This window comes from Phalacrocorax carbo, chromosome 2, assembly GCF_963921805.1.
Source record: "Phalacrocorax carbo chromosome 2, bPhaCar2.1, whole genome shotgun sequence".
Classification (NCBI taxonomy): Eukaryota; Metazoa; Chordata; class Aves; order Suliformes; family Phalacrocoracidae; genus Phalacrocorax; species Phalacrocorax carbo.
Window position 1 is genome coordinate 121,426,649 of NC_087514.1, and position 115,251 is coordinate 121,541,899.

The window sequence follows — 115,251 nt, forward strand, 5'->3', positions numbered from 1 at the left end:
TACCAACAAGTAAAACTAACACAGTTTATTGGAGAAACAGTAACAACACTGGCCTGATTATGCACTGAAAAGGCAAATTCATGCCAACGGCATTTGGTATTGCATCTGGTTACCTACAAAGGTACTTGGTGGCTATGATAATACAACTGAGAATATAGAACAGCTTAGGAATTAATATGGTGAATACTCTTCCCTATCAAAATTGTTAGACTAAAGTGTATTTCTTATTAGTACTACTTTATAGCACATGGTAATGGAGTGCACAGCACAAACTGCCATTTCTTCAAGCAAGTTATTTCCAAGTATTTGTTCTTGTACAAAATGGTCAACCAATAAGTCCAGCCAAACGTCAGTTTATTTTTAACACTATATTATCATTTCTGTGAACATCAGTTTTCTCTGTGGGTAACTCCGGTGTACAAAACACAGCATACTGTTTACAGTGTGGTAGAAACTTCAGAAAAGCATAAACCTGAAATAAAATATAGATGGTTTTAAACAGAATTTTTATAGAACAAGGATAAACTTCCTTATCCTTTTAAGTGTCACCATACATTTCCAGAACAATTTTAGGACCCCAGCCTTAAGCTTTAGAAGCTGGTTTTTTTTTTTCATTCCATGAAAACTGATCACAACATGTTGCAGGACTATTTTTCGTACATCAGTGCAAGCACGTGTGTAAATCTTCACAGGATTAAAGTCAATATATACAAAGAGTTATTAAATGCAAATAAAAATCTAAGGTACAGGATAATAGGGTCTCCTACATCTCTTGAAATACCAGATACCAGCTGTAGATAAACTGATACCAGAATATATCTAAAAAGAGGCCTACAATAGGTTTATGTATCATTTGTAGTCACACTGACAGGGATAATACAGGACCTATTTCCCTTAGCTTACAGATGTGAACATTTAACAGTCTCATCTGCTGGATGAGACTCTAGCTGCAGATGTAAGGCACGTGTATTTTACACATCTTATTTTAAAGGGATAAAACAGTTCTGGTTTGCTTTCTCTATGAGCAACCGAACACTTCACAAGCCTCTGTTTTCAGTATCTGTGGAGAGGTGGTGTGCAGCGCGATTTATTTTAAACAGCTGAAACATACAGTAACATAAAAACGGCATTGGTCTCTTCCAACCACAACGTGCACCTCTAGTTTGGTACCTGCTCAGAAAATCTAGTTGCCCAAACCCTGTTAGGAGCCCACAATAGCTATTGTAAAATTAAGCTGCATGTTATGAGTGCATGCTATTACTTTTTAAACCTTTCTCCTTCAGAAAGGAGTGCCTGATCAGTTCTGAACAGAATGGAAACCTCTGGCTGGCTTTATTAGTTCAGGGTCGGATGCTTTTTGACAGAAATTAAATCTTGCTTGAAACCTTGTTTCAGCATCCCTGTAAAAGCCAGCAAAGAAGGGGGCAGGAGGGAAGAGGGAGAACAATCTGCCTTGCATAGCTCACTGTTGAAAAAAATTCAGACCCCTCTTCCATTTATCAGCACACATTTTCCAAAAAGTGCAATATTATGAACTTACAGCTAATTTCGTATGCTTAGGGCACACCTGCCACTTGGTATTTTCAAGGAAACCGGTCAAGAAACAAGTTCATGATTTTCACTTGCTGATAGACGAAGTAGTGTTACCAGAACTGAAGTGGAGGTATGCAGCTTGTAACAAAGAACAGCGAGTGTATTTGCCTGTCTAAACCATTTTTTTCCCACTATCCTGGACAAGGAACAAGAAGGTTAGTTCTTATTTCGTGCTTATTTAAGTATGAATAAGATTCCCTAGATGTGTTTCTACAGGAATAATAACAGCATTCACACATACAGGCCCAGAGAAGTCAGCTTTTATATAACTAACTGCTTTCCACCAGATCCTTGAGATCTGTGGAAATATGGTCAGCAGCAAGATGTTCTACTTTCCCTCTGCACTGTTTCCGCTTGTCACTGGTTATCTTCTATGCTGGGTAGGAAACTGAAATTTTTATGCAAACCACTTCTGCAGTGGATTAATGAACAAATGGGTGGAGGTTACAGTGCCAGGTCCTTGCCTCTACAAGACTTAATGGCTAGTAGACAGGTATTTGTTAGAAGAAATGTTAGCTTGAAAACCTAACTGTACTGTTGACTATATAAAGCAAATTTCCATGTGTAGAAAAATTTCTATTCAACCACTTTCAATAGGGTCTGGGAAGGATGGAGGGGAGAAAGCTGGCTCAGAAGCATGTCACATTGCTTTTCTGAAGAGGTAGGTGTTCTCTGAGGTATGTGTCCCCTTTAGACTCACACTTGATAGGAAGAGAGCTGCAAATACATGCCCTGGATGCAAAACAAAAACTGAAGCCCCCCAAAAAATGAAGAAAGAAAACCACATCACACTGGGAACAGCCAGGCTCTCTGAGAAAGGAACGCAGGCTGTCCTGTTGTTCTGTGACTTCTTTTCTGTGAAATACTTTATGCTGTTAAAGGTAATTTTCTGATTGTAAGACTGAGTAACTGTTTGGATGCTCTGAGGGCTTCCCCCACCCTGTAGGCTTTAACATTTAATCCTAAATTGAATGAAAGGTTATTCACAATCAAAAATAGCCTGAATTTAATACCTGCTCAACTCTTGGATCCAATGTAAAGAAATTACAGAAAGTGCTGTGGCACTGTGTAGCAATGTACTATTTTCAAAAAGCAGTTTATTCTAGCAGCTGACTAGCTCCGCTAGCACTCAGTAGTGGAAATTTTAAAAACTCCATAAAACTCTGAGCGTGCCGTCCTCTAAACCTGCTCCGATAGGGCTGAACATGCCACAGGCATTCCGTGAGCAGCAGAAATTATGAGTCATGTTTGCAACATCCTTTGCCCATACAGATTCTCGGAATCTAGCAAGATAGGAATTCCTATGGTAGCTTTCCCTCCTGTGGGAACATAAATAGGATCTCTATCTTCTATGTAACTGCTTATTTTCTATACTGTTAGTGTCTCTGAGAGATTTGGCTGAAGCTGGCCAAGGGTTTTAAAAGTAACTGGTGGTAAAGCAGGCAGTGTATTCACACTGGTTTTCTTTCTGTAGGAAACTGAACTAGAAAGTGCTAAAGCTTGATCTACCTTGGGCTATCTACCACTGGTAGCAGAGACTGCAGTTTGTAATTCACAAGTGGGGATGGCATAGCTTGGGACGGCAGATTATCGACCCCAGCTGTCTGCCCGGCACCCAGCACACAAAAGACCAAGCTGTTCGTGAGGCAGCTGTGGAATCGCTGCCTCTCACTGAAACCAGCAATGGTTTACAGCAGCATCCTCTAAATGGGGTTCAGATTATCCACAAAGTGCCTCAGCTATGTAGAAAAGCAGTGTCAGGATGAAGAGTTAGGGCCAGTAAACTCCTCTGCCATCCCCAGCTACAGCACCTCTTCTTGCAAATTGAGCTGTGAGCTGCACTGATGATAGAAAGCGGCTGCGTGCATCGTGGTGGAGATGGCGACAGGAGCAGGAAAGGGAGGCCTTTGCACCTATTCCCGTCTTAGGATGAATATCAAAGACACCAAGCATGTACGTGTAATGTACGCGTTACAGTTGTACATTACATACACGTAATACAGATAACAATGTACATGTAATAATTGCAAGTACGTGTAATATATATAGTACAAATGTTACATAATGCTTTGTATGTTAATTAAGGTTGTGACCTGTTTTATTGTATCAATTGTAAAACAGCTTGGGTACTACGCTATTGTGGCATAGGCATGAATGTAGCTGGAATCCCTACCTACATGGTGTGAGGGACAGTCCCAAGATGGTGTATAGCACTGCCTCATGGTGACATACTTTATTGTAGTGCAGATGAAAATCCACAAAACCAAGCAGTTTACCTCAGATGACTGATTGTAGGAATCATATTCATATAAATTCAATGTACACAACATTCAATATCGCACACCTTTAAAGAACAAAATAATTTTATGTCTCTGATATTTTTGTCATGAGCAAAGTAAGCCTGTTAGCCATGTTGGTGTAATTCACAGGGCCAAAATTTTTGACTGTTGGTCAATCCTTGTGTAAAGCTCTCATCAATAATAATGGGAGTTTTCTCTATGAGTGGCAGACTGAGGTCTTCAGGACTTCCCTATACCGCCTGTGAATCAAAGATAGGTCTTCATCCTTCTTGTCCAGCTTCTCCCCCGCACAGACCACGAGAACCGAGACACCAAACCGCCCCGGTTGGGAGTCCCCTACTCGGGGGGAAGCTCCCGATGGGGGTAAGCGGCCTTTAGGCCAAACCAGGGCTCGGGGAGCTGCGGGCCGGGCCCTTCGGCCCCTCGGCCGGAGCCGCGCTGGCCCGGCGGAGCGGGGGGAGTCACCTGGCGGGACTCAGCGCTGAGGGCGGACCCGGGGACCACCGCCGCCTCCCGCCCGGGGCCGGCCAACGGGCATCGCCAACGGCCGGCCCGCAAACACCACAGCTCGCCTTCTGCCGGCGGCAGTTTGGCTTTTAACTCCTTCCCCGCCCAAGGGGCCGCAGCTCCGGCAGTCCGCAGGCTTCTCCTCTTCAGGCGAGCAGGCAGCCGGCCACCCCTCTCCCCCCGCCGCCTCGGGGACCTTCCCTTCCGAAGGGAGCGGGGCCGGCAGCCCCCGAGGCTGGCAGCTCCCAAGCCGGCCTCGCCCAGCACCCGCCCACCTGGCGCTGCCCCACACCTTGCCTGAGGCGAGGAGCAGAAGGCGGGGCTGAGGCGGCGGGCCCGGCCCGTCGCGCCGCAGCCGCCAGGGGCCGGTCCCCCGCCGGGCGGAGGAGGAGGAGGAGGAGGAGGAGGAGAGGGAGAGACGGCGGTCCCGGCCGCCGTAACCGCTCCCCATCCCGCCCGCTGGTGCCGCCCCCAGTATGGCGACACGGTAGAGGAGCGGCTGCGCCAGGGTGACCGCCCCCTCCCGCCTCCCTCGGCACGGGCACGGCGCGCCGCGGGCGAGCGAGCGGCCTCGGCGGCGGCGCTGCTGCCGCCGTTGCCCCCCACAGGGCTCAGCGGCGGCGGAGGATGGCGGCGGCGGGCACGGCGGCGGCAGCGGGCGCAGCGGCAGCAGCGGCGGCGCCGAGCGGCCGCGCGGCGGGAGCCAGCAACGTCCCGAGCAGCTCATGGTGGCGCCCCAGACCCGCGAGCAGCGGCCGCGCCGGGGCCGCCAGCTGAGCCGGATCCCGGCGGGCGGCTCTCCCCTCTCGACACCGACCCACCGAGCGACCCGTTCCCCTTTCCCCGGCGCGCCCTCTTCCCCCCCCTCCCCGGCGCGACCCGTGCCTCGGATCGCCCCCGCCGGGGCCGGACTCCCGCCACCCCCGGGGCGCCGCGGGGAAGGCGGCGGCGAAGTGCACCGGGCGGCGGCGGCGGGACCATGGGCGCCAAGCAGAGCAGTCCCACCGCCGCCAATGGCCGCACCCGGGCGTACTCGGGCGGGGATTTACCTTCCTCCAGCAGCAGCAGCAGCGGCGGCGGCGGCGCTAACGGGACCGGCGGGCGCTCGGCAGGCGCTGGCGGGCGGTACGCGCACCTGGCGGCGGCGCCGCATGCTGCTCCCGGCGGCGCGGCGGCGGCGGCAGCAGGAGGAGCGGCGGCGGGGGGTGCCGCGGGGTCGGCACCCCGGAGCAGGTCCTTAGGAGGGGCCACCGCCTCCGGGGCCCGGGCGGCGCAGTCCGCCTTCAACATCCCCCACAGCAGCGGCCCCTACGGCTCGCAGGACTCGGTCAGCAGCACCCCGGAGGAGGGCGGCCGGGAGCGGCCCGCGGGGGGCGGCGGCGGCGGCTCCGGCTCCTCCGGCGGGCCCCGGCTAGTGATCGGCTCGCTGCCCGCTCACCTCTCGCCGCACCTGTTCGGAGGTAAGGAGGGTTTGGCTGCCTCTCCCGCTGCTGCGGGGCTGGGGTCCCGGCCGGGCGGGCGGGATGTGTGTGTTTGGGGGGTCCTTCCCCCCTGCCGGCCCCGAGGCGGGACGGGTAATGAATCATCATTTTGGGGAGAGCGGCGGCTCTTCCAGGCGTGCGCCCGCCGGAGAGGGGCACGGTCTGGAGAGGGGAGTTTCAGGCCAGCGTCTCCTTTTGTTCATAAGGAGAGCTGTGAAAGGGGGAGGCTAAAAATGAAAGGAACCCCGCGGCGGGCGGACGGGACGGCGGGGAGGAAGCAGAGCCGCTCCGGCCGGCGACTTTAGACTCTAATAGCTGTAATCGGTGCCTGTGTAAATACTCTTGCCTGCTACTTACATAATTAGAATTTAATTGGATCATGAGTCGCCGCCGTTTATTCTAAAATCGGACCAAACGCTTCTTTAGGTACTGATTAATATGTGGCTGGTGCTTGTTCCTCTTTCGAAGTTCTCGGGTTCTCGGTTCAGAAAGTCGATTGAGAAAAACAGAAGTTAAAGTAAGTTTCTCTGTTTATTTTCCCCTGAAGAGACGAGTAGAGCCGGATAGCTGTCTGTGCCGCCGAAGTACAGGCTTGCAGCGCCGGTGCCGTGTAGCCTTGAGGACTGGCCGCGTGTGTCCTTGAGGCAGGAGAAAAGCTCAGCTAAACTCTGAATTAACCAAGAAGCTGAGGCCCTTTAAGAGGCATATTCAACGTGGAGCAAGTTGTCATAGTTTTTTGACTCTCCTGTGATAGTGAGATGAAGAGGGCTGGTATAGGACTTGCATTTTACTGCCCGTGTTCTTTACCTTAAAGTTAAAAATCTGCCTGTAAGTTGCCAACTGCTTTCAAAGTTGCTGACTGCGTTCAGTACTGCTTATTCTAAAGGTTGTTCATATAAGTCAAACCTTAAAATGCAAGGTGACTTCTTAAATGGATTAATTCTATTGATAATTCTAATATATATGTATTATAACCTGTCTAAATACTAATCAACTTCCTCAAAATCTTTCTTTTGGGCGAGAGGAGGCTAATGTAAAATTCCTACAGTCCTGTATTCTAGTTAATCTGTTTGAGAATACTATTTGTAGCAGGCCGGGTTTTCTTCTCTTCTGTAACGTGACCTGTTCGTAGCCAAAGCAGGGCTCTCTCCAGCCTGACCCTTACGTGGTGCACAAGGTTTCTATCACACGGCCTGCCACCTATATGTTGTTGGTGTGTTGACCTGAAGTCAGCATACCCGTTACTTCCTACACCTAAAACTGCCTCCTCCCAGTGCAGTGGTTGAACATGAATATTTGCCCTTAAGAAAGAAACCGTAACTACTCGCACAGTACCAAGCTGCCCAATAGGAGTGCTTTGTTGCAAGGATGCTCGTTACACCGTCAGGGTAGCATGTGGGGGGAAGAAGGTGCATGCGATTCTCTTGGCGATAAAAGGATGCCCTATCATGGAATGTTGTACAGTTTGTGCTAAGCACAATAAACACAAGGGAACTATTAAAACATGTAGCCAGTTGTTGCTCAAAGGTAAAAGTTTATTTTGTGGTTTGGTGTTGGTTTTTTTTTGTTTCCCCCATCCATACTTATACATTGCCTTGCTGCCAGGAGGGAGTGGATTAAATGTAAATGCAATGATGATGATCAATAACCTAGGAAACCATTTATTCAGATGCAGGAATGTCTCTGCGGAATAACTCTGAATTTGATCGTACTTTTCTATGGCATGTAATTATTAATTTCTGTACTATACCATATTTTGTCTTTTGCAAATCTCTGTAATTGGCATATTAGAGAAGATATAGGCTGAAATGATGCAAAGCTTGTTGCTTTTCCCGGTGCAGGAGAAGTGCCAGGAGGGCTACGCTCTCTTCATCTACTGTCTAATAAATAAGGAATGCCATTTGTTAGGGGTTCGAGTAGCAAGATTCAAAATACACTGTCCTTATGTGGTCATGAGATGGTCATGAATCTGCTAGCTTTTTCTTTTCTAAGAAACTTAGTATTTCTTATTGGGATGAATAACTGTTTAATCATAATACTGTGAAGAAGGCCTCACTTGAAACATTATTCTTTTTTGCAATTCAAATATTCTGTGGTATCAGTGATACATTACACCACATCACATTGAATGTCAGCATCCTTATTTAGTTGCCCGCATTTTGTTTTCTTGATTCATTGCAATAACTAGATGCTTGGAACAAGTAGCCCCACTGAGGATCATACATTAGTGGCATCAGCATGGTGCAAAAAATAACTTGAAGCATTGTTTTTGTCCCGATAGTAACTAGCTCAAGCTTGTCTAGGTGTGGTATCTGGCATTTATCTTGTGTATCGTAAGCATGTTTGAAGTCCCCTCCCTTGTTTTGTAACTTGCAAATTAACCAAATTGATTCTTCTTATCTTGAAAATTACTGAATTTAATTTTGAGGATTAGCATAACAATTCAGTGAAAATTAAAATTAAAAAAGAGGAACAAGAATAACTTCCATAAGTTGAACTGAATCTCCGGCTATTTATGTTTTTAGGCATGCTGCTTGGCCTCGTCAATCAGTGACACGCGGGTGTTGCATTTGTTAAATTACTGTAATTAATTTGCCATTAGTGAATTACACTCTATTGTCACTTCTACTGAGCAGCTTGGCATGCCGAAATAATGTATAAATGTTAACTCTCTAATGTATCATAGTTAAATCCATACTATGCTTGTTAATAGGCCATTTGAACGAGAATATAAGAAATATTATGTTATCATACGTTAACATATTGGAAAGTGTGGTCAGTTACCTTCTATATTCCTCTAATAGGAACCGTAGTAACAGGAGCCTTTCTTGACTGTGAGGGTCTGACATTCCTGTCTGACCTCGGGCTCCTTTATGATCAAAGTATAATGGAGTAAATATTGCTATGTAACCTTATGTCTCATCTCAGGGATAGTTCAATTCACTAAATAGTTGGAGCCTCGGTCTCACAAGTTAAATACACGTGTGTAACTTTGTGCTGTGAGCCCTCCTGGAGTAGGCTTAGAGCATTAAGCAGAGCGAAGCCCAAATTCCGTGAGATCTTGGGGCACTCCCAGATGCAGAGGCCAAACCTGCGCATGACCGTTCAAGTGCTTTCTTGCAACACGGTGCTGAGTTCCACCTTTCTTTAAGGTGATAACACTGTTATCGGGGTTTTTGACCAGAAGTGTCCCGGTCTGTTCCTCGGTGAATGGGACTTCCCCTCTCTCCCAGCCCCAAAGTAAATATCCTTACCTTCTGTTAAGAAGAGCCTGCAGAGGAGTTGGCCTTGAGATTCACAGCTAGTCTTTCCACTGTGTTTTTAGGCAGCAAGTGTTTTTGCGTAGACTGTCAGTACTACAGCAAAACTACTGCTGTAGTTAGGGTATAGCTTGTTTTTGTCAATTATGCTTGCGGCAATTAGTTCAGCTAAAAACAGACAGTCTTTTGGAATTTTCTTTGCTCTGGGTAACTGCTGATGTGTTACTTCCGTCACTTAAAGTGTTGAAAGCTCCTTAGAACCCACTTTATGTTTGTGATCCTGTTTCTGGGTGGTCACAACACAGAAAAACTTGGTGAAAACATCTCATATAAGCATCCTTCTGGTGTTCAGATCCAAATCTCTTCTTGGGAATGTTGTTATAAGACAAGAGTAAAGCCTTTAAATATTTTTTTGTCTTTAAAATTCTGTTAGGGAAGAATATGTAAAAATTCAACTAAAAATAGCAGAAATGTTACATATATAGTCTTTTAAATGAAGAACTGATGTGGAAATTTGAGTTCATTGAGCAGAAAAAGGGCATATATACAAAATCTCAGATTGTGTTATATGCAGTCGTATACAATTCTGATTATATATTTCTAGGCAGGATTTTAAATATATAGTGTTGTCAGTTACAACTGTTGACAGCTTTCAGGCCTATGTCAAGACTTGGAGTAATAAAAATTTGGAGATTAAGTTGTTCAACTTTATTGTGAGAAGGAAGTCTGTTACGTTGTTCTCAAGCCAAAGAATGATCAGGCGTTTTTATGAAGTACTTTACAGTGCAGTATTTATCACTGGCTACTGAATATACGTAACACAAGTATGGATACAACCTTATAGGCACGTTATAGTAGCGTTTGTTTGTAATAATAGCTGGTAGAAGTAATGAATGAATTCTTATTCTATAGAAGAAAGTTCACAAAAGCCTCAGGTTAAGCCTGAATTACCTGTTGGATTGTGGGAAGCAGATATCAGTAGAAGAATGATGTGAAGTCTCAGAAGTTTTTTAGATGTCTGTCAAACTGCCTAGAAGGCCGCATCTTGTTTTGTTTTACATCTGGTCTGTTTAGTTATATGGTACATTTAAGTATGTTCTTGAGGTTCTCTTCATCTTTCTCACACCTTTTTTTGGGGGGTGTATGACTAACTTTTGGTCACTTCCTTGCCCTTCTCTCCCAGTATTACGCAAGTACTATTGCTCTGAGAAATTGTGAAGCGCTTGAACACTTTGGACTTAAATGCTGCTGCTGTTTTGCCAGCCAAAGTTGTAGCTCGAAGGTCTTTGCCCCCTGTCTTGGGAGAAGCGTTGGGAAGCGTGCTTTGCAATGAGACTGTTGGGATATCCCATGTGTGTGAGTTATGTAGAAGCAGTGAAACTTGCTATTGCGGTTTCAGCCTATATGCCTTGGTATTGCTTTACATACCTTCTCTTCCTGGCAGTTGGACTTTTTTTTTGATGTTTGAGGAAGGCCAGTGAATCTTCGATACAATATATGTATTTCTCTAAATTATTTCCTAACCATTCAGAATGAGGAAAGTGTGTTAAGGATTTAGTCTAATAAAAGCTGTAACTTTTCCATACAAATTCTGTCTTTTTTAGAGGTATAACTCTGCTGTTTGCTGTTGAGAACACAAATAATCCCATGTGCATTTTCATACAGTTTTGCTGTTGCTGTTCATAGGTCTTCCAAGGCGCAGAAGAGCGAACGCTAAGAGTCTGTCTCTGCTTTGGTGTTTTGATTTGTTTCTATTCACTTGGCTGCACCAGTGAAACACAATCATATCTGTGTTTGTCCACTTTAGAAGAATGAGAGCAATAACAGTGAGAGGTTGGCTGAAGTCTGCTGATTGTAGAAGAAATTTAAAATGGGGCCCAGCTTGGGAGCTGGGAGAAATACAAACATGTCTGTACACGTACCCACACCTTCACGACGACGACAGATCGGGCAGGAGATAGATGTGTGCCTCATTTTCTCTTCAGTGAGAAATGAAGCTGACCTGTGAGTTGACTCCAAAGTGAGAGAGATGAGTCTTTTTTGCAGTCTCTGAAGATATGGGAGGTTTTGGAAATGTATTAGCATTCCATTAACCAAAATATAGATTGAAAAATGCGCTGTGCTGGTAAAGCAGTCCAAGGATAAGTCTATTGATAAGGAGTCTCGGAAGAGCTGTTCTGACAGATGGATTTGAGGAATCCTGTCCCTTTTCAGGGTCTTGCTGTTCCTGTATTTAGTGGGCTCTTCTGTTCCTGCATACATATATTGGGCAGCATATAGTTCCTGGTTGGCAGCAGAGATGTAAACTCTACTAAGGACTGGACAGGGGGCAGGAAAAAGAAGCAAAAAGTCTACCACCACAACCTCCCATCTGCTCCAGCTCAGTCAGGAGGCTGCTTTTAGTCTCAAATGTTCCATATTTGAAGAAAAGAGCTAAAAGACCTAAATGAGCACTGTTTGGATCTTACAGTAGTGATAGTGAAGCCCCTCGGAACTGTGTTTAGTTGCCCTCAGTTGAAGAGGCAGCCGGGTCTCTGGGATGATGAGAGGCTTGGGGCACTGGAGTAAAGACTGAGGCAAGTGATAGAGTATCTTCGAAGGGCTTCTTTTTCTTCTCCTACTCTTGCCTGGTAAACAAAAAGGGTTATGAGAAGCCAAATAATAAAAATGGTGGTACTGCATTTAGGGGAGAAACAGAAATAGTTAACGGTCTGAGGAAAAGGAAACAGCCTAATTATAGTGGCATATATAAATATTTCTTTTGGCTCTCAAGACAGCGATAATACCTGATTGAGCTTTTGCAGTGCCAGTTCAAACAAAGGCCTTCCTCTTTAATGTCTTCTGAATACCTATCCAACCCTGATATCCTGACAGTGTGCCTTTCCTCATGTTGTCTCACCTAATTGCAGACTAGTTTCCAACAACCTCCCAAGTAATTTCTTTGTCTTATAAAGAAAGCCTTTTGTCACTGCTAGAAATTCAAAACTATTTTTAAAACACATTGCCTACCCATTTATTTGGGTAAGTTCTCTTCTGTTCTTGCCAGCTGCTCATGGAAAACTTCATCGTGTAAATGTTCTTCATGTTCTGTGTTAGCCTTGCATGATACTTTAAGTTTTGAATAATGTTATGAAGGTTTTTGGGTGGGTTTTCCCTGCTATTTGCAGATGCATGTACCAAATGTATATTATTTTCACGATTTTTCTGTACTGTGTTTAATGCTCATTAATGGTTTAATTAGTTGCAGGAGAAATGTATGGTCATTTCTACAGATTGTGTTCATTTACTGTGGTAATGGTACATATTGTTCTTGCAGATGTTTAACCTGTGAAAAGGAACAATGAGAAACCTCTGAGTGCTTGGAGTGTTTTATTTTGGAATATTTTTAAGGACATGCATCTTAACGAATCAAAAGAAAACAATTTGTGTTTAAAAAAAACCCCAACAGATTACCTGAGTAAAAACAGAACAGCATTTCATAGGCATCCAGGAAAGTGTTTTTCCTGTCTGCGCTCTGGTTAGATATTTCCTAAACAAGTGCCTACATTCCCAAGGCCACCTTTCCATTGTAAATGATCATCCTGACTTTCATAAGGATGCCTCAGTGCACATCTAGAGCTCTCTGGCATCTGTTGTTTGATAGGGTTCAAATTCCTGACTCTTGCAAAAATGTGAGAGTAAGCCACAGTAAGAATGGGGCTGGTTCTCACTTTCACTTTGCACATGCTTCTGTTCCCTGCATGGAAATTGCATAGTATTGACCCAGAGAGATCAAGAAGCATGCGTGAAAATCTCACGGGGCTTGGGATGTCTGACAAACAGAATACAAAGTGTTGTATGGGATTCAACTCCATTACTCTTAGTTGTCTTTAGGAACTGACCTGCCTGGGTGTTTTCTTCTTCCTTGTCTGCTCTGTCTAAAAATCAGACCACCACAGCCTGTGAATAGTCCCCAAAGGGTGGGTGTGCTGCATACCATTGTGGATATTTTTAGTAGATTCTGTTTGCTGACTTAGTGTGCTATAAATACAGAGTTCTCAGCTGGCATGCACTTTGCATGTCTTCTAGTAACTTATAATAAGTCCACCTAAGAATAATGGCAAGAAAAAAATGAGCTCTTACATTTTATTTGGTTTTCCATACAAAGTGTAATTTATATAAAGCAATTATTTAGCAACATTTGAACTATAAATGGCTTTTAAAACTAGTGGTGGTCCAAAACCTAGTCAGGCTGCCATCATTAGTCCCTATGCTAGATTAATTTATACTGCAATTTCACTATAGTTTTAAAAATTGAAGGTGGAGTTTTTAGATGTGAAAGGTTAATTGAGCATCTGGAGTATTATCGATGCTAGTAAATTACTTTATGTCAGTACTAGCACATTGCCTGACCATGGATTAAGGCTGTTCTTTGGGGAAAAACTGAAGCTTCAGTTATGATTCTCCCAGAAATTTTTTTTCATTAAGTGTAGGAGTATATATGTTTGCTTGAGTTTAAATGTAGTTAAGGCACTTATTGCACTTTTGAAATTACTAGGACTCAGTGCAAAAAGGGGACAGACCTGTGTTTTATTAACATGCAGATGCATCTGTCTTTGAGTATTGAATCTGACAAAAAATTGAAGAGTTCTTGCTGAATTGCGCTGAGTGAAAACTAAATGCAGTTCTTCTGTATGGCTAAAATAAAAACTGTCATAGTCTACACAAACAGATGTGGCCTTCATGACAGAAATTTAAAACTGGTGAAGTTTTCCATGTGCAGCAAAAGAAAGGTCTGCTTAGAAGTGCTTTCTGCAGATTGCCTGAACACAGAGACAGTATTTTGAGAATCTTCTTCTATCTATCTTTTGAAAATTTTCTTCTATAATGAAATCTGGACCAATCTGGTGATAGTCTTTCAGAAAACTTATAAAATAAACTGCCTCTCTGCCAAGAATCCTAGATAGTTCCCTGAAAATCATGCCAGGTTTGAATCCTGACTTCCTGCAGCCATCAGGAGTTTTACTTCTTGTGGACTGAAGAACATGACTCCTCCTTGACTCTTGAGCATGAATATGGATTGAAGTTCCAGTACGGGGAGGAATCTTGCTTGTCTTGAGAAAATGCTTTAACCCTACCAGATATAGCAGAGCATCATCAGTTAAGCAAATTTCGGAGACATAATGGTGGACAATCTCCAGAATATGGAGAACAGTGACAATAGTAAAATGCAGTTTTCCATGCTCATTTAACTGCTTTCACCTTGAGGCAGCCCTCTTTCTCCTCATTGTCTTTGCTACATCAGCAAGGATGACTGAAGCAGCCTAAGATGCCAGACTTGAGGATTTCCTGTCTATTTTCTTGGGTGTTTTGCTCTCCTTTGGGAAGAATGAGTTTAAAATCACACACCTGCATTCTGTATATTGGAAGGCATATTATGCTTGTGCAGCAAGTGGCTCAGGGCTTCTATAGGCTCTTAAGCTGGATAAGCATGATTCATCTTCAGAGGTGATTTTTGATTAAGTGTCCTGAAAGGTGGTATTAATGAGTTCACCTGTGAAGTGCCCAAATACAGGGTTACCTATGCAGCTTTCTTGTAGAGCGTTTTAATTTTTCGTTGTTGTGATTTTGCAGCCTTAATGGTCAATTAGGGTTGATATGAGTGTTTTGATTTGTTTCCCTTCCACCCCCTTATCCATATGGGTACAGCTGTTAGAGGTAGTCAGATCAATACGGATAAATACCTATTTCCTTTCTATATTGGGCATAGTACTAAATAGATTACAAGTAGCTTGTTTGTCTGAGTTCAAAACAAAAAAGACCCCACTTTTTGTTAAAGCTCTATCAATCTATTAATGAATTACAATTCCAAAATAATAAAACATATTTATAAAACTACTTCCATATTTTTGAAGCACTGTGTTAAGAAATAGAATACCTGCTCTACCTGTGCAGTAGAGCCATAAGGCTATTGCTGGCTAAAGAGAAATGCTGTACTGGAACTGCACATGAATGAAAACAGCGTGAAATTCACATATGTAAAAGGCTGCATGCTATCAAAGAAACACCCTTTGAATGTCTAATTCAGCTGTCCTAACATTTGGATACTAGATGGCTAACATTTAGACACTAGATGACAAGTGTATAGGCATTGCCTTGCTCTTAAGAACTGGATTATATTACTCTTCAGTGAGCTTTAATCGTATGTTTGCTACAGTTCAGCTTTGGATTAGTTTATATCTGAATATCCCATATCTGTGAATTTGTGTGTTTTGTAAGTGATAACATTTTTTCAAAGGCAGATGATTCTGGATTTCTTTTTAACCATGGATGTGAAAAACCAAAGTGTTTATAATACTTTTGAAGGCAAATAGAATACTTAAATAGCTTCCAGTTTGGAGGAAATAACAGATTCCATTGCTAGCATAATAAGCTATGTGCTAAAACAGACTTTGGTTTTTACACACGTGATAAGACCAAGATCCAATGACAGCATACAGCTAGGGAGTGGAGGAAATATTCCTTGAAATGTGGGACTAGTTCTGCTGCAAACAAAGAAATAAGGCGGCTAACAAATAGTGTGCTTTACGTTGCGCAAGTGTGTGGGATGACCTGTTCAGCCAAGGTTATTCTCCTTTGTGCCTCCACTGTGCCTCTCCAGTTGTAAAGCACACAGTTGCATGTAGCTGATGAAGTCAAAGGGAAATTATGAATGAACGCATTTGGAGCTGGAGGGCAAGAGTCCCTTCTAGTGGGCTGGGCTGGTATATATGACTTCCTTCTACAGGTATGCAGGCAATCAAGATCAGCATCAAATGTGTTTAATGATTGTACATTTTGCTCTAAAGGTTTATTCAGAAATGTTCAAAAGAGTTTTAAGCTGGTATGATGTAATTTCTTGACGTTAAACAGTTTAATATGTTGGGGGGATCTGTTGATTTGTGAAAAGTGGGCTAGAACTAAGCTTTTTGAAGCCTGCTTTGGTTGACAGCAGTGTTGAGATTGTTCCTATCCACACAGATAAGGCAAGTTTATGCTGTCTTGGAACCTGAGGGCGTGGAGTTGTTGTCAAAAGAATTCTAATTTTTAAATTCTGGCCAATATTGATTATTGATTCTCTTTTAGGGTTTGGCTAGCTGTAATCTTTGGTCAAGGTAATTTTAACCACTGGCTAAATATTTGACCCTTTAAAAATTACTATTATTAAGTAACAGAACAAAAAATTTCCAGTAGCTGTGCTGCAGTCCTTGCTTTTAGCAGTGTGAGAAAAGTCAGTAGGAATTAATTTCTGTAATTTCTTTCAGGTCTTGGAAAAAAATATACTCTGAACAGTCTTTATCAATGCTAAGTATGACTTGCTTTATATTTGTTGTAACAGACATAGCAGTCTTTATCTGCAAAATACTTGCTTACATATGGGTGTTGCCTGATTTTTTTACAGGGGGTTGAGGATATTGACCTCCATTTTAGCTGAATTTAAATTTACTGATGAAAATACTGCCATACAGTTTTATATTTTATCTTGGTATTTTATTGATGAAAGCACATATTTAGCAGCAAAGCTAGAAGTAGCCAAAAGCATCCAAAAATGAAGTGGATCTCTGTTGAAGTGTACTGGAGAGGTGGTTCTGTTTTGCTATCCACAGCTTGTTTCTTCCATCTCTGCCATTCCACCAATTGTTCATTAGCTAACTAATGAAAATGGCAGGTCTAGGGTGTAGTGTGGTATTGAATGAGGGTGTAGCATGGCATTGAATCATAGAATCATAATGTTGTTGGCTTTTCAAGTCTGAAAAACTATAAAGCCATGCTGTTTGTTCGGTGGTATGTCTGGATTGCTAACTACGCTGAGAAACAGGGTGCTGGGCTAATGTAGCTATACTGCCTTCTAATAACAGAAATTATTCTAGCTACAGCTCTGATGTAATGAGTTGAGAATGGGAGACCTGAAGGTATTCTGGTCTAGATGAGATTATATCAATTTGGGGATTATTCTGATTTTCCCGTTATTTTGCTCAACAAATACCTTAACTTGCAGGTTAAGTATGAAAGTGATGCGTAATTTGTCAACATGAGGAAGGCTCCTAAATGCTTGCAAGTAGTCAAACATCTCTACTTTTATTTAGCTGTAATATTTGTAAAAATGTTCTGCATTTTAAAGTGCTGCAAAACACTAACGATAAGATGTAGCTCTCGGGACTCTTATTTTTCTTTCTTTTCCCATCATGGTTTTGGACTATTTCTGGGCTGTTTAAACATTGTCTCCTGTGGCAGCCTATTCTTAATTGTAAAACTTTGTTAGCTGTAGCATGCAAGCATTCTTTGAGATACGTTTAAAAACAAATGTTTGTATTGAACATGTGGCTGGCTTGACGCTATCCACAAAGATACAGAATTAAAATGAGTGAAAAATATAAGCGCCCCAGGAAATGTTAACCTCAAAAGAAATCTTCTAAAAAAGGATGCCAAATTTGTAAGCAGGAGAGAGGAGGAGGAAAAGTCTGTCAGGAATGGTGGTGTTAGTTACGTTACTGTTACTTAGAGGGAATCAGGATACATGGAGTTGTTTTCTGATCCCTTAAACTGTAATTCTGTGACATGCTAAAGCTTGAGAGCCTCTCCTTTTTTTTGTTCCTTTTCTCTGCCCTTTTGCTGCTTTCTGTGCAGATGAGTCATCTTACTTGCAACAGCTGTATTAGTAACTGAAGTGCTATTGGAAACAAAAATAAATGTGCAGAAGTACTGCTTTAGCTGTATCTTAAAAATACTCCTGTTTAAAAAAAAAAGTCAGTGCCTTAGTTTAGGACTTTTTTCCTTTTTTCTTAGAAAGAGATACTTTTTGGTATTTGATTTGGATTTTAACTTAGTTATACTAGTTTTATCTAGCAGTAGTTATAGCTGTAGTGTTAATGGAGGAATAACACTGAAGAGAAACACACCAAAAAAAATAATTAGCTCTATATCAAAGAGAGGCCATTTTGATGAAATTCTTTGTTCTAGGGTATTTATTTTTAGATATTTTCTTGTCTCCAGTTTTTCTAACTTGCATTTCCCCAGACTTGAAAATCATGATGTAACTTTTTTTCTTTTCATTAGCGGTATTTTGAAGTGCACACAAGTTAAAACTGATTAAACTTGCTTTCTTAGAGATCTAACCAGGTAAATGTGCTGTACATACAGCACAAGGCATTAAAGCCTGGAACTTAAGTATCAACATATTAAATTCTAATCCTCTCAGTTTTCTGTTTATACCTTACAGGTTTTTAAATTTACAGAATTACACACTTGTAATTCAATTTCAGACGTGGAATTTCATCTAGAAATAGGAAAGGGAGAAAAGCCTCAAGTCAGTACCTTGGTTTTTTTGCATTTTTCCCCTACTGTAGCTTCTCTGACATATTTAGCCTTGTGCTCCTTCAGGCAGTGATGATAAATGTACTAGGTACAATGTTTTTATTGTTTAGCTGCTTGTGCAGCTAAGACTACAAGGACAGCTTTACTCAAGTCAGTGAGTCTTGCATGTGTAGAACTTCTGGTAAACTCACAAATCTGCCTTGAAAAGCATAATCCCATTTGTCAGGTATTGCCATATGTAACTGACAAGAATTCCTCCCTCTGCTGAAGGAAAGGAGCTCTATCTATAATCTCAGTATTCACATCTTTGAATTGTTAGATTTATAGTCCTTTGCAGGAGCTCCTAAACTGCAAACTAATTTTAATGGTGCCTCCCTTACCATGGAAATCAGTGAATGGTATGACAATTGAACTGAGGGTTAGGAGTGTCACCACAAGTACATGTCCACAGAGGGGTAAGTATAGAGAAAAGATACTTTGTCAGCTACTACGGCCAGCTGCTGTTGTATGCAATACTTAAACATTGCATTTTCCTTTCTCACACAGTGTGTTGGAAAGCAATGGGCCTTGCTCTTGACGTTATACATGAATTTTTGTTATTATTTTTAGGTTAGTAGGCATGCAATATCTTTTTCTCCAAAACCTTACACAAAAGGGGTTACAAGAATAGATATAATTCTAACGAGTGGTAGCACTTGAAGGGACCTTGAGGTTAACAGTTCCTTCCAGGCACTGGAATGTGGGATCAGCTGGGTTTAGCAGATCCGAGCAGATGATGTTTATCTATTCTTTCTTAATTTCTTAATGGAAAACCATCTAATTCCTTGGCTTTTTAAAATTTTGATAACTATTATTACTATCAGAAAACTTCTTACTAAGCAAATTACTCTTACTGTTTCACAACAGATTCCCAATTTTGAATGCAGACATTTGCAATGGATGCATTTTTATTGATGGGTCGTTCTTTATTACAACTGTGAAGAGGTCTTTTTTCCTTTTTAATTGTACTTTACTCTAGCTATTAGATACAATTTCAGCAATGTATATATAGCCTTGAAATGTAACTGAAAGGGCATTATTGTGCTGTTACAGTTTTGTATTTCTCAATTTTTATATCTGCTTACTTTGAATTAGGCTTGTAGAAAGTTCTCGTTTGCTAGATGCATCTGACAAAAAAGGACCAGGGTGGTAGTGAGGCAGACAAGATTTAACAATAAAGTAACTGTCTTAAAACTTAAGTTGCTGTTTCTGTCAGTGACTGTCTGCCTACCCAGATTCAGGAGGATAGACTGATAAAAGTATTCATTCAAAATAGGCTTATGTAGAGAGTTAACTGTTATTACTATTTGTGCTAGCTAGTAATCTTGAAACTGTTCTTCCTGTATAAACAAGAAAGCCAGATGCAATTGTTCTTTAAAACTCAGAGCATCTGATTGGGCTGTGAAAAACCTTTCCATAACACAGACAAAAGTGCACTTGTGACTCTATACACATAAGCAGTAGTGCTTTATAAATAGATGGAGATTTCAGGGTTTTTTTACACTTGCATATACCTCGTCATCTTTTACACAAACTGGAGTTAGTATCTTTGCGTCTTTAAGCCATGAATCTTGCCTGAAGACCAAGAGTAAAAACCATTAAAAGGGCTTGATCCTGCAAGAAGAGAGACCTCACATATTAATATATCTATCTGTGCCATCCTTGTGGTATATGGCTAACTACACTTAATAACAAGATTAACAAAAGACTAATAATCAGTGATAACTTGGTCAGGGTTTAATACACGCTCAGTAGGAGCCAAAAAGAAGAAAAAACCCCAAACCCAGGCAAGCCCCTCCCAGGCCAGAGACCCGTTCAGCACCCGCGCCCTGGACAGCTCAAGCGAAGCCTCTTCCAGGCGGCCGCTGCCCGACGGGATGCGCCAGGCTCTTTAGCCAGGAGATAAACCAAGGTACCTTTCAAGAACTGTACGTTCCATGCTGGCCCAAAGCTTTCTGCTTGGGCTACTGAATTGTATTTAAAAGACCAAGAATTTGTGATAAACTCTCATTTGCCCCAGCTCCCTGTGGTACAGAGAGCAGCTTTGACAGCCTTGAGAGTAGACCAGATAGACTTACCCAGAAGGCTTTTTGTAACTCTGACTCATATACCTACAGTTCCTATGGGTTGGTTATTTTTAATCTTATTTTTAATGTACGTTTGTTATTTTTAATATTATTTGAGTTTCAGAAGTTCAATCTTCATCTGTTTGTTCACTTTTATCCTAGAAAACAGATGTCTTGTTGCAGCTTTCCCTAACATTGGTAAGCTAGCTTCCTCGTTCTTAGTTTCATCTCTGTTGTTTGTTTTGCACGTGGTTTAAGGACTTTCTGGAGCTAGTTCTCATTTTCTGCTGAAAAGTTTTGTTAGTCTTGTAGTTTCAGCTGGGCTTCCCTGCTTGGTTCCTTCCAGTAAGTGGAAGTAGAAAAGGAAAAAGCAGGTTATACAGATGCTGTCTGTTATCACACTGTCTGTTCAGTTTTCTTTGTTGCTATATAACACTACTTTTTAAAAAAGATATTATTAAAATATTTTACCATAAATGTTTAAAAACCCGGAAAAACTTCTGATATGTTTTGAATTAGTATTAGAAGGATGCCTTTAGCAGTAAGAGGCTCACTGAAAGATTAACCTTTCAAAATAACGTTAGTTTTTCTTGACAAGAGGGTAAAAATCTAGAAGGTGTATTCTGAAATATTTACTTTTGAAAAACTATAGTTTTGCGTCCAATAATGCTGAAGTAACAAGATAAGATCCATCTTTTCTGTGGAGGAAAAAGATCAAAACATGTAAATATTTAATTTCCCTTAATGGCTTTCAAAGCCAAGATGGAAAACACAGTGATAGTTTGGTTCATGTGTGAAAATAGGGTTTGTAAATACATCAGTGACCTTTTCCTTTCTTTTTATGACCCTGCTGCAGAGAGCTGTGTGGTTTGAATATTTTTTCTCTATCATTAAGTGCAGTTTATTTAAGAAATTATGTGCTTTTTTTTCCTACTTACTGTTATCTTTTTACAAATGTCTTGCAGGATTTTCCTTAGGGGTGGGAATCCTAAGTAAATATTATTTCCTTTTTATGCTGAAGACCTTTCGGTATGCTACCATACCATTATGCTAGCTTCTGTAAGAACATTGGCAGCTTTATTCAGTTTGCTACTAAACAAATAAAAAAAGGAAGCCACTTGCATTTCTTACACTCCCTCCCTAGTGGAAGAAATAAAGTGAATTTCAGGAGGAAAAGAAAGGAAGCTGGTTTCGCTAATTCCGTTGTTGGAGTACATGCATTTCAACTTCTAAATGAAAAATGGAAATACCATAATTAAACAAAATTAGTATTAGAGTTTCCTCAGTGTCCTGGAAAAGCTGTGCTTCCAAAGCAGTTGTCCCTAACTTATGGGTAACTTTTGCTTTGTTTAAGTTGGAGCTCTGCCAAATATCTGGGAACTGTGGCAAGCTGTTGGGTAATTTCCAGGGCTGCATTCCTCTCTTCAGTATTTTTTTTTCTCCCCTTAAACTTGCTTGATTGGAGAGATGATATAATATGATTTTATTTGTAAGTCAAAGGTTTTTATTGAAGTCACATTCTAGAAGTTATTTCCCTGATATTCTGGTTTCTTAGGTTTGGTGTAAGACCGGTTTGTTCCCAGAGTAGTTACAGAAACATACGGAGAATGGATAGTGAATGAAACACAACTCGTATTTGCTTGGATGGAGGGGACATGGTTGGGGGTGGAACCCACCGTGTATATTTACATTTAAATAAATTTAAAATGTACTTTACCAGATTAGGCAGTGCAAGACAAAAGCTAGTAGTTTTATAAGAGTGGTTTTTTTGTTTCCTTGCCTCACTTCCAATTTCTTTCTGTAAAACTGTCCCTGAGAGAATAGGAATTGATAATTAAAAAGTAGTCATAACTAGTACTTCAGAAGATGTTCCTGTATCTTTTATAAATTGCTTGTGTACAAGCTGTTTGTCTATTTAAAAAAAAGAGCTTTGTAGCTCTCTGTATGAATACGTTTGAGATCAGAATTTTTTTTCTAGATTGTTTTTAAAGACTCAGATTTGTGTCTACATGTTCTTGCCAGAATATTAATAGATTAGAAGATTGTATTGTCCATTTAGTACTTTGAATTTATTCGAGAAGGTTTGCTGGTTTGTTTTGCTGGATGGTACTACCCTCAACTTTGTGAGATACCAGGCTAGGTCAAGAGCAACAATAACATACTGCAGAATTTATAATCCCATGTAAATTGCCTATCGAGTAATATGTGCAATTGACATAAATGCATCTGAAATATTTGATTAATTTTTTGAAAAGCCTAAATGAACTTTTTTCCCCTTGAGACTTTCTCTGTGTGGTTCTAGAGTAACTAGGTGACAGTGCAACAAGCTTAGTCTGCCTCAGGATTTAGGGCAACTTGTATGAATCTTGTTGCAGGTAAAAACCTGGTGAAAGAGTTTTTATTTTTCTTTCTGGAAGTCATTGTGTAGATGTTAAGTGCTGTGAACTCCCTTCCTTAACTAAAAGCTTAATTTTCAATGTTGTTTTGAATGTCTCTGATGTCAATAAAAATTGTCCTACCTGCACAATGGTGAAGAAGGGCAGTTTTTGTGTTTATGGTGACTTCTACCTAAAAACATATTCCTGTGTGTATGACATAACCCTTCCAACTGCGTCTGTTTCTTTCCTTTTAGGTCAGCTTATGGACAGTTTTGATACAGTTTTATCTAAGGACTGGTTTTACACCAAGAGCACAATTTTGGTCTGTCCTACCACATTCTGTGGAGAGTACGAGACAGACAGCTTGTCAGACTAAAGTCTTCTGTTCATAGAACAAGTTCAGCATTCACTCATTTTTCAACCTTGAGCTGGAGGATCTCCCTGAAATATTAGACAGCTAGCTGTGTTAGTGTTCTGTAGCCTGCCTGCTGCCCTGCGGAGATGGCTTCCAAATCAGAAACTGCCGTTGTAGATTATAGGATTAATAGAATGAATGGTACAATGTCTACACAGTTCTGGAAAGCAAAAACATAAGTTTAGATGTTTAAATTACCTTCTCGCTGCACAAAGCCAGGAATTGTATTGAGTATTGCTGCTTCCCAAGGAAAAACCAATAAAAGTAGGGGTTTTTTATTGGCACATCTCCCTGTTTACTGATTTCTGATTTGATACAACTGCTGTAAAAGGCAGGTACAGCAAGACCTCCTCTAGAGAGAGGAAGAGTGTGGTTTTGTGATGACTGACATAAATGTCAGGCTTTCTTTGGGAGCTGTTATTAGGCGTTCCTGAAAATGGTAAAAGGCAAATTTTTTAAAAAAAGTTGCTTGATAAAGCAACAAAGTCTGGAGGGAGGGGCTATTCTTTGCATGTTTGTGGCTTACTTCTCCATAGTCTTTAATACAGACAGAGTGTACTATGGAAGAACTGGAACAAGTCTGTCTTATCACCAGAGCTGATGACTTATGCCTGGCTTAATCTTACTACTTTGGTGGTGGCTGGACTGTGAAGCTTATCACAGTTCCTGTTACTGCACTCACCCGTGTGCAATGGACTTGCCTTCTGAGGGCTTCTACAATGAAAGGAGTGGATTTAAGCTGCTGTCCTTGTGGGAAACACTTTTGAGTTTAGTGAAACAAAAAGACTTTGATCTCTCCTAAAATCCAGAATAAGAAAACCTTCTAGAAAACTGGTAACAAGGTTTCGGTGTGAGTGTTAATATAGAATTGTGAAGAATCATTACAGTTGGAAAAGACCTCTAAGATCATCAAACCCAACCGTCAAGAGCATTATGGAGATTTTTATTTTGTAAGACGTTGGAAGTACATCTTCTGTCTACTGAAACAGAAGTCTTTTTGAAGGACTAACGATCGTCTTGGATAAAGGAGGAGATCTAATTTGAAACATAAAACCGCCTATAAATGATGTTAATCCTTTGCAGTTCTTAAAATCTGGTCTATGAGAAGTACAAATGTGACAATTCAGTACTCAAATACTTAACAGTATAAAATCTTTTTTGCTTGGAGAGTGGTTTGTTTAACTGAAAGCGCCTTTTGAGAACTATTGTTTCTTTCACAGAAGATTTTGGGAAGTTGTGAAATTTTCTTCAGCCTAGAATGAAAGGCTACAATGGGAAAATAGATATAAATCTGTGTCTCTAATCATTATGGCATTGGGTTAGTAGTAGTAGTCCTGAGTAGTCTTACCTCAGGACTTTATATAGCTAAAGTAATGGAAGATTCATAAATTATTTTATAATGAGTGCCTTACACTTTAAAAAAAGCGGGAACTGGAAGACAATTAAATCCTAGTTGTTTGAGAAGGGCTAGGTGTTGGGTTATTTAATGTGCATCATGGAAGTTTTGTTTCTTTAAGTTGTTTGCTGCTGAAGTATGTATATAGTACGCATTTTGGGTGCATCCTTCATTAGCTTATTTCTTGTTCTAGAAGTTTACAGTCTTTTGGTGTGGGTTTTTTTTTGTTTTGTTTTGTTTATATCATGGAAGGGTTTACTTAGATGCACCTTACTGGTCTTTGCCCTTTAGCTGCTCTTTTGGTCCTGTCAGTCTCTGAATTGTTTTGCATGCTGCTGGCCGGGTGGCGAATACAGCAAGGTGCAGTAGGCTGCTCCAGTGTACCACTGGGAAAACTCCGAGTCCTGCTTGCTTGGGCTGGTCCCCACCAGCTGACGTGCACGTGCAGGAAGGGACAGCAAGAGCAAAGGAGGTAGTGCTGCCAGAATACAGAAGGAAAGTGAAGGGATGAACATGTAAATAAGCTGAGAGGAGTGCAGGCTCAAACTCTGGCATTCTTTATGCTCCTTCAAGAGCTGTTCTAAAGAGCTTTTTTTTTCTTTCAAAACCAGATCTTTTTGTTTGTTTAAACATTTTGTTTTAACTGCTCAATCACTGGTTTTAGGGATCTGTGGTAGAGTCTTGCTAACTCATTAAGTAAGACTCTGGTTAAGAAGGCAGCGCTACATGGAGAGGGGGATCAGATTTATGTTATGATTTACTTTTTCTGTGACCCTTTGTCTCAATGTCATTGTGGGCAAATAGCATTTTTATATAAGGTGACATGTAAAGACGAGAATTGTTTGTCTTTTTGTGAAAGCTAGGGCGAGTTTCTTACTGCCTTTCTAAAGTACATAATGGAGACATTGCTCCCATTGTAACCACTGCTTTTTCTCGTCTATTTTAGTGTGTCAGCTCTTTGGAGGAGGGACTAATACATATATGCCAACAAACATATTTGCAGCACTTGGCACACTATGATCCTGATCTTATAAGGGCATTCCTGAAATAGGTGTACTAACTATGATTGCTCTTCAGTCAGTTGTTTAAAAAAAAACAAACAACAAAAAAAACCACAAAAAAACAAACCAAAGCATATACTACTTTAAATAAAAGCTGTAACTGGATAAGTAAAAGCATTTGAGTTACCATGTCATTTTCAAACTCCTGCAAAGTCAAAATATCTGTCATTTCAACTAATTTGTTCCAACTGCACATCCCTGTTAAAACTTATTTACAGTCTATGATATGTGTGTGCATGTGTGCATGCATATGCACACCTTATTAGCATGACCTGGTTAATGTAAACAAGACGTTTCTCTTCTAAGCACAGATGTTTAAAATAGGTAACTAATCCGGTTTCTCAGCAACTTCACTGATAGACCAATGCAGCAGTTGTAAACAGAAAAATAGAAAATACTCAGTAGCATTCTCTACAAGGTTGTTTAAAATGTGAGCGATACTTAACAGTTTGTTCAAACAGTGGCATCTTAACATGAAAAAGCAAGAATTACATTGCTGACTTAGTTGCTGTGGCAGGAATGCTGTGGCACGTCATTTGAAAGTGTGATTGGTTTGTGATTTATAGATGTTCTGTAAGGTTTTGCAGAAAATGGTATGGGTGCTATGTACTTTCTCTTAATAGAGGTACAAGACTGTAAATATAGATGAACCTGTCATGACTGATATGTTTAAAGCATGTAGGTCAATAGTTTGATTTTCTTCAGCTTTTACTGACAATAGTTAAGAATAGTTGGTTGGGGGTTTATTTTTTATGGGTTGAATTTTATCTTTTTCTGAACCAATTATGTGTCATCTTTGCTATTTCTCTTATTACACATTTTGCATGCTTTTTTCACTACAGTACATTCTCAAATGTTATTAAAAGGTTCTGTTTTAGAAATAAGAACTTTGCATTATAATATATAAATACGTCATTCAAACTTAAGAAACAGCTCTCACATTTTATCAAAATTTGTACATAATTCATGTTAAACACTTAAATTCTGTTAATACTGAAGGATTTAATTTTTTTATTCCAGTGTACACCTTTCTGAAATTATACATTTTGTAACCCTTGGTCTTCTCCCCATTTTGTAAGATTCTCTTTAATTATTCTGTTAAAATTCTGGCTTCTTATGAACCTACATCCTAGTTTCTGTACCAGTCCATACACTAAGGTAAATATTCTCCAAGTTGGAAGACTAGAGGGGTCAATGCAGAGTGAACCTCTTAGTTGACTTTTCCATTTAAAAACAAAGGGCTGCTTTATGATATGCAGAGATGTCAGTATTTTTAAAAAGTTATTCCTTAAACAAAATTCCTTTGTCCTGAGGATGAATGATATTTCTTAGCCCAGACTTTTCTACTAAGCTCAGTCCTTATTCATAAGTGATTCCTTTCCTTTGGGGGGGGGGGGGGGGCGGGCGGAGGGGAGGGAGAACAACCAGACCCAAATAAACAACCAACCAACCATACTTACTCTACTTGCACCAGTTTCAAGTCCATAGGGTAGATGTTTCCCTGCAGATTTAAGAAACTGGTGCGGGCTGTGGAGGACTGCTATTTTGAGAGCTGAAGAGGGAAAGTATAGAGAGTATAATAATGGAGGAAATTCTGCTGTTGTGCTTAGGTAATAAAAACTCTTATATGTGTGATTAAAAAAATGAGATGAAAAGCACAAGAAAACAAGTACACTTTAAAACATTTGCCCTTGACTTTCTTGAAGCTGTACTTCCAGTAGGTATAATTTTTCTGTTGTACTGAATGATAAATGCAATTATAACCACTTTTGATATATAATTTAATGTTGCTGTTGACAAATGAATCATTATTATGTTTAGAATTATTATTTAAACTCCTGAGAACATCCCATGTAACTTAACTTTTTATTTACATATATTCCTCCCAGTTGTAGTCTTTAATATTTTGTACTCTGACTTTTTTGTTATTGATTGGTTTTCCCCTTTTTTCTTTGTCACTGCTACCTCTATTTCTGCAGGAACAAGTAGGTTATTGGTAAGTATTTCACCTAAATCAGACTTTACAAAGTTTTGCCTTAGTGAGGACTTCTTTTTTTTCCCCTCACTTTGGTAAAAACTTTGTAGGCAGCAGACCAATTGTCTGTAAATGCTGTGCTTTCTCAGGTCTCCATTATCGCCTTGTATGTGTAGTAGAGTAATAGTTTTCAGATTCTCTGAGAGACTTTGTCTTCTGCATGCTTTCAAGCAGCATCATTATCTGTGCTGTCTTCTAAGATGCTGCCTTCTCCTGGGGCTTGCTCCTTTGTTCCTGTTTGCTGCGTTTCAAGTGCAGTGTTTACTTTGTCTCTCCCATTTTTTTTTTCTGTAAGACCTAGTATGCATTTTGGCCAGATTGCTCAGAAGACTTTTCTCTGTCAGACAAGATGCTGTTTCACGTGTTCAGTTTAGTCATCCTTGTCAACCATTATTCAGCCATTTTCACATCATTCCTCTTCCCTTTTAGCTATCATTAAATATACTCTCAGCATGGTATAGCCACCCTCTCCTCTCTTATTATCATGCTTCATGTAATTTTAATCAGATTTATTGCATTTTACAGTAAAAGATATTTACGCCTGTGCGTTTTCAAAAAGTAGGACTTCATTCTTTCTTCTGATCTTGGGGCAGTTCTTCCTATACTTCCTTTTAAATGATGTGATTTCCTATGGAAACTTTTTCTTTAACCCTAGTATATTTTTTTAAGTAGTGACTTTATTGACAGTGCAGATAAGGGGAGGGGACTGTAGACTAACTAGTTCCCTGTGCTTAAAACTTTGTAGTTGTCGTGCCAAATTACTCTGTTGCTCCAGAAGAGCCTACTTCTGGCAGTAGAACAGCTTTATCCCGTCTGTCGTCCCCAACTTTCATTGTGAAATGATGAGTGGAAATACCTTTTTCAGGTGTTTGAGGAAAATATTGCTCCAGGCAATGAGAGAAAATTGAGGGAGTAGGAAAAATAAAGAAGAAAAAAAAGTCTGGGTTCAGGAGAGACTAGGAATGAGAGAGAAGAATTCTTCTTCCTTGAACTGTGATGGGTGAGTTAAGAAGAAAAAAATCAATGGGAATATGTAATATCACTAAAGTAAGAGTTTTAAGGCATTTCATTTGCATGAAGTTTTCAAACCTCCAAGCTGACTTGCAGTGAGTTATTTGTCATCATCTGGTAATGCAAGAACTAAGCCTGTTTGACAGGTTAATCTTGCCTGTCCTGTGTAAACAAAATACATTTGTGCCCCAGACCATTGTGCTTTCTGGCTACTTGCTTTCTGAATAAGGTAGTTGACTGGTCTCCAAAAGGTGTTCAGCTTGGCTTAACTGCATAGTCAGACAACTTTCTTGTTCTCCATACAGCTCCACAAGATTCCTCCAAAGTGGCAAAAGCCCCACTTGTATTGTGTTCCTTATTTCCATTTGATTTCCTGTTCTCTCCCAAATTGAGGGGAGTATTTCTTTCCATCTCCAGAAGTCTTTCCAGAAGGTGCTGTGTTCTCCCAGCTTAGGCCATTGACAGCATAAGGAAGAATGGAAACTAGAGAATTAGATGTATCTTTTCACCTAGACACTTTCTTAATGAAAAACTTCTGCACATAAAATCGCAAACTTTCTCCAAGTAGCTGCTTGTACTGGGAGCTATAGCGCCTAGAAATTCTGCTGTAGAGGGTTCCCTGGGAATTGTAATGCTTTTTTTTGCTTTTACTTTCTAACTTAGACATTTAAAAAAAACGCCAGTTCTCTGTTCTTGAATTTGGTGGTAAGGGTAGAGTTGCCAGGTAAGATGTTAGATGTGTTAAACCAATACACTTTCGTGTACAAAGCTTCATGGTTTTGAGCTTAAGGAATTACTCATTCTGTCTTTCCATTTCAGCTGTCTGAGGAGAAGAGAAGAAAGAATTCTGTGGCCACATAACTCTGACAAACCATGCAGTATTTACCAGAGCTTTTTTTTCTTCTTCAGGTTTTACAAATTAGTTTACAGAGGAATGGAGTAACAGAAGTTTGACTTGACCAAGACTGTTGTTACTTCACTGAGAATCTGAATTATTTCTGTCTAATTTTCTGCTGTTCTTACAATCTCACTTCTTAGTCTATAAACTCTACACCATTGAATATAAAGGGAGGAAGTGGAAGAAGTAGAGGCGTTGTACTTTGACTTTAAAACGTTCATGCTATTTTGCTTTATATTCTCATTAGCAAACTTAGAGAATATGGTCTAGGTGAAAAAGTAGGTGGATGCTGAAATAGGTAGGGGAAAAAAAAATCCTGTAGCTGCTCTAGGAGAGTAATTCAAATCAAGTATCTCAGTGGCCTACTTTGGGTCCTTTTTCAGGCATCTTTTTTTGGAGGGTGGACACTTTAAAAAAGGAAATATAATGCAAATTTGTAAGATCTGAAAGCATCATGGAGGACAAAATTGGAGTTCATAATTGTTTTTAACATGTTAGAAAAGTGTTCATAATTGATTATAAAAGACAAATGAGAATTACTGAATTTGAGGAGAAATAAAACATACCACTAAAAATGGGACCTGTTGGTTTGTTTAAAACGTACATGTAGATACCAATATACACACACATAAAGGAGATATCTTTATGTATATATAGACCTATATAGAGATATTCAACACCTACTGTAACAGAATGGTGTGATAGGTAACTATTAATTTGTGCTTAGGACTTGTGAAGTCTTAGCCTGAAAATTCCACCCAGTTCTTGCCAATGCAATTTTTTAGGGCTGGAGAGAGTCCAGATGACAGCAATAGGAATAAAAGCTTTAGACATCAGGGCCTGTGAGGCAAGATTAGAGTAACTCAGTTTTTTTCAGGCTAGGGGAAAAAGATGAAGCGCACACATTTTCCAGTGTGAATGTGTTGGTTTTTTTATACCGAGGACAGTTACTGAACGTTTTCCATGTCTACTGAACACAAAAGAAGTAATCAACCTTTTTCATAAGGTTGACTGCCAGATTAGAGATAAGGGAAGATCTTTCTAACTCCTTAGGAATAACTGATCGGCTTTATAGGTTCTCTAGGATGTCTGAAAATCTTTCACTATTTGATTTTAAAGGCAGATTGAATCCTCTAAGTACATTTAACCCAGTTTCCCAGTATGGGATAGACTTGGTGACCTCTTGAAGTCCTTTCTGACATGTTTCTCTGATTATGTGAGGTCTTTTCTGTTTATTGAGGGGAGGGGATTATTTGTGTTGTTTTAGCATCATTATGCAGGCTTTATTTGTGTGACAGTAATCTTGCATACCACCCTCATACCATCACATATACTGGATGCTGTGCTTTCAGATTGTCTATACTTACTTTTCTAAGCACTGAAGAACAAGTGCAAGTATGCAAGTAATATTTGTCAGGCTTCTTATTGACAAACACATTTCAGAAAAGTATGTGTATGCAAGGATTTCTCTTTTCTTATGACTTCTTTAAACGTAAACCAAGATGGATTTATCCATCTTATTTGAAAACACAAAGATACAAAAACTTAAATATGTTGCACGCTTACTTTAAAAGAACAGCTGGTCTCATACTTTTAGTTTGCTTTTGGCAAAATTCCAGTTGAGATGTTTTCTGCTGAAAGGTTACTCTGATCAGGCTGGTGCAGTCTTTTGCATTGGTGCAGGTTTTATTTGTGGTTATTTCTTCCTACAGCTGTTTAGTATTGACCAAAAGGATCATCCACTCTTCTGTGCAAGCCTAATACCATTTTAATGTGTTTGATTTATGTGCAGTCCTGTGACACTCTGCACTGTATTGTCTGGAAGTTCTTAGCTCTGCTTTTTCCCACCACAAAGTAGATATTCCAGAATGGGTGCCAACATGATTTTGCAAAAATTATAGAGGTCCAGGAGTGTATTATTTGTTGGATGGGTTTTATTTGCTTCAGTACGCACTGAACTGCAAGTTAAACAGCCTGATGTTTGCAAAGCAAGGCAAACACAGTAAGATATCAGTAAGAAGTTGAAATTGGTACAGATAGAGTGGGTGGCCACCCATTGACCTGTCCTTGCAGATAGTTCCCAAGCTCGCTAGAGATGAAAGTTATGAGTTCAGTAGGCGGATACGAGAGAAAATGGGATTTCTTGGCTAACTGGAGGTTCATTTGCAAAAGATGGCAGAGTCTGAAGAAAGTGATACATTCAAGAGAGAATTCACCTCTGAATATTTAAGTCCTGCTACTTATGCAGGTTTAGTTATTTCTAACTTTCTGTGCCACCTTCGGATTTTCTAGTAGCTGTACTGCAACTTTCTGTTCTGTTATCTTTTCTTGTAATTGTACTTTTTTCCAGGAGTATGGTTTTGTTTTAAGTAATCTGTTACTTTCAGTATCGTAGTCAGGTTTGTGAAACTAGATGATGAAAGCCTGTAAGGTTTTGTCTCCCTGCCTCTTAAGCATGCAGTTATAAAAGTCAGCTAGAGGTGTGTGTTTGCTCAGTTCTTTCCTGATGTACAGAAAGAGAATGGGGTGAGAGGTGGGTCTTCCCCTGACTTCGGTTGTATCACAGGCGATGTCCTCTCTGCAGTGGGAGAAGTAAGGACAGCTTTGCAGTGATATGCTGACAAGCAGTGATGATCGTAACACAAAGGTGATAGTTCCTCATCTTGGATGAGGCTAAGGGATGCTGTGAAACCGAAACCTTTATAAGAGCTGGGATTTACCTAGAACTATACATTCTCTTGTGCTTTCCTTGAAAAGAGTGAGAAAATAGTTAGTTGAGTTTTGTAGTTTTTAGAGGACCCTTCGTGTTATGCCACCTCATCTGATGACTTGCTTCCACTTTGTCAAGTATCTGTGAATGCACTGTTTATCTGCAAAACTCAGTAAAACAAGTCACGTAGAGAGCCAGTTATTTTTGACCTGTTGCTGATTGTTAAAGTCATGTGAAATTTTCTTCAAGTTATCGGAATTGTTCCTTAAGACTGGTGGTAAAAACAAACATAGACTATGAATGTTGTTAGCCTGCTGGGCAGTGGTACAATAGAGTCTTTGTTCTTACGGAGTACTTAATTGTAAACTGGGTCATGAAACTAGTGCCTTCTGATTTGAGGAAAGGTGGGAAAATATCAGCTTTTTAAAGAACCTTTAACTGACTTGTGGACCGTGTTGATTGTTCACTTATTTATTTTTTTCAAACACAGTTAAAAATAAAGGAGATATTGTGTCTACAGTCAAAAAAAATTTGTTACTAAAGGAGTGGGAAATGGTAATTTCCTTCACACAAAATATACGCTGTGCATCTGTTGGGGAAGATGGCTAAATCCAGGGGCTGGTTATTGGAGCAGAACGTTGTAAAGGAATGAGAAGTTGGATTTCACTTGTATTTGAAAAATGTTTCAGCAAGTGTTGTGAGGTCAAGGCTCTTCTTCTGCTGTTATGCTAGTCTCTGGCATGCAGCTGATGCTGGTCATTGGAAAAAACATCTTTCCCACAAAGACACCTTTACCACTAGCAGCTAAATTGGTCCGTAAGGCATAGTTAAGTGTGATATCCTCTACTACTTGGGTTCTTCAGTGTACTGTTCTACATGCTGGGTTGAGCTACAGCAGTCAGACATCCCAGACTTGCTGTGTCAGGAGGATATTTGTAGTTCTTTAACTGTTACCTTCAGATCTCCTTTGACACTGGACAAGCCACAAGATACTGTATTGTTAAAATACTTATTGCAAGAATGCAGACTGTTTACAAGGTTTAGGGGCAGGTACATGGTATTATAATTCAGCTGAATACTCTAGGCTGATAACAAAGATTTTTTTCATAGCTGTCTATCTTTAAGCATGATTTTAAGTAAAAGCATTATTATTATTATTATCATTATCATCATCACCATTATTATTTACCCAAACTCTCCATACTGTTTTATTTGGATGTTAGTATTCCCTCTAAGCATTCCTGAGATATGTACCTTCTTAATAACACTCTTAACTTTAGCAATGGTTCTAAAGGCCTATTGATGGTTTTCCTTATCCCCTGTAACTCCCAATTAGACGTGCTGATGACCCTAGGGAAAAAGCTAGAAGGGTTCTGTCCAGAAAGCAGAGGGAACCTGTTAATGTCTGTCCTGGTGCTTAACTAGCCATGAACATAAATGTTAACTTGTTGTAATGCAAACACTCCCTTCCGGCACAGCAGGACTCAGTCTGCGGTGTATATGTAAGTTACGTGCTTTTTCACATCAAAATACGTTGTCAATTACGCCTTATAGAAGCATACAAATGAGAATAATGAGTGGGTCTTAGTAGGTTTTGACTAGACTTAAGAGTAATCAGCTGCATTAGATTGATAAAGGTTGAGAGAAAATTTACTCTGGGTCAGTTTTGAAAACTGTAACAAAACAGTTATGGGTGGGTTGGTGTTTGGAAGATACTAATTTCGATTTTAGTCATGTTGAAATGCAGCCTGGGGAAAGGAGGCTACATAGTGGCTGAAGGGTCACTAACAAAGCTTTCTACAAGTAAATTAATGCTTTCAACTTCTTTTTTCCAAAAGATGAGTTTGGCTTTTGTATGCTTATTAACCTGTGGTTGTAGGTGTTGTTTGTAACAATGTGGGCTGGGGGAGGAGGATTAAAAATAAGGAGAGAAGAGCAATATTTAAACTGAAGTGTAAGACTGACACAAGAAGAAATAGATATGAACTGCTTATGACTAAAATGGGAAGAATCAAAACTGTACTTTATCTCAGGAAGTGGTTTCCAGTACATGTTCAGCTGCTGCTCAGTTCCTCATGGGTGTTACCAGTTGTCTGCTTTGACTTGCTTCCTATTAGCTGCACTAAAAAATTAAAAATCATTGTCTTGATAGAAATTTCATTTATCAAGTACTAATGCTTCAGGTTAGTGGCTTGATCTACATCTGGATAATAATTAACAGTAAAGATCAAAATTCTCAGGCATCAGTAATTTGAAAGTGCAGCATCAAGTCGCTTGTCATCCTTGACTGACTCAGCTCATTATGGCCTCACAAGGTTAGGAGTACAAACGCAAGGGGCAACAAACTACAACGTTTGTTTTAGAGGCTCTGATGTGACTGTTGGTGGAAGGTGCAGTGGCCATTTATACATACCTGCATCGTTACTTTTCAACAGCATCAAAGAAAAAGCTGCTTCTTTGCACTGAGCATGGATTTAGATATTTTTGCTGTACATTGTCCTGTAGGCATGCTCCTTAACAGTTGTTATGCATCAAGATCCGTGCTGATGGCTTTTTGTCCCTCACATGTGTGTTAATTATTCAGCAGATCAAAATCAGTCAGACTTTCCTGTGGACCGTAAAACTTGTCTAACCAATCTTGTCCCTTAGCTGGAAGACTTCTGTCTTTGGTAATGACATAAAGTATTAAGCAGTTTTGTCATGGACTATTATGCAGTTGCATCACAATCCAGCCTGTCTTAATTATTCTTTTCTCCATATTGCCTCAGGCTGTGACCTCACAAGCTAAACAAGGTCATGCTTGGCTACAATTAGAGAAGTCAAACAAATTCAGTGCTACAGGAAATATTAGTGATTCAGTAGGTAAGGCAACACCCCTGAGTGAATGTTTTCCCTGTGTCCCAGACTGGTAAAAGGTGCTGTAGCTTGCATGATGAGATGTAAACCTGTGATCCTTTGTTAAAGTTTCAATGCTATTCCTGGTAAAAGTGCAGATGTTAATTCAGGGCTCCTGCCCAGGTCTAGGTTCTCTATACATTTCTAATTTCTGTTTTAGTAGACCCACATTATCCTCTTGCACTTGTCTTAAACTGTTCTTAGAGTTTCTGGAAAACGTTTTTGTTCCACAGGTGGTGACATGTTTACAGTTGGCAACAGATCAATTTGCAGAAACAATGGTCCATTTCGAGATCTTTTGACGTCAAGGAATTTATATTCATGTAAGAAATGTCAGGCCAAAACTGAAAAGCTGCCAGATTGTTTTTTTTCTTTCTTTTAATGTGTGCAGAATAGGGTTTTTTTGGCTTGAATATACATATTTGCAACATGGTCAAATGTACTAATGCCTACATATTTTTATTTTCCATAGGATTCAAGTGCCCTGTATGTTCAAAATTTGTATCTTCCGATGAAATGGATTTACATCTTGTGATGTGTTTGACAAAACCAAGGATAACCTACAATGGTAAGAAAGAAGTAAGGTGATAATTACTTATTTATTTTAAACATTAGAGTGATAGTAATTCTGTATTTAATAAGATGTTCTGGTAACTAATTCAGTGGACTCAGAAATGGTGTATGTTTTTTGCTTATTTATTTTTTCAAAATAATTCCCAAGAACTTGGTCTTTTATACTGCTTGCCAATATAATTTATACTGTCAACTTGTTCTACAAGTATAAAATTATTCCTATTTGAGTTTGTGTATTTATTTTTATTTTTTTTTTTGGCCTCGAGCAAATATCAGTGTCTGTTTAGTGCCCACTTGAGATGTGTAGTTTAAATGTCTTCTCATCTAATGACATCAAGTAGTGAGGTGGGTCAATGAAGTCTCCTTCTGGGGACATTATTAAGGACTGTTCCTTGGCGCCCTGTGTTTTTGCACCTTATTCAAGGAAATCACCCTTTCCTGAAGGTGCTAAAGAACTTTCTCCTTCAGCTGATTGTGTATGGGATACTTCATAAAGACTTGTAGAAATGTATGTTTCACCTTCATTTGTTTGTGGGTTTAGTGAGACTTTTGCCAATGTCAAATAAATGACCTGCAGTAGCTCTATTTTTGTCCACCACTAAGTGCTCCTAGGCAACCTTTGATGCAAGGCAAACAGGACTTTTGCCACTGTTGGGATCAAACCTTTGTATTGGCATGGCTTACACTGACAGTCAGTTCTATGGCAAGCACACAAAAAGGTTTCAGAGAACTAGGAATTAGAAAACCTTACTGAAATCTTAAGTGCCTCCTTTGGCAGAGCTGCCCTACCATCAGGAAATCTTATGATGCCTCCTGAAGTGAGCTTGTTAATCACCAGACGTTACACGTGGAATATGTGAGAACAGAATGTGATTAGAAATAAAATGTAGAGGAGAGAAGGCTGGATTCTTTTTGGAGGTGCAGAGGAGAAAGTTGAGAGTGATCATAAGCGGCATCAGGGAAAAATCTGAGTCAATGTAAGGTAGAAATGCTGCATAATGAGGGTGGTCAGGCACAGTAGCAGGCAAATGAAGACGTTGTGCAACCTCCATCCTTGAAGATGATCAGAAATTGACTGAACAAGGCTCTGAGCAACTTAGTCTAACATGGTCCTGCTTTGAGTGAGGGACTGGACCAGAAGACCTCCAGAGGTCCCTTCCAACATGAGTGAGTTAGTTGTATAAATAACCTGCAGTTATGGGCTCTTTGACCCTTCTGGCACCCTCGCTGTTATGGTATCCTACACTGGATTTTTTTTTTTTTTAATTGGAAAAAGTCTTGAAGGGTGGTTGGCCCACCTTATTCTTTGTTTGGACAGCAATAATGCTTGTTCTTAATTGCAAAAATAATTTGAAATCATATACTTAGAGTTGTGAAACCCACTTCAAAGCACAGCACTTGGGAAAAGTAAAAATTTCTTTTTTCTCCTGGTGTTGCCACACATATATATTTGGGAAGGTTGACCTCATCTAACAGAGGGGGCCTTGTTTCTCTTTGTTTTGCCTTTTGTAAATTAGGGCCGAGCGTGTTCCAAGATAAGTTGTTAGAAATCTGTGCGCCAAGGGATGTTGAACATCAGAGAGGCAGGATGGTCTTCCCAGTCAGGGAGGGATAATGCACTTGGGATCAGTTACAGCAGAGGAGGAGGCGGCAAGCTGGCAGAAAGCAGCAAGCTCTGGCACTAATCAAACTGTTGGGATGTCCACAAGTTATGAGTTGACCAACTGAAATCCTTTGCCCGTGATGCTCCATACATGTGCATATGAATCCACTCAGCAGACTAACTTATTTTCAAAGAAATAGCAATTACATAATGTAACCTCTCAGTCTTGTTTGTGATGTTCACTTGTATCACAATGGTGCCACAGTCAATCTCTCTAGTGTGGTGTGTTTGGGTTTTTTGTTTTGTTTTGTTTTTTTTTAATGTACTGTTTCTCTCAACTGGCACACGGCTGATTGAAGCTCCTTTGGGCCATCTTGCTACCTTTGCACATTCTGTTAAGTCAACAAACTGCCACCTAAATGAGCAGAAGTAAAACTTGTGAGTGGCACCTGAATCCACTCTCTGGATAATCTGCAGCAGGACTAAAGCAGTTGTTGATAATACGAGTTAATACAAGCAACATGTAATTTCTGAGTTTAGGAGTGTGTCTGCTGTATAGAGAGCCTCAAACTCATTCTGGGAAATGTTTATATAAGCTTGAAAGGAGAAAACTACTAAATTATGTAGGCTGGTTTGAAAGAAACACTTAGAAGTACGGTCTCATTCTCATAAACTCTTAATAGAAGTGTGCATTGATCCCTGTAACTCCAGTTGGTTAGCTCCTGGGGTCGTGGACTAAATCTTAAATTATAGCCTATAGCTGGTTATTCAAATTACTGCAGCACAAAGAAATTGAGGATATGGCAAGTGAGTTGTACAGCTCTCAGTTGTTACTTTGTGGTATGATTGGAATCCGTTTAATGAGGCTAATGAAAGAGAATTAAATAGCAGATTGGTAACTTAATGCTGCCATGATTACAGGCCCAGAAATTGTGTTTGAATGTCTAAACACATGCTTTTTTTTCTTGTATATTTTGTTGTTTGCCATGATGACATCATCAGTGGTAGATCTGCCTTTATGTCATAGGCCGTAAGAAGGGTGTCTCAACTTTTCCTTAAGACAAGAAAAGATGCCTTCTTCCAAAACAGAAGGCATCTCTCTGTGCTTTACTTTCTCACTGTTATCTTGGCCTTAAGCCATACATACTCAGAGTCAAGTAGGCATCATTTGCTTGTGTTGGTCACTGGTGGTTTCCCAGTCCTATTAGCACTTGCAGGGGAAAAAAAAAAAAAAATTTCCCCTCACCTTCTTTTCTTGCTGAATTTTGTGTTGCAAGTAGTTGAAGGGAGCATTAGACTTTGCAGGTGGTGAGATGTTTAAAAATTTAGCAGTTAGATTGAACTGTGCTTATGTCTAATTCTGTTCTAGATGTGTTTCCTCATGATACTGTAAATGTATTGGTTGTTCTTCCTAAGAAACAACAGGGAGCAAATTGTATGTATTTCGTCTTCCTGAGAAGACAAACCTTTCTTTTTAAGTGTGACTCTGAGGCATACAGTCTTCCCCCCCAAAAATGTTATAAGACTGTTTAGATGTGATTTGAAGTTTAAAAAAATTAATGAGTCCTCCCAGCCAATCTCTTAATTGCTTTCTGAGCTACCTTTGTGCATTGCATTTGGCAGTAGGAAGGGTCAGGGAACTGCAAACTCTGGCAGCTGTCTGATTTACATGTGTTTTCTGAAAGAGAGTGGTCACACACTTGTCCAAGTTCTATGCTGGAAGTTGTACTGATTTTCATATAAATAAATCACTACATTTTATTAGCCTTATTCTTTCAAAATCATGTGACTTGTCTGCAACAGAGATCTCATTGCTTACTCAGTTTGGCATATAAAAAGAGCTTTTTCTTTTTTCTGTGGAACTTTGTTCCAAGTATCTCTTAAACTACTTGTGGTGCTTACACACGAACCAGTATCTAGGCATTTTGATGCAAAAGCTGGTTAAATGAATGGAATTGTGCAAAAACATTGTGGTGTTTGGTGTTACTGTCTTAAATAGCTTTGCTCTTTTTTTAGCAATTAAAAACTCTTCACACTGTTATTTGCTGAGAAGCCACAGCAGGTCCAATGCACTGCTTAGCCACAGGTTGCTAAAAGGCAGTTTCAGGAGGAAAGTGGCTTACTTTCTAGTTGACAGATTTTCTTGAAAACCACTGATGAAATATTATATAGTCATACCTATTCCCTTGAGCTTCTCCAGAGTGTTAATGAGGCCCCTTGCATCATCTTTTTCAAGTTTGCAGGGAGCCCTCTTAGGGGCTATTCTGTGCAAGGTGTTGCTTAAAAGGTAGCCCTGCGTTTTGGTCAGGTCGGGGCATTTACTTGAATAACACTCAGTGGTTTGGAAGCAACTTGCCTTTTTAACTCCTTGCTGATTAGACCTGTCTGGTGAAGTTTAGGTTTTTAATATAATTATTGTTGATTTTGTGTTGTTACAGTATTGGTGTGCTTTTTTTTCACCAGAGGGTGTTTTATAAAACAATTCTGTCTTTAGGGGCACTAGTTTTAGAAGCCTTTCAACAAATGCAACCAATTCGTCTTGAAGAAAGCTTGCAGTTGGTTCTGAAGCAGTTTTGGTTTTCATTTTAAAATGATTTTGTTTGTTCCTCAGAACACTTTGTAAGATTATTATTGTTGTTATTGTTGTTGTTATTATTGTTGTTGTTATTGTTATTATTGTTATTGTTGTTATTCCCCTCTGAGAGCAGGGACTAGCAGCTTGGCACCTGGCCGGATGAGGAAGACAGTGACCCCGGAGAGCTAGGGAGAAACAGTCAGCTCACTGGACTGGTTGGCTGGCTCAGTGAACCAGCCTGTCCTCTTTCAAAAGTTATGATTGAATTAGCACTTTCCTGTGGAATATTTTGGGTTTCATCAAGTCAACATTTCATATCAGAACGCTGTTCTACTGAAAACTTTCTAAGCAGCTCTTCTTAAAGCCACTTGCTCAGCTGTGGTGCTGCTTTCACTCAGGCCACTCTGCATTTAATTCAGATATGGCAGTGGGTCTGATTATTGACCAGCAAATTTACTGAGGTTCCTTTTAAGGGGAAAAGCTTTTGCTATTGTAAATTTCAGAGGGAGAGTGTTGAGACATCCAGTATGTGAGCTGCTGGAGGTTTTCTCCTTACTCAAGGTAACAACTTTGCAATTATTCTTTTTAAATTACATAAGTGAACTTTTTAGCCCTATCACACCAAAAAAGAGGAGGGGGTCAAACATCACAGATAGCAGGGATTATATATATGATTTTATATTTAAAATTTATCCAGCTCTGTATTGAATGGAGGATTAGTATGTGGAAAGACTGTTACAGACAGAATATTGAAAATTAAGGTAGGTGTACTGGAAGGAAAACATGAGTGAAACTCAGTGTGTTCCTCCTGTCCAGCAATGTACTTTGTCTTCTGGGGCGTTTGAATCTAACACCATGCATAGGTAGCCAAATATTCCCGTGCCGTCTAACCAAACTCCAAGTGACTTGTGCCACAACAATGCAACCGATTTAGATTAGCACGGATGCAAAGCAGTGTTTTGTTATGAGAATTTAAATACACTGTTTCTTTTAAATAAGTTTGAGGTATTGGGATAAGTTTTGTCTTGTGAGGAAAGAGAAATGCTTGTAATGCCACATGCTGAGGCCTGCTTGTGATTGAGCGTCAGAATCCGGAGCTGGAATCTGCATGAGCAATAATCCTGCTAGAGGAGTTGTCGACATCTAAATGACAGCCATAGCATATGCATTTTGATCAAAAGCAGAGACTTGAAGATTGGCATGAGTCACCTAAAGGACTAAAAAAATATTTTGGAAACATTCTTTGTGAATGAACTGACAGAATTTTTTCTAACACAAGTTATAAGCTTTGTTGGTTGGTGGCTGTTTCAGCATCTCTGGGGCAAGCTGATTGTGCTAGAACTTTCTCAGTTTATATTGCTTAGTAGAAAGGAAGAAAAATAGTGCACCTTAACCTAATGTTTGGACGACTGAAATACGTGAGTCTGGTAGTTCTGCCCACTGCAGTGACTTGATTTCCTTGGTCACTTCTGTGCACAGAAAAAAAGGAATGTATTTTACTTACGGCTGATTCTGTCAACTGTTTTGACTGATGCACTCAGAACTTCAATGTGGAATGGAAAGAATTGCTAACTTCAAGTTCACTTCTCTACCAGGGTTCTTGAGATTATAGCCTAAAAGACCTTGCAAAAGGGCATCTTGCCAGTCTACCTGGAAAAGCTTAAGCCTTCCTCCTTGTCCTCACCTTTAATAGGACTAGACTTTCAGTAAAGCAGTAGAAAATAATACTAAGGCAAATCAGTTTTATTTTATTCCACTTTACCCAAGGTATAAAATTCTCCATAGAATTTTCTCAATTCTTCCATTTTTGGAGTTTAAGAAGATTCTTGGCTAAAAGTTTTTAGTTTTTTCCTCTGCCCTAGACGGTTCTGGGCTCTGTCCTCAGGGGTACTGGGGAGGGAGAAGAGCATACTTTGTAAGTAGTTTAACAGGTCATGTAAAGAGACGCTTACCCTGTGCTTGCAGTTAAAATAGCAACATTTACTCTTGTTTTGATCTTGTGTACTCATGAACATCCTCCAGAGTATGTAGGAGGTCCATTCAGTTTCCCTGATGCTTTAAAATTGTTTTGTTCAGTAGTTCTTGGAAATAATTAGAACTATTGAACATCTGTTGAACTTTGAGACTTTTGCTTAACATGGTGACAGTAGAACATTACTAGAGTAAATAAAATTTTAATCTCAGACATTTGCACAGCTGTTACTCTGAATTGGTATAATATCAGCTCAGACTTTTCATAGCTTGTCTTGAAAATCATTGTTACAATTTTAAGGAAGGAAATTGTGTTTGAAGAACTTGATTAAAATATATTGATTAGTTTGTACTTCCTCCCTTTGGGAATTGTTGGTAATGTTTGAACAAGAAGGAAGCTTTCACTGTTTTTCACCAGTATAGGCTGTGGATAGCTACTCGTGCAAACCAGACTGCCAAGAGGAAGAGTGGCAAACTCTAGCTCTTCCTCCCTTTTGTTCAATAAAGGTGTATGTCTTTCCAATCATCCCATGTCTCTCCTTCAGCAGTTTTTGGTACCTCACAGCAGAGAAACACTGCAAAAGCAGCCTGTTACAGTTTGTGTGTGTTGGGAGGGAGGTTGGTTGTTTTAAAGAGTAATGCTGACAAATATCACTAAATAAAACCACAGTTAAGCTCAACGTGTACCTACCTTCTAAAGGGGGTAGGTCCTGCTTCAGTGATCCCATTTCAGCCTCAGTCAGTGGATGAACTGGGTCAGCTTGTGATAGCATGGAGTTGCAGCACTTTTGAGGCTGCAGTTTCTTATCTTTCCTCCACACCCACAAACTGTCAACCCTTTGCTACGGAGCCAGAAAAGTAAGCTGTGTATTTCTAATGGTGTGGCTGTGAAGAAAACTCCTGAAGTGGGAACATAGTGTAACTGAGATGGAAGTGCTTCGAATGTCTGGAACAGCCGTTCCCAGAACTGCAGACTACCCACCCCATTTATCTTGGTAAAATACAGTCTTGGAGGTTTAGTGGTGGTGGTTGAGGGATCAACATTGCTTATTATTTTACTCTTCATGTAAAAGAAAGGGAGCCATAGAATTGTAAAGAAGCTGTGACAGCTCACTTTCATGGTGCAGTTCAGGGATGCTCAATAGGTTATGCTGAACTTTCCTGCTGTAATGAAGTAGAGTTGACATGTTTGCATCCCGCTGAGGAGGACACACTTCAGAGATCACATCTATTCATATCTTAAACTTTTTTCTGATACGTTGTGAATGAGACTGTCTCTTTTAATGAATTTTGGGGGAGAAAGGTATTTAGTGGGTGATTCTCTGCATACTTTCCCTTGAGCCAGGCCTAAAATCTGCTAAACCGAACTTCCTGTGACGAACCCATCACAAATCACTCCTGGCCAAAATAGCTGCAGTGTCACTTCACACTTACTTCAGTTCTTGAGAGTGGAACAACACTTTTTTTTTTTTCCCTCAGTACATTGGAATTACCTTTATATAAATGCATACATGTGCCACGGTGATATCTTATATGCAGCACTGGATAAATACAATAAAGCTTTTGATAGCTATAGAAAAAGCCTGGTTGTTTCTGAAATAGAGAAAACAGGATCATTCATGTACTGAATAGCTCAAGTTGTTTCTTTTCTTTAGAGGCTACTCCTAACCTCAGATACTGCCGTTGTCTTGCTTTGGTACTGACAGTGCTGCTAAAGTCAAATGACAATTCTTGTCCTAGAAAATTACAGATACACCTGTGAACCAGTGCCACAAAGAACATCTGTGGGTGATGCAAGGAGTGATTCAGATCAGGTTAGAAGAGGACTAGATATATTGCACTGTATTTCATTGTGTTTCTCTTATATAATGGCAGCGCAATGCTGCATGCAGGAGAAAGCTAAGGGACAGTTTTGTTCGCTCAGTAGCAAATGCTCACTGTGCTGTGACTCTGCATCATGTGATGTGGGCAGACAGGAGCTACCTCCCATGTCTTACACTTAATCAGTCTTTAGCTTTGAGAGGTCATTCGGAGGATGTCATAAATCGTGTCTGCAACTGCTGCAGTCTTGTGACTGCTGGGAATTTAGCTTCAGGGGAAATAATGTTCCTAGTTTTGTATGGTAATTCTGCAGTCTTTAAAGCTGATACCTCTAAAACCTTGAAATTTTACTCATTTGTTAGCAGCAGTCTGAGTTATTTCTTGTATTTCCTCTGTGGAAACAAAACCCTTGAAAATACATAGCTTTTCCTAATCTTAAAGAATAGGTTTCATTGGCTGGATTTTGAAGTAAAACTACTTGAAATTTTTAGGTTTTTAAAAATAAATGCCAAACTACATCTTACTGAGATTGAGTGGTCTGTGTAGGAATTTCATGGTATTTCCTTCCCTAAACTCCTTGCTGTTTTGCAGATCAGGATTTTTTCCTAAAGAAATACAAAAGAATAAGAGGTGCTCCGTCTTGCTCAGACAGTACCCCAAGGGCAGATCAATTGAAAGAATTGCTGAAATGTCATTTGAAATTAATTTTTTTCTTCAGATTAAAATCTTGCTTTAAAATCTGCTACCCTTTGATTGTTTAAGTAGTCTTGTGCTTCTGAGTTGCACAACTCAACCATTCAATGACAAAAGAAGTCAGCCTAGCTTTTGCAGGGGGCTTCAGTGCTAGAACAAGCCTAACTCTTCAACAAGCCGGGTGAAAACACTGTTAATGTGATAGGGTACGCTCACATCTAAATTGGGGATTATTATCACTGCTTACACAGGAGAAAAAATTACCAACTTCTAGTGTTTTTAACAAAATCCAGTGATTCTAGAACAGTCTATAAACTAACTGTTGGCAGGGATTACATTGAGTATATACTGACATAGGTACAAAATACTAGACTAGCCTGTTGTATCCTCCCTGGAGGAACCTCCTTGCTCTCCAAAGTTTGTGTAAGTCTCAGGCGGCTACAGATTTGTTTAGCTGCAGAAATAATCCTAAGTTCTAACACATAGATGAAACATGAAAAAATTCACTATTGCTAGATTTATTGCAAAACTGTATTAACACTCATGAAATCTTGTTAACGTTTCCTCATAAAAACCTTGGATAACTCCCTTTTTAACCCTGCACTAATACCTTTCCGTAATTTAAAGCCATATCAAATGTTATTAATTTTGACCATATTCCTCATCCTCCCTTTTCTTCTGTGAAGTTTAATTAGTCTTCATGTATAACATTAGGTATTGGATAGCCTTCATGTAGCTAAGCGATAATATAGTATTCATAATTTTTAGCCCATAAAAAATGTTTACTTGGTTGGAATGAAGAAATGAGATGGAGGAATTGTTTGTTAACAATTTTATCTTTTTTTTTTCTGCCTGGTTCCAAGGAAGTCTGTTCCAATCTATGGCTTTGTTAGCTGAAATGCCTTGTTGTCACAATGGTGTCCAATAGTTTTGATAGCCTGTAGCTTTAAAAAATGAGGAGAAAAATAAAACTTTAATATGGTTGTAGAAATATATGGTCAGATTATGTGCATAAAACTTTGAACAAATACTGAAGAACCGTTTTTGGGGACATTTTTAAAACACATCTTCCATGTTAATCTTTTTCTATTGTTATTTGTATTGCTGAATACTGTTGAGATTATCTGGGTGTCTTTTATTTTACTTAATTGCTAGGATCTAGAAGTTAATGCTGTTTGCTTTAAAATGTAAAGGTAAAAGACTGTTTTGCAGTATTTTTTTCCTCTTGAAATTAGAGACCCATGCACTCTGTAGCTTACTGGGATAGTAAAAACCTGTAGGTACCTGTTAGTACCAGAAATATTGTATCTCTGTTCTTGCTGGAATAAATTATAATACTGGATTATGGGTTGGTGCAGAGCTGAAAAACTGAGACAGCTTTGAAAACTCTGACTCAGTATTGCATTCCATCTATATCGCAAGGATAATTGCATTTAAAATAGGAATAGCTTGTAAAAAGCAGTCTGTCTGCTGTGAGCAGGAAAGACAGACAAGTAAAAATTATGCAGTAATTTATATCCCTATCCTGTGTATGCACACTGACCAGGCATTCAATTTTAACTTGGAGAAGTCTGATTCTGAGCCTGCTGGGAAAAGCACCCTGTAGGCCTAGCACCTGGCACTGGGGTTAATAAGCCAGACTTTATGCACAATGAGTCTTGGCACCAGTGTTTTCATTGTGCTGCTCAGTAATGCATCACATCTTCCCTAAGAATAGCGTCTTAGTCAGACACACCTGTTTTTCTCCCTGTTTTGAGCTTAGGCTCATAGTTTCATCTTTCATGCCATCTTCCTTAGTGCTCCCTATGCATTCATTTTGCATCAGATCAAACCAAGCTCCCCGGCAAGCTCGCAAAGAAATGAGTTGGTAATTTGGCCAATGTTAAAAGACTGGAAAAAAGACTTGGCAAAACTCATTGTGCTTAGGGCACCCGTAGGAATCCTGGAATAGGAACTTGAAAAAAAGGCAAACTGAACAAAACGCTGAATCAAGTCCTACATCCAACTTCAAAACAAGTCACCGTTACGGTAACCCATGCTGCCCAGAGTAATAGGCCAGCTAACTGCCTCTGAGCTTGCTCTGTTCATTCCCACTCTGCTCTTTAGGGACACTATTCCCCTACCCTTTCCTTCCCTGAAGGTTTCTAGTGTGCCTGCTTCACCTACATTGTGTTAGACGAGAGTTTTCATAGATTTCATAGATTTCATTAGGCCAGCAGGTCCCCATCACACCCTCAATTTCTTGCAGACCATTACTAGAAATTGAATCCTAATGGAAAATCATTACAAAGCAATTTCTCTGACTTCTGACTGTAGTTTCAGTGATGGTGAATAGCTGAAGCGTTGCCATTTGGAAAAAATGTCGTCTGCAATTGCTTTGGTCTCCTTTCGTGTTAGGGGTAAAATAAGCTTAGTCACTTTAAAAAAGCTGCCAAAGCAAGAGGGATTTCCTCACCTCAGTAAGGGATCCTTTTGTACAGTCACATCAACATCTTGCATTTGCAAGATCTTTTCAGATTTAGATCTTTTCTTCAGCTTCATCAGAGACAACCATCTTCTGTTGTACCTACTCTGCCACATCTATGCCCTGCTTTACTTTCCCAGTCTTTGTAAACACTGTTGGCAATAGTATCTAGGCTTGATTTGGCAAAGTTGTTCATTTTAACAGACTTAACAGCATCATAGCTAAGTCTTCCTTCTGACTGAAAAGCTATTTGTAGAGAACTCTCTCTGTATGGTATATGAAAGGAGTTCTTCACCTTCCTCCTAACCACAGTGATATCTTTTCCTTATTAAATCACTAAATTAGGTTCCTGAGTGATTTACTACCAGAAGAAGCTTCTTGTAGATAAATACTCCTGGGTTTTTATGCCCGGTTGGTTGTGGTGGGTTTTTTGGGGGGGTTGGTTTGGGTTCTATTGTTTTGTTTTCTTACCTTTGGTAAAGAAGCCATGTACCACACAAGGCAAGCTGCCCCTCGGGCCTCTCTCATTTTTCTTCAGTGTTCCTCCATTGGTGATGAGAATTAACTTTCTGCTCCTTGCTCCGGGGGTGGTACCATGTGGTTCAGCCACCTTCAGACTGGATCTGTGGATTGCAATCCCAAGTTCTCAACGGGCCTGAATTGATTTTGCACCTATCATAGAAGCTTCTTAGTGCTGGTACAGATTGGCAGGTACATATAAGTAGTCCTTAAATATTTGCCTTTTTTTACTCCTCAAAGATAAGCAGCATTGTTTAGCAAATAATATAAATGATAAAAGATCTGCATGTGTGGATCCTGCACCAATTTTCTTCTTTCTTGCCTGCTTCTGTAAGTTTCCTTCATCCCAGCCATCTCCAGCTCCCTATGAGAAACAATCCTCTATAACTGCAGGAGACTCTTTGTCAGCAATACATGCAGGTTGCCCCTGGCCAATTTACTCAACCACTCCTTCTTTTGTAGCATGTTTGTGGTGTAAGATCCTCTTTGATGGTAGTCAGCCTTGAGAAGCATAAATCATTCTTACCTGATGAAGCCGAGGAGGAGGTATTCCCCAGGTGATAGTTCCTTACACTGTTTCCTAAGGAGACTTATTTTCCTGCTGTTTCGTTTCTTGTGGGTTTGCCCCTTTACATGCTACTTTTGATTTAACTCCTGACATTCAAGATTAATACCCAATAACCTGAAAGGTCATGTAATATTGATTAAAAATGAAGAAAACATCCTAAAAGCAGCTTCTTTATTCCATGTGCTGCAATAAGCAGCTTTTGTTTTAGACGGTGTTTGCTGGGGTACACTATTCACGATGGAGTTGCACAGTGTGGCACTGGTTTAGTGCTGCTGCATTCAAGGCTTTTTTTACCCAGCCACCTCCTGACAAGACAATATGTAGAAGTATTTTCACCTCCCAGGAATAGTGTTTCTGAAGGGAGGAGTGGAAGCCTTGGGACAAAAATAGCATCCAAAGGAAGACTGTTCAAGAACAAGTTACCCTTGGGTCATTCAAAATACAAGTATACATCAGTTCAGTTGGAATGAGGGCTCAGTACAGGATGAGTAAGGCTGGCACAAAGTCTCTTGACGTGATGTTCTGGAGGATAAGACTGTTTGTGGTTTGTCTGTGAACAGGTGCAGCTCTTTGGCCCATATCTAGGCTAAAATTTGACAGTTTAAGGACATGATACTTACAAATGTGGTGAACAGAACTTATCTTTAGAAGTTGGTATAAGAAGAGAAAGTTGTTAAGCTATGTTGAGATGATTTAACATTCAAGGGCATCTCAAACTGCAGGCAGACTGATTAAACAGAAGTTGGAAAGACTAGCTTAAGCAGAAGTTTCAGAGTCAATCAGATAATTGTCTCTATCGAGAGCAAATCTTGAATCACTGTGGAAACACATAGTCACTGATACTAAATCTCAAGACAGGAGCACAAGGCATTTCAGGTCCGATGGGCTGATAAATTTTATCTTGTATGAGTACCTATTTCACCCCAACGCTTTCTGCTAGAAGAATAAATAATGGACTGAGAAAGTTGGTATGCTGATCACAATAGCGTAGGAGCAGCTGTGGGTGTTGTTCAGAAGCAAGGAGCTTTATTTCCCAGACTACTTGGTCTTTTTTCAAAGCCTAGCTCTTCACTGGGAGTCCTGGGATGAAAACTTGACTTTGTCTATGAGCAAGATGTCTTAATTGGACATTGTATGAAAGCTATGGTATTTAAACTTGTGATTTTTTTTTTTTTTTTACTAACTGTAGCTTGTTTTGATAACATGTATCTTAAAGTTGCAGCTAGATTTCCTTTGTGGCCACTGAAGCAAACCTCTTCACAAAAGAACTGTTAGCACACAAATCCCTAGTTAGAATTGTATCCAGGTAGCTAGGACTATACAGGCGTTTATATTCATCCTGCTCCCTAAAATGTTTTTGTATCACTACTATTTCAGTTTTTATCTTTATTCAAGAAAAAGTGAGTGTTTTTTCTCTACCATATGCCTGATCATTATCTGTCTGAACAGGAAGCATCTAGCTGTTTCTCAGAATTAGCTTCTGAAAGCTGAGAATGTCCCACAGAAAACTAAATCCAGTTCTTCAAATGTTGGGTTAGCTGAGAAACAATGAAACTTCTGCAGCTACCTCCCTACAGCTCGGTGCAGTGTTGTGATACAAGTATTGCAACTTAGGCCTTGTTCTGCAAATATTTTTCTTGTGCAACTTTCACTTTACATTTGTGCGTTGAGAAGGGGGGTCACCAAAGACTCCAAGCAATGTTTGTGCATGAAGTCTTTCATGATGGGTATCTGTTTGTACATAGATATCTCAGTCTTGGAGCGACACTGAGCAAGGTGAGAGGGAAAGGGAAAGCAAGGATAATGCTTGGACTTTGAATAGGAAATTGTAATGGGCCACCACATTGCAAGGGGTGAAAGTGAGATGCCAAACAAAACCCCCAAAATTCATCAAATGCTTTGTCAGTATTTGAGGAAGCATAACCTTTGTTATAGCTAGTTAGTTTCTCTTTGAGATGTTACGTTTTTGTGTATTGTGGTGGGGAAGGTGTTTTTAGGATGGTTAAGTTCTAGGTATTACTGTGCAAGTCATACCATGCTGTTTGGGGTTATTGTGCCTGTTGGAAGAGCATGAAAAGTTGCAACACGTTCATGTTTGATTAGCATACGGCTATTAGTTTTTTCAGCAGTATAAAAGGGAATTTGGATTGAAGTTACTCAGCAGAGCTGAAATCTGAATTTCTACATGCTCAACTTGCTGGTATTATAAATCCTGGAAAACACTTAGCTGTGGTTCAGGTAAAAACACTACATGTTAAAAATCCTCCTTTTTGCATCTGATCTACAGGAGGTTTCTTGTATTAAAGCAATAAGAAATGTTTCTGGTGAGGAACCCATGGTTTCTTCAGAAGGTATGTTCCTCACTGAGAGCAGTGCAAGTTTAACTTCTGGCTGTGAAGCTGCGGTCTTCATCGGTGAACAAAGCTAATGGCATTAGCTCTGCCTCGCTCAATCTGCTGACAGACCCTGTAGCCTGGAAAGCTCTGAATGGCAGTAAAGTATCTTCTGCAGTGACAACTGAGTGATCTTTCTCCTGCTTTTGAGGGCTTTAAGTGCTAAAGAATCAGCTCTCCTTCAGAGTGTCTCTCTGTCTCAGTTTTTGAGCAGCAGCAGAGGGCTGACCTGGTCATCCAAGAATGATCCCTAGTTGGAGCATGCTGAATCAAGGATGTTCCTCTTATGGCAACCAGAATACTGAAGAACAGGTAGAATGCCAGTGAAACTGCTTGTTCTCCTAGTGCTTAGGATGGACTAGGAGAGAAAGCTTTTGATTGCAAAGGCAGTTACTGAGCTACATGAGAGAAGCACACCCTTCATAATAGTCCCTTTTCCTTCCATTCCAGTGTTTGCTTCTCCCAAGGATATTAACGCCAAATAAGAAGAGAAGGCTGTCCATATTAATTGTATCAGATAGTGGCTAATAAAGTTAATATCGTCCTCCTTTCTCCAATGCCTGCATTGCAACAGTAAATGAAATGAGATGATGGGAGGTAGGAGGAGTGGTAGAGGTGGAGAAAAAGTAAATCAAAGTAAGCCTAGAGAGAATGATATTTTGGGGAAAATGGGTGTGTAGAAGAGAAGTGCATAGTAGGAAATAACTGGAAAGGAATGAAGAGGGAGAAAAATGGATGCGGCAGAAGCTGGAAAGATTTAGTAAATCAAGTCAGTAACACTTAATAAGAGTGTGTTAATCACACACACACATACTTGCTGGCTAGTGAATAGTCCTGTGGAATGTGCAGGTCCTTCATGTACTGTACCTGTGAAGAAATATGCTGGCTTCTAGACATCTAGAGTTTGAACTCTGTTTAAAAACAGGCAAAGACAGTCTTTAGTACTTACCTGAGAGAGTTTTTAGTAATCAGCAACAAAAAATAATGAACGTGTAACAGATACATGGTAATATGTACTATTTAATGAAGTTTCAATATTTTTTAACCTCTTATGGTTCTTGTTTTACCAGCTTTAGTGCTGATAAGATACTGTTCAGAAGGTATGTTCCAACTAAGTTTCAGTTGTGTTCCTGAAAGGGTGCGCTTTTGTGGTGTCCTTCATTGTTCAGCTAGCTGTCGTGGCAGCTTGCACAGTCGTTTAAGCTTTTAAGTTTTAGGAAAAAAATACAGATATTTAGAAAAATTGTCATACTGGGCTAGATCAAAGGTCTTTCTAACTTGGTGTTCTGTTTCTAGTGAATGCCCAGAGAGAAATAAAATATTGCAGCTATAAGGTGATATCTCCCCAAATACTATTGCCATCTCCACGATTAGTGACTTGGGGTTTCCTGAGCCCTAGGGCTATATCTATCTGTGTTTTAAAACAAAACAAAACCAAACAAAAAAAACCAAACAACCGAAACAAAAAAAAAGAGGCAGTAACACAGATTTTAATGACTTAATCCATAAGGTATGTATTTTATATGCTTTGCAGTCCTCAGTTTAAAGGCAGACTATTTAATTTCAGACTATTTCAGCATTGCCTAGAATTTTAACTGTGGCTGAGCTGGTGGCTTTGATAGTTGTTGGATATATTTTTCAAAAGTTCTAGTAAAAGTTTTTAATTGGTAAGGTTTGTGCAAAATTGTCAGGATGATTGTGTTTTAATTCAGTAGTACCTGTTTTGCTATAAATGCAGGAGCAGAGTAGAATTTATTTTTCGGTAAAGGTAAAAGCAGAATTATAGAAGGAAAAATTACTGACAACCAGAAGTTAAACCAGCAGGATTACTAACCAGGGATAGCAGTATTATTAACCAGGGATAGAGGAGGAAGAAGTACTTGAGCAGATGCAGGAGAGATATACTACGCTCTTTTGCCAGATTTCATCTTTGACACCAGTCTCTAGCTAGTGAGTACTTGTTCAAATAGCTGGGAAGGTGAAGGAGTGTTTACCTCCTGTTTGGTGCAAGGCAGATGGATGGGGGGGTGGGGGTGGTGAATGTGTATGTACCCATGTGTGGGCGAAATGGAAAAATGTGGCCTCTGCTTATTTCCTCTTCTCACTTCCATTTAGATAATACACTCATATAAATGTTTTAATCATAACATTGATGAAATCTCAAACTGTTCTTTTTTTTCTTAAGAGAAAGAGAATAATATGTATCTGCTGAATCACTCCACTGCAGGAAAATATGAAAACAAAAAAATTGTTCAGACTGCAGTGGTTCTGTGTGAGATGATTTACACGTTTTTCCGTAACAGATACATTTAAGAGTCAGTGTTAAATGGTCCTTAAACTGACTTCCATCTGGTATAAGCCAGTCTTGGTACAGGAGAGTGCTGTATGAATCAAGTATAGAAGAAATTCTCACTGGATCCAAGTTTAACAGGTTTTTCACTCCTTTTTCTTAGCTGGTATGGATGATCTGAATCACCTAAAATGGTCAAAAGGGAGTCAGACCCAAAGTGTCATAGGTCCTTGAAGGATTTGGTTTTGCTGTCGTCACTCTACAAGTGTAATCAATTATGAGCATAATTACACATGTTTGGAGTCTGTTAAGATGCGGTGCCAAGGTGTATGTGGGCATTTATAGCAGTTGGGTATTTTGTACTAATTCCTTCAGATCTTAGATGTTTCTCTTGCATGAGAGCCTGGTAGGGTTTGTAAGGTTAACACAAGAAGTAGGGAATGCCGACGCCTTGTTATTTCAGAGGAGGAAGAGCATTGAAAACTGTTAACAAAATCTTTTCTTCAGGGGTGGTAGAACTCTGCCGCATTTCTGAGGCTCTGTCCATGCTAGCCGGTGTCAGTGTTCACACCAGCTCCCTCTGGCATGACTATGCAAAGCCTGGTGCCGTGTATGCCCAGCAGCTCACGCCAGTGGGAAAGCCTGGGGTGAAGCCAGGGAGGGCAGCAAGCTCTTTGCCTGGGACTCTATTGGCAAGAGGCTAATGGCATTTGGGGAGAGTACAGGAGTACTGGAGGGAAGAAAAGGAGTCTCAGACACTTACGCCAGGGCTGGTGGGAGATACAGATCTTTAAACTGGCATCTTGCCCTAATGTTAGCCAAAAGGTGCAGAAACTTGTTAAATCGCTCAGCAGGAGTTCAGACCCAAGCGTTGTACAGTCTGGGGAGCACACGATAAGCCAGACATGTACAATAGAGAATGATGTGAAAGCAGTTCACAGGAATGTTTTCTTTTATAAATAGTATTTTTATTGGACAGCTTTTTAATTCTTGTCATCAAAACTTGACTAAATGCTTCCCTCTTGAGAGTGCTGAGGGAGGGAGGCTGGAGATTAATTCACTGGAGGTATCCTACTGTTGTTTTGTTTTGGGTACCAGCTGCTGATCTGATAAAGTGACTCCATGAAAAAAAAATTACTTTTATTAAGTATGCTCTGTGTGTATGATACATACCTGAATTATAGTGGTGCTTCTTCCTGCAACCTAACTGTGGGAAGAGAGTAGATCTGCTCGTAGGACTTTTGGCAAAGCACTTGTGTAAAGAGGCAGTCTAGGAGGGTAGTGTCTGAAAGCCTCAGGCAAAAATTAATATGTCTGTAGCAGGACAATGCTGTCTGGAGATTCTTTGCCTCCTGGTGTCAGATACTTTATCTTTTTATTAAAAAACAAACAAAACAAACAAAACCAAACCCAACAAAAACCCTCCACAAACTCAAACACCTCAAGGAAGTATTTATCCTTAGCACCCTCTTCTGGGCAAGTTCTTAATGTCAGGATTTTGTAACAACAGATAAGAGGTCTTAAGATCTTTTGTATTGTTTTAAATTGCTTTCTCTCCTTAGGTACCTGTAATGTTCTTTGAAGCTTACAGCTTCTGATAGAACAACAGAAGTGATTTCTTAGTATAATGCCTACCAATAATATTACCAGGTGTAAAATAATTTTTTTTTATTTTCCCCATTGTGGTAGGTGTGCATTGTTTATTAATAAAGTTTTGAATTTTTTTCTTTATAACAGTTCACCTCTTGTTAGGTATTCTTCACATATCATCATGAAGATACCGCACACGTGGCATTATACAGTATTTTTAGCATAAACAATGAATACAACAGAGACTGAAACGAGCACTCTTTCAGAAACCCAAGCACCTGCAAGAGAGCTAGCTGTCATTCTAAGGGAAACAAAGCAGACCTAATTTCATTTCACTTTTTGCTGCAATGATAGCTTTTTAGTCGTCTGCTTTTCATTTTCTTTGCATTTGGAATGAGTAGTGATGAATATTGGAGCCACTGCAGAGAATAGCATAAGCTGGTGGTTTCTCAGTCATACCTGGGAACCACTCTCCATAAACAGCCCCTTTAAACTCCTTTTGGTTAAGAAGGGGAAGCTTTTCCCATGAAACTGTGGAAACTTGAACATGTGAGCTTTACTTTGCCAAGTGTGCACCTTTCTGATCTGCCAGAGATTGCCAGCTTGGTTGCTGCGTTGTCCCTTGTTGGGAACGCTCTGTGCACTGGGTGAGGCCGCATCTAACTGGGACTTTTAACGTGCTTCTGGCAAACGGGGCCTTATGTGATCTCCTGCTTTGCTTTGTGCTAAGACTGAATTCTGCATCCCACATTCTGGCTAAATGTCCAAGAGAGAAGGTTTTTATTAAAACCAATATATTTTCCCAGAAACTTTTGTGTGAAAGCCAACTCTTGTGCATTCCTAGTAACTTACTTTCTTCTCCTCTGGTATGGGACTTGGTAATGCTGCAAAAAATTCAGTATCTCCAGGAATTTAGGGTCACTGGAGCTATACAGTACTGATCTTTCCCTAATGGAAAACTCCCACTCCTATTGCTAACAGTTGCATAGTTTACACTGAGGAAAAGGTGGATGGGATGTGGTAGATCACACTAACATGGTGAGAAGAGGAAGATGAAGGTGTGAAATATGAGTACCAGAGAGGCTGGGAAAACAAAGCCAGATGTATAGAAGAGAGATGAGTAGGAGAAGCAAATGGTGGGCTAAGTGTTTAGAAGTTAAGATGATACTTACCTAGTTAATTACCTGCAGTGTCCTGTCCAGAGGAGTGTTAAGTTCAGGCTTGAACTTAGTCTCCATAGTGAACACCAAGCATGGAGAAGGTGGCACAGCTAGGAGAAACCCACCCCACATGAATCCTCGAGGCCCTGGAGGCATTATGTGTCATTTAACCATATTTTAATTTGAGCTGTTAAAATGTCTCCCATCAGGAATCTTCAGTCAGCTGGTGTAAATGTGACTGATCCTCACCTTGACATGACTTTCTGCAGGACGAGAAGTATCTTCTGTAGCTGGCCTTGATGTTCTGAATAAAGAATATTTTGCTCATAAAGTCTGCTTTTTAACTGTTTAACTTTTGTGCTTTTTCTTCAGAGGATGTGCTGAGTAAAGATGCTGGGGAGTGTGCAATATGCCTGGAAGAGCTGCAGCAAGGAGATACTATAGCACGGCTGCCTTGCCTCTGCATATATCATAAAGGGCAAGTATTCCTCAGGATGCATATAAAATTCCAGAAGGTTGCATTTATTGGGTAACTCCTCTAAGGGGTGCTTAAAGGAGCACTAAAGCTTAGTCACTTTTTACATTTAAAAAACAAACAAACAACAAAGAAACAACAGCAGCAACCCTAAAGATGTTTTTAAAATTGCATCTTTCTGCATCTCCACCAATGTATTTGAAGCCAGTTTTCCCTCTTGTAGTCTTCTCATGCTTGCATGAAGAGCCCAAATGAAACATAAGGCAAAATCACCTGTACGGGGAAGGAGTGCACATCATGGCTAGGGAGCTTAGGTTGTGTGTACTTAAGTTTTGTCAAATGCTGATAGACTGGGGGGGAGAGGGAGAAACTCTTTTTAAACCTGTTTCGTGTTTGTTTTCACAAGTTTCTGTACTACAGGAAGTAAAATGTCAATGAATGATATAAGCAAGATGATAGGGTTAGGAGTAAAGCAACCTGTGTATAAAACCTGGGTAGTAACTTGTAAAATGCTTCCTTAGAAAATTTATAAACTCAAGAAATTTAGTTTTTCAACAATGTTTTATGTCCAAATACTACTGTAGTTTGAGGCTATTAAATTTTCCAGTGGTGTGTGTATATACGTATACTTCTTTGTGCACTATAAAATCATTATTAGTCATTGAAATAATGAGAAACCAATTTATGTTCATATCTTACTGCTAAATGTTACTGAGATATCCATGTCAACTGTTTTAATTTTTGTCTTGCATCCAACAGCTGCATAGATGAATGGTTTGAAGTAAATAGATCTTGCCCTGAGCATCCATCAGATTAAGACAAGATTCATGTTTTTAGGTAATATTTATTTTTAAATGTGTGCATTTCAACAGTAACTGTCTTGATTACCTGAAATAACTCTTTATGCTATTTTTTGTTTCATTTGTGAATTTGCTACTGTGTCTCAGAACTGCAGTATTAATCAGTAAGTATTGATGTGTATTGCAATATGTAAAAGGTTTCTGCATCCTTAAATGGCATGGTCTGAAACGACGTATTCCAGTTTTAGTACTGGAAAGTGGCAAGTCAGTGCCAATAAGGCTTTAACATTAACTTCTAAAAAGCATTTTTCCATGGAAATGAAACAAAATTAAAATAATACAATTGTGTAATTTTGGATTGTTCCATGAGTACTGGCATTTATTTCTAACAGAAAGCTTTTTGGAATCGTATGAAGAAGTTGAAACTAAATATTTTCAAAACCACTTTCATGTTAATGCATTCCAGAATGTTTAAAATATATAAATAAATAAAAAAACCTGAACATGTTTCTCTCCATCCCGTCTCAGAGGTTCACATTTTACCAGCTTATGTTTTGTGTTAATGATTTCAGATCTGCAATCAGTGTCAAAGGTTTAAAGGATAGCTTTATTCTTTTAGTTGACAAGTTCGACAACTTAATCCTGCATTAAACTACTGCCCCTAAGCATTGCAAAACACACCAAAAATCATCACAATTCTTAGAGAAATTGAGATATCTGAAATCCTGGCTTGTAGCTGAGGGGTTCGTTTTGTTGTTCTGATGGAAATTAAAATAATGTGAAGGCTCCATCATTGGCATTTATATTTGTTTCACCTTGCTTCACGAGTCTGTGTTGCAGGTCGCATTGCAGTGCTATGGTTGTTGCAGAGGTAGCAGAGAAAAAACCTGAAGGAAGCTGTCCTGCTACAGGGATAATTGTTTTAACCTCAGGGCAGTGTTAGCTGAAATGAATAAACAAACACGTTTCCTACATTGCCCCCAACAACTTTCCCCAACAATTGTGGAAGGAGCCCGCATGCTGTTAATGAACACATTTGTCTCTGTACCTGCTCGTGGGTGTCTAACCTCATGTTAAATCCAATTTGCTTTTTTTTTTCCCCACAGCAGAGGTGGTGATAATTGGGGGTTTAGGGAAAAGGGGAAGGAAAACACTGTGGTTGTGCTCATGCTGTTTGAGTGTGTATTATATACTGAAATAGCTGAAATGACAGTACCTTTGTCTTCTGCTTTTTCAACAGCTGCTTCCACTGATCAGAAAACATAGGAGACGTGAGGTTCCCTTGCTGAACTGCCTGGCTTGAGACTTCCAGTTTTTTGTGGCTGAAAAAGGCAAAGGTGGACAGTGACATGGAAAAAGCATTGCAGACACCGGTTGCTTGCCAGTAGTGCTCAGTATACCAAACACTCATGCAAAGGACACACAGGGATCTTGAAAATGCTGCACATTCTCTAACAATCAACTCCCCACAAACATTATTGACACTATTTTGTATTGAAGGCCAAAGTTTGTAATTTCAGCCTAAGTTCCAGTTCTGTGAAGAAGCGGGTTGTTGGACAAGTTTCCCACTGCCTCAAGTGGAAATGGAGACGTTCGATACGCGCTATCCGAGACCCTGGCAGGAGGACGGCCCCGGGTTTGAGTGGGAACGTTTTCACCTTCTCGTTGGCTGAAGAAGAGTAAATGGCAAACTAAATATAATCTAACAGTGTGACCTTACTTTACTGAATTCACACCCTGTTTTACGTTCTTCACTTTTTTTCAAGAACAAAAAACATAAACTTCTCTGCATAGGAATATTATATTTCAAAATTTTGTAACTAAACCTTTGTCACAATGCAGTCCAAAGAGTAAAACCAGGACAGGTAACTAATTTATATTGATCCAGCTATAGGGGTTGTTGAAATCTGCATATTGTATTGCTATTTAAGTAACTAAAACTTCTCTTTTACTGCTTGTGAGTAAAAACAACAAAAAAAAATGCAGCAAAGCAAAATCTTACAGCTATGCAACTTTTTTTTAAATAGGAAAAAAAGAATTACCAATTTTAAGTGCTGCCAGTTAAGGTAATTTGTTTAACGGGTATTTTTTTAAAAATGTTTCAGGTAATTATTTTATTGTACTACTCTCATCTCCAGGCTGCCTCCTGAGGTGTAAATGAATAACTGCAAATGTGGGCACAGCGAGAGGGTTTTTTTACAGGCATGGGTGAGATAACATCGAGGTGGGATTTAAGTTTAATTTTTAAAACACACGCAAGTTTTTGTTTCCTTGTTTAAATGGTTGTGTTTTTTTTTTGATGTCAGGATCTTAGTACTTTGCATCTAAATCCTTGGTGTCTACATGGAGACCAGCATTTGACAGCGTGGTTTCTTTCTTTAAAAAATGCACCTGCATTTGCTTAATTTATTAATAATTTACTGTATTATGTTGGTATAACCAGGCCTCCATGAAACACAGGATGTCTCTGTGGGGTTACACCAAGTAAAACTGTGGATTAGTATTAGTTCCCATAAAGTATCGCAGTTTGGGGGGTGGGGTGGGATAATAAACTGGAACAGATAGATATCAGGGCTTAGAAGCATACTTTTTATATCAAGAATTAATTGTAGTAGTTTCTGAATTTCACAGCACAGGGAAGATTGTTTGAATATTTATTAGTGACAGCATTTTTAGTGGGTTTCAATAGTTAAATTGCACAACGCTTCAAACATTTTTCTTACACATACATAATTCTGCTTTTCTTCTTTAGTTGCGTACATATTTCTCTGTTGCTACTGTGATTCATATCAAAAAGGGCAAAGAACAGGAGCAACTGCTGCTATCTGGAGAACAAGTGCAGTGCATGTTAATAAACTCTCCTATCTTGCTTGCAGAGCAATTCTTGCCTGGATAACATTTTCTCCTGAATGTTGCTCTGTAAAATGCCTTTGTTTTGCTGCAAATCTAAAAGAGTCTAAACTAGATAATCGCTGGTGCAGTTTCTACACTTTGGGGCTTGCATCACTGGTTTCAGCTGAACCTGTAACTGTGGGGCCGCGTTGTATTATCTTTTTTCAGTGGGAGCAGAACCATTTTGTCACACTTTCAATTCTGTAGTCACATCAAATGTACAGTTGTTCCCTGTACAGATTCCTTTTTAGCTGAGAATATTTGTGTTGCCTTGTATTACTGTGGGGGGGAGGGAGCGGTTGAAGAACTACAGCACCTGTAATACTCAAATAGCGGTGTTGCCTGCAGGCCCACTTTTCCAACGTTTAAAATTCCTGCTATCTTCTGAAAGTAAAGCTTTTGCATTTGCATTGATTTAATGTTTACTGTTGGCTTCATGCCTACAGAAACTCACCTGTAATAATGTAAAGGGGTTAGGTAAGTGTTTTGGTGTCCTGTGCTCGGAGGTCATCGTCAGTCTTTGGCTTGGGGATTAAGTAGATAAATATTATAAACATGAATCTGTTTACAACTTAAACTCAGTTTTGGTAGTTCATGTTTCTAGTTCATTTACTGTTTTTTCAAAAACCTTAATTTTCTGTATTCAGATGCAAGTAGCTGGTTTAAAGACCCAGCAGTTACCACTGCTGTCCTACGTTTAGGACCAGTGTTTGAAAAGCACGCCACTAGCAATCGCACTGATGTGTGGTTTTGCAGGCAAGAGTCCATTGCTGCTTCCGTCAGCATGGTAGAGCGGCAATACCTTGGATTATTTGTGGAACTGATACGAAGCAGCCTTAGATCCTAGTTTGGCATATTTGGTATCCATAAATCTCCTCCAAAAGGCTATAGGAGGTTTTCTTGTATCAAAACCTGTAATACAGACCAAACCTGGAATGACCCCAGAAGCATGAGTGTGATGCTTGGGTTTGAAAATGCCTGTGGCAATTCACGTATGTAAGCTTGCTGCCACCAGCTGTGCTGGTCAGTTGGTGATGACCATGCTGTAAACATAGCGCTAGTCATAGGGAACACCTTCATTTTAAAAACATCCTCGCAGTGGTCCCGAATCATTGTGCTTCAGAAGGGGAAAATAAACACCAAACAAGTCCTGTGTCTCGATCAAGGAATACCACACGTGTCCACAAGAAGCAATAACTTAAATTACGGTGCGATATGCTTCTTTGCTTGTAAATATACTGAGGTTGCCAATTCTGTGCTGTTTCAGAGTATTCTCTGTCGTCTGGCCTATATCTTCCCTAAGTATGTAAGGGTGTGAAATAATTCCCATACTCAGGTCTGCCATAAACATGCTGCTTGCCAGAAGGAGAAGAGTAGACTTAACACTGTATTGAAATGTGAGATTTTTCTGAACTTGTAACATACCCATGTATCTTGAGTAGCAACTTGTGTTTTGATGTTCATAGTGGAGGTGGCTATGAGTTGGACTGTAAATAACCCTACTCTGTACAACACCAAGAGAGCCATGCTACTGTCAGCACAGGGCACCCATTGTCCTGGCTCTTATAAAGCAGTGTATCTGTAATAACACTTCCCTTTTGGAGGAGGTAGCTGATTTTCTTTCAATGTGTACATTCAGCAATGAGTTCAGTGGGACATAAAAGCAAAAATATGAAGCACAGCGCAAATTTGTGGTATTTTATTTTTGGGAAGAATAAAGTGTAAAACAGATGGTCTTATTTGTAATCAATTTAACTTTCATATTCAAGAGTAAGCGTTCTGCAGTATTTTGAAATGGAAAATATGTAGGTAATGTACAAAGACGTGGGTGGATACTTGTGACCTTTTTTCCCCCTCTGCTCCCTCCCTTTATGATGTAAAGGGGGTTTTATGACTTAATCTCAAAAGTCACACATTTATCCTAGTTCTTAATGCTAGGAGCACTGGCTTTTTAATTAAGTCTTTGCTGAAAGGCTGGAGAGCTGGTAAAACTGATTCCCAGGAAACTAAAATCTCAGCAAATGTGGGAAAGATAATTTTCACTCAGAAATGTTGATCTTTGGTATTCCTGATTGGATAATGTCTAATACGCAAGATGTGCTCACAGACGCTTTTCGTATGGTGCCTTTTCCATGTGAGGGCTCCAGAAACTTGCTCCATTTCTTCTGTTCCACCAAAAGCAGGGAACACAGCACTTGAATTTTACTGCTATCTGTACTTAAACAGCAACAAAGCACACGTTGGTTTTGATATAGGCCATGGTCTCTCTGAGGTTCTGTGAATGTTAGCTGCTTTCCCATCCTGGAAAAGAATATTTGTGCAAATTTGGTATTGCTGTTTTGTACCTACTCATTTTTTGCTGCACAGCTGGGAGTTCCCTGCCGAGAGACTACCTACCATATACCCGGGAATGCAGAAGTGCTACTACTGGATCTTCCAGCTCACCTTTGCCAGTGGAGGATTATCCCGTTTTCTTTTTTTATGGGTTCTGTGTTTTATTATTCACTTTCCATCCTTCCAAGCTTAAAAGTAATTTTAATATAAATTTCTTCTCTTCCTAGCTGAAGACATGATACGTTTTAGGCCATATCTTTGGACAGGCTTTCCATCAGCATCAGTAAAAGCAACATAAAAGGCTGCAGCTGGAAGAGGGAGGCTTCTTAGGGGTTTTGCTACGACCCAGCGAAAACATGTTTTTTCCTGCAGAGGTGTCATCAGCTCATACCACTTAACTTCATGTAGTTCAAGTGCATGAGAAATTCATGACAGAACTATGTCCAGGGTTTGTTTCCCAAATGTAAAACTAGGGATGTTTCTCCTCATGAATTAACCTGCTTCTAAAATCAGGTTGAAGATGTTTTAGCCTGTTGGGGGAAGAAAACCCAAACCAGTCCTTACTCTCAAGTTGTCTTAAGCAGCATTTTGTTATCTTACTACACAGTTCGGCTGGCTTCCCAAGCCACTGCATCGTGTTCTGTAAAGTCATTTCTCAACTAAGTACATCAGAGCTGATGATGGGATAAACTGTAAAATGACCTCACTGTGGGACATTACTAGTTGCTGAAGACTTGCTCAGGTAAACCATTGTAGGAATATCCTACACCTGAAAAAGGTTGGACTTGGTTGTCTTTTGATCTATTAAGTTGCCAGTGTACAAGAAGTAGGAGGCAGCAAGCCCGCTAGCAGGTCTTTCTGGCAGCTTTTAATCTATGTACGTTTGTTTGAGAGACTTTTGCCCTTGGGTGTGTTTTGGCAAAGATTTTGCAATGATAAGTAGGATTTGCTTGATTCTGGCAGAGTTTCAAGTCTAAGTAACCCGACGTTGCAAGAACGTAATCTGTTGCTGAATCCTGTTCCTCTTGTTTTCCCTCAAATCTGTCCTTTTTATTGCTAATTTGTTATATTTAATAGTAAACACTTCTCAACTTGACTGGTTGCAGGCTCTCAAGGTGTGAAATGCTAGCAGGAAGAGACATCAGAGTGTGATTATGTGCTCTTCCTGTATATATTAAGATGAAGCTGAAGTATTCGTTATCGTACAGCTGAGAATCCTCTCCTAGCTGATATTGCCAAAGTACTGTAACTTTCAAGGAAGAAGGGAGGTGGCTTAGCTGTAGAGGGGGCGTCCTAATGAACTACTTAATTTTAAAAGCTGCAGCATCACGCTGAACAAGTGGTGATCCAGCATTAACCTTACCGCTTGACTGCGAATCTCATTCTGGCTCTCCCTACCCTTTGGCGGGTACCTGCTGGTAGGGAGCAAAGTGTAGAGTCCCCTCTTCCCTTCTCACAGCGCTAACCCTGCCCACGACGAGTTAGAGGGAACTCCGTGCTGTCTTCTGAAATGCCACCCGTACGTGCAGTGGTAATGGACAAGATGTCTTCCTTCATTACCCCGAGCAGAAATCGGAATGTAATCTGCAATGTCTAATGTAAAACATGTCTGTATTTTTTTTTTTAAATTGAGCAGTATGATTACAAGCTGACTTAAGTTGTTCTAAGGTACTCTTTTCCATGGTCTGCCAGTACATAATCATGAATGAAAATATTTTTTTATTGATTTTTAGGTTGTACGTTTAACATTCCATCCATGTAAAATATGTACAAATATATGTAATAAATCTTTTGAAGCACAATTTTCTTCACACTTCCAGGTGATTTTTTTTTTTTTTCTTTGAAAGTACTATTGAAAGAGGCATTGCGGTGGGGCAGGGCTTCTGGATGTCTGTGCTGCAGACCAAGCTGAAGCAGAGGAAGGAAAAGCAGCTTGGTACCTCGCCTGTCTGCAGTTCTGCAGGTAGGAGTGCAGACCCTCTGGGCCAGCCTCGGCCCCTCTCAGAGCCCCTTTCACCCTTTGCTTATCCTGCAAAGAGGCGATGTGACAGGCTTTTGTCCAGGTGGCTGAGGACGGTTTTGGTGGAGCAGAGCTGATGCAGCTGCTGTTTTGCCAGGGTGGTTGGAGGTGATGTGTCTCTGGTTGATGTGTCCTTTGGTGATCCTCAGCAGGCATAATGGCCTTTCAGATTAGCACAAATTATAGCTGCCAGGTCTGGGTGGGTGGTTTAAAAAGAAAGAAGAGGCGAGAAAGGGGGTGGCAAACAGCCCTTCCTCATCACTAGAGGCTGGGAAGCTCCCTCAAAGCATCAAGCTAGCTTGATACACTGCTCGTTCCTTCAGTTTCCTCTAACCAAATACCACTTAGCTTCCTCCGAAAACAAGTCACAGTTCAGTTACACGACTCCCTGAAGCGTACCCGTGGTTGGGGAGCGTGTGGATTTCCCTGTCCCTAACGGTCACCAACACTTTCCCCTCTGTCCCTAAACATGGGGAGGAGGCTACTACACCCGGCTCCTGCATAGATGCATTGCTGGAGGAGGGAATTTAGGTCCAGAGCCACGGAGGGCATTAAATTGGTCTCCAGTTGAGCTCCCTGGCAATGGCAGATCACTGCGCTGCTGACTGCCTGGAAACCTCCTCCTGAGGCAGCAGCTGCAGTTAATGAATGCATCGGGTCGCCTCCAGGTCTGCCTGCAGCAGGTGGCTGTGGGCATGAGAGACCCGGCTGGCTGCGTTAGTGCTCCACATCTGCCTGCCTGCCCTGGCAGCAGCTAAGGAGCTGCAGCCCTTGTGCTAAAAGTGAGATGAGGAGAGGGGTACGGATGAGCCATGTGCTACCGAGGACATGCAGGTTTTGGATGGTGTGTGTGGTGTAAGGCTGCTGGGGGGAGAGGGTGATTTTACACCCCTTCCCCTATAGTAGTTGGTGGAGCTGTGGGTGCTCTGAGAAAAACCAAAGTGCATTTCACCAAGGTTATGCACAGCGTGGGCGAGGCAAACGAAAGCGGTTCACTCTCTAGGCAGGAAACTCCCCCTCTTATGTTGGTGTGTTGCATCTCAACCCGACAGGGTGCTGCTCCCAGCCGGGGAGGGGCTGTTGGCAGGCTGGTAATAGCTGCTGGTGGAACGTGATGCAAGGGTTTATAGCATAGGTTCCTCCGAGGCTGGGTGTCCGTCCTTGCTTGCCCCACTTCTGAGAGAAGCCTTCTGGCGTAGCCAGGGGGAGCTGAACCCGTTGTTAAAGCATGGCGACAGTTATGACCGTTGTTAATTCTCCCTGTGGGAGATGATAATTTTAATGCATGAATTATTCAAGTCTGCACCAAGAGACAGTTGGATGTAATTACTAAGGAACGTGTTCATATCTCTTGCTATTGTAACATTTTTTTTCCCCCTGATCGTGTTCTGGGAAGCCTGAATTCCTTCATTGCCAGTAATTCCTGTGTTTTCCTCCTCAGTCTTGAGCTTTATTATAGAAGCAATTGATAACTAATTAGAGCTGCATTTGGCTTTGCATCAGGAAAATCTGCTGGAAATCATTCCAGTTCAGTAGGTACAGGATTTCGTGTGTGGAATTTAAATTAGGGGCATCAGTAGGTACCATGTCCTGCCCTCCTGCCTACACCTGGGGCGTGGGACGTGCTGCCTCTGCACCGAGTTGCTTGCCCTGAGGGGTTAATCAGGTGGCAGCGCTGAACGGGGGCTGTCAGCGCGAGATGGTGATGCTGCACGTGTGTGTGTGTGTGTGTGCACGCGCATGTCTGGCCCCACTACCGCATGCTGTTGCGTGGTACAACCAGTGGTCCATGTCCGCTTCTGGATGCGGCATTGCTTTTAGCAGGAAGGGAAGCAAAACATCAGCCTGCAGCAAAGAGGAGGGAGGGAAGAGGAGAGCCCCCTGCAGCAGCTGGAGCTAAACAGGCGTTTTCTCCTCTGGCTTTTGAGTGCCCTGTGCGCGGGATGGTCTCGTTCTTCCAAGGCTACAAGACCTGAGCAATGTCTGTGCCTGGGGGGTTCAGGCCTGTTGGTCTCTGAACATCCTCTGAAGTATTTGTTTAGCTGAGGAGGTGCCCAGCTCCATCGACCCTGCAGGGAGGGGGATGCCCATGTCCAGAAAGCCAAACAAGGCCGTAGAGGTTACCGCTTGCGAGGTGCTGCGCAGCTCCTGCCCGCCATCTCCTCGCCAGCCGGCCACTGGACAACAAGTAGCCTTAGCAAGAGCCAAGTGAGATGGAGTTTTTCCAGCTCTCATTTAATAAAGCATCTGTTTTCTGAGGGGAATGAGATCAGAGATGCGTGGGGGCAGGGAGGAGAGTTTGACATAAATAAATAATTGTATAAAGCCCATCCTCAGTTGACGCAAGATGACTCACTCCTCATAAAGGCAAGAGCGTAGAGGAGGCAGATATTAAAAGCACAGGGACAGGTCCTCAGCTGAGCTCGGTGAAAACTGCAGGTGCTTTGTGCCTCTGCAGATTTGGCCTGTTACCTTTTGAGTCATGTTTTGTGGTGAGCTCCTGCCCTGCTTTTAGTTTTCACCCTGGTTACAGATTTCTTTGTTTGGACATGTGTTTTAATTTTAACACACGTGATTTTTTTTCACCACCTTACCCTCCTAATTGCCTCTTTAAACTGGCTTCAAGCAGAAGTAAAAACAAAACCTAAAGCCTAAAGGTTTTGTCACCGAGGAGAACAACCACCATGGGGCTGTCCCCCGCATGCTGCGGTGCGGTCTCCTCACCCACTCCCTGCCTCAGCGGACCCAGGTGACTTCTAAAGGGAGCAGCTTTTCTCTTCACAAGTCACCCAGGCCAGGATTAACATCTGCTAAACTCAGGATTAAAGAGTCTGGCAGGTAACAGAAGCATGAAAACTTGACAGCTTTATTTGCTCCAGCCCGAGAGGTCGAAATCTCCTGGCTTGTGAGGCTTTAGCAGCTAATTAAGTTGCTGACTTAGGTTTATAGGATGAATCCCTAGATGCAAGCAGTTGGGCATAATTTAGTAGTTTGCAAAGGGTTTGCAATAACTGGCGGTCCGTCTCTCTTCCCTGTGGGAGCAAAGGGGATGCCTCCAGGGCCGGTTTGCTCTTGGGCCCAGCCACTCACTGCAGCGGTGGTAGCGGCCCCTTGCCCGTGCCACCAGCAGCCACCTCGTGGGCTGGCTGCCTGCACTGGGGGCTGGGACGGGGGAAGTCCAGCACCTTTCTCAGCAAAGGTGCTCAAATCCAGGCTCGCCTGTGCTGCACAAAATGGTCGCTGGCCAAGGGTGCTAACCTTGGAGATAAAGGGTCGATGCCTTCCTCATCAGTCCTGCTGGGCTGGCAGGAGGGTCTGTGCATGAGCAGGGCATGCTGGTTTAGTTGTGCCCTCATTAGGCGTGTGCCACCCTGTCCTGCTGACGCCTCCAAAGCAGCGCTGCTCCAGAGGGGCAGCAGCAGCTGCCGGTGCGTGGGGCTGCCGCCCTCCGAGCACGGTCGTGGTGGCTGGGGCTGTGAAAGCCGGCGGCTCTGGGGTGGGGCGAGGGAATGAGAGGAGCCGCCAAAGCAGGAAAACTGCGTCCGGTGAAGAGACAAGAGCCGCTCCCCTGTGAACCACCCTGAACTGTTCCTTGTGTGGGGCCAGGGCGGGGGGAGGGCTGGGGGTTTGGATTCCTGGCCCTGCCCTAGCAGCCCTGCTGGGCAGACAGAAACATGGTGGCAGTTACCAGCAGGATGGCCAGAGCAAGGGAAACCTTTGGTTCCTCCTCTCCCATACCCTGCATGTTCCATTTCTGCATTTCTCCAGGAGGTCTGGGCCTCCTGGGGCTGTTGGGCATCCCCCCGCTCAGCAGCCCTGGTGCCAGCAGCGGCTGCAGGCCCTGTGTGTGGCAAGCATTTATGTATCACCGCCTTAATGCATTGCCTGGCCCCGAAGGCACTGAGCTCGGGTGGGTGAGGTGGCACCAGCCCTGCCAGAAATCCACTGGGGGCTCCCCACCAGCGCACACATACGAGAGCGCAGGACGCTCCCCACTTCCCCAGTATAAAGCAATGGCTGTAGTTTTTGCCCCTGGCTGACTATGAGACCAGTTTTTGTTCCCTAACCTGCCTGCCGTGACCTCTCGTGCCTTGATGCTCCTGAAGCTGAAGCTGCTGTTTTCTCTGAAACATAATCCCTCCTTTCAAATCCCGCTGTGTACCTGAGGCAATTTATTTCAAAACTTTGCAGCTCGTGCCCTCACCTCTGTTTTGCCTCTGGGAGTGGAGAACGAACACTGGCTAACCTCGGCCCCACTGAGATTCACAGGAGAGTGGAACATGGATTCCCCAGGGACAAGAGGGGAGTCCCAGCACCTGTCACCTGCCCTGCAGCATCTGTCCCCACCTGGGAAAGTGAGGAAGGACTCACCGCTGTAGCTACAAGCACGTTTTTAGAAGCCTCATCCATCCCAGGGGCAACAAGAGCCCCAGCAAGCCAACAGAAACCACCTCTGGTGAGTAAATTCAGAGTCCTTGAGTGCAACAGCCAGCTCCTGACCTGGCCTCCATTTTCATCTAGTGTGATCCTGTTTTGTCTGTACCTAATAAAGCAACAGTCATGTCCTTTGTGCATGGCTGCAGGTTTTTGCTGCTAAGATTGTTTCCTCAGTTTGCAAACAGAGCGGCCTCTGCACCAACCTCGCCTTCCTCATGGTGCACCCGTCCCTCGCTGCCTTTGGCCTGGCTCTGACACCTTTGCTCCCAAGCGTGGCCGTTTATAGTTTTGCCATAAGCTCCTGTTTTCCTCTGCCAAACCAAGGTCAGGGAACGGAGTGAAACTGCAGGGAAGCAGGTGCGGGTCTCTTGCTGACTTTCAGTGTCAGCACTGCTCCTATGGCATGGAACAGAGGGACTGGGATCCTGCACTGGCTGTGGTTGAAGAGCAAAGGCCGCGTGGCCTCATACCACCCTGTGAGTCTTGAACTGGGCTCTGACACCCAGTTAGTGGCACTAAACCAGGCTCAGAGGAGCATCCTTTCCCAAAGACCTGGCGGAGCGTGACCAGAGCAGGACTGCACTGCGTTGCAGCAAGGCTTGCTGTGTTATCTGGCACCACCAGTAAGCACATGCAGCTTGCACCAGCCAAATGCAAGTGTCGCACCTCAAGCCAGCACGAGTTTGCCCCCAGCAGTTGATGGCAATGCAGAGAACCCCTGCCGTCAGCGTGGCAGGGCCACAGGGGCACAGCACAGCAGCAGTGTGTGCATGGTGGTTTCTCTCGCTGCCCCTAAACTGGGTTGGCACCCACTGTTGGAAAGGTCCCTCATGGACAGCGGCAGCTGTGAATGCCCTTCTCCAGCTGTGGCAGCTCCTCTCATGTCTGCAGCCAGAATTAGTTAGCCTGACACGGTCCCCTCTCAATCTAGCCAAGTGTCTGCTTGATAGCTCTTCAGCAAAGCCAAAGCACTCGCAGGCAGCCTGTTCAAGTTCTTTAAAAAGCTGTTTATTATCACAGTGAACAAGTGGAAAAAACCATAACGCTGCTTACAGAGAACGCCTTAGCAAATTACAAACAAGTCTTTAAAAAAGGTACAATTGTCTCTGAATTTGAGTAAACAAGGCTCTTGCTGCAAGCTGCAAAGGTGCTGCTGTGATGTGCTCTACATATAGTCCAGTAAGCCCACGAATAAAGAACTGCGGCCTGAAACGCTCTGCCAATAACCAAGGAAACTCCAGCTACTCCCAGAGCAGCAACCCCTTTCCCCAGCACGCTTCCTGAAGCGGTGGTGTGCCTGCCTGAAGCAGACCCTCTGCCCTGGGCAAGCTGGGAGCGGGATGCTGTGAAACCACTCAGTCTTGTCAAAGCCAGCCTGAGCTGTGCTCAGACCTTCAGCCCCACCCTAACAAGCACTCGCATCCCAGGATCACCTCTGAAATGAGTGGCTGTGACTGGCATGGTCACTGGCACCATCACTGGTGCCAAACTCTGTCCTATGTGGAGCCGGGCTTGATCCTGACACTGCTGACTCCAAGGCTGTGTTTAGCTGCTGCAGCCCTGCAGATGCTCCTGTCCCTGAAAACACTGCCCTGGATGCCTGGCTTCTAACAGCCGGGCACATAACGGGATTTGCAACAGGGTTGAGGCTGTCGTCACGCTACGAATAGCTCCAAAGGCTGCTCTAAACTAAAAAAGGGGCTGACGTGTCTGCACTGGGAAGCTTGGAGGGAGCTGTCGGGGACACGTTGTACTGCTTTAGCCTATCCCTGAAATTAGGACTGGAGCTGGAGGTTTTAACTATAATTTCTATCTGGGAAATAAGCAAATAATTTGGTAATTACAGCAAACTGGGCGCACACCTCCCTCCAGCATAGGCAAAAGACACCTCTGGTGAAGGGCAGGCTGGCAAAAACAGGAACAACCTTTTGACAAGGTGCACGGGTGTCTGATTTGTTAAAGTCGCTGAGATGTATTTAAAGGCCTTGCTTTGGCAGATGTTTTTCGCAACTGATATCCAGCTCATCTGTAACGGTGTGCCCTTCTGCTTCAGCAAACCAATGGCTCAAGTGCAGAAATCATTCAAGTTAGCTGACTTTCCTCTGGCACGGTCTAAAAGCCTCACCTCCCTCCCTGTGAAATATCAGCGCTGATACCATGGACAGGGAGGAAAAAACACTGACAAATGATGAACACTGAGTTGTTTTTCTCCTCTTTTTCTTTCTTTTTTTTTTTTTTTTTTTTTAAACTGTGGGTTTTGTAAAAAGCTTTATGAGTATTTTAAACTGTGTTAAGGGAGTAGACAGAATTGGGGACTTGGAAAGGTCTGCTACCACGTAGGAAATAGAGAGGTGCTGACCTACGAAGCAAGCCTTCATCCATGTTTTGCTTTATGGGGCAGATCTGGGAGATGGGAAGGTGAAGGATCATTGGTTTGGTGTTTTAACTGGAGATTCTTCTTCCAGCCTCCCAAGGTGTTGTGGGCCAGTCAGCAACTGGAGAATTGTTTCTCAGCATTTTGGGGAGTGGTAACATGGGAGAAGGAAGGAAAATGGATCATGCATTTCCATTTTAGTTTCCTTGTACACACTGTGGGGTAGAGTTTGAGTTTACCTGTGTAAAGCATGCCCAATTTCTGTGCACACACACACACACAAAAAATCAAATAGCCCACTCTTTTGCAAACTGGTTTCTTTTAAGAGCATGTGAAGTTCAGGCACAGAATAAAAGCTTTCCAAGCAAATCTCAATCATTTTCTGTGCTTGCATGTTGCTGGGAGAAGGGATTTCTATGTGACACAATTGATTTTCAATCATCCCTTCTCCCCACTGAAGCTAGGCAACTCAGTGTATTGCCACCAGCACGGTGTCTAGGCCAAGAGCCAAGGCACTGAACAGCCTGCTAATTAATATTTTACATTTATCTCCAGCCCCCCTCCCCAGAACAAACACTGTGAAAACAGGAGGTGGCAGTTTCTGTGCAGCCCTCGGGAAATTTTAAGCAAAAGTGTTTTACTGCCAGTTTTATGCTTTTACAGTGATGGCAGTAAGGACTTCTGGTTGTATAAAAGAAAATGTATTGGCTTCAGTATGGAAAAAAAGATTATTGAAAGTAACCTGAGCCTGAGGTACCCATGTCTCAGAAAAACCAACTAACCAAAACCCCCCAAACCCAGTGTCTATGACGCTGCCTCTAGTCAGTGGAGAAATAAGGGCCTAAGTTCTAGGCAGGAGAAAGGTATTCATGTTGAAAACATCGGTACCGTGCAACTATTATAGATGGATTATGTTTCCAGTAAAGCTACATATGTTCATTTTCAGTTATGCAGCAGATAATACTGTGAGTTCTGGGAGTTTGTGCATCTTGCAACCTTTCTTACATATATATATATATATATATGTCTGTGTGTATATTTCTGTATATAAATAAGTTAGAGATTATTTACATCAGTGTACAGAATAAATCTAAACTCAGTTGTCAAAATGCCAGTGGATTTGGTCTGCTAACACTCTGCATTTCATCTTCAAAGCATCACACAAACATTAATTATTTACCCATGCAACTTCCCACTCACCAAAAGGATTAAGAGTAACAGGCAGGGTAAGGGACGGAGCCAAGGGAGCGCAGCATGTTCATAAAAAGGCAGAAGAGAGATACACGATGGCTGCCACAAGCGTTGCAGATATATGCCTTTATAAACTCTGCAGTCCAGGTGTAGGAGTAACCTTTGTAACAGGAAGCTTGTCAAAATGGGCAAGTCCTCGTTCAGAAGCAAATGATTCGTTCTTCATTTTCAAAAGCTTTGGCCTCCTCTTGGCTTATCAGGTTCCCGTTCAAACTGGAGGGGAAAAAGAAAAGGGATGTGGATGTAAGGTAGCGACCGTTGCCCATCTTCTATTTTTCCAAGGCTTTGGAGCAGAGATCACAGCTTTGCAATGCCGTGCGAGCTACATGCTTCTCAAGGGCTCACAGCTGGGAACCGGCCTCACAAGATGCAGGCTGCAGCACTGCTGTTCCCACTGCCCATACCGGGAACAAGGCTGCTTCTTCAGAAATAAAAACTGATCTAACACCTAAACTTCACTGAACTAAAATCGGTGTTGGATACCCGGCTGTTTGCATTTCAGCAAACAGCATATAGCTGACAAAGGTTCTTACCATACAGTTTAAAGAAATGTAATCACTCTTCAGAGCATTTTGCGTCTTCCATGACAACATGGGGACAAAATTCGGGTAAGTACTTAAGGCATTATTAATGTGAAATGACTTAGGGCAAAATTTTCAAGTCTGGCTACAAAAAGGTAATTTACACTGATATTTACACCCCTGAAAATGAGCAGCCTGGTAAGTGCAGCTTTCAATGTTTCTGAAATCTCTTAAACCATTTTGACTTATGAAATTATTGGGGTTAATGAACACCTCTGAAAATTCAGGCAAGAATCAAAAGACAGATTTTGGTCTGAAGATTCAGAATGATTTGAGTGGGAATTGATGCCTCTTCCGTAGATGAAAGTCAACAGTGGCCTTTGAGAAAAAGCATCTCTTCCACATCTCCAGGGAACCCACTAGTCATATAGTGAGTCATCGTCTTTCTAAGCAACAATTCAGTGTCCTTTAGCTAAAACAAATACGTATATTTAAAAATAAATTTCATGTTCAATAATAAAGCAGCAGTGCTAAAACCAGCACAGTTCTATTGAATCCTGAGTTCCTTGAGGTGAGGGAGGGAATGAGGTATCTGGCTTTGTGCCTTACTGTGCACGTGTGACTATGCAATGCCTACCTAATCTAAACCACGCAAATCTTACAAAAAGTTAATCTTGTAGCTTAGCGCTTTCAGTGTGTTTGGAGCACAAATTCTATGAACCAAATTAGTAATGGTAATTAAATGTAACCATCTCCTGCTCGCTGGGATTTAGCTCCTGAAAAGCATGAACACGTTCAGAAGTTTAAAAATAAAGCGGGACAAGCAAAACGTGGTCTATGAATTTAGGCCCCAATTCTGCAAACATACACGTTCTGCGAGTCAGTAGTACAGACAGATGTGAACTCCCCAAACTGCTTGACATTTGTAACACACAGGGAAGTGTTTCCGTGACAAAGGCTTTTTACCTAGTTGAAACCCACAGCAGGAACTACAACCCCTGCCTCGCATGAACTTGCTCTGGACTTTTTAGGCTTCAAAGTAGCAATGCCAAAAGCGTTTTAAAGGGAAAGAAAGTTTATGAAGTGAGCCTCTGAGGAGGGGTTATTTACCAGACTTCTTTAATAGCTGTGTTCTCCTTGAGAGCTTCGCTGAGGTACTTCACCCCTTTGGCTGTAATTTGATTCTGGATAAGCCTACAAAGAAAGCACTTCATGTCAAACATGCAAACTAATTTACAGCGCATGCACAACCTACGCTCAGCTTGACGTCAAGGAGCAAAGCTGTCTGTCACCAGAAGACGGATGTGATTTCTATCTGTGAGGATGGTACACAGTACCGGTCAAATGCCCCACGTGCACTTTCAGAAACAGAGCCCAGAGTATCAGTCTCTTCCTGCTAATCCTGTATGCGGTTGCATCCTGGAGACACTGAGCTTAATTAACATAGCTGACAAATTTCTGCTGAGAATTGCTCGCTACTGGTATGGGATCGTGATATTTGGACTCTGAGACGGACTAACCTCTCAGCTCCATTTTCTTATTAAGGACACTGTGAGACATTCTTAAGTAACGTACAGAAAATTCTGCATACAGAACCTGTGTAAGCCTAGTGTTTTAGCAGTTATGATCTAGAGGTTGCCAAATCCTCCTGTCTTGTTTAACAGACGAGCAAGATCTTTGAAGAATAAGGCATTGAATTTGACTCTGGTATGAGCAGGTGCCAAGTCCCAGTGAAGCCACCTTAGCAGGTATAAAGTACGTCTAATCTGAGCTGAGGGGAAAAATAAAAGAAACAACAGATCCTCAAGTAGCACAACTGAAGGAATATTAGCTAATTCTTATTAATGACTGTAGACCATGCCCCTCACTAAAACCGAACAAAGCCCCTTAATCTGCGTAAGTATAAAAATACTCGTCGGCCTAGCCTAATTCAATACTTCCCTTTCAGTCTACCATGGGGTGCCCCATAGCTGTACCATTCCATGTGACTGGCTGTATGAATCCCAGAGGATTCAGGTTGAGGCTGAGAACTGGAATGAATTGAATGATCTCTTACGGAGGGAGGGAAGGAAGGAAGCAGGGATGCATTCCTATCAAAGGACTTTCTGCACTTGGTAAATGAATGCAAAGGTATCCAGTTGATTCTTTCTGCTGCTGGAAAAACACTTCAGTTCTACCTCAAGTTAACCATCTATACATGTCACCACCTTTTGGAGATATCCGCTGGCATAACCAACAAAGTAGGATATAAGTTTGACTACTGGCCGAAACACTTGAACATTACTGAGCCATGGTAAAGACATGTATCTAGATTACCATACCTGCTTTGGATGGGGAAAGTTTTATGATGAACTCAAACCAAACTGCTCAGTGATGCGCCTCTGCATCTGTGCACAAAGAAATCAAGCCCACTCTGCCCCCTCCCCCGTTTTTTTTTTTTTCAGGGCAATGGGCACCAGAGCTTCTACCCCTTTCAAAAGAGGCTACAAGTACTTGGCACCTCTCACAACCAGCATGCTTCCTAAGGGGCGGGAACTATGATTAATACAGGGAATGCTAGACTGTCATTAGCAAAGTCCTTCTATAAGCTTGTAAAGTGACTCAGTTTGTTATGTTCTCTTGATCGCTTAGAATAAATGGATGGCTATTTGCTTCACAGCCTACGTCTGCCCAGCCCCATCCATGGAAAAATTCTTGTGAACCTCTGGATTAGTGAAAGTGCTAGCCCTGGAAGAAAACATCTGGCAAATGGGACATGCATTTAAGTGTCTGCCATGTATTTACTTGGTTGAAGAGTAAGAGTTGAGCTTGCTGCTTTCACAGTATGATGATAAATAGTAAGAGTCATAATACGGTTATTCTATTCTAGCTGTATGCCTGTATTATTTTTTTTTTTTGAAACTTTTGTGTTTCAGGCCAGTACTGTTCCCCTAAGGAGAGATTAAATCAATTACCTTTTCAAAAGTTACCCGGACACACAAACAGCTTAAACTTTTCTGTGTATGAAAGCAGGTTCAAAATGCTAGACAGCAGCTTTATTAACTTTCCATTAGAACTGTCTACAACCAGTCAGCTGCATCCAGACCATGCACAGAAAGCTCACTGTGACCTACATAGACTTGGAAGGTGAAGCTTTAATGCAGCGACTGCCAAAGAGCTTGTGCCTCTGTGGAATGTAACTCACCATAAATGCACCAGTTTCTTGTTGACCTTCAGCATCTCTGCAAAACTCATTGCTGCCTCATCATCCAGCTCATTTTTAGTCAACCTAAGTGGGAGACAAAATGTTCACTTAGGATGTTATCATTATTTTTCAGTCCCGTTTTTCCAGCTTGTCTGTGACTTAGCTTTAGACAGCCAAAGGGGGATGTGCTGTTCCTGCCCTGAGCAATTTCTAAAGGCTGGGCACAAAGAGATATTGAAGAGGAGCCCTGGAGGTAAAAGAGACAAGAGTATCAGATCTTAATTTCTCAGAGCAATTCTCTAATGATACTTTCTCATGATGTTTTAGTGCCTAAAAGGTGGGTGAGATGTGGTGGAAAAAGGTAGAGGGTAGAGACAACACTGAAGAGGTGCAAAAACTGAGGACAAAGAACTTTACTTCAGACGATGGAAGTTAAGAGAAGATGGGGAAAGCAAGAGGGAGGGAGCAGAGCGAAGCATGACATTGGGACATCAGAATCTGTCCTAAAGGTCACATGCTGATGATTCATTACTTACCTCCACATTCTTCCCAAGGGATATATCTTATAGCTTGCTGGTAGTGAATGCATAAGGGATGGGGGGAGGGAGAGAGGAAGAGGGGAGAGTAGGAGGAGGCATGGGACTGGAAGAAATAAAATTTGCCTGCAGCTTTCTCTGGAGAAAGAAGAGGAGGAGAAGTAGACCACACTGTCAATTACCAGAATATTTTCACGGAGTTGTTGTGTTGCATAGCTTCAGCAATACTTTTGCCTCCCTCTGTCGTGATGCCATTGAGTGCCAGACTGTGAAGTAAAGATACAAAGGTGTAAGAAACAGCCAGCACCACTTGGCCCCTCCACTGACAAATATTAATGAACATCCTGGATGATCTGTTTCCCAGTTGTACAGCATTTGGGTGTTTCAAAGGCTCATGTACTTTGCAAACAAGTAAGTCCTTATGACTTTTACAAGTGAGAAGAGTTGACAGTCTGCAGCCTGAGTGCAGGTCCATCACACAGGCCATCAGGTTTGCTGTCATTGAGTTGTTCTCTTGCGACTTACAGCACAGGTGCACACAGTGATTTTAGAGTCAAGGCTTTTAACAAGGACAAAGAGTTGTACTTGGTAGTATCCAGATTTTCACACACATTTGTCATCCCAACTCCCTGGACAAACTGGGCACTTTGTCCTTTAAGTCCTTCAGATGCATGAATATTTCATTCTTCTTCCAAACACACCACCTTCTGTTGTGTATGGAGAGATGAGCTTGTAAGCACATGCTTTCCATTGCAAACCACAAAACATTTTTTTAGTCTGCCCTTTATACTTTGAATAGACATTGGCAAAATCATCCAGTTAAGTTATGCTCCAGGCTTTGGGAGTTCAAAAAGCATTTCCCACCTCAAAAGCCAGGCCAGAGCCTGAAAATAATGCAAGGTCTCAAAAAAAGGTAGAAATGAGGATCAAGTAGGGCAACGGCACAAATATGTGTTAGCACAAGTCCCTCATAGCTTCAGCTGAAACTAGATATTCTCAGTCAGGGCCTAAAAATGGTGAACATGCTGAAGTGAACTGTAGGTGGGGACTATCTTCCCTTAATCTTCGCACCACTGGTGCTAACTATGAATTCAAGTCATGAAGCAACATTAACAGTGGAAGATAAGAAATGAACCCAAGTGCAAGTGCAGTGAGGAGCAGAAGACTCACCCTGCAGAGATGCCAGCAAAACCTAGCCCTAGCCAGCACAGTTAGTCCTCCTTATTTTTGCAAGCCCATTCATCAGCGTCTGAGAATCCCAGGTGTAACCTAGCTCTGATTCAGGTTCAAAATGTTTTCTTTCAGAAGTCTGATGTGTCTGGATGGATTCTGCAATTATGGGAAGATGGCTATTTCAGATAGCTTTTAAGTTTAAATATATCTAGGTCACTGCACCTGTTCAGCTTTTAATTTTTTAAGCCCAGCTATCCACTTGCAGAAAGGAGGGCAAGGCTCCAGCTCTGAAATCCCTGGATCTGAAGTGGCAGCAATAAGCTCTCCAGAGATCCCCAAACTCAACTCCCTGAGTATCGTAATTCTAAAGAAACTAGTGCCATGTGCCACCTTGTGGGGAAACCAAGGAGCCTTGTCTGCTCTCTCACCGTGGAGGCCAGTGGAACTGGGAGACAAATCAAAAGGATCACCATGAAACCAGTGCTCCAGCTGTGTGGAGGGACTCCAAAACAGCAGCAGCCACCAGAATGTACATCTTTAAATCCCTAGCCAGCATTTGAAAGTCTGGCAGGGGGTGGGCTGTTTTATATTCTGGGAGTGCAGCACAGACTGGGATCCACCTGGCTGGAGAGCAGCTCTGTGGAAAGGGACCTGGGGGTCCTGGTGGACAGGAAGCTCAACATGAGCAAACAGTGTGCTGCTGCGGCCAAGGCGGCCAACAGGATGCTGGGTTGCATCAAAAAGGGCATCGCCAGCAGAGATAAAGAAGTCATTATCCCCCTCTACTCAGCACTTGTCAGGCCACACCTGGAGTACTGTGTAGAGTTCTGGTCCCCTCTATACAAAAAGGATGTGGACAGGCTGGAAGGGGTCCAGAGAAGGGCCACCAAGATGACCAAAGGACTGGTCAGCCTGCCATATGAGGATAGGCTGGGAGAGCTGGGTTTGTTCAGCCTTGAGAAAAGGAGGCTCAGAGGGGATCTCATCACCATGTACTAGTACTTCAGGGGTAGCTACAAAGAAGATGGAGACTTCCTTTTTACACAGAGTCACATGGAGAGGACAAGGGGGAACAGACAGAAGTTGCTCTTGGGGAGATTCCGATTGGACACAAAAGGAAAATTTTTCACAGTGAGGACAGTCAACCATTGGAATAATCTCCCCAGGGAAGTGGTTGACTCGGCCACGTTGGACACCTTCAAGAGTCGTCTGGACAGGGTGCTGGGCCATCTTGTCTAGACTGTGCTCTTCCTAGAAAGGTTGGACTAGATGATCCCTGAGGTCGCTTCCAACCTGTGATTCTGTGATTCTGTGATCCTGTGATCCTGTGATTCTGTGATGTTGCTGGCTTCTCCTCATGCTGTGCTGCAATTTCACGCGTGCTAGGGCTTCCAGAAGGCTAGTTTGAGATGAATCACTGAACTCCAGTGAGAACTACATCTTATTTGCACTGAACATGTCGTGTTGTAGCTCCACTGGAGTACAGTATAAGCCAGAATTTAAGAATGTCCCTGTCCCTACCCGCACAGTTTATCACCTAAAAATTACTTGGTAAAAGCTGCTGTACCTTTGCAAGAGAAAAGCTCACTGGGAGCCTGATTCCGTGACAGCTGGTGCATCCTTCTGCTAATGCTCCCAAGATCAAAATGGGACCCACTGACTACGTGCTTTCACAAATGCCCGTAACAACGTGCAGCATGAGGGGAGGAGGTGCAGACAGAGGAAGGGATGCCAGACCTGCAATATTTTTAACTTGCTTAATGGCTGCACAGGGCTTTTTGATTCAGTCTGGCCTCTTGCTTGCACCAGGAGCCTGTTGGTTACACAGCAAAGGCTGCAATACCAGATGGCGTTCCAAGCTAACTCTTAGTGGGAAGATTCATTGCTTCAAAGCACAATAGGAAAGCCTGCACTATGCCACCAGAGCTGCTTGGCTCTGCTGCTGTTTTACCTCACGTTTGTTAACCTGGGGTGGTTCCTCAGGGCCTCTGCAAATGCCTTTGCTCCTTCGTCTCCAACTTGATTACCCCACATCCTGGTGAAGAAAGGAAATCAGGAGATATCAGGTGTGCTGGCCTACTGCCCCTCGGCATTGCATTTTCCCTTTTTCTCTTCCCTACCCTCCCCCTGATATTTTTTTTTTTCCCAGTCTTTCAGGCTTGTGAAAAACCTGGCAAGTACCCTTCCCGCTGAGTCAGGCGTGTTCTACCCCCTGCACACCACACCATCAGCCTCTGCTGACTCATCAGTACCCTAAGGCCACAGCACAGAAGCAGCTCCAGGAGACAGCCTGCTGTAGCAGGAGGGCTTCTGGGATCACCTTGCTGCGCTGGGCAAACCCTCTGCAGCCCTGTGCCCTTATGGGGTAAAGGAGTCTTGTGGTCCTGTACAGTGAGCTGCCATGAGAAATACACCAAGTCCTAAATCCTATCGTTTCCCTTCTTGGCATTTCCTCCCCATATCCCTGCTGCAGTTTTCCTGTTACCTGTTGGGCACAGACTGGCCTTTACACAGTGAAAAGCACAGGTCTTGGGAAAGATTCCCCAGATGCACAACTGCACAGGCACCCACACCCGAATGGGTGACTTTCTGATGTGAACTGCTCTACAAGCTCCCCCTCTCCTTCAGAATAGTCTGGCAAAACAGTTACAGTTCCTTCAGCGTTACACCCAAGTGGTATCTCCTCTCTCTCCAGCTGCCAAGAGAAAGATCAAAATCCCACAGGGGCAGTATGACCCTGGGCTCTTCCACACATTTGTAAGCAATGGGAAAACACCCCTTGGTAACACAAAGGGTTAAGAGAAGGTAGTGTGGTAAAAGTTGCAGAGATTTGGTCAACATTTAATAAGAGTATCTGGTCAAATCGTTTCCATGCACACCAACTGTTTTGAAAATTCGCCCTATATTATGAGGCTTGAAAGCACCTCTGCTGAGGTATAAGGGTTTTTTTTACAGGGATCATGGCTTGATGACTCAGAGCCACACTCGGCTTGATGGGTAATTAGTTGGCAGCTCTTTTAAAATCAATTGCGCTTTGTGGTATCTAAACACATCCATTTCCAGTAAGTTCCCTAGAATTTCCTTGTCCTTCAGCCCCAATGCAGTTTGTTATGTAAATGCTGAATATATCTGTTTAAACATTTCTGTGCAAGCTATCCTAAATCCATTTGGAGTGATTATTTCCTCCACAGGAGAAAATAAAGAGTCCTTTGATGAAATTATACCAAGTACAGCACAGCAGACGCAGCAATATGACAATGGAAGTGTGCATGCTGTTGACTGTACTTGTGAAATGTTGTAGAAAACAAAATTAAAGGCCAAAAATCTGATTGTTCAAATCTAATTTTCATATTTCAGCGTTATTGTGATATTCACAATGGATAAATGGGTTTTAATTCCATGTATTTGAGTATTAGATTCTGAGAAAAATGCTCTCTGTAGAATGGAAAGAGAAACTAGTATTTGCTGGGGGTGGCGTTGGGGGGCGGTGGTGGAATCGAACCCTCAAGTCTAACATCTCTCCTGAGAAAGAGGATAGGGATTAAAGGTTTATAGTACATTCAGACCTCTCTCCAATAATAGCAGACTCTCCAGTTTGGGACAGACTAGAGAGAAGGATGGTGGGAATTCCTTCTTTCTCTCTCAGCTCACAGTATAATCAGGACTTGATGCAGAAGGTTTGACAATTATAACAATGACACTCAATAACTAGGTACATTGCCAATAGTCATAAAACCACTCAGACTTTTACAAATGATCAAATATCTCTAGCACAGCTATGTGGCTGTAAGAGAAGTGGCTATCTTTACATACTGTCCTCTTGTTAGTTTGTCTCTCCTTCAAGGCTCTGTCAGAACAGGGGAAACGCCTCAAATCGATGGGTGAACTGGAGAACATAAAGCAGCCCTCCTTTTTCCTTTGAGTAGAAAATGTGACTATGCTTCTGCACCGGTTTGTTCTAATGATGCTGTGAGGAGGAGTGGCAGAAGGAAAGAAGGTAAGAATGAATGAAGGAATCCTAAGGGATTTACAGACACCTTGACAAGACCAAGCCCTGAGCTCTGCTCCTTAGCACTGAACTCACCCAATTTCAAACATTGTCTTGCTCTTCTGGATGGCCTGGGCAAGGCACTTCCCTCCTTCACTCGTTATTTTGTTTGCTCCTATTCTGCACAAAATACATGAACTGATGAGGTACATCACTTACAACAGTACAGCTATTAGAACACCAGCTCAGAAAGCAATACAAGTATTTAAGGCTAATTAACTCTGGAGGCTAGCTACAGTCATCAAAGATTAACCTAGGGTAAAAAAATATCCAGGCATTTGGCCTTTGATTAAAAGACATAATTTTATGTTGTCTTTTACATATTTTGCATGTCAGCCCTCTGAATCAGAAGTATTACTGTAGAGTCTTAGTTTTAGTGCTCAGTATGTCAGAAATGAGCTTTAGGAACTGATCCTCAAAACAAGGACCCCCGCCTCGTTTTTAATACAGTTCGTAATATCAGCAGTTGCTACAGAGTACATGAATCACATGCAGCATGTTTCATGATGCCACAGGGAACAGAATATCGGTTGTGTGGCTCCAGAGCAGACTGCAGCTGATAAGCGCAGACTGTAATAATTTCAAGTCTTTCTGTTCTGAGCATAGGCTATAGATAGCGGCATCAGTCGGTGCAGCAGTGTCTCTGGCTGGCACTCTACAGAAGACCTTTTCTTTTTTTGGCCTGTGTGGGGATATCAAATGGCTGGAGTTCAAGGAAGAGATAAGTTTCAATTGCATATACATTAAAGTAAAGAACAAACCAAACCCAAAAACCTCTCAACTCGCTACATTTACATAAAGTAAAACTGGCTTGTTTGACTGACTTCAGGCACATGAATATGCATTCTATCTCAAAATAACCTCTGGGGTTACTACGCAGCCTGAAAGCAACCATCTTCCAACAGGCTTTTTTATGAAAGTTGTATTAAATAAGCAAATCACTGTATCAAAGCAGCGAAAGAACCAGAGTGCTCTGGGGTTTCAAAACTCTGCAAATATTTCAGATGGGAAGGATGGGGCTAGTGTGGGGTTTCAGAGCAAGTTAGTGGCAGAACAAGGACTAGAACTCAAGAGTCCCTGTCTGGTTGCTGTTGCTACGTTCATACCAGCACCTGACATTGCTGTAGTTACCTCTGTTTTCTGCTATGGTCACAATTAAACCATTGGTTAATGAACTACCTTTATGTAAAACCAGTGCTGTGCATGGCCAGACACTCTTACCTGGGGAAGTTCCGGGAATTAAAGGGAACAACTCACCAAGTGAATTTGGGGAATTTCAGAGTTGAGGTATGACATCAGCACAGCCTGACTCCACTGGCCAGTAAAAGACAAGAGATGAAGAAGCGTGGTACTAAATACAAGTGAATTTGCCTATTGCAAGGGGCAGCAAGGTTCATCCACCATTTAAGACTCACTGAGCTGCTCAGACTGGATTTAGGTAAAGAACAGGGTGCGTGGTCTCCTTTTGCTTACTATTATATTCCAGTAAAGAGTATAGATTCAAGAGTTTCACCTGCTGCCATTCACTGCTAGACCACTGCAAAAGAATATACAACTGCAACCTATGTGATATTTTATTTGAAACATAAGTTTTGTCTTTTTTCCACTCTCCCTCCTGTTTCAAATTGCTTTACTTTAATTAGGATACTGTAGAAAGGAAAAAAAAATCCCACATACTTAACGTATTCAAGGCTTGAGCACTCTTCAATTAGTTTTGCAACATACTTGGCTCCAACATCAGTGATTTGATTGTTGTATAAGCTTAAAGAAAAATTACATTGGTAAAATCAGATTATTCCTGCTGTTACTTTAATATTTACATCCTCAATGTTTTACAATGCACAGACAGCATCTATCTTTATTGTATGGCTTTGTACACATTCACAGTTGCTTGTATTTCTATTTTGATGTACAATTCATATTGTGAAGGGCTAGATACAAAATACAAGGAGACCAGACAGTAGATCATAGGAAAATATTTATACAATTTTTAAAATAAATGGTCTCCCCAAGCATACAAAGCTTCCCTTTATTCTGGTGTTAGTACAGAAATATTACCAGAAGAGAATTCAGAAGAGAAAACACCAGAAGAATGTATTTTTGGTCTTCTAAAAGTCATAAAATCCCCTTGCAAATATTACTGAAGATCAGATACCTGAGCAGATTTACTTACATTAGGGCAATGGAGGAAGTCGGCGATTCTTGGTATTCACCTTCACTTCTCAAAAAGTCATTTTTATGTAGCTACTTAACCAGAAGCAGGAAGGCAGAGCTAACATGCCTTCCAGTTTCAACTCGATTCAGAACTAATTAAGGTCTTAAAGAAATTGGTACCATGAACATGATACTTGAAACTGTGTTTCTCATACTAGTCTCTGCCAAGCTCTATCTGCTTTGCATAGTTGAAACAAATCAGTTTACAGCAGAGAAAACAGGAGGCTTTAGCTATAAAGCACACACTCTCTTGCTTGCACGCTCTCTCTCCCCTCTCCACAGCTAGCAGAAGTCTTTAGGTATAAAACTAGCATGCCCACACAGTTCAGTAACCTGACAGTGGTCCGCACTGTGTTATAGAAGGGCTTGATCTCAGTAGAGGCCACCCTGTGACGCAGTGCAATGGAGGAGGAAGCTGTGGCCCTTTTCCCAGTGAACTGTTACAGGATGGCTGCTGAATCATTTCTGACACAAAATGCAGCTTATGTTCAGTAAACGAGGAGATAACTGTGGTTTCCACCCCACCTTTGCCACGTCAGTACTGTCAGCATTGCAGTTTTCTTTTTTAGTATCAATATCTACTGGCTTGCTCCCAATCAGCACATACCCCAAGAAAGTCACAATTTGGTACTTGGAGAGTTCTTCGTACAAGATCCTTACTCCATGATCTGTGACCTGATTTACACTGAGCCTGGAATGAAAGGAAAGAAAAGAATGTTTGAATCAATACAGATTACAAGTGTTCATCACCCATGAGTTAACGAACGACTGGAGGTCTGTGCCTTTTCTTCTGATATTTTAAGAGGTCCTTATACCACATATTAAAAGCCATTAAGGGAAATGTAAGCTCAGTTTCATATGGCTCACTTCAAAAACAACAGAAAACAAAAAGCCCCAAATCTCCAAGGTAATGCTCTGGACGCTGTCCACAGAACTGAAAACAATAAAATGTAGTAAGTCAGACACCAGACACAAATGCTTCATCCTCCTCCTGCGCTTACTGTGATTGCAGGAAGAAATTCTGCTTGACACCCTAGCAAAAGCAAGCTTTGTAAACTACTCTTCTTGCAACCTTCTTTCTGAGTACCTAGTGAAAGCCAGGCATCTTGAAAGTCACAACACATTCAGGCTCCACTGAATAAAGGTTGTGAAAAACGCTGGCTAGAAAACAGAACTGCAGTCCCATGGGTGTGCTAGATATTTCTAATTTTATTGTCCCAACTAGACGGGAAACAAATCAATGTCAGTCATTCACAGACTAAAAATACTTCTTTTCACAGTTGTTTTGGGGTGCATTTTGGGGGGTTTGTAGGTTTTTTTTTTTTTTGTGGTTTTGGTTTGGTGTTTTGTTTGTTTGGTTTTTTTAATTTCTCAAGCTGTTTCATCTTGCCTAAATCGATGGGTTCCCATGAAGCATTCCAACTCTGATGAATCATGTTTTCTGGGTAAAGCTATCCCTGTGAAAAAATTTTGACCAGCTTTAGTTTCTACTCAAACTCCAAAGCTGAACATTCACTGCTCAGAGACCCTCATTACCAACAGCATCCCTGGCTCTTGCTAGTTAGTAACTTGGTCCCTTTGGAATGCACAAGCACACAGGAGAAATCAGAGCCAATTAGTACAGATCAGAGCAGTCCGCTTCTTTGAAAGGGATGGTTAAGCTGTTAGAAAAAACACTTCTTGAACTGCAGAAATTGGTGATTAGAAATCAAAGTTCTAATATCAGAACAACCATAAAAACAAAAAGGCAACCTAACAGACTGGTTCAGTGCTGGGGATGGTGTTAAGATCACATTGTGTATGGCATGATCATATGATAGGGACAAAGAATGAAAGTCTGTCCTTTTCTTCTTTGTTTTGTTTTACATACTGACTCACTCCGCTCACCCACCCCCACCCCTCCCCAGGTTTTCTTATTGCTTTCTCTTGGGAGGTCAGTTGATTTGCAACTAACTGGAAAAAACAAGTGTCACTTGCTTTGATTTAGTCCTAGAGGAAAACAAGGCAGAACACAACTAACCAGGAGGAATAAATCCATTTATTAAAAAAAAATTCTCATGAGGCTGAAGGAGCTTTAAAAATAAGATATATTTGAAGTTCCTGGTTTTCTGCACCTAAATGTTTGGACAAATAAGGTATAGTGACATGCCACAACCTCTAAGGGCTGGAAGTGGAACAATCTGCCCTGTGATGTTAGAGGTGGAGTTAGTTCTCCCTGACCACACCAAGCCATGTCCTCCCTCTGCATCACCTCAGGGAAGCGCCACATCTAAAGACTTCCAACTACATCCTTTCATGAAGTACTACATGTTAGCTTTTGTTCTGTGAAAGCCAGACATCTTGGCAGGATGTAAAAGCAAGAAATTCAGAGCTTTTGATCAAGGGTTATTGGGAATAGCATATCCTCTCTTATCCCATATGACCAAAGGCAGAGTTAGGCTCAGGCAGTCTTCAGATAATGGAGGACTTCTGTCTCCTCTCCTTTCCCTTAAGCACGCTCCCCCATAAAAGTCCTCTTAAGAGACAAAACAGTTTGAGACAGAGCTAACTAAACCTACAGCCTTAAACAGTCCTGGCTGTTTAACTACGAACCATTTGGGTTTCCAAATTCACAGATTGTCCCTGCTCCTGTGACTGGCTGAACAAAGACTTCAGAAGGTCTGAAACTAATTTCCAGCAGCAGTAAGAATCCTAATCTTTCTCCACTTTTAAGATCAATTCCTCCAGCCCAGCTGTTTGTGCAAAAAACCGAGGATAAGCAAGGACCTGCTTGCACGGAATCCTACCTGATCACTGCAAGCTTGCTGAAGCACGGTAGCAACTGTTTGACTCCATAGTCATTGATGTTGTTGTTGTCCAAATCCAGAGCCAGGTGCTTTTGAAAGTGATTCACAACAAAGGAAATAGCACTGCAGTCAGCAGAGTAGGCATTGCAGTATGTGAGCTTGATGTAATTGGCATGCATGCGTTTGGCAGCCAACTTCCCCACTTTCTCGCTCTGAGTCTCGTAAAGGCACCTGAGCATCCAAACAAAGTTGGGCTGGACCTGGATCTGATTGTACTTTGCAAGCCTGGACCGAGAGATGCCTTTCAGGTGAGATTTCATGCTCTCCCCAAGGTATGTCATGAGGGTCTTTCTCTTTTTTTTAATGACTGCAGGCAAAACTAAATGTCTGAAGAGCTTCTGCTTGGATCTAGAAAGCAGGCCACAAAGAAACAGGTTGGTAAAATGAAAGTGCTCATTATTTCGGAAAGGATCCTCCGCTGCTAGCTGTTTCTTCAACCAAGGAATACGGAGGCAAGTAGGCTGGGCAGTCTCAGTGGAAGAACATTCATTGAAAAACTGAAGTAACTCCTTGGCACCCACTTTCTCTTCAATAACCAGGAACAAAGCTGTGAAAAAAGACTGAAGAGTTAAGTGCAAGAACTCGTAAGTGGACTGATCATCACAGCCACTGTAACCTTTAACTGTCCTGAGAAAGCCCAATTGCAAATCTTCTTCAGAGATGTTTGCTGATGAGACCTCCTCCTGCTCGAAGACAAAGAAAGAGTTCTCCATCCCTTTGTATGCCATTTTACCCAAAGCTAGAAGAGTTTCCTTTCTTGATTTGAACATCTCTGCTTGGCTTCTGGTGTTGTTCCTCAGCAAACTTGTTTTCAGAGATCGGTTCAGATGGACTTCAATCATGAGTAAAAACACATCTGTCAATGTAACAGAACAGTCTGGAAGCTCGTGGCTGTCAAACACGGAATGGAAGTGTTCATAGCATTTAAAGATAATCCAGCAAAATAAAGGCACTGAACACAAACTGCAGAGATTGGGGTTAGCTTCCAACTGGTTCAATACCAGTGTTCGCTGCCCCTCATCTTTGAAAAAAATGGCAGCGTATTCCTTCAGGTTATTGCTGGAGAAACCACGGAGCAACACTTTCTTTCTAATGATGTTTCTTTGGATCTCAGTTCCTGTCCTTGCCGTAAGAATTTTCTTGGATCCCTTAAGCAGCTTTCCTCTGAGAAGGCTTATCAGCAGCACTAGGGGGTGGATGGGTTCATTGGGTGAACACATCTCAGGAACACTACTGAGATCAAAGTTGGAATAGATTTCATCAAAGCCATCAAATGTGAAAAGAACTGTATGAGGGAATTGCAGTATGTGATGGAACACTTCGGTGGGGTCCTGGTCTGGGTAGCAATTATATTTGAAGAGTAGGTCTTTCAAACATATGGCTTCATCTTCCTTAAAGCAACTAAACATCCTGCATCTGAAACGGAAGAAAAATTTGGCCCCTATGTCCAATTCTTTTCTGGCCCAAAGGCTTTGTATCTTTTGCAACAGGATGGATTTTCCAATTCCCGCATCGCCAAAGACATAAATAGTCTCTCCATCTTCATTAATTAGCCCAACTGCATCATCAAAAAGGGCTTCTAATTGAGACACTTTGCCTAGACTCTCATTAGTAAAACTGACCAGCTCCATAATACTGTTAGAGTAGATTTCTTCAAGCAGCATCTCTTCCCTCTGAGCATATGACATAACAAACTTAGAGTCCCGTCCCAATTCATGTCTGAGTTTCTGGCGATACCTGCTAACTAAAAAGACAGTGAACTATTATTAAAAACCATATGTATATGATGGCCCACCTCTTTGGGAACTGAGGGGGGGGAATAAACTAAAAATAATTATATGTAAAATTGGTTCTTTGGCAGATTACTTCTATTTATTTGTGCTGCCATCATCACTCTGCTGGGAAATGCAGGTGCTAATTAAAGAGGTAACATGTGAGCCACCATTTCCTGAAAGCTGGTACTGACACTGCATTGCTTAAGGGGCTGCTATCTTTCAGCTGAGACTCAAAGCCAAGCCCCTAACCTTTTTTTAAAGACTGCTTTACTCCCTGCAAAGGCAGCGGCTGGTGGTCACTGATTAGCTTCGCCATCTGCCTTTTCACTATATTTATGTTCTACCTGCAATTTCTATAAGGTAGGTTGTTATTCTTTCCTAACTTGTTTGGTAATTTTTATTATTGTAAATAGAAGGCATGTGTTTTAGAAACTGGGTGCCAGGCACCTCAAAAGATTTTTTTTAAGGTGACAAAAAAAAAGTCTCAGTTATTGTGCAATGTTGGCTTGTGGTTTTATTGCAACAGAAACTTTGCTTCAGATGGGCGCAAAGTAATTCTTGTATTTATATAGTATGAAAAAACCTCTCAAGAGGAAAACATTTATTTCTGCAATAGTTTTAACTCTGACTTTGGTATAACTCATCATTTAGGATCATAGAATAATTCAGGTTGGGAAGGACTTCAGGAGGTCTCTGGTCCAACCTCCTTCTCAGAACAGGGTCATTTATGAGATGAGATGAGGTTACTCAGGGCTTTATCTAGTTGGATCTTGAAAACCTCCAAGTATGGAGACTGCACAGCCTGACTGTGCAACCTGCCTCATTGCTTGACTGTCTTCATTATGAATTACTGGCTACTGCATTGCCAAAACATCACAGCGTTGCTAATAAATTGTGGCAGAGGCCTAGAAAATACTACAGCTGGCACAAGGTGGTTATGCCATTATGCTACATATCCAAAAACAAATGCAGAAAGAGCTTGACGTTAGCAAAACAGGATGTAATATATCAACATGACCATTGCCTTATACAGTGTGCCTTTTAATTATCTGTCTACCACTGCTAGCAAGGAAAGCATGCGCCCATTTCTTTTCCCTGGTTGTGCCTGCCTAGACTCTCTTACTCTCACATCACCTGGTTAGAGCTCCCTGCTTAGCAAGGTAGTTCTAAGGGAGTGGATATAGATGCATGACCTTACCTGGATCTGTATTTACCACAGGTTTACTACAAATATTCTCTGAAGGCTTGTAACCTATTTCATCCAGCCAAGGCTGAAGTTCATAGTAAGCATCAGTGACTTTCTGCAGGACACAGATGAAATACTCTGAGACTTCTTCTCCCTTGCTCTGAACCAGGTCTAGAATTTTGCGAACCTGAAAAAACACCACGTGAAAGATCAGTGATGCACAGCATTTTGCCACAGTTACACCTGTAGACTGCTTTAGGATCCTTTTTGGACCAGAACAGAGCACCAGAATCAAAAACTTGAATTAAAAATCTAGCTCTGAATTTGAACCATCACATAACCAGCTTTCTATGTGCATTTGGACATTGCAAGAAAGTTGGCTCTGCAAATTAAGGTCTGAGCTTGTAGCTAAATCGTATGCTAACCAGAAACAAAATGCATAAATACCGCTACTCAATGGGGAACCCAAATGATTTCCTCAGCCTGGCCAGACAGTGTATCTTAAATCCCATGCTGGTTAAAATAAAAGGAAAGGGGTGGATTCTCAGTGCCCTAAATTCACCCTCTGGTTTACTTCAGGATCTAGCCAGATCCAGAGCAAGGTAGGCAGACTCTCTCTCTGGATCTTAATGCCGATCCAAAAACCTACAACACTTCCTTCTAACACAGCAACTCAATTCTGCAGGCTCTCTTTGTACAATGGACTCGTTGCCTACAATTGTTTCTAAAACTAATGGCTACCAGGCAGTGGCTGGAGCAGTTCAAGACTAAGCGTTACCTCTAAAGGCAAGGCAGAATCTGATCTCTGTGCAACCAGTACAGAGCAGCCCCAGAACAAAATCCTCTGCAGGACAGAGCAATCATTTGGAGGCCCATTTTGAATGTCTGGATCCTCTTCTTGCTGGAAATGAATGAAGAATTCAGTTCTGAACCAGACAAAGGCTTCTAGAGACTGTGGTCTCTTGTGAGCTTAAAGCAGGGTGAAGTACATACAACACAGCAAAAGCATGGTATTTTTTGACAATTTGTATGCTCTAAAAAGCAATTTTAAGCCTTGCAAAGAAGCTTCCACAGAGTAGACTTCACTTAGATTTGTGGCCTGCTCTGTCTCTGCTTAGACTCCTGATGCACTGCCTCCCCCTCAGCTTTATTACAACAACCATGTATATTATGCTGAACAATAAGAAATGGAGATTATGATAAAGCGTGCATTTATACAGCTTTGACCCTATGCACAAAGTGAGCACTGTGTTACCATTTCAACCCACCAGCAAGAATTACTATTTTATGAAAATCTGCACTGTTAGTGAAGTCCAAGGTATCTGAATTTTTTACAGTTTGCCTACCTCTAACTATTATGAAGCTGCATGACTGGTTCATGAGGGAAACAGATCAGGAGTTCGTGTTAAGTCAAGATGCAAAGACCAACTCTGTACATGTGATAATCTTCTTCTATCAAAAGACCAGGAAATAATTTTTGCTACTGATGTTCAAAGATGAATCAAAAACCCAAATGCATCAGGAGATATCAATTTTCCGTACAAACATTTACAATGAACATAGGTCTTTAAAGAGGAGGGAAGGTGTGTACACAGACAACACACTATCATTAACTTCTGAAATAATATTTTCATTTCTGTCTCTCCTCCTCTAAAGCAGGATGATCTGTCCCACAGCATCCTGAACTAGATATTCACTGCAATACTCTGTGCAGTAACGAAGGCTTGCATGTAGCAAGCTGCATGCTAACAGCCACTGTGATCACCTCCTTATCAGAGGACAAAGCTGCAGCTGAGGGGAACAGCAATTATCATCCTGCTCATTCTTACAGCTGCTAACGGGTGTTACAAGCAGTGCCAGCCATGCTGGAAATAAATGTGCTGGAGACACGTGTCCAGAAGAAATGGGGTAGGAAAACTCCAAAATAACAAAGACTAGAAATGACGTCAGACATAAAATTGCCCGGTAAGCCCATAAAACCCAGTGGTAAATTGAAAGCAACAAAAAGCTTATGCCAGCTAGTGAAATAAAATGAATACCTTATCTGCTTGTGTTGGAAACTGGACAACAATCTCTGCGTCTTCAGTGGAGAAGTAGTCGTTCTTAATCAAGTTGTCAATCAAACACTGTGTGTTTCGGATTCTACTGACCAGAAGTTCTCGGTATACCTTCAACAAAGCAATGAAGGAGGGAGGACTTGCTCCTGCAGGTTTTTTCACAGAAATCTCCAAGTTAGCACAAAGTTGGCCTTCCATAGTTGAGATAGCAAGAAGCTGCTCCACCTAGCCTCATCTTTGACAAACTGTCCATTTGCAGTGAGAAGTCAGCTTGGAGTAAACTTTGGGGAAACAGGCAATCTGTCCTTCACATTACCAAGCCTGTAAAAAGTAATTGTATAGAACCTCAGTTTAAAACCTTATCCTGTGCAGATACATCCTTCAATTAGTCATCAAAGAATAACCTCCAACTTCTGAGTAATATCATGGCCAACTTTATTAAGAAAAATTTCTGATTTCTTCCTCGGGTACTTCCACTTATTTGTTCAGGTTTTGAAAAAAATAATCTACTGCTGGCAGTCTCCCCTCTAATACCAGTACTTTACTGTAGCTTGCCTCAAACAATACCACTGGCATTTGCTTTTATTAGCTGCTTGTTCTTAGTATATAATTTAATATTTTTTATTAGCTTTTCATGTTTTAATAGACAAAGCAGGGCATCTGTCCAAACATGTCTGGACAAGAAAATAAACAGAATAAGATTATATTTCATAGCAATTAATTTTGTAAGAGGAATTAGTTTATAGTAGCGATCACTTTGCTTTTTCTTTGTTACAACAACAGGCCCTGTATAAAGTGCTGCCAATATGATAACTGTCCCTGTAAGCGAGGCCTTGTGAACTCTGACACACTTTTAGCTAAACCAGGAAAAAGTGTTTAGCTTCAGGGCACCAGGTTTGAGGGGCAGTAGTGAGACTATGGGAAAACCACTGATCAGATACTTCTGTTAAGATAGCCAAGAGTAAAATGATGTTAACAGTGAAAATGCTGCTGTAGATTTCAGAGCTAATACACCACTAAAGGGCACAGAGCACTTCACACCTCCTAAAGCTATTGGTTCAGACAGCGTGTAAAACAGCAAAAATATCATCGCATTGGTTTAATTTTGTTCATCTTATCAAATTCAGGTGAGTAACCATAAAAGTTAAAAATACAGATTTTCAGAATCTGAAAAATAATGTTACAGAAAGGACGGAAATAAGTGGTTGTAAATATACAAGATCCCATCTCTAGTGATTCACACAAAAAATCTGGACCTCTCCTTGAGCAGGAGTTGCACAAATTAACTGAATTCACAGATTCTTTCCCCATATGATGAACTAGGCCTGGAAGACAGCATCAAAATTTATATTAATTACTGAACTGGGCATCCAACCCACCTCCATCTTCACAAAAGCAAGAGATTGCACACAATACTGCTTGTAATGAAGATATCCATTTAAAGACTGTGCAAACACTTAGGCTTGAATGCCCAGCCTCAGCCCCCACATGTACACCTGGAGACACAACATGATCATTAACTCAGACAGCTGCAGGCTCAGGAAACCCTCTCATTGCTGTAGGGTTGTTGTTTAGAAAGCATACTCTTTAGCATGAATGTTCTCTCCCTGTCTACAAGTATATATACTGTGTATGCCCCCTTTCTCTATACCAGCTTTTGGGAGCTCTTTTTAGATGGCCATTTATTTCCATTTTTCTTTACAAAGCATCAAGCAGTAGGAATCAGGATCAGACTGCTCTCTATTGTGCTACTAAGGGTTTGGGGTATTTTTTAAACTGCAGTTAATATACCATACAGCAGGCATGAAGTTATATTGTAATTACAATTCAACAATAAGTTCGTTTAGGTACTATTTAGGTATGAAACTTGCACATACGATTTCCCATGCAAAAAGCAGATTTTTTGCAAGATCGCAACTGAATCACCTCCACACAGTCAATGAGAATTTCCGTGATTAACACAAATTACTGGCAGTTAACAGGTATACTAACATAGTCCAGTAACAGGTAAAACCTACTGTTGCTTCAGCAGGTCAAGGGATATTTGGAAGAATGTTCTCCCATTCTCATTACAGTTATATTAATAAAAACAAAACACAATGCCCTTCAGCAATTCTGTAAAGGCGTCAGCTCTGCTGCTACAAAATTCTCACAATTTCCCAAGACATTTACAGTGCCAGCAAACTTCCCAAATGCTCCCCAGCACTCCCTGACAAGTCATAACTGAGCCCTGCCAGCTCACAGATTCTTCTGGTGACCTGCCACTGGAACAGACTCATTTCTATGGGTTTTCCACACTAGAAGCTGCAGCCTGCATGAGTATAGCTTCTCCTGCTTGACGCTGGGGAAACACACAGTTTATACTACTGCATTTTAGTGATACTACCTAGCTACACTTACAGCCACAGGGCAAACCAGCTTAGGTCCTCTGATTTCAGGAGACCAACATGTCCTAACCTACGGTCGCTGACCTGCACAGATGCAGGTAACTGCATTAAGAGTTGAGCCCTCCAAAGGCTGAGACCAAGCAAATTCTATATATCTCCAACACAACTGTTTTGGATCACAGCCAACTCCAAAACTGCAAAACTCTTTCAACCAAAGGGAATGTAACCAAGTGATCTGACTTTCTTACCACATGAGTAAGTGACTGCATCTACTCAGACAAATCAACCTTTCATTACGCCATTCACATGACCCACCAGATGAAGTGGCTGATTTCTGAGTCACTCAGCTTCCTAGAAGCCACAGTGGCACATCTCTTTGTTCAAGAAAGCTCATTCCATAAATTAACTCTATCATGAAGACCAAACAATGTTGAAAACATCGTTTGCACTAAAGCTTTTGCAAGCCTTTAGTTAAAGAGATAGAGTCACCTTAAAACACATGCAATAGAAATATTAACGCTTTTCTTTCAAGATACTGCATCTACCCAATGTTCCCTGCTTGCTTTGGTTATTCTAGGACCACATTATCCTAACACATTTTCTTTCTTCCTACTTTGTGAGAAGAACTGAGACAAACATCCAGGAAACCATAATAATGATCCAAAGTGCTGTCATGTGTACAAAACAAATAGAAGTATTTTCTTCACTCTTTCAGATCCCTCTACAAAGAGGATAGGAAAAGAAAGAAGTATACAGAAAAAGGACAAGAACATGGAAAATATGGGAAGACCAGAAGGTGTCAAAAATACCTGCCCTGCACCTGACTAAGTCCAAGTCAGTATAGAACCCGGTTGCTCTTGGAAGCAGTGCGCATATATACACTGCAAGAGAGAGCATGTTCCCTTTCACACAGGGTGATCTGCAAGACAGTGGAGAAACAAGACAGCCATCAAAAAAGAATACAAAGTGAGGCTAAGCATCAGGGAAGAAAAGGAGAAAGAGCAAAATTGCCGAGCAGGGAAGTCAGAGCTGGCAACATAAATTCTGTGCATGATGAGGTGCTCAGTGATATTTTCAGTGGCAATATTGACTTTAAGGCAAAAAACCCACAGCACCCAGTTACTGCTGAAAACAGTCATTTTCATCAGCCTCTTTCAGTAAGAAAAAATTGAAATTTCCACCATCCATAGACTAAGAAAATGTCACATCAGATGAGCAGCTGAACACCTAAACAGTGCTGAAACCAAAAGACTTTCCGCCACATGTAGTTAAGAGGAAGGCAGGTATGTACACATTTGTAGCAAAGCATATCAGCTACAGGAAGAAACTTCAGGACCTACTCAGACTCAGGTAAACACAAACATTTTCTACAGTAGCAGTTCCAGGTGCAACAGCACCTAAAAGTCCTGATCAACATGAGAAACAAGCTTGTTCTCTTCCAGAAACACACTGTCCGTAAGATTCTGACACACATGATTCTGTTTTGATGAGGGGTGGGGGGTGGGGTTAATGGTTTTTTATTTGGGTTTTGTTTTGTGGGTTTTTTTTCTTTGTTTGGTTTTAAGCACAAGGCTGATGTGTTGACATCATGAGGTCTCCAACTTATCTGCAAGTCCATCACCTCTCTGGAAAGAGTCACAGCTTCCACAGTGATTTAACATTAGTCTTTTCAGTGAAGAATCACGGGGTTGCAAATTACTAAGTCTCTTTTTACAAGAATCTGTTAGTTTTACAATGCTAGGTTACACATCTGGTATGTTTAAAAGTAAATGCTTATGCAGCTTATAAATATGCGTTGAAACCATTTGCTTGCTAGAGTGCATATAGTGTTCTCTGCCTTATCTTGAGTACTCCAGATGCTGGATTCAATTCCAATGCAATTCTTGTGACTGATGTGGCATCAGTCATGGGGACGCTGATAGAAAACACTCATTAATGTGTACATTAATGTGAGACACCTCAGTGCACTGACCAAGGTCTAAAAACATCCACTGTTGAGAACTACTGCCTTATTTCTAGAACTGTTCCATTTCTGAAAGGGCTAATGAACAAAATAATTTTCTGAAAGCCACCCTGAGGCTCTTACAAGCCTTTGTAAAACATCACTAAGTTACAACAGAGACCACCTGTTCTAATAGCAAGAGTTTGTGAACACATCTATTTAGAGAAATTAACATTAGCACTGAGGTTTATACACAGAAAGGTATGTATATGGGGAGAAAGGGAAAGATTTTTCAAGCCTGAAACAGAAGAACACCTAAGGAGGAATGGAGAGAGATGAGAGAGACAGATGATACCCGGGTGAAGCAGGAGTCTAGTATCGGGAGACAATGGGAGAAATGCTTACGGTGAAAAGCTTCCTATCTGGGAACAAAATGGACTTCTTGTTCCTGAGAGGTAAAATTTTAAAAACCCACAATTTACTCAAGAGGCTGCCAATGATGTTGGAGAGAAAATTCAGTTAGCCATTTTGAGGACAGCAGCTTCGGTCCAGTGAAGAACACAGAAAATAGACTACCAGGAATTAAAAAGAACTAGAGAGCGGAGTGCTCACCCATTGAGGCAAAGAAGATACAGAAGACAGGGCCCTGGCCTGTGGAGTGTCAAAGGGGATTGAAAGGATGTGAAAAGCAACAGAAAGTCTGGCAAGAGATGCATATTATAAACCTGCATACTGTGAGTAACAGAAAGACGGAGATCAGGCCAGGGATAAGGAGGGAAATGAAAAAGGGAAATGAAATTTGTCCTAGTAAGAAGTATGGTAAAAGTATCAGGGCTTACAGCAAGGTTTTGTATAATCCATGTCAATAAGCTGCAGCGGCACTGATGACCTTTATATGAAGGCACTGATGCTTTTATCTAGTGGTTCTTCTGACTTCCCTCTATTCTCAGCATTGTGCAAGCATATATATATTTATATCTTTCCTGGCCCTGCCCTTCTCACATCCTCTTTTCACTAAGATCTCCTTGACCTTCTTCCAACATAACTTCTATGCCCATTCAACTTCAGTGCTGCAAGTCCTCTGGCAGTGAAGAATGCCCTGGTTTATCAGTAGCATTAACATTTATCACAACAAGGTCTTACTAAATGTAGCTGCTGTAGATAAAGGGGCTGAAGGGTCTTGAAGAATAGCTTAAAAAAGTTTTGGGTAAACTAGGGAGTTCACTCGTCACTGAGCTGGCTGCTCCCAAGGAGATTGCGTAGGATGAAGCAGTAAGGGCAATACAAGGAGCAAATTAATTAACAACTGCCCCTTAAGGCAGCTGATTTAAGACCAAAATAGGGTATTTCTGAAGAACTGAAAACTCAGTCAATACTACTTCTTCTGTAGTCTTGCTATTCTGACAAAAAACCTGTCCTCTAAATTTCCTGTGAAAAAAATTCCTATGCCACATACCCAGCTATCAGCAGGCAGTAGCTGGAATATCTTCAGGATTTTCACAGCTCCTAGTAGCCAGCTCTGGCAGCACAACAGCAAAGCACACACACAAACCTCAGTGCCAGCCCAGGGTTAGTGGAGACCCTGTTGGCACAGCCTTCTGTCTGTAGTATTCAAAATGCATTTACTCTTAGAGAGATGGCTGTATGAAAATCGTGCCCTGTTTCATATGAAAGTCTGTGCCCTTTGTGTCTCCAAGTCAGATTTGTTTCCTGAGAAAAGCTATTTTACAGTGCCAGCCACCCTACTGCAGAGTCATTACAGCAAGAGGAGAACTGGAGACTGACATGCTTTTTCACTAATAATGGTTATCTAGACTCAAGTCAGCCCAGTCTAAACTCAACTATTTGCTATCACTGGGAGAGACAGAAAAGAGACTGATTTTCCACATCTTATTTCATGTGTGTCACAGCAGCCAGCCTTTGAATAGAACAAATTAATAAGACAGAATGTATTTCCACACAACAGCTCTCACCTTTAAAAGAACCTCAACTATTTTACATAGTTCAAGAACAGTAAAAAATTTGTAGATATTAGAAGCAAATGGGCACATATACTACACAAAAAGTCTGCATGTTCTGATGAGAAGCGATGTAATGTATTTCCCAGAGGTGAGAAAATATAGCCTTTTATTTTTATAGCACAAACAGTACATTAGTGGAGCTTGCACAGAGTTCCTGTACTGATCTTAAATCATATTCTGTATCTATGAGTTAAAACATACTCCTCATACCCCACTTTACAATCTCTGTGTAACTACCATCATCGATGCTACATATATCAATAAACCCACTGGGGCCACATATCAACAACACACTAGCGCCAATCCATTACAAACCATGTGATTTTGCATTGCTCTGGGGTTACCAAGATAAGCATCTTTCAGTGATTTTTTTCTCCCTTCTCTCTCTCTCTCTGTCCTTTGACTGTAGCGTAACTTTTTGTAGCCATTCCTAGTTGTCTGAAGAGCAACAAATATAAAAGAACCCAGAAGAAATTATTTCTGCCTCCATCAGGTAAACTGACAAGCTTTTGTTTAAAAGGCACAGGCTTTTACAGAAATATTCATATCCCTCACAGGTTTTGCTGCTACATTTCCTAACAGCTTACTTTTAAAGAAACAGAACTTTATATACAATGTTTGGGTGAATTAACAAGCCCCTGTCAAAAAGATTTTATGTGGCTTCCTGATAACTCCTTTCTGGTGGGAAAAGTTCAATAAATAAGAATGAACCACTACTAAAAAGCAAATAAATTTTCATCAGAGAAATCCTGGGGGGGGTTTTAAGAGATGGAGGAGGAGGGGAATGATTTACTGGTATATCTAAAAAATGGAACTGTTTTTCTACCATTAGTTACTATTTTCTTATTCAACCTGCAGTGAATTCGTCAATTCAAGTTGCAATTGATGGAATCACATTTCCACAGCTCTCCTAATTCTATCTCCCAGGCTTTGTTCAGGTCACGAACAGCAAACCTAATTGGCTACAGCCACTTCCCCTGCTGAGGACCACTGCTCAGTTGTGCCTGTGCATCCATCGATCCAGCAAAACGGGGTCTTGAGCGGGGAATGCCTAGGTATCGATGTGGGACAGCGTTAACTGCTGGGGCCAGCAGCACCCTGGCATGGGGGAAGATGGCCGCCATGCCATGCCATGCCATGCCATCCTCACCGACTCTGCCCAGGCAAACCGCTCCCACCTCCCTCCCCTTACAGCTTCTTTAGCGTTAAATAAGCAAAACACCGAGGCCTAAACAACTCCCACGGACTCAGCGCATGAATACGGAGCTTCAGTCAGGTTTAAGGCAAATAAATGGCTTTTTTTTTTTTTTTTTACGGTATTATCCGTCACTCAGGGGAAAGGCGAGGTAAACCTGCCTTCCACCTGGCGCCCCCGCCCGGCTGCGGGGCGATCCCTCCCACCTCCGCCCTTCAGGACCTCGCCACCCTTCCCCGACGACCTTCAGGAAAATGACATCACCGGTCAGCATCTGTAACAGTATTTATTGCTAGTAGCGCTTCTGTATTGCGCAGGAGCCGTTTCCCTCGACAAGGAGCTGCGGGGCCACTGTTGCCCGTCCCGGCCGGCGGGCTGGCCCCGCTCCCCTCTCCTCACCCCCTGCCTAACGCCGCCTGTCCCACGGCAGCCTCCTCCCCACAGGCGGGGCGGCCCCCTGCTGAAGAAACACGAAAAAGTCCTAAAATTTTCAATTGGGGAGCGCGAGCACCTAAGAGGCCAGTGGGAGCCGCCGAGGCGCAGCCCTCCTCCTTCCACCTCGGAGCCTCTCCCGCGGTAACAGAGAAACTTTGATTTACAAAAAGCAGTCCCTTCGAAAAAGCAGTGAGGTTTGCACCCTCGCTCCCTCCCCGGGCGCCAGCGCCTGCCTAACGCCTCCGCGTCCCGCTTGCCCCGAGTCACCAGTCCCGCCGCGCCGCCCACCCGTCACGACATGGCGGCCGCCGCCCCCCTCCATCCCCCCCGGCAGGTGGTGGGCGAGGCGGGCAGGGGCCCGGCGACCCTCCTCCGCCCCTGGCCCTTCCCCTGCGAACTCACCGCGCCGTCGAAGGGACGGAGGCGAGGGGAGGAGCGGGGCGGCGGCCGGCCCACGGGCGCTTTCCCCGAAGCCCCAGCCCGCCGGGAACGAGCTCCCGCCCCACACGCGGTCTCCTCCCCGGCGAGAAGCTGCTCCTCCCTACACAGGCATGGCCGAAGGCGTCTGCTTCAAGAACGCCGCCTTTCCCTATCCCTACCGGGATGGCGGGAGGCCTCCCCCCACCGCCCCGAGAGAGGTGCCGGGGGTCCCACCTCGGAGGAAGAAGTCCTTCCCCCGGCCCTCTGGATCTCCCACCGTTTTCCTCAACAGGAGGCATCCAAGGAGGCCATCGGTATAATTGTCCCTTTTCTTCTTGCAACACTTAAATACCTACTTAGAAGTTCAGAAGCCCAAAGGAGCCTGGTACGGGTAAAGCAAAAGAAGCAATGCGGGTGTTGAGTGTGTTCGTGCGCACAGTTTTGCCCTCCATACCAAAGTTACTATAATTAAAAATGCAAACAGCCAATAGAAGTTTCAGCTACATCTCCACTTGGCCAGCTTTTGCTTACATAAGCAACACTTGATAGTCTCGAAGCATGTGCTAAACAGACACAGGAGAGGTTTGGTAATCACAATTTTATTTACTCAGTTTCAGACTGGTTGAATACGGAAAGCACCATGTTTCACTGCAGTCACAGTGCCCAACTCTGGAAATGGACATATGACATCAGGACAGCACCTATACATCCCTGGCAGAAGTTTACCAAAAAATTTTATGCAGAGAAGACATAGTAAGTCCATTACTTTGCCATTTGTCTATCCAAGCATTCACACAGTGACACTAATTTTATCTTGCACCCCTCTGTAAGTCCGCAGAAAAAAACCCCAACACCATACAGGAGATTAGCCATAGCTTTTTTGTTTCACATTTTCCAGGTTGTCAATTTTTCCCCCACAGACTACCTACAGGGGCTGCCAAGTGCCATAAAGATAAGTACTCTAAACCTTACAAAAGCTTTCAGTTTTGCAGGAAATTGTCAAAGCTGGGTGGGGGGGGAAAAGCTAAGTCTGTTCATCTGGGATTTAACAAACAAATCCATGAAACAGATGTGCTAGGGCTCACATGACACTTCCTGATTTCACTGGACATGAGACCAAGACCTACATAAGCAACAAGTCAGTCAAAAAAAGTTATAAAAAAACACCCTTGGAATTATGTAACTAAAATGAATTATTCAAAATCTGTTGGTTATACCTAACCAGTTCATCTATGATGATTACTAGACATAGAAAGGAGGAGGCCATTATGCTTTGAATGAGATCCTTTGCTGAATGTTGTCTTCAAGCTTTAGTCACCTTTTGAAAATAAACACATTTACAAACACAGAGATAGTTAAAAAAAATTTACCCTGCTTTCTTCACTGTGTAAACAGAAACAGGAGCTCCATAGCTTTGGATAGGTTAGGCTTTAAACCATTAAAAGAAGCAGCAGAGGAAAAAAGGTTTAGTCTTGGTTTAGAGTTTTGAGTGTACTTCACACACTTAAATCTTTGACATCCCTGATAACTGTGTATACAACATTTAAAAACAAAGGGCCTGATCCTGCAGCCCTTACTCCTTGGAAGGCAACAGATGTCAATACCCTTTTAAAAGGCCTATAAACAGGACATGAAGCACAAATTTCACGCAGTGCTGCATGACAATTACAAAAAGGTCATTTCCAAATCTGCAAGAACTTCAGCATGTACTCAAGCTATACATACAAAGTGAAGAAGTTACCAATATTAGTGTGTCTTCAGATTGCAAATTATATCTAATGGCTTACTGTAGGTGCACAACAAACCCATCTTTTCTTGATAAATAAACTGCTGATCAGCATAGTGAGGAGAGGTATCTAAATCAAGGTGAATGGCCAAGGAAGTGCAGAGGTATTCTATGCAGAATTTATTTTGCTTTAATATTTCTTTGCTTTAATAGCAGCTTCAATCTCTTCCATGATTGGCACTGGCCCTGCATAGTTATTAGTTTCAATAGCTTCTAATTTCTTCTGATAGTCAGCTGGCAAGCCATTCTGTTTTGCACCCATGCAGATAACCTATAATAAAAAGGAGGGAGGAAAAAAAAAGCCTTCAATAATAGTGTTAGGAAGGACAGACCCCTCCAAAGATTTACTTGTACAGGAAGAACCACTTAAGGTAACATGGGAATTAATCCCAAATAATGCTATTTGTACCTAAAGATAGCCAAGGTTTTTGGAAGACCACTGAAGACCTTAATAACATCAACAAAATTACTCTGAAAAGGCTTGTAATTACCAAAGCGTACCATAAGATTCTGAAATGTTAGTAACATGCAGAAGACTGTACAATTAAGCTGTTATTCACTTATTTCCTTCTTTCTTCAGTGAAGTTGAGAACTACTTTTTGTCTTTAGCCAGCCTTATTATCACATGTGAGCAAGAAACTGCATATATTATTGAAGTTATTTTAAAACTAAGCTGTTCAAATCCATAGCACAACAGCGACTACCTAGACAGGTTATAGGAGTAACAGAAGCACATACTTAGCCTAGTGAAAAAGCACAGATTCCTTAGAGTTTGTTGCTGCAGCTTTCCTTCTACATACAAAATAAACTTTAATATTGGTGCAAGAGAAAAGAAGTGACAGTGAGAGGAAGAGGAGGCTGTAGGAGCCAAGGCTTGAAAGAGACACCAGCAAGCTCCCATACAGAAATACATACAGAAATACACAGATTTTAAAAGCTGACACTATTGTAAATATACTTTCATGTATTCAAGAGCCAGGAAGTTCAAAGATGAGGTGTCTAGGAAGGATGACCTTTGCCACAAAAAGTACACAACAGTAGGTGGATGTAGATCACTGTGTGCTGATACAGTCACCTGTAGCCCTCCTGCCTGGTTAACTTAAATAGAAACTTGGGGGCAGGGGTGGGGAACTAACAACTGACCCTGACAACAGCAGGAAGGAATGTTTAGTTAGATAAAGTTGTCAATGTTGATGTTGGAGGTCTGCTCTTACAGCATACTGGTGAGAGCTGATACACAGCAGCGGACTATGTATTAACTCCCTGAAAAGCCCTAAAGATCTGTCTTGACAGAAAGTGCGTTGACAGGGAGGAGGTTTATGAAGTAGTAGAGCCTGCTTTCTAAGTAAGCTTTCTCTTCAGAAGACTGCTGCTAAGGCAGCTGGCCTTAGCTATGCTCCTGGAAGCTAATTCATAGGAGTTCCTCAGTTAAGAGAACGCGGCATGCTTGGGATTTAACAAGCTCAGGCCCTGTTTCTTTGCTTTCGGTAGAAAAAGTCAACACGTTACAGTTATGTCTATCTGCAGTCGCAAATAGCTGCACAGTTCCAGACATGCAGGCATGCCACCGGAGGCTAGGCCCGTGTCAGGTCTCACAAGCTAAGCAGGTCAGGCCTGCTGTGTGACTGGATCGTATGGACTCTCTATGGAGTCGGTGTGTTGCAGAACAGTGTTGAAACACTTCTGCCTCATCAGCCATCAAGTGGGAACCCTGCAGTGCTCTGCAGTGTTGCTGGAAGTCCTGTGACATACTGATGATGCATCTGGTAAAAGGAGGCAGGTAGACTCCTGTATTAAATGATAGTAACATACTTCGTAATACAATAGGGATAATCTGTGCCCTTGAGACTACAAGCCAGGTGCTGTGTTCTCCCCACAGATGCTTCCCTCTGTCCTTTCAGAGGAATGCATTAATTTTTCAGAGAATTGCTGCATACATGTAAACAACACCCTTCAGAAATCCTTGGGTCAGTCATAACTAATTCACGAGTTAAATAAGAGACTTCATGTAAGGCATAACTAAGCCAAAAAAACCCAACCTGATTTAGCAGGCCTTTACAAGCTAGCAGTCTTCTGTGAGCATCATTACACTATAACATTGCACAAAGATTAAGTTATACCTTTACGTTAGTTACTCATGCCTTCCATCCACTGTAAATGAAGTGCTTATTCAATAGGACAGAAGTACTGCATTATATATTTCTGTTCATTCTCTCCAAAATTACAGTGATGCAACACTCACCTTTTTATACTGAGGAGAAGGGGGACCACGGACGTAGTCCTTCATCTGGTAGCTTCGACAGGTCAGTACGTTTCCTGCTTGAGTGTGGACATTAACTTCTAATGGGACATAAATGCCAGCGTCAACTCCCTCTTGCCTGTAAAGGAGATATATCCCTTTCATGCCAAATAACTGATGCATCTTTCAAACAAACTGTACAATTAAACATATGCATTTATTATAACAGAATTTGAGGCAGGACACTGGTCTGCACTGTTAACAGACTTAAAGAAAAACAAAGCAAACCATATTCCAGTACTTTGTGCAGACTTATTTCATACTCAAAAATAAGTTTCTAAAGCAGCAGCAGAGTTCACTTTTATCATTTAGCTCTGTGAGAAAGATGACTAGTGGTTAACTTGCAAAGTTAAGAGAGAATACTCCTTGTGAATTAATTACTCCGCAAGTCTCATAGTCTACAAGGGAAACACAAGGATTATCAGGATAAGCCATGCACACATCATTCATTACCTTCCGCTCAGATAATGAAACAATTACAAAGTTTTATCTTGCCCGTTGTGTTACATTTGAGTAAAGGGAAACTCACACAACTCTTGCAATGTACATTCCAATGAATAATCCAAGACACCCTTTAATTTTTGCAAGACGTACAGCAACAATGACTTAGATTGGGGCAAAACCCATTTTGTTTTTTTTTTTTTTTTTTTTTTAGCAAAATCATGCTGTCTTAGGAAAACAAAACCAAACTCAAAACCAAGGCTACTTGTTGTCTTTAACCATTAGCATTTAGCCACCAACAAAAGTATGAGGAAATAGTAAGAAGTAAACAAGAAGCTTAGCGATACAAGACAGACTTTACAGCACAATTAACTTTAGATGTGCTTTAGATATGAGTGATAACATGGGGTTTAATGCTGCTCAGCAAACTATCATTTTGACAACTTATCTTTCTTTCAAAGACTTACTACTATTTCAAGTTATTTAATATACATAACGTGGTCCACATTATGTGAGTAACTAGTTTAAATGCAAGTAGAGACTGGAAGCTAACTGCAGATTCAAGGTCAACAGACTGCAAAATAAGTCAAATGGGTGTGTGAGAGCAAGAAAAATGTTACAGTTAAGTAACATCCACTGCTAGGATATATGAGGAAAAGTCACAATTTAGTATGCAACTTATAGATTTGTGAAGTACAGAGGACAAAAAAGAACCATCTGACCACGAGACAGCACCAAAATGCATCTGAAGGCAAAAAGTTCAGCCATCTAAGCAAGAGATTCCCCTCCCATATTTGTTTTCTATATATTAAGCTGTTTTACTAGTATTTCAACTAATGGCATGCAGCACCAGTTACACATTCCCTCCTCTCCTTCTGGATAACAAAGCACAGTCTTCTTTTTCCGGAGGGGGAGGTGGGGGGTCAGGGGGGGAAGGGGAAGGAAGAGGGAGGGGAGCAAACAGCGATTTTTTTTTTCTTTCTTGATACCTGGAAGTTCCAGGAAATAACTTGGTTGAGAACTTACAATTGTAACTGCTTGTGCACGGCCAGAGAATGCCAAGATCTTCAGCAGGAACACATGCAACCTCTTTCAAGTTGGTTAGGACCGATCCTTAGAAGAACACTACTGACTATCATTATAAAAGCCAATAATACATCCTATTTCCTTCCATTTCCAGTCCACCTTCATGGCATCAATGTGGCAGCTGGAAAAAAGCAATCTTTAATGCTAGTGTCTGTCCTGCAGCTTTTGGTGATGGTATAGCACTCAAGTGTCTAGCATCTTAGCCACCATTACAGTTTATCCCATCAAACAAATGCCAGGGATCTGCAGTTCTATAGTATATAAACAATACTTTAGAAGCTAAAATACAAAATGCTGTCCCCGTAGAGGGAACACAGTGTCACTATCAAAGACTGTGCTGCCAGACAGCATCTTTATACTCCTGAAGTTTATGCTTTAGGAAAGCATGGTATACCAGGAGATTTCAGTAAAGGTCAGCAGAAAGGGGACCAGGAGGTAAATGCTAGTGTAAGCAACAGAGGGGGAGCTGTGGAGATAATAAAGCAGGGACACGTAAAACTCTCCCCAACAGGAAGCATATCAGCTATAGATGCCCTCCTGCTTGGGACTAACACTCCTAACCAGGGTTTGAGATTGCTGAGAGCGCCCATACCCACAATGTGCTAACAGAACTTGGGCAACAGTTTCTGCTGTATTTCAGGTTCACTGTAGGCAATGAAAGGCAAGTTGGAACTTCAGGTTTCATGGCCAAGGTTATCAGGACATGCCTACACAGCACAGTGCAGCCATAACCAAAACTGCAACAGTACCAGAGGCAAGAGACCTGTATTAACACCATGCTTTCAAGGGGTTTAATATGCCCTGCTTCCTTAGCCTCACCAGCTCAGATTGGAATTAACTGACAGCTATGAACTGCACTGAACAAACAGTCCATGTGTACCAGAAGCACCATGCTGTGCAGGCACATCCTGAAAGCTGCAGTAAACACATGACACCAGCCAAAGTTTTGAAGATTAAGCCCTAAGTCCTGCCTTAGAATCTGAAAGAAGTTATGCTGCTCCTCTCTTTGTTTAGCCAGGTGGTCCTCCAGAGTTCAGAGTTCAGCCCAGGAATGACTTGCTCAGGTTGCCTTAAACTTGCCTTAGTTATGAGGCACATGCGGAATGTTCTCTGCCATGCATTGTAATGGTGCAGACCATTCAAAGGGAAAAACAAAACCATCCCAGCTCCCTGCTTGGATCTAGCTCAAGTTCACAAAAGTTTGAATTCTTAGAAGAGAAGACATGCAAAATAACCTCCTTAAAAGGTCCCTTTGTATTAAAGATCTCCTCCTCCTTTGCAAAGTCTTGTCCCCATCCCTTCCTTTTCTACTACAACTGGAGTCTACAGATGTATAGAGACAGAAATTGATGTCAGTCTCACAGGAAGCTCCCTAAAGTAATGGGAAGAGTGTCACAGGACAGATAGAGAGTGTACAGTAATTTAAAGGTCATTGTGAGGACAGGAATTAAAAAAAAAAACAAAAACAAAAACAAAAAAAGAGCCTGGCCAATATATCAGCTCCAGATCAAGGTCCACTGCTTGTTAAAATACCCCTAAGTAGATTTAGCTTGAAAACAAAGCCATTTTAATCACAAATGTGTTAGAAGTCATTACATGTACTGTGAAGTGAAATTCACATATTAAAATCCAAAGCATCTTCTTGATTCCAACACCAAAGCTTCCACACAGCTCTTTACCAAAAATTAACCACTACTTTTCAATTGCTCTCTAAAATAGTAGAAAACAGCAAAAGTTAAGTCACCTACTTATCCAGTGAACTTAAATTGCTAGTGTTCATTTTCCACACTATTCCCCATACTTCGTCTCCAGGGCTCTCAACAATGGTAGCTGTACCTCCATGCCAGACAGAACTTGTCCTGCCTTGAGGAAGGCCAAACTCGAGCTTAAAGTCCTGCAAATGAAACCAATGCAAAGAATCAATTTCCACTTAAGATTAAGAGCTGTTGACTATTCTTGACATGAAAGAGGCAGCTAAAGGAGAATCTACAAGTAGTCAGTTGGAGCCACAGAAAGAGGAACAGACAGGCAGGATCCGATTCAGCTCCCATCTCATGCAGGGCTGAAGTCAGCCTTTTCCACCTCCCCATAAGACACGGCAGTCTTGGGACAAAGGGAAGAGAGGTCTGGCAGAGAGCATTACTCATAGAAGTCTTGGCCTGTGGAGACCTGGATCAACATCCAAACCTCTTAGTAGCCTGGCCTAAACATTAGCTAACAATTTCTAGCAGTGATAAGAAAGCAGAGGTAGCCCTTTTTCAAGAGTAGCACGCATACCCCATTCTGCAGTAAACACAGTAGTGCTGAGGAAATGTCTGCCTGACTTTTGTCCAAGCTGGTGGTGACAGCATTACTGATATGCTTCCTGTTAGACAACCTGCAGGGCCCTTGGCTGAGGTGTACCACAAAGTAGGGAACTGACTACTGCCTTCTTCTTGTCCCTCAAAAGACATGCCTACCCAGTGCCCATTCCTTTGCAGCTTTTGGTGCTGTTATAAGACTTAAATGCTATCATGCAGTAAGGGGGGGAAGAAGCTTACAAGATGGCACGCTTTGGGTTTTGGGCAGTTGTATCAGTGCATGAGGACAAGTATAAAATACCATCCTGTGTATTTTCCAGTCTTTTGTGCCATCTCATCACTCAACTGGAACATTCTTCCGTATTTTTAAGCCAAGGTGTATGCCTCCTTTACTGAGCTTATTCATGTTTTTACAAGTTGAAACATTCTTTTACGATTTCTTACAAGTAATATAAAATATTACTATATAGGCAAAAGAGAATAACAGGTTCTTGCATTTTTCCAGTGTAATTTCCCATCTGACTCCAAATACTCAGTTTCCTTTCCTACTTGTCAGCCAATTTGTAGATCCTTCCCTAGCAGTAGAGAAGGGAAGGAAGAAAAAAAAAAATTAAGGGCAACTACCTGCTTAACCACAACAACAAAATCTAGCAAAGGCAAAAAGGCTTAAAAACAACATCAAAAATAAAACCCAAACCTATAAAACCCCACAGCTTTGCTTATTTCTTGTGATCACCCTCTTTAAGCTATAATTTCAATTTGAAATATTCACTTTCTGAGACACATTACCTTCTTGTAATATGTCCTAACAGATATGGGGAACAGGTTGCAAAAGTTGAGCAGCTGGAGGCTTGCACACAGAGCAGCAGTACTGCTGGGAACACTAATTTTTGTGTGTGTGCGTGTGATAATCAGCAGGCTGGCAAAGCCGTACTGTTTACTTCATCAATAGAGTCATCTTCCTTCCCCGTAAAACATCCCCCATTAAACTAATTTCACTAGAAGGAAGTTTACTTAGACACACTAGTCATCAACCATTTGACAAGCTGCTGCAAAATGGCTTTGCAGTGTTCGGGTCACTGGATTATTGTATGAGGAGGACTCTGGACTAGACCCTGCGGACAGTCAAGCCCAAGTAATTTGCACACAAGCAAACAGTCCAGTCAAGTCGCAGACTGAAGTTACAGATGTGGACAAGTGCTTGCAGGGCAGCACCAAGGAAATACTTGCTGAAGATTAACAAAGTTTTAAAAAATGAGAACAGAGGGAAGTGAATTTAATATTCTAGTTTAGCATCCAAAATACTCTGTTTACAGGCTATTTTTCCTTTTTTTTTCAAGCCAACGTGGTACTACCATAGAGTAATTAACAGAAATCAGCTCCAACATTCATGCGCTTCCAAGCGTCAGTCATTTTCCAGCTTGAAGCAAGGGAGTGAAGCCACCCGGTGTTAGCAGGGAGCACAGCAATCGGTCAAAGGCTGGCTAGAAAAGCTAGCACCTGACTGCCAGCTCTCGAACAGCTTGCCTGCAGCGCAGCAAGAGCCACTTACTGTGTAACTCGGAATCTACCTGAAACCCAAAAGGAGAGCTGAAGCATATAGGGCTTCCTTTTATCCAGAGGTAAGCGTGCAGCAGTACTGCTTTCCTCCTCACCTCCTGCAAGGTGCTGGGCTCTCAGCACATTCAGCTCCTCGGTGGTATCCGCCTTAAAGGAGTGGGCCTCAATCACCATGTTGATGGACCCACGATACACCATGTATGTGACTATAGGGAGTTTATTAATTCCAAGTGTTTAGGACTTCTTCATACACTCTAACATAGATCGTTTCCTGCCAGTTACCCCAAAAGAACCTTCAAGTCATCCTTAAAAGGATGCTCTGCTCCTCCAGGGATCCTTCCAGTTGTACAGATCTGTACATCAACAGCTCAACAACCACGCCCATGCATTTCCAAGTCTCCATTAAAGCCGAGTTGATATGCTAACATTTAATACCGCCAGGCGGGGGCAGAACTGCCGGGGTGTAGGAAGACGTCAAACTCAGTTGCGCAGCGCCGGGTGAAAGCCTGCATCCCGCCCGGCACACCACGCGGGGAGGGCTCCTCACCTGTGGCCAGCGTGGCAGAGGGGAAGGAGGAATTTTGATTTTTTTAACGGAGCATCATCCTTTTACAACTGTCAGAAACTTGACCCGTAAACCCAGCTGAGCACCTGCTACTTACATTTCCAGGCTCATAACTCTTTGCGCGTTGGGGTCTTGGCTGGCAGCCCAGTAAGACAAAGCCTGCAGAGGCGGGACTAACGCAAACACCGCCTTTGGCTGAGGGTAGCCCCGATAACAGGCCCCGAGCGCCCGCGACGTCACGGCGCACGCCGCGACGTCAAGAGTGACGAGGACCCCGCGCCTGATTCGCGCTACGGCCGCCCCCGCGACCAGCCGGATCCACGCAGGCCGGGATGCAGCGCTGCCCCGTGGGGCGCGAACACGCGGCTCCACGGGGGCAACCGGGCTTCCGCAAGCCGCCGCTTCCCACCCGCGGCACCGCCACGCCACGCCACCCCCGGACCCAGCAGGCACCTGCAGGCGTGCCAGGGCGCAGAGCGCCGCCGAGGGGTTGCGCAGCAGCAGCCGCTCCCGCAGCAGGTTGCTGCCGTATGCGTAGTACAGGAAACCGCCGCCCCCCGGTTCCGTGTCACCGCCCGGCTCCATCGATCCGGTACAGCCCGGCCCCGCCGCGCCGCCGCTTTAACGGCCCCCTCCCGCCGGCCGCTGCCTGGGCGGGGCCTCCCAGCGGAGCCGCCCGCCCCTTTCGCTACTTCCGCCGCTGCGTGGGGGGTGTGCAGTGGCGTTGTGACGTTGTAGTGTTGAGGAACGCTTTCGGTGTGTGTTACGTGGGCAAGTGACGTAGAGCAAGGTGCATTCCTCTCGTCTGTCTGTCCGTCCGCCCGTCTGTGCGGGCGGAGGGAAGGACGCTGCCCCGGGACCCCCGGGCCTCGGCACCGGCGGGGAGCGGGAGCAATGGGCGTTACTGCGCGCCAGCCGCTCCCCATGGAAAGGCGTCATCGCGGGGGTACACGGGCTGCCTGTCAGCGAGCAGCGCCTGCAGCCCCCCGTACCAAACCGGAGAGGGTTAGAGTTCACCTGCTAAATTCAAGCCAGTGCATTTAGCTTGCCGGCCTCCTGGCCGCCTCCGAGAGAAATGTAAACAGTGATGAATTTTAAGTCTATTCCATGAGAATTAAATAGTGCAGCTTTTCCCAGCTGGGAGCCCTCTGAGCAGAGTAAGCTGGGAACGTACAGGAGAAAAAGGCAAGGAGGGGTGGGCGGGCAGAACTGGAGACTCAACAGAGGCACTTCCTCTCTTTCCCTGACATAAGCAATGTTTGAATGAGACAGGAGGAGGCCTTACCACTAGCTACCCCTAAGCGTAAGCCATTGAAGCAATATATACATATATATACACCCATACAGCAAAATGCCCACGGAGGCTGTAATTAACAATAGCGTAACAATTAATGGTGAGGCACTGTTTGTTAATGCTGTTACAGGAGCCATTGGCCAATGTCAGCTTCCTGAGCGGAGGCAGCTTGTGCAGGATCGCCGGCAGCACAACACCCAGGCTCTGGGGATGTCCTCATCTGTGCAGTGTGGAGGGGAAAGCAGGAAATGGGAGAGCTGAAGCAGCTCCTTCCTTTAATGATGTGTGCAGCACTCCCTTTGGATGTCTGCCCTAGTTTTCCCACCACAGATTCATCATAAAATACATGAAGTGATAAATGTGGTTCCGATCCTTCACCACCAGCAGTTTTCTATTTTTAGTTGGGGTTTTTTTTTCTTACATAGGAATAAATATTTTAGGGCGAGAGGGAGCCATCTTGTTCACTTGTTGCATAGGATGATACAGCAAGACTTCCTCAATCTTACAACAGTGAGTAGCTGAACATATCTTTTGAAAATCTGCTTCAGGTATATGCTTTTAGTCCTCTGTCCCTAAGGAAATGTGAACTCGGAAAGGAGAAGTGCATCTCTCACCTCTTCCAGCAGCTTCTGGACCATTGGCTAATTTCAGCCGGAGGCGACAGAAAGCAAGAGCTTTCAGAGATAACTACGTTTCTGCCACTTTCAAGAAAACAGGCAGAGATGGCTGTGTGATGGTGGGGATCCCATGGGAGAGGCTTCCGGAGGGATCGTGGCTTTTGACTAAAGCTCATAGCTTCACGTTCCCCAAAATCAGCCATCCCCAGGGGCCAAGCCTGCTGGAGGGCAGGTTTTCCAGTCATTGGTGCTCAATTGCCCATTTGGGTTTTCTGTGAGCTGTCCCTTGTGAGTCGAGCTTGACATTTCTTTCTAAACTGAACAAATCTTACATAGGAATCGGAATGAAGCATGTAGCAATTGTTAATTCTTAATCTCAAAACAACCTTCTTCTAAAAAAAAACCCCAACCAGCCTTTCATAAGACTTTTTACAATATTAAATCTTTGGACTTTCTGCACAAAAAATGCTATTCTTTCTCAACACTCAGAGTTTCAACAATAATTCTGACAGTTTTTCCTTCAAAAAGCATGTATATTTCGAACAAGGAAAAACTCTTAAAACTGTGTCCTTTTGCGTGCTATTCAAATCGATACTTAAATGTTACAAAGTCAGATGTTTGACAAATGAGGAGACCAAGTCCCTGATCTCGTGACTGGGTTTGTGCACGTGAGAGCCTTTGTTAGCAAAATTACACTCAAATTTATGGGACAAGGATTAATTTAAAACACTGCCACTTGCAATTCTAAGTATTTAATCACTCAATAAGGCATTTTCAAATTAAAATGCCTTGAGGTTTCAATTTTTTTATAGTCTGTACTGAATACCAAGCCTGTTCTATGACCAAGGAGCTATAGCCAGTACTTCCGGGAGTGTGGTGTGCGTCATGTGAGTTGGTTTTACCTATTCTAGATATAGTATAATGCTAATTAAAATGCTATTGAAATAAAACCTGGATTTATGGTGTTTTGAGTAATTTTTAATTGAACAGAGTAAATCAATTTGCACTTCTGAAGCCCATTTCTTCCCCAGCACGACCCATGGCAATGCAGAAACTGAGCCTCTCAACTATTGATGAGCGTGATAGTTGTGAGAGTTGGACTGGAAGGGCTGACATTGGTGGTGTGGGTCAGCGTCACAGTAAGCTTTGGTTTTAAACTATCTGGAAAAATATAAACCTCTCCTCCCAACAGCTTTTATTAAGTTTTATTTTCATTAAAACCTTTATTAAAAATATAGCTGATAGATCACCCAAATATGCACTGTGTGCTCTGAGCTAGTGGGCAGTGAGATGGCCAATACTTATTGCAGAACACTGAGCAGCTCTTAGAAATGAGGCCTCCAGAGCCTACCGAGAGCGCAAAGCATACTTTAAAGAGGGAATGTTAACTCTGAAACCTACTGTCAGAAAAAACTAGGTTTTCATTGCTAATCCAAGGACGCAAAGCCCAGTGTTTGAACTCTTTGGGAATCAGCCTCTGAATTGTCTGTAGCTTCTCACTGTCGCACAACTTAGATTGCTCTTTGTTTTTATACTCTGAGGCCTGAGATGGAAGAAAAATACTACTGTGGTGAGCCAGAAAGGGACAGAAAGCCCCAGGCAGGCCTGCTGAGGCATGCTGCAGGTATGACCCTTTAAGGGGCCCCAGCCTGGGTCTCCCTGGTGCCCTTGGTGCAGTGTGGCCAGTCTGATGGCAAGGCAGCACGGGAGGGGAGTGCATCTCTCGTGCACTGTTCCTGGATTGTTATCTGCAGTGAGACAGATTTTGTCTGTTAATGCGCTTCACTGACGAGATGCCAGGCATTTAACATATACCACAATTTTGTTATATTTTCCACTGTCCTTAAGCAAGTTATTTTAACCTATTATAGTAAGCCCAATACATAATAAGACAGAAATTTGTAGAGCAAGATACATTAAATCAGGGGAGGGGGGATACGACTGGTGTTCCAGTAGTCCACAGCAAGGTCAAAGGTGGTGGGGGTCTCAGACCAGCTGAGATGGAGCTCCACCGAGTTACTCCCATCTCCAATTTTATAGCTGGTGTGAAGCCCCTAGTCCTCACATATCTTTGTACCCAGAGTCTTAATCACCGCAGCACACCCTGCTACAACTCTTGGAGCTGAACAAGGGCTGTTCGGGTAACTAAATGAGGGGTGAGGAGGGAGGAAGGCCTCATGGTTCAGCAAAAATGTTCACACTTCTATAATTTAAAGGAGCCACACAACTAAACCCTCAACCACAAGTTGTGCTTTTGATTAGTGTTTAACTGAGAGTGGGTGACAGCTTCTTGATTTGGTTTAAATACTTCCCCCAGGGTGTTCTGTTAGAAACTGTCTAGGCTCTTGGCATAAGTTTAGGCCTGATTTTCTGGCAGCTGATAAGCAATGTAGGGAGCGACAGAGGCGTGTTATCAGAGGCTGCACAGTTGGGGCTGTGGGCTAAACAAGGGGTGACCACCAAGTCCCCCTAATTCCACGCCTTACCTCGGTCTCATCATAGCAGACCCCTAACATTAGTCTGGCCCCAGGGCCGGGACATCACAGCATCTGGCCTGGAGGGAAGCTTTGTGAGCCTTTCTGCTGATATACAACCAAATTGAGGCTAAATTGCTTTATGTGCATAGGGAAATACTTGGGCACTGTGGACGTACCTTGCTTTGAAACCAAATTTCCAGTTGAAAAAAAAGCATGGAGGGTGGGATGACCTTTTCTGGAGCAATTTGAGTAGAAGTCTGGAGGGCTTTGGTGGTACTGCTAGATTTCGCATTTCTGCTGGTTCACGACTGTTTCAGGGGGCAATTAACTCTTCTGGAGAGGAGGGTGTTAAATGAAACCCTGGGGTTTATCTTTTTAAAGTTGAATCAGTTTTGAAGTAGCAGGCTATCTCTAGAGCTGCTGACAAGAGACCTGTGTTAACCTGTTTGAGCCCCAAACAATTTGGAGGCATTGTTTCCCCTTGGATGTAACTACAAAACCTGCGCAGAGTAAGCAGTCAGGAGTACGCCTCCTGTTTGGGCCCAAACATGGGGGAAAGCTCTGGATATCCACAGCAGTTTATGCATTGTCCGTGGAGGAGATCAACAGGGTTATATATGCAGAGAAAACAAGAATTTGTTTCCATCAGGTTTTTATCCCTAGACGCAATATATTCCTGAGCCTGTCCTACTTAGTTTTTTAGGG

General features: G+C 41.9%; 3 protein-coding genes and 1 long non-coding RNA gene across 8 annotated transcripts; 1 reads left to right on the top strand and 3 right to left on the bottom strand.

The window, feature by feature from the left end:
* Nucleotides 1-4,748: 4,748 nt before the first annotated feature.
* Nucleotides 4,749-63,901, top strand: ZNRF2 (zinc and ring finger 2). 2 transcript variants are annotated; one of them, XR_010371676.1, is made up of 6 exons: nucleotides 4,749-5,860; nucleotides 35,851-35,946; nucleotides 55,971-56,076; nucleotides 56,833-56,910; nucleotides 58,114-58,738; nucleotides 62,327-63,901. XR_010371676.1 is itself a non-coding variant. In XM_064444158.1 (5 exons), exons 1-4 carry the CDS (start codon nucleotides 5,380-5,382, stop codon nucleotides 56,888-56,890), a joined length of 741 nt encoding a protein of 246 aa, XP_064300228.1. In that variant the 5' UTR covers nucleotides 4,749-5,379; the 3' UTR covers nucleotides 56,891-56,910; nucleotides 58,114-63,901. The 2 variants fall into 2 exon arrangements, 1 of the variants encoding a protein (XP_064300228.1); XM_064444158.1 differs by having other exon boundaries at nucleotides 58,114-63,901.
* Nucleotides 63,902-69,548: 5,647 nt separating this feature from the next.
* NOD1 (nucleotide binding oligomerization domain containing 1) lies at nucleotides 69,549-100,221 on the bottom strand. Of its 4 annotated transcripts, none has more exons than XM_064444159.1 (12): nucleotides 100,104-100,221; nucleotides 91,704-92,042; nucleotides 89,677-89,851; nucleotides 86,644-88,447; nucleotides 84,465-84,548; nucleotides 83,321-83,404; nucleotides 81,680-81,763; nucleotides 79,547-79,630; nucleotides 76,605-76,688; nucleotides 75,887-75,970; nucleotides 73,813-73,896; nucleotides 69,549-72,394 (listed from the first exon to the last, which is right to left on the bottom strand). In XM_064444159.1, exons 2-12 carry the CDS (start codon nucleotides 91,917-91,919, stop codon nucleotides 72,322-72,324), a joined length of 2,856 nt encoding a protein of 951 aa, XP_064300229.1. In that variant the 5' UTR covers nucleotides 91,920-92,042; nucleotides 100,104-100,221; the 3' UTR covers nucleotides 69,549-72,321. The 4 variants fall into 4 exon arrangements, 2 of the variants coding, with proteins under 2 accessions (XP_064300229.1, XP_064300230.1); XM_064444160.1 differs by lacking the exon at nucleotides 100,104-100,221 and adding an exon at nucleotides 99,666-99,999; XR_010371677.1 differs by lacking the exon at nucleotides 69,549-72,394 and having other exon boundaries at nucleotides 73,833-73,896; nucleotides 75,887-76,133.
* Nucleotides 100,222-100,700: 479 nt separating this feature from the next.
* GGCT (gamma-glutamylcyclotransferase) lies at nucleotides 100,701-110,818 on the bottom strand. The gene is made up of 4 exons (XM_064444162.1): nucleotides 110,612-110,818; nucleotides 107,482-107,627; nucleotides 104,150-104,285; nucleotides 100,701-102,178 (listed from the first exon to the last, which is right to left on the bottom strand). The coding sequence occupies exons 1-4, from the start codon at nucleotides 110,741-110,743 to the stop codon at nucleotides 102,038-102,040; spliced, it is 555 nt and encodes a 184-aa protein (XP_064300232.1). The 5' UTR covers nucleotides 110,744-110,818; the 3' UTR covers nucleotides 100,701-102,037.
* Nucleotides 108,514-110,604, bottom strand: LOC135312045 (uncharacterized). Its single transcript, XR_010371679.1, has 2 exons — nucleotides 110,256-110,604; nucleotides 108,514-110,140 (listed from the first exon to the last, which is right to left on the bottom strand). It is a non-coding gene; the product is annotated as an uncharacterized LOC135312045 (long non-coding RNA).
* Nucleotides 110,819-115,251: the final 4,433 nt, after the last annotated feature.

What these genes read in the sequence shown, in the direction of transcription:
- GGCT (XM_064444162.1), bottom strand. Translation starts at nt 110,743, where the DNA reads ATGGAGCCGGGCGGTGACACGGAACCGGGGGGCGGCGGTTTCCTGTAC. An exon ending in GCGCCCTGGCACGCCTGCAG is followed by an intron (nt 107,628 to 110,611) that starts GTGCCTGCTGGG and finishes TTTCATTTGCAG; the next exon opens with GACTTTAAGCTCGAGTTTGG. An exon ending in CTTCTCCTCAGTATAAAAAG is followed by an intron (nt 102,179 to 104,149) that starts GTGAGTGTTGCA and finishes TTTTTATTATAG; the next exon opens with GTTATCTGCATGGGTGCAAA.
- NOD1 (XM_064444159.1), bottom strand. Translation starts at nt 91,919, where the DNA reads ATGGAAGGCCAACTTTGTGCTAACTTGGAGATTTCTGTGAAAAAACCT. An exon ending in TTCCAACACAAGCAGATAAG is followed by an intron (nt 89,852 to 91,703) that starts GTATTCATTTTA and finishes GTGTTTTTTCAG; the next exon opens with GTTCGCAAAATTCTAGACCT. An exon ending in AAGACAATGTTTGAAATTGG is followed by an intron (nt 79,631 to 81,679) that starts GTGAGTTCAGTG and finishes TTTCTTCACCAG; the next exon opens with GATGTGGGGTAATCAAGTTG.
- ZNRF2 (XM_064444158.1), top strand. Translation starts at nt 5,380, where the DNA reads ATGGGCGCCAAGCAGAGCAGTCCCACCGCCGCCAATGGCCGCACCCGG. An exon ending in ACCAAGGATAACCTACAATG is followed by an intron (nt 35,947 to 55,970) that starts GTAAGAAAGAAG and finishes CTTTTTCTTCAG; the next exon opens with AGGATGTGCTGAGTAAAGAT. An exon ending in CTCTGCATATATCATAAAGG is followed by an intron (nt 56,077 to 56,832) that starts GCAAGTATTCCT and finishes TGCATCCAACAG; the next exon opens with CTGCATAGATGAATGGTTTG.